This window comes from Carcharodon carcharias, assembly GCF_017639515.1.
Source record: "Carcharodon carcharias isolate sCarCar2 chromosome 24 unlocalized genomic scaffold, sCarCar2.pri SUPER_24_unloc_1, whole genome shotgun sequence".
NCBI lineage: Eukaryota > Metazoa > Chordata > Chondrichthyes > Lamniformes > Lamnidae > Carcharodon > Carcharodon carcharias.
Window position 1 is genome coordinate 2,971,413 of NW_024470584.1, and position 137,500 is coordinate 3,108,912.

The window sequence follows — 137,500 nt, forward strand, 5'->3', positions numbered from 1 at the left end:
AGCGATGATTGTATTTGGATTGAGTGGAGGGATGTTTGTATTTGGATTGAGTGGAGGGATGTTTGTATTTGGATTGAGTGGAGGGATGTTTGTATTTGGATTGAGTGGAGCGGCGATTGTATTTGAATGGGGTAGGGTGCTTGCCCCTTCCCCAACCTCCACCCTCCAAAATGAACAGACAATGATTCAGAAGAGAAGTCCTGTCCTACTGAACCAACACATCTGCGTCTTAGCCTAAGAACTGCTAAACTTGATCAGGCTGAGCATGGCACCTGGGATCTTCTTTCTGTTTGTGTGTGTGTTTGGAGCGTGTGTAAATGTGTGTGTATAAAACATGCTTTAAATCTGTACTTAATTTTCTAGTGAAATATAACTAATATCAATTTCTGGAAATAAATAGTTTAATTTTTCTAATATTTCCTAGTCTCCCTCTATGCCTTCATCAAACACTCCCAGGACAGGTACAGCATGGGGTTAGACACAGAGTAAATCTCCCTCTACACTGTCCTCATCAAACACTCCCAGGACAGGTACAGCACGGGGTTAGATACAGAGTAAATCTCCCTCTACACTGTCCCCATCAAACACTCCCAGGACGGGTACCGCACGGGGTTAGATACAGAGTAAATCTCCCTCTACACTGTCCCCATCAAACACGCCCAGGACAGGTACAGCACAGGGTTAGATACAGAGTAAAGCTCCCTCTACACTGTCACACGCACTTTTATTTATTAACAGGATGTCAACATCGCTGGCAAGGCCAGCATTTATTGCCCATCCTTCAATGCCCCTTGAGAAGGTGGCGAACATTTGATTTAGTAGGAGTAGGCCACTCAGCCCCTCGAGCCCTGCTCCCCCACTCAATAAGATCCTGGCCGATCTGATTGTCACCCCAACCCCACATTCCTGTCGACCCCCCTTTAACCTTTCACCCCCCCCGCCTTGTTAACCAAGAATCTATCCACCTCTGTCTTAAAAATATTCAGAGACTCTGCTTCCCCCGCCCTCTGAGGGAGAGACTTCCAAAGTCTCACCAGCCTCTGAGAGAAAACATTTCTCCTCATCTCCGTCCTAAATGGGCGACCCCCTTATTTTTAAACAGTGACCCCCCCACCCCCCCGCCCCGAGTTCTAGATTCTCCCACAAGAGGAAACATTCTCTCCACATCCACCCACTCCAAAACCCCCTCAGGGTCCTTAAAGGTTTCAATCCAGTCGCCTCTCACTCTTCTAAACTCCAGCGGGTATGAGCCTAACCTGTCCAACCTTTCCTCATGAGACAACCCACCCATTCCTGGGATTAGTCTGGTAAACCTTCTCTGAACTGGCTCCCAACCCAGTTACATCCTTCCTTAAATAAGGAGACCAGTACTGCACACAGTGCTCCAGATGTGGTCTCACCAGTGCCCTGGACAAACGCCCTACTTCTGTGTTCAATTCCCCTCCCAATAAACCACAACGTTTTATTTGCTAATTCCCTGCTGTACCTGCATGCTAACCTTTTGCGATTCATGCACTAGGACACCCAGATCCCTCTGCAGCTTGCAGTCTCTCTCACGATTTGGATAATATGCTTTTGTTTATTCTTCCTGCCAAAAAGAACAATTTCACATTTTCCCACTTTTTCCAGATAAGTCAGTCACTTACATCAATTGGAGGAAGTTGAGGTTTCAGCACCGAGCCCTGTGGCACACCTCTTGTTACATCCTGCCAACCGGGCAATGAACCATTTCTGCCTACTCTCTGTTTCCTGTTTGCTAGCCAACTTTCTGTTTGTGCCGATGTGTCACCCCCTACACTATGAGCTTTTATTTTCCACAATAACCTCTGATGTGGCACCTTCTCAAATGTCTCCTGGATATCGAAGTACAGTACATCACCTTTTACCCTTCATCCACAGCGCCTGTTACTTCTCCAAAGAACTCCAATAAATTGGTAATATGTGATCTCCCTTTCACAACTCTGCCTGATTACCTTGAATTTATTCAAGTGCCCTGCTCTGAGGCTTTATTAACAGCTTCTAACATTTTTCTATGACAGACGTTAATCGGCGTGTAGTTTCCTGTTTCTGTCTCTCTCCCTTTTTGAATAAAAATACATGTGCTATTTTCCAATCTCATGGAACCTCCCCCGAATTCAGGGGAGGTTGGAAAATTAAAACCACAATGCAGCAACTATCTCACTAGCCACTTCTAAGACCCTGGGATGAAGTCCAGCAGGGCCCAGGGATTTGTCAACCCGCAGCTCCCAACAATTTGCTCCTTGAGCCGCTGCGGTCCATGTGGTGTAGGTAAACCCACAGTGCTGTTAGGGAGAGAATGCCAAGATTTTGACCCGGTGACAGTGAAGGAACGGCTTGTCCTTCTAGTTGGTAGTGGTCGTGGGTTTGGAAGGTGCTGTCGAAGGAGCCTTGGTGAGTTCCTGCAGTGCATCTTGTAGATGGTACACACGCTGCTGCTACCGTGCGTCGGTGGTGGAGGGAGTGAATGTTTGTGGATCGGGGGGCCGATCAAGCGGGGCTGCTTTGAATTGAATACAGAAGTAGGGAGGTTCTGCTCCAGTTGTACAGGCCACATCTGGAGCACTGTGTGCAGTACAGGTCTCCTTATTTAAGGAAGGATGTAAATGGGTTGGAAGCCATTCAGAGAAGGTTTACCAGACTAATCCCAGGAATGGGTGGGTTGTCTCATGAGGAAAGGTTGGACAGGTTAGGCTCGTACCCGCTGGAGTTTAGAAGAGTGAGAGGCGACTGGATTGAAACCTTTAAGGACCCTGAGGGGGTTTTGGAGTGGGTGGATGTGGAGACAATGTTTCCTCTTGTGGGAGAATCTAGAACTCGGGGGGTGGGGGGGGGGTCACCCATTTAGGACAGAGATGAGGAGAAATGTTTTCTCTCAGAGGCTGGTGAGACTTTGGAAGTCTCTCCCTCAGAAGGCGGTGGAAGCAGAGTCTCTGAATATTTTTAAGACAGAGGTGGATAGATTCTTGGTTAACAAGGGGGGGTGAAAGGTTATCGGGGGGTCGACGGGAATGTGGGGTTGGGGTGACAATCAGATCAGCCAGCATCTTATTGACTGGGGGAGCAGGGCTCGAGGGGACGACTCCTGCTCCGAATTTTTATGTATGTGGGTATGGGGAGTGTTCCATCAGCCTCCTGACTTGTACCTGGTGGATGGTGGACTGGCTGCCACACCTTGAGCAAAAAATAAAAACAAAAAAACTGCGGATGCTGGAAATCCAAAACAAAAAAGAATTACCTGGAAAAACTCAGCAGGTCTGGCAGCATCGGCGGAGAAGAAAAGAGTTGACGTTTCGAGTCCTCATGACCCTTCGACAGAACTGGAGTTTGAGTCCAAGAAAGAGCTGAAATATAAGCTGGTTTAAGGTGTGTGTGTGGGGGGCGGAGAGATAGACAGAGAGGTGGAGGTGGGGGTGTGGGTGTGGTTGTAGGGACAAACAAGCAGTGATAGAAGCAGATCATCAAAAGATGTCAATGACAATAGTATAATAGAACACATAGGTGTTAAAGTTAAAGTTGGTGATATTATCTAAACGAATGTGCTAATTAAGAATGGATGGTAGGGCACTCAAGGTATAGCTCTAGTGGGGTTTTTTTAATAATGGAAATAGGTGGGAAAAAGAAAATCTTTATAATTTATTGGAAAAAAAAGGAAGGGGGAAACAGAAAGGGGGTGGGGATGGGGGAGGGAGCTCACGACCTAAAGTTGTTGAATTCAATATTCAGTCCGGAAGGCTGTAAAGTGCCTAGTCGGAAGATGAGGTGTTGTTCCTCCAGTGTGCGTTGGGCTTCACTGGAACAATGCAGCAAGCCAAGGACAGACATGTGGGCAAGAGAGCAGGGTGGAGTGTTAAAATGGCAAGCGACAGGGAGGTCTGGGTCATTCTTGCGGACAGACCGCAGGTGTTCTGCAAAGCGGTCACCCAGTCTGCGTTTGGTCTCTCCAATGTAGAGGAGACCACATTGGGAGCAACCAATGCAGTAGACTAAGTTGGGGGAAGTGCAAGTGAAATGCTGCTTCACTTGAAAGGAGTGTTTGGGTCCTTGGACGGTGAGGAGAGAGGAAGTGAAGGGGCAGGTGTTACATCTTTTGCGTGGGTATGGGGAGGTGCCATAGGAGGGGGTTGAGGAGTAGGGGGTGATGGAGGAGTGGACCAGGGTGTCCCGGAGGGAGCGATCCCTACGGAATGCCGATAAGGGGGGTGAAGGGAAGATGTGTTTGGTGGTGGCATCATGCTGGAGTTGGCGGAAATGGCGGAGGATGATCCTTTGAACGCGGAGGCTGGTGGGGTGATAAAGTGAGGACAAGGGGGACCCTATCATGGTTCTGGGAGGGAGGAGAAGGCGTGAAGGCTGGCTGCTGTGCCCCTAGAGGACTACATCTCCCAGCGGACCCCGCGAAGCGACGACGTCACCCCACGGCCGCGCGCATGCGGACTGACACCACCGACGTCATCGGTGACGTGAACAACCAGACCAATGCCCCGCACCATTACGCATGCGCGATGCCGCCCGCCCCCGTCGCATCGGATCCGACGCATGCGCATTAGGGGAGGGGGGGGAGGGGAGGGGAGGGGGAGGGGGAGGGCAACCGCTCTCCGACAAGAGCCAAAGTGGCCGGGGAACCGCCGGAATTGTCCGTTCAGTGAGTCGGGTTTATTTTTTTTTGGCTTTCCTTCGCCTGCTTAAATCTTACACCGGACGTCGGCGACATCCGTGCAGACGTTCGGTTTGTTTTGGCCGTGAGAACGGTCGGGATTTCTGACGCTCCGCGTGTGTTACGCAACGCGCCGGCGCAATGGCGAAGAGGGGGATGGGGGATGGGGGAGGGGCAAATGCGGGGAGAGACGCTGCCCGAATGCGCAGGCGCAATGCCGAAAAGTGGGGGGGGGGGGGGGGGGGGGGGGAGGGGGTGTGTGTGGGGGGGGGTGAGCGACGCTGCTCTATTGCGCAGGCGCAACGGCGAGGTAGGTGGGCGGGTGGAGAGAGAGAGAGAGAGAGATGGAGAGGGAGACCCTGCCCTGTAGCGCATGCGTAGTGGGGACGATTTCGTTTGGAGGAGTCCGGGCATTGTTGCGCAGGCGCAGTTGGGGGGGGACTGCGCCCAACTCCGCCCCCTCATGCCACCCTTTGTCGGTCTGCGCAGGCGCAGTGGGGACAGACACATTCTCCCCCCCCCCCCAATACCCTCCCACTGGTTCTCCTTGTTCCATGAGCCTGGGGTCTCCAAACTCCACGGCAAAGCACTGGGATGTTGACTTACCCCCACCCCCGACCCCCCCCCGACCCCCGCCAATCCCTATTGCTCCCACCCCTCAGCCCAAAGGTTCAGGCTTGACCCCAGTTCCCAAACTCCCCTTTGAACCTCGGGCTACTCCCCCCAAGTTGGCCCAGGTCAAGTGGGAGGGCAGGGGTGGGGGCCGCGGTGAAGGGCGTGGGGGTCAGACCCTGAGCAAAGCCACCCAGGGGAGGCCCCGCTCCCCTGTCCCGGCTGCAGGCCCAGGTCCGCCCCCCCGCCCGGATCTGGTCCGAGGGCCGTCAGCGCGGTCAGCTCCCAGCGCGCCTTCCCGCAGAGCCCCCGCACAGCAGGCGCCGCACCGGCTCGGCCAGGGAGATCCGGAGCGCCGTCCCCCTCATGCTGGCTGGGGAGTTGGACAAACAGGCCGTCTCCCAAGGCACCAGAGCGGTGGCTGGATACACCAAACCCGTTTAGGTCAATCACTCTAAAGATTACTCCCAACGGCGCTCCATTCAAATACAATCACCTCCCCCACTCCATTCAGGTACAATCACCTCCCCCACTCCATTCAAATACAATCACCTCCCCCACTCCATTCAAATACAATCACCTCTCCCACTCCATTCAAATACAATCACCTCTCCCACTCCATTCAGGTACAATCACCTCCCCCACTCCATTCAAATACAATCACCTCTCCCACTCCATTCAAATACAATCACCTCTCCCACTCCATTCAGGTACAATCACCTCCCCCACTCCATTCAAATACAATCACCTCCCCCACTCCATTCAGGTACAATCACCTCCCCCACTCCATTCAAATACAATCACCTCCCCCACTCCATTCAAATGCAACCGTCTCCCCCACTCCATTCAAATGCAACCGTCTCCCCCACTCCATTCAAATGCAACCGTCTCCCCCACTCCATTCAAATGCAACCGTCTCCCCCACTCCATTCAAATGCAACCGTCTCCCCCACTCCATTCAAATGCAACCGTCTCCCCCACTCCATTCAAATGCAACCGTCTCCCCCACTCCATTCAAATGCAACCGTCTCCCCCACTCCATTCAAATGCAACCGTCTCCCCCACTCCATTCAAATGCAACCGTCTCCCCCACTCCATTCAAATGCAACCGTCTCCCCCACTCCATTCAAATGCAACCGTCTCCCCCACTCCATTCAAATGCAACCGTCTCCCCCACTCCATTCAAATGCAACCGTCTCCCCCACTCCATTCAAATGCAACCGTCTCCCCCACTCCATTCAAATGCAACCGTCTCCCCCACTCCATTCAAATGCAACCGTCTCCCCCACTCCATTCAAATGCAACCGTCTCCCCCACTCCATTCAAATGCAACCGTCTCCCCCACTCCATTCAAATGCAACCGTCTCCCCCACTCCATTCAAATGCAACCGTCTCCCCCACTCCATTCAAATGCAACCGTCTCCCCCACTCCATTCAAATGCAACCGTCTCCCCCACTCCATTCAAATGCAACCGTCTCCCCCACTCCATTCAAATGCAACCGTCTCCCCCACTCCATTCAAATGCAACCGTCTCCCCCACTCCATTCAAATGCAACCGTCTCCCCCACTCCATTCAAATGCAACCGTCTCCCCCACTCCATTCAAATGCAACCGTCTCCCCCACTCCATTCAAATGCAACCGTCTCCCCCACTCCATTCAAATGCAACCGTCTCCCCCACTCCATTCAAATGCAACCGTCTCCCCCACTCCATTCAAATGCAACCGTCTCCCCCACTCCATTCAAATGCAACCGTCTCCCCCACTCCATTCAAATGCAACCGTCTCCCCCACTCCATTCAAATGCAACCGTCTCCCCCACTCCATTCAAATGCAACCGTCTCCCCCACTCCATTCAAATGCAACCGTCTCCCCCACTCCATTCAAATGCAACCGTCTCCCCCACTCCATTCAAATGCAACCGTCTCCCCCACTCCATTCAAATGCAACCGTCTCCCCCACTCCATTCAAATGCAACCGTCTCCCCCACTCCATTCAAATGCAACCGTCTCCCCCACTCCATTCAAATGCAACCGTCTCCCCCACTCCATTCAAATGCAACCGTCTCCCCCACTCCATTCAAATGCAACCGTCTCCCCCACTCCATTCAAATGCAACCGTCTCCCCCACTCCATTCAAATGCAACCGTCTCCCCCACTCCATTCAAATGCAACCGTCTCCCCCACTCCATTCAAATGCAACCGTCTCCCCCACTCCATTCAAATGCAACCGTCTCCCCCACTCCATTCAAATGCAACCGTCTCCCCCACTCCATTCAAATGCAACCGTCTCCCCCACTCCATTCAAATGCAACCGTCTCCCCCACTCCATTCAAATGCAACCGTCTCCCCCACTCCATTCAAATGCAACCGTCTCCCCCACTCCATTCAAATGCAACCGTCTCCCCCACTCCATTCAAATGCAACCGTCTCCCCCACTCCATTCAAATGCAACCGTCTCCCCCACTCCATTCAAATGCAACCGTCTCCCCCACTCCATTCAAATGCAACCGTCTCCCCCACTCCATTCAAATGCAACCGTCTCCCCCACTCCATTCAAATGCAACCGTCTCCCCCACTCCATTCAAATGCAACCGTCTCCCCCACTCCATTCAAATGCAACCGTCTCCCCCACTCCATTCAAATGCAACCGTCTCCCCCACTCCATTCAAATGCAACCGTCTCCCCCACTCCATTCAAATGCAACCGTCTCCCCCACTCCATTCAAATGCAACCGTCTCCCCCACTCCATTCAAATGCAACCGTCTCCCCCACCCATTCAAATGCAACCGTCTCCCCCACCCCATTCAAATGCAACCGTCTCCCCCACCCCATTCAAATGCAACCGTCTCCCCCACCCCATTCAAATGCAACCGTCTCCCCCACCCCATTCAAATGCAACCGTCTCCCCCACCCCATTCAAATGCAACCGTCTCCCCCACCCCATTCAAATGCAACCGTCTCCCCCACCCCATTCAAATGCAACCGTCTCCCCCACCCCATTCAAATGCAACCGTCTCCCCCACCCCATTCAAATGCAACCGTCTCCCCCACCCCATTCAAATGCAACCGTCTCCCCCACCCCATTCAAATGCAACCGTCTCCCCCACCCCATTCAAATGCAACCGTCTCCCCCACCCCATTCAAATGCAACCGTCTCCCCCACCCCATTCAAATGCAACCGTCTCCCCCACCCCATTCAAATGCAACCGTCTCCCCCACCCCATTCAAATGCAACCGTCTCCCCCACCCCATTCAAATGCAACCGTCTCCCCCACCCCATTCAAATGCAACCGTCTCCCCCACCCCATTCAAATGCAACCGTCTCCCCCACCCCATTCAAATGCAACCGTCTCCCCCACCCCATTCAAATGCAACCGTCTCCCCCACCCCATTCAAATGCAACCGTCTCCCCCACCCCATTCAAATGCAACCGTCTCCCCCACCCCATTCAAATGCAACCGTCTCCCCCACCCCATTCAAATGCAACCGTCTCCCCACTCCATTCAAATGCAACGTCTCCCCCACTCCCATTCAAATGCAAACCGTCTCCCCCACTCCATTCAAATGCAACCGTCTCCCCCACTCCATTCAAATGCAACCGTCTCCCCCACTCCATTCAAATGCAACCGTCTCCCCACTCCATTCAAATGCAACCGTCTCCCCCACTCCATTCAAATGCAACCGTCTCCCCCACTCCATTCAAATGCAACCGTCTCCCCCACTCCATTCAAATGCAACCGTCTCCCCCACTCCATTCAAATGCAACCGTCTCCCCCACTCCATTCAAATGCAACCGTCTCCCCCACTCCATTCAAATGCAACCGTCTCCCCCACTCCATTCAAATGCAACCGTCTCCCCCACTCCATTCAAATGCAACCGTCTCCCCCACTCCATTCAAATGCAACCGTCTCCCCCACTCCATTCAAATGCAACCGTCTCCCCCACTCCATTCAAATGCAACCGTCTCCCCCACTCCATTCAAATGCAACCGTCTCCCCCACTCCATTCAAATGCAACCGTCTCCCCCACTCCATTCAAATGCAACCGTCTCCCCCACTCCATTCAAATGCAACCGTCTCCCCCACTCCATTCAAATGCAACCGTCTCCCCCACTCCATTCAAATGCAACCGTCTCCCCCACTCCATTCAAATGCAACCGTCTCCCCCCACTCCATTCAAATGCAACCGTCTCCCCCACTCCATTCAAATGCAAACCGTCTCCCCACTCATTCAAATGCAACCGTCTCCCCCACTCCATTCAAATGCAACGTCTCCCCCACTCCATTCAAATGCAACCGTCTCCCCCACTCCATTCAAATGCAACCGTCTCCCCCACTCCATTCAAATGCAATCACCTCCCCCACTCCATTCAAATACAATCACCTCCCCCACTCCATTCAAATACAATCACCTCCCCCACTCCATTCAAATACAATCACCTCCGCCACTCCATTCAAATACAATCACCTCCCCCACTCCATTCAAATACAATCACCTCCCCCACTCCATTCAAATACAATCATCTCCCCCACTCCATTAAATTACAGTTATCTCCTGCACACCATTCAGATTCCAGCGTCTCCCCCCCCACTCCATTCATGTACAGGCCTCATTAAAATACAAGCATCACTGCACTCGGAGCACTGGGAGATTGGAGACTGAGGGTAACGTTGTGTCTCCCATTGTGTTTCTGAAGGGGGACAGAAGCAATGTGGTCCGTCATGTCTATCGTTTTTCTCTCTGCAGGAACCTGATGGCACGGTGAGCTTCACATGACGTTTTCGGTCACTGCTTCCTTTATACTGGGTATGACTCCATGTTTCTGTTTGTTAGTCCCATTCTTTCTTCCCCTTCAGCTTCCTCCCTTGGCCGTGATTTCCTGCTTGGGGCTCATCAGTGCCACATGTAACAAATTCAGACTTCACTGCACACACTTCAACTACAAACATCCCTCCACTCAATCCAAATACAAACATCCCTCCCCTCAATCCGAATACAGACATCCCTCCACTCAATCCAACTACAAACATCCCTCCACTCAATCCAAATACAAACATCCCTCCACTCAATCCAAATACAAACATCCCTCCACTCAATCCAAATACAAACATCCCTCCACTCAATCCAAATACAAACATCCCTCCACTCAATCCAAATACAAACATCCCTCCACTCAATCCAAATACAGTCGTCCCTCCACTCAATCCAAATACAAACGTCCCTCCACTCAATCCAAATGCAAACATCCCTCCACTCAATCCAAATGCAAACATCCCACCACTCAATTCAATTGCAAACATCGCTCCACTCAGTTCAAATACAAACATCCCTCCACTCAATCCAAATACAAAAATCCCTCCACTCAATCCAAATAGAAACATCCTTCCACTCAATCCAAATACAAACATCCCTCCATTCAATCCAAATACAAACATCCCTCCACTCAATCCAAATACAAACATCCCTCCACTCAATCCAAATACAAACATCCCTCCCCTCAATCCAAATACAGACATCCCTCCACTCAATCCAAATACAGACATCCCTCCACTCAATCCAAACACAAACATCCCTCCACTCAATCCAAATACAAACATCCCACCACTCAATTCACATACAAACATCCCTCCACTCAATTCAAATACAAACATCCCTCCACTCATTTCAAATTCAAACATCCCTCCACTCAATCCAAATACAAAAATCCCTCCACTCAATTGAAATACAATCATCATTCCACTCAATCCAAATACAAACATCCCTCCATTCATTCCAAATACAAACATCCCTCCATTCATTCCAAATACAAACATCCCTCCACTCAACCCAAATACAAACATCCCTCCACTAAATCCAAATACAAACATCCCTCCACTCAATCCAAATACAAACATCCCTCCACTCAATCCAAATACAAACATCCCTCCACTCAATCCAAATACAAACATCCCTCCACTCAATCCAAATACAAACATCCCTCCACTCAATCCAAATACAGTCGTCCTTCCACTCAATCCAAATGCAAACATCCCTCCACTCAATCCAAATGCAAACATCCCACCACTCAATTCAATTGCAAACATCGCTCCACTCAGTTCAAATACAAACATCCCTCCACTCAATCCAAATACAAAAATCCCTCCACTCAATCCAAATAGAAACATCCTTCCACTCAATCCAAATACAAACATCCCTCCATTCAATCCAAATACAAACATCCCTCCACTCAATCCAAATACAAACATCCCTCCACTCAATCCAAATACAAACATCCCTCCACTCAATCCAAATACAGACATCCCTCCACTCAATCCAAATACAAACATCCCTCCACTCAATCCAAATACAAACATCCCTCCACTCAATCCAAATACAAACATCCCTCCACTCAATTCACATACAAACATCCCTCCACTCAATCCAAATACAAACATCCCACCACTCAATTCAAATACAAACATCCCTCCACTCAATTCAAATACAAACATCCCTCCACTCAATCCAAATACAAACATCCTTCCACTCAATCCAAATACAAACATCCCTCCATTCATTCCAAATACAAACATCCCTCCACTCAATCCAAATACAAACATCCCTCCACTCAATCCAAATACAAACATCCCTCCACTCAATCCAAATACAAACATCCCTCCACTCAATTCAAATACAAACATCCCTCCACTCAATCCAAATACAAACATCCCTCCACTCAATCCAAATACAAACATCCCTCCACTCAATCCAAATACAAACATCCCTCCACTCAATCCAAATACAAACATCCCTCCACTTATATCCAAATACAAACATCCCTCCACTCAATCCAAATACAAACATCCCTCCACTCAATCCAAATACAAACATCCCTCCACTCAATCCAAATACAAACATCCCTCCACTCAATCCAAGTACAAACTTCCCTCCACTCAATCCAAATACAAACATCCCTCCACTCAATCCAAATACAAACATCCCACCACTCAATCCAAATACAAACATCCCTCCACTCAATCCAAATACAAACATCCCTCCACTCAATCCAAATACAAACATCCTTCCACTCAATTCAAATACATACATCCCTCCACTCAATCCAAACACAAACATCCCTCCACTCAATCCAAACACAAACATCCCTCCACTCAATCCAAACACAAACATCCCTCCACTCAATCCAAACACAAACATCCCTCCACTCAATCCAAACAGAAACATCCCTCCACTCAATCCAAACTACAAACATCCCTCCACTCAATCCAAACACAAACATCCCTCCACTCAATCCAAATACAAACATCCCTCCACTCAATCCAAATACAAACATCCGTCCACTCAATCCAAATACAAACATCCCTCCACTCAATCCAAATACAAACATCCCTCCACTCAATCCAAATACAAACATCCCACCAATCATTTCAAATACAAACATCCCTCCACTCAATCCAAATACAAACATCCCTCCACTCAATCCAAATACAAACATCCCTCCACTCAATCCAAATACAAACATCCCTCCACTCAATCCAAATACAAACATCCCTCCACTCAATCCAAATACAAACATCCCTCCACTCAATCCAAATACAAACATCCCTCCACTCAATCCAAATACAAACATCCCTCCACTCAATCCAAATACAAACATCCCTCCACTCAATCAAATACAAACATCCCTCCACTCAATCCAAACACAAACAACCCTCCACTCAATCCAAACACAAACATCCCTCCACTCAATCCAAACACAAACATCCCTCCACTCAATCCAAATACAAACATCCCTCCACTCAATCCAAATACAAACATCCCTCCACTCAATCCAAATACAAACATCCTCCACTCAATCCAAATACAAACATCCCTCCACTCAATCCAAATACAAACATCCCTCCACTCATTACAAATACAAACATCCCTCCACTCAATCTAAATACAAACATCCCTCCACTCAATCCAAATACAAACATCCCTCCACTCATTACAAATACAAACATCCCTCCACTCAATCAAATACAAACATCCCTCCACTCAATCCAAATACAAACATCCCTCCACTCAATTCAAATACAAACATCCCTCCACTCAATCCAAATACAAACATCCCTCACTCAATCAAATACAAACATCCCTCCACTCAATTCAAATACAAACATCCCTCCACTCAATCAAATACAAACATCCCTCCACTCAATCCAAATACAAACATCCCTCCACTCAATCCAAATACAAACATCCCTCCACTCAATCCAAATACAAACATCCCTCCACTCAATCCAAATACAAACATCCCTCCACTCAATCCAAATACAAACATCCCTCCACTCAATCCAAATACAAACATCCCTCCACTCAATCCAAATACAAACATCCCTCCACTCAATCCAAATACAAACATTCCTCCACTCAATCCAAATACAAACATCCCTCCACTCAATCCAAATACAAACATCCCTCCTCTCAATCCAAATACAAACATCCCTCCACTCAATCCAAATACAAACATCCCTCCACTCAATCCAAATACATACATCCCTCCACTCAATCCAAATACAAACATCCCTCCACTCAATCCAAAAAAAAACATCCCTCCTCTCAATCAAATACAAACATCCCTCCACTCAATCCAAATACAAACATCCCTCCACTCAATCCAAATACAAACATCCCTCCACTCAATCCAAATACAAACATCCCTCCACTCAATCCAAATACAAACATCCCTCCACTCAATCCAAATACAAAGCATCCCTCCACTCAATCCAAATACAAACATCCCTCCACTCAATCCAAATACAAACATCCCTCCACTCAATCCAAATACAAACATCCCTCCACTCAATCCAAATACAAACATCCCTCCACTCAATCCAAATACAAACATCCCTCCACTCAATCCGAAATACAAACATCCCTCCACTCAATCCAAATACAAACATCCCTCCACTCAATCCAAATACAAACATCCCTCCACTCAATCCAAATACAAACATCCCTCCACTCAATCCAAATACAAACATCCCTCCACTCAATCCAAATACAAACATCCCTCCACTCAATCCAAATACAAACATCCCTCCACTCAATCCAAATACAAACATCCCTCCACTCAATCCAAATACAAACATCCCTCCACTCAATCCAAATACAAACATCCCTCCACTCAATCCAAATCAAACATCCCTCCACTCAATCCAAATACAAACATTCCTCCACTCAATCCAAATACAAACATCCCTCCACTCAATCCAAATACAAACATCCCTCCACTCAATCCAAATACAAACATCCCTTCACTCAATCCAAATACAAACATCCCTCCACTCAATCCAAATACAAACATCCCTCCCCTCAATCCAAATACAGACATCACTCCACTCAATCCAAATACAAACATCCCTCCACTCAATCCAAATACAAACATCCCTCCACTTATATCCAAATACAAACATCCCTCCACTCAATCCAAATACAAACATCCCTCCACTCAATCCAAATACAAACATCCCTCCACTTATATCCAAATACAAACATACCTCCACTCAATTCAAATACAACCAACCCTCAACTCAATCCAAATACAAACATCCCTCCACTCAATCAAAATACAAACCTCCCTCCACTCAATCCAAATTGAAACATCCCTCCACTCAATCCAAATACAAACATCCCTCCACTCAATCCAAACACAAGCAACCCTCCACTCAATCCAAATACAAACATTCCTCCACTCAATACAAATACAAACACCCCTCCACTCTATCCAAATACAAACATCCCCCACTCAATCAAATACAAACATCCTCCACTCAATCCAAATACAAACATCCCTCCACTCAATCCAAATACACACATCCCTCCACTTAATCCAAATACAAACATCCCTCCACTTAATCCAAATACAAACATCCCTCCACTCAATCCAAATACAAACATCCCTCCACTCAATCCAAATACAAACATCCCTCCACTCAATCCAAATACAAACATCCCTCCACTCAATCCAAATACAAACATCCCTCCACTCAATCCAAATACAAACATCCCTCCACTCAATCCAAATACAAACAGTCCCTCCACTCAATCCAAATGCAAACATCCCTCCACTCAATCCAAATGCAAACATCCCACCACTCAATTCAATTGCAAACATCGCTCCACTCAGTTCAAATACAAACATCCCTCCACTCAATCCAAATACAAAAATCCCTCCACTCAATCCAAATAGAAACATCCTTCCACTCAATCCAAATACAAACATCCCTCCATTCAATCCAAATACAAACATCCCTCCACTCAATCCAAATACAAACATCCCTCCACTCAATCCAAATACAAACATCCCTCCCCTCAATCCAAATACAGACATCCCTCCACTCAATCCAAATACAGACATCCCTCCACTCAATCCAAACACAAACATCCCTCCACTCAATCCAAATACAAACATCCCACCACTCAATTCACATACAAACATCCCTCCACTCAATTCAAATACAAACATCCCTCCACTCATTTCAAATTCAAACATCCCTCCACTCAATCCAAATACAAAAATCCCTCCACTCAATTGAAATACAATCATCATTCCACTCAATCCAAATACAAACATCCCTCCATTCATTCCAAATACAAACATCCCTCCATTCATTCCAAATACAAACATCCCTCCACTCAACCCAAATACAAACATCCCTCCACTAAATCCAAATACAAACATCCCTCCACTCAATCCAAATACAAACATCCCTCCACTCAATCCAAATACAAACATCCCTCCACTCAATCCAAATACAAACATCCCTCCACTCAATCCAAATACAAACATCCCTCCACTCAATCCAAATACAAACATCCCTCCACTCAATCCAAATACAAACATCCCTCCACTCAATCCAAATACAAACATCCCTCCACTCAATCCAAATACAAACATCCCTCCACTCAATCCAAATACAAACATCCCTCCACTCAATCCAAATACAAACATCCCTCCACTCAATCCAAATACAAACATCCCTCCACTCAATCCAAATACAAACATCCCTCCACTCAATCCAAATACAAACATCCCTCCACTCAATCCAAATACAAACATCCCTCCACTCAATCCAAATACAAACATCCCTCCACTCAATCCAAATACAAACATCCCTCCACTCAATCCAAATACAAACATCCCTCCACTCAATCCAAATACAAACATCCCTCCACTCAATCCAAATACAAACATCCCTCCACTCAATCCAAATACAAACATCCCTCCACTCAATCCAAATACAAACATCCCTCCACTCAATCCAAATACAAACATCCCTCCACTCAATCCAAATACAAACATCCCTCCACTCAATCCAAATACAAACATCCCTCCACTCAATCCAAATACAAACATCCCTCCACTCAATCCAAATACAAACATCCCTCCACTCAATCCAAATACAAACATCCCTCCACTCAATCCAAATACAAACATCCCTCCACTCAATCCAAATACAAACATCCCTCCACTCAATCCAAATACAAACATCCCTCCACTCAATCCAAATACAAACATCCCTCCACTCAATCCAAATACAAACATCCCTCCACTCAATCCAAATACAAACATCCCTCCACTCAATAATACAAACATCCCTCCACTCAATCCAAATACAAACATCCCTCCACTCAATCCAAATACAAACATCCCTCCACTCAATCCAAATACAAACTCCCTCCACTCAATCCAAATACAAACATCCCTCCACTCAACCAAATACAAACATCCCTCCACTCAATCCAAATACAAACATCCCTCCACTCAATCCAATACAAAATCCCTCCACTCAATCCAAATACAAACATCCCTCCACTCAATCCAAATACAAACATCCCTCCACTCAATCCAAATACAAACATCCCTCCACTCAATTCAAATACAAACATCCCTCCACTCAATCCAAAACCCCACTCAATCCAAATACAAACATCCTCCACTCAATCCAAATACAAACATCCCTCCACTCAATCCAAATACAAACATCCCTCCACTCAATCCAAATACAAACATCCCTCCACTCAATCCAAATACAAACATCCCTCCACTCAATCCAAATACAAACATCCCTCCACTCAATCCAAATACAAACATCCCTCCACTCAATCCAAATACAAACATCCCTCCACTCAATCCAAATACAAACATCCCTCCACTCAATCCAAATACAAACATCCCTCCACTCAATCCAAATACAAACATCCCTCCACTCAATCCAAATACAAACATCCCTCCACTCAATCCAAATACAAACATCCCTCCACTCAATCCAAATACAAACATCCCTCCACTCAATCCAAATACAAACATCCCTCCACTCAATCCAAATACAAACATCCCTCCACTCAATCCAAATACAAACATCCCTCCACTCAATCCAAATACAAACATCCCTCCACTCAATCCAAATACAAACATCCCTCCACTCAATCCAAATACAAACATCCCTCCACTCAATCCAAATACAAACATCCCTCCACTCAATCCAAATACAAACATCCCTCCACTCAATCCAAATACAAACATCCCTCCACTCAATCCAAATACAAACATCCCTCCACTCAATCCAAATACAAACATCCCTCCACTCAATCCAAATACAAACATCCCTCCACTCAATCCAAATACAAACATCCCTCCACTCAATCCAAATACAAACATCCCTCCACTCAATCCAAATACAAACATCCCTCCACTCAATCCAAATACAAACATCCCTCCACTCAATCCAAATACAAACATCCCTCCACTCAATCCAAATACAAACATCCCTCCACTCAATCCAAATACAAACATCCCTCCACTCAATCCAAATACAAACATCCCTCCACTCAATCCAAATACAAACATCCCTCCACTCAATCCAAATACAAACATCCCTCCACTCAATCCAAATACAAACATCCCTCCACTCAATCCAAATACAAACATCCCTCCACTCAATCCAAATACAAACATCCCTCCACTCAATCCAAATACAAACATCCCTCCACTCAATCCAAATACAAACATCCCTCCACTCAATCCAAATACAAACATCCCTCCACTCAATCCAAATACAAACATCCCTCCACTCAATCCAAATACAAACATCCCTCCACTCAATCCAAATACAAACATCCCTCCACTCAATCCAAATACAAACATCCCTCCACTCAATCCAAATACAAACATCCCTCCACTCAATCCAAATACAAACATCCCTCCACTCAATCCAAATTCAAACATCCCTCCACTCATCCAAATACAAACATCCCTCCACTCAATCCAAATACAAACATCCCTCCACTCAATCCAAATACAAACATCCCTCCACTCAATCCAAATACAAACATCCCTCCACTCAATCCAAATACAAACATCCCTCCACTCAATCCAAATACAAACATCCCTCCACTCAATCCAAATACAAACATCCCTCCACTCAATCCAAATACAAACATCCCTCCACTCAATCCAAATACAAACATCCCTCCACTCAATCCAAATACAAACATCCCTCCACTCAATCCAAATACAAACATCCCTCCACTCAATCCAAATACAAACATCCTCCACTCAATCCAAATACAAACATCCCTCCACTCAATCCAAATACAAACATCCCTCCACTCAATCCAAATACAAACATCCCTCCACTCAATCCAAATACAAACATCCCTCCACTCAATCCAAATACAAACATCCCTCCACTCAATCCAAATACAAACATCCCTCCACTCAATCCAAATACAAACATCCCTCCACTCAATCCAAATACAAACATCCCTCCACTCAATCCAAATTCAAACATCCCTCCACTCAATCCAAATACAAACATCCCTCCACTCAATCCAAATACAAACACCCCTCCACTCAATCCAAATACAAACATCCCTCCACTCAATCCAAATACAAACATCCCTCCACTCAATCCAATTCAAACATTCTTCCACTCAATCCAAATTCAAACATCCCTCCACTCAATCCAAATACAAACATCCCTCCACTCAATCCAAATACAAACATCCCTCCACTCAATCCAAATACAAACATCCCTCCACTCAATCCAAATACAAACATCCCTCCACTCAATCCAAATACAAACATCCCTCCACTCAATCCAAATACAAACATCCCTCCACTCAATCCAAATACAAACATCCCTCCACTCAATCCAAATACAAACATCCCTCCACTCAATCCAAATACAAACATCCCTCCACTCAATCCAAATACAAACATCCCTCCACTCAATCCAAATACAAACATCCCTCCACTCAATCCAAATACAAACATCCCTCCACTCAATCCAAATACAAACATCCCTCCACTCAATCCAAATACAAACATCCCTCCACTCAATCCAAATACAAACATCCCTCCACTCAATCCAAATACAAACATCCCTCCACTCAATCCAAATACAAACATCCCTCCACTCAATCCAAATACAAACATCCCTCCACTCAATCCAAATACAAACATCCCTCCACTCAATCCAAATACAAACATCCCTCCACTCAATCCAAATACAAACATCCCTCCACTCAATCCAAATACAAACATCCCTCCACTCAATCCAAATACAAACATCCCTCCACTCAATCCAAATACAAACATCCCTCCACTCAATCCAAATACAAACATCCCTCCACTCAATCCAAATACAAACATCCCTCCACTCAATCCAAATACAAACATCCCTCCACTCAATCCAAATACAAACATCCCTCCACTCAATCCAAATACAAACATCCCTCCACTCAATCCAAATACAAACATCCCTCCACTCAATCCAAATACAAACATCCCTCCACTCAATCCAAATACAAACATCCCTCCACTCAATCCAAATACAAACATCCCTCCACTCAATCCAAATACAAACATCCCTCCACTCAATCCAAATACAAACATCCCTCCACTCAATCCAAATACAAACATCCCTCCACTCAATCCAAATACAAACATCCCTCCACTCAATCCAAATACAAACATCCCTCCACTCAATCCAAATACAAACATCCCTCCACTCAATCCAAATACAAACATCCCTCCACTCAATCCAAATACAAACATCCCTCCACTCAATCCAAATACAAACATCCCTCCACTCAATCCAAATACAAACATCCCTCCACTCAATCCAAATACAAACATCCCTCCACTCAATCCAAATACAAACATCCCTTCCACTCAATCCAAATACAAACATCCCTCCACTCAATCCAAATACAAACATCCCTCCACTCAATTCCAAGTACAAACATCCCTCCACTCAATCAAATACAAACATCCCTCCACTCAATCAAATACAAACATCCCTCAATTCAATCAAATACAAACATCCCTCCACTCAATCCAAATACAAACATCCTTCCACTCAATCCAAATACAAACATCCCTCCACTCAATCCAAATACAAACATCCCTCCACTCAATCCAAATACAAACATCCCTCCACTCAATCCAAATACAAACATCCCTCCACTAAATCCAAATACAAACATCCCTCCACTCAATCCAAATACAAACATCCCTCCACTCAATCCAAATACAAACATCCCTCCACTCAATCCAAATACAAACATCCCTCCACTCAATCCAAATACAAACATACCTCCACTCAAATCCAAATACAAACATCCCTCCACTCAATCCAAATACAAACATCCCTCCACTCAACCCAAATACAAACATCCCTCCACTCAATCCAAATACAAACATTCCTCCACTCAATCCAAATACAAACATCCCTCCACTCAATCCAAATACAAACATCCCTCCACTCAATCCAAATACAAACATCCTCCACTCAATCCAAATACAAACATCCCTCCACTCAATCCAAATACAAACATCCCTCCACTCAATCCAAATACAAACATCCCTCCACTCAATCCAAATACAAACATCCCTCCACTCAATCCAAATACAAACATCCCTCCACTCAATCCAAATACAAACATCCCTCCACTCAATCCAAATACAAACATCCCTCCACTCAATCCAAATACAAACATCCCTCCACTCAATCCAAATACAAACATCCCTCCACTCAATCCAAATACAAACATCCCTCCACTCAATCCAAATACAAACATCCCTCCACTCAATCCAAATACAAACATCCCTCCACTCAATCCAAATACAAACATCCCTCCACTCAATCCAAATACAAACACCCCTCCACTCAATCCAAATACAAACATCCCTCCACTCAATCCAAATACAAACATCCCTCCACTCAATCCAAATTCAAAAATTTTCCACTCAATCCAAATTCAAACATCCCTCCACTCAATCCAAATACAAACATCCCTCCACTCAATCCAAATACAAACATCCCTCCACTCAATCCAAATACAAACATCCCTCCACTCAATCCAAATACAAACATCCCTCCACTCAATCCAAATACAAACATCCCTCCACTCAATCCAAATACAAACATCCCTCCATTCAATCCAAATACAAACATCCCTCCACTCAATCCAAATACAAACATCCCTCCACTCAATCCAAATACAGACATCCCTCCACTCAATCCAAATACAAACATCCCTCCACTCAATCCAAATACAAACATCCCTCCACTCAATCCAAATACAAACATCCTTCCACTCAATCAAATACAAACATCCCTCCACTCAATTCAAATACAAACATCCCTCCACTCAATCCAAATACAAACATCCCTCCACTCAATCCAAATACAAACATCCTCCACTCAATCCAAATACAAACATCCCTCCACTCATTCCAAATACAAACATCCCTCCACTGAATCCAATTACAAACAAAACTCCACTCAATCCAAATACAAACCTCCCTCCACTCAATCCAAATACAAACATCCCTCCACTCAATCCAAATACAAACATCCCTCCACTCAATCCAAATACAAACATCCCTCCACTCAATCCAAATACAAACATCCCTCCACTCAATCCAAATACAAACATCCCTCCACTCAATCCAAATACAAACATCCCTCCACTCAATCAAAATACAAACATCCCTCCACTCAATCCAAATACAAACATCCCTCCACTCAATCCAAATACAAACATCCCTCCACTCAATCCAAACACAAGCAACCCTCCACTCAATCCAAATACAAACATTCCTCCACTCAATACAAATACAAACACCCCTCCACTCTATCCAAATACAAACATCCCTCCACTTAATCCAAATACAAACATCCCTCCACTCAATCCAAATACAAACATCCCTCCACTCAATCCAAATACAAACATCCCTCCACTCAATCCAAATACAAACATCCCTCCACTCAATCCAAATACAAACATCCCTCCACTCAATCCAAATACAAACATCCCTCCACTCAATCCAAATACAAACATCCCTCCACTCAATCCAAATACAAACATCCCTCCACTCAATCCAAATACAAACATCCCTCCACTCAATCCAAATACAAACATCCCTCCACTCAATCCAAATACAAACATCCCTCCACTCAATCCAAATACAAACATCCCTCCACTCAATCCAAATACAAACATCCCTCCACTCAATCCAAATACAAACATCCCTCCACTCAATCCAAATACAAACATCTCTCCACTCAATCCAAATACAAACATCCCTCCACTCAATCCAAATACAAGCATCCCTCCACTCAAAATAAATACAAGCATCCCTCCACTTAATCCAAATACAAACATCCCTCCACTCAATCCAAATACAAACATCCCTCCACTCATTCCAAATACAAACATCCCTCCACTCAATCCAAATACAAACATCCCTCCACTCAATCCAAATACAAACATCCTTCCACTGAATCCAAATACAAACATCCCTCCATTCAATCCAAATACAAACATCCGTCCATTCAATCCAAATACAAACATCCCTCCACTCAATCCAAATACAAACATCCCTCCACTCAATCCAAATACAACCATCCCTCCACTCAATCCAAATACAAACATCCCTCCACTTATATCCAAATACAAACATCCCTCCACTCAATCCAAATACAAACATCCCTCCACTCAATCCAAATACAAACATCCCTCCACTCAATCCAAATACAAACATCCCTCCACTCAATCCAAATACAAACATCCCTCCACTCAATCCAAATACAAACATCCCTCCACTCAATCCAAATACAAACATCCCTCCACTCAATCCAAACACAAACATCCCTCCACTCAATCCAAACACAAACATCCCTCCACTCAATCCAAACACAAACATCCGTCCACTCAATCCAAACAGAAACATCCCTCCACTCAATCCAAATACAATCATCCCTCCACTCAATCCAAATACAATCATCCCTCCACTCAATCCAAATACAAACATCCCTCCACTCAATCCAAATACAAACATCCCTCCACTCAATCCAAATACAAACATCCCTCCACTCAATCCAAATACAAACATCCCTCCACTCAATCCAAATACAAACATCCCTCCACTCAATCCAAATACAAACATCCCTCCACTCAATCCAAATACAAACATCCCTCCACTCAATCCAAATACAAACATCCCTCCACTCAATCCAAATACGAACATCCCTCCACTCAATCCAAATACAAACATCCCTCCACTCAATCCAAATACAAACATCCTCCACTCAATCCAAATACAGACATCCCTCCACTCAATCCAAATACAAACATCCCTCCACTCAATCAAATACAAACATCCCTCCACTCAATCCAAATACAAACATCCCTCCACTCAATCCAAATACAAACATCCCTCCACTCAATCCAAATACAAACATCCCTCCACTCAATCCAAATACAAACATCCCTCCACTCAATCCAAATACAAACATCCCTCCACTCAATCCAAATACAAACATCCCTCCACTCAATCCAAATACAAACATCCCTCCACTCAATCCAAATACAAACATCCCTCCACTCAATCCAAATACAAACATCCCTCCACTCAATCCAAATACAAACATCCCTCCACTCAATCCAAATACAAACATCCCTCCACTCAATCCAAATACAAACATCCCTCCACTCAATCCAAATACAGAACATCCCTCCACTCAATCCAAATACAAACATCCCTCCACTCAATTCAAGTACAAACATCCCTCCACTCAATTCAAATACAAACATCCCTCCACTCAATCCAAACACAAAAATCCCTCCACTCAATCCAAATACAAACATCCTTCCACTCAATCCAAATACAAACATCCCTCCATTCATTCCAAATACAAGCATCCCTCCACTCAATCCAAATATAAACATCCCTCCTCTAAATCCAAACACAAACATCGCTCCCCTCCATCCAAATACAGACATCCCTCCACTCCATCCAAATACAGACATCCCTCTACTCAATCCAAATACAAACATCCCTCCACTTATATCCAAATACAAACATCCCTCCACTCAATTCAAATACAAACATCCCTCCACTCAATCCAAATACAAACATCCCTCCACTCAATCCAAATACAAACATACCTCCACTCAATTGAAATAGAAACATCCTTCCACACAATACAAATACAAACATCCCTCCACTCAATCCAAACACAAACAACCCTCCACTCATTCCAATTACAAACATCCGTCCACTCAATCCAAATACAAACCTCCCTCCACTCAATTCAAATACAAACATCCCTCCACTCAATTCAAATACAAACATCCCTCCACTCAATTCAAATACAAACATCCCTCCACACAATCCAAATACAGACATCCCTCCACTCAATCCAAATACAAACATCCCACCACTCAATTCAAGTACAAACATCCCACCATTCAATTCAAATCCAAACATCCCTCCACTCAATTCAAATACAAACGTCCCTCCATTCAATTCAAATCCAAACATCCCTCCACTCAGTCCAAATACAAAAATCCCTCCACTCAATCCAAATACAAACATCCCTCCACTCAATCCAAATACAAACATCCCTCCACTTAATCCAAATACAAACATCCCTCCACTCAATCCAAATACAAACATCCTTCCACTCAATCCAAATACAGACATCCCTCCACTCAATCAAAATACAAACATCCCTCCACTCAATTCAAGTACAAACATCCCACCATTCAATTCAAATCCAAACATCCCTCCACTCAATCCAAACACAAAAATCCCTCCACTCAATCCAAATACAAACATCCTTCCACTCAATCCAAATACAAACATCCCTCCATTCATTCCAAATACAAGCATCCCTCCACTCAATCCAAATATATACATCCCTCCTCTAAATCCAAATACAAACAACCCTCCACTCAATCCAAATACAAACATCCCTCCACTTATATCCAAATACAAACATCCCACCACTCAATTCAAATACAAACATACCTCCACTCAATCCAAATACAAACATCCATCCACTTAATCCAAATTCAAAAATCCCTCCACTCAATTCAAATACAAACATCCCTCCACTCAATCCAAATACAAACATCCCTCCACTCAATCCAAATACAAACATCCCTCCACTCAATCCAACTACAAACATCCCTCCACTCAATCCAAATACAAACATCCCTCCACTCAATCCAAATACAAACATCCCTCCACTCAATCCAAATACAAACATCCCTCCACTCAATCCAAATACAAACATCCCTCCACTCAATCCAAATACAAACATCCCTCCACTCAATCCAAATACAGTCGTCCCTCCACTCAATCCAAATACAGTCGTCCCTCCACTCAATCCAAATACAAACATCCCTCCACTCAATCCAAATGCAAACATCCCTCCACTCAATCCAAATGCAAACATCCCTCCACTCAATTCAATTGCAAACATCGCTCCACTCAGTTCAAATACAAACATCCCTCCACTCAATCCAAATACAAACATCCCTCCACTCAATCCAAATACAAACATCCTTCCACTCAATCCAAATACAAACATCCCTCCACTCAATCCAAATACAAACATCCCTCCACTCAATCCAAATACAAACATCCCTCCACTCAATCCAAATACAAACATCCCTCCACTCAATCCAAATACAAACATCCCTCCACTCAATCCAAATACAGACATCCCTCCACTCAATCCAAATACAAACATCCCTCCACTCAATCCAAATACAAACATCCCTCCACTCAATTCAAATACAAACATCCCTCCACTCAATCAAATACAAACATCCCTCCACTCATTCAAATACAAACATCCCTCCACTCAATCCAAATACAAAAATCCCTCCACTCAATCAAATACAATCATCCTCCACTCAATCCAAATACAAACATCCCTCCATTCAATCCAAATACAAACATCCCTCCACTCATTCCAAATACAAACATCCCTCCACTCAATCCAAATACAAACATCCCTCCACTCAATCCAAATACAAACATCCCTCCACTCAATCCAAATACAAACATCCCTCCACTCAATCCAAATACAAACATCCCTCCACTCAATCCAAATACAAACATCCCTCCACTCAATCCAAATACAAACATCCCTCCACTCAATCCAAATACAAACATCCTTCCACTCAATCCAAATACAAACATCCCTCCACTCAATCCAAATGCAAACATCCCTCCACTCAATCCAAATACAAACATCCCTCCACTCAATCCAAATACAAACATCTCTCCTCTCCATCCAAATACAAACATCCCTCCACTCAATCCAAATTGAAACATCCTTCCACTCAATCCAAATTCAAACATCCCTCCACTCAATCCAAATACAAACATCCCTCCACTCAATCCAAATACAAACATCCCTCCACTCAATCCAAATACAAACATCCCTCCACTCAATCCAAATACAAACATCCCTCCACTCAATCCAAGTACAAACTTCCCTCCACTCAATCCAAATACAAACATCCCTCCACTCAATCCAAATACAAACATCCCACCACTCAATTCACATACAAACATCCCTCCACTCAATTCAAATACAAACATCCCTCCACTCATTTCAAATTCAAACATCCCTCCACTCAATCCAAATACAACCATCCCTCCACTCAATTCAAATACAACCATCATTCCACTTATATCCAAATGCAAACATCCCTCCACTCAATCCAAATACAAACATCCCTCCACTCAATCCAAATACAAACATCCCTCCACTCAACCAAATACAAACATCCCTCCACTAAATCCAAATACAAACATACCTCCACTCAATCAAATACAATCATCCCTCCACTCAATCCAAATACAAACATCCCTCCACTCAATCCAAATACAAACATCCCTCCACTCAATCCAAATACAAACATCCCTCCACTCAATCCAAATACAAACATCCCTCCACTCTATCCAAATACAAACATCCCTCCACTTAATCAAATACAAACATCCTTCCACTCAATCCAAGTACAAACATCCCTCCACTCAATCCAAATACAAACATCCCTCCACTCAATCCAAATACAAACATCCCTCCACTCAATCCAAATACAAACATCCCTCCACTCAATCCAAGTACAAACATCCCTCCACTCAATCCAAATACAAACATCCCTCCACTCAATCCAAATACAAACATCCCTCCACTCAATCCAAATACAAACATCCCTCCACTCAATCCAAATACATACATCCCTCCACTCAATCCAAATACAAACATCCCTCCACTCAATCCAAAAAAAAACATCTCTCCTCTCCATCCAAATACAAACATCCCACCACTCAATCCAAATTCAAACATCCCTCCACTCAATCCAAATTCAAACATCCCTCCACTCAATCCAAATTCAAACATCCCTCCACTCAATCCAAATACAAACATCCCTCCACTCAATCCAAATACAAACATCCCTCCACTCAATCCAAATACAAACATCGTCCACTCAATCCAAATACAAACATCCCTCCACTCAATCCAAATACAATCATCCCTCCACTTAATCCAAATACAATCATCCCTCCACTCAATCCAAATACAAACATCCCTCCACTCAATCCAAATACAAACATCCCTCCACTCAATCCAAATACAAACATCCCTCCACTCAATCCAAATACAAACATCCCTCCACTCAATCCAAATACAAACATCCCTCCACTCAATCCAAATACAAACATCCTTCCACTCAATCCAAATACAGACATCCCTCCACTCAATCCAAATACAAACATCCCTCCACTCAATTCAAGTACAAACATCCCACCATTCAATTCAAATCCAAACATCCCTCCAAGCAATCCAAACACAAAAATCCCTCCACTCAATCCAAATACAAACATCCTTCCACTCAATCCAAATACAAACATCCCTCCATTCATTCCAAATACAAGCATCCCTCCACTCAATCCAAATACAAACATCCTTCCACTCAATCCAAATACAAACATCCCTCCACTCATTCCAAATACAAACATCCCTCCACTCAATCCAAATACAAACATCCCTCCACTAAATCCAAATACAAACATCCCTCCCCTCAATCCAAATACAGACATCACGCCACTCAATAGAAATACAAACATCCCTCCACTCATTCCAATTACAAACATCCGTCCACTCAATCCAAATACAAACCTCCCTCCACTCAATTCAAATACAAACATCCCTCCACTCAATTCAAATACAAACATCCCTCCACACAATCCAAATACAAACATCCCTCCACTCAATTCAAATACAAACATCCCACCACTCAATTCAAATACAAACATCCCTCCACTCAATTCAAATACAAACATCCCTCCACTCAATTCAAATACAAACGTCCCTCCATTCAATTCAAATCCAAACATCCCTCCACTCAGTCCAAATACAAAAATCCCTCCACTCAATCCAAATACAAACATCCTTCCACTCAATCCAAATACAAACATCCCTCCATTCATTCCAAATACAAACATCCCTTCACTCAATCCAAATACAAACATCCCTCCACTAAATCCAAATACAAACATCCCTCCCCTCAATCCAAATACAGACATCACTCCACTCAATAGAAATACAAACATCCCTCCACTCAATCCAAATACAAACATCCCTCCCCTTATATCCAAATACAAACATCCCTACACTCAATCCAAATACAAACATCCCTCCACTCAATCCAAATACAAACATCCCTCCACTTATATCCAAATACAAACGTACCTCCACTCAATTCAAATACAACCAACCCTCAACTCAATCCAAATACAAACATCCCTCCACTCAATCAAAATACAAACCTCCCTCCATTCAATCCAAATTGAAACATCCCTCCACTCAATCCAAATACAAACATCCCTCCACTCAATCCAAACACAAGCAACCCTCCACTCAATCCAAATACAAACATCCCGCCACTCAATCAAAATACAAACCTCCCTCCACTCAATCCAAATACAAACATTCCTCCACTCAATACAAATACAAACATCCCTCCACTCAATCCAAATACAAACATCCCTCCCCTCAATCCGAATACAGACATCCCTCCACTCAATCCAACTACAAACATCCCTCCACTCAATCCAAATACAAACATCCCTCCACTCAATCCAAATACAAACATCCCTCCACTCAATCCAAATACAAACATCCCTCCACTCAATCCAAATACAAACATCCCTCCACTCAATCCAAATACAAACATCCCTCCACTCAATCCAAATACAGTCGTCCCTCCACTCAATCCAAATACAAACGTCCCTCCACTCAATCCAAATGCAAACATCCCTCCACTCAATCCAAATGCAAACATCCCTCCACTCAATCCAATTGCAAACATCCTCCACTCAATCCAAATACAAACATCCCTCCACTCAATCCAAATACAAACATCCCTCCACTCAATCCAAATACAAACATCCCTCCACTCAATCCAAATACAAACATCCCTCCACTCAATCCAAATACAAACATCCCTCCACTCAATCCAAATACAAACATCCCTCCACTCAATCCAAATACAAACATCCCTCCACTCAATCCAAATACAAACATCCCTCCACTCAATCCAAATACAAACATCCCTCCACTCAATCCAAATACAAACATCCCTCCACTCAATCCAAATACAAACATCCCTCCACTCAATCCAAATACAAACATCCCTCCACTCAATCCAAATTCAAACATCCTTCCACTCAATCCAAATTCAAACATCCCTCCACTCAATCCAAATACAAACATCCCTCCACTCAATTCAAATTCAAATATCTCTCCACTCAATCCAAATACAAACATCCCTCCACTCAATCCAAATACAACCATCCCTCCACTCAATCCAAATACAAACATCCCTCCACTCAATCCAAATACAAACATCCCTCCACTAAATCCAAATACAAACATCCCTCCACTCAATCCAAATACAAACATCCCTCCACTCAATCCAAATACAAACATCCCTCCACTCAATCCAAATACAAACATCCCTCCACTCAATCCAAATACAAACATCCCTCCACTCAATCCAAATACAGACGTCCCTCCACTCAATCCAAATGCAAACATCCCTCCACTCAATCCAAATGCAAACATCCCACCACTCAATTCAATTGCAAACATCGCTCCACTCAGTTCAAATACAAACATCCCTCCACTCAATCCAAATACAAAAATCCCTCCACTCAATCCAAATAGAAACATCCTCCACTCAATCCAAATACAAACATCCCTCCATTCAATCCAAATACAAACATCCCTCCACTCAATCCAAATACAAACATCCCTCCACTCAATCCAAATACAAACATCCCTCCCCTCAATCCAAATACAGACATCCCTCCACTCAATCCAAATACAGACATCCCTCCACTCAATCCAAACACAAACATCCCTCCACTCAATCCAAATACAAACATCCCACCACTCAATTCACATACAAACATCCCTCCACTCAATTCAAATACAAACATCCCTCCACTCATTTCAAATTCAAACATCCCTCCACTCAATCCAAATACAAAAATCCCTCCACTCAATTGAAATACAATCATCATTCCACTCAATCCAAATACAAACATCCCTCCATTCATTCCAAATACAAACATCCCTCCATTCATTCCAAATACAAACATCCCTCCACTCAACCCAAATACAAACATCCCTCCACTAAATCCAAATACAAACATACCTCCCCTCAATTCAAATACAGTCATCCCTCCACTCAATCCAACTACAAACATCCCTCCACTCAATCCAAATACAAACATCCCTCCACTCAATCCAAATACAAACATCCCTCCACTCAATCCAAATACAAACATCCCTCCACTTATATCCAAATACAAACATACCTCCACTCAATTCAAATACAAACATCCTTCCACTCAATCCAAGTACAAACTACCCTCCACTCAATCCAAATACAAACATCCCTCCACTCAAACCAAATACAAACATCCCTCCACTCAATCCAAATACAAACATCCCTCCACTCAATCCAAGTACAAACTACCCTCCACTCAATCCAAATACAAACATCCCTCCACTCAATCCAAATACAAACATCCCTCCACTCAATCCAAATACAAAAATCCCTCCACTCAATTCAAATACATACATCCCTCCACTCAATCCAAACACAAACATCCCTCCACTCAATCCAAATACAAACATCTCTCCACTCAATCCAAATACAAACATCCCTCCACTCAATCCAAATACAAACATCCCTCCACTCAATCCAAATACAAACATCCCTCCACTCAATCCAAGTACAAACATCCCTCCACTCAATCCAAATACAAACATCCCTCCACTCAATCCAAATACAAACATCCCTCCACTCAATCCAAATACAAACATCGTCCACTCAATCCAAATACAAACATCCCTCCACTCAATCCAAATACAATCATCCCTCCACTTAATCCAAATACAATCATCCCTCCACTCAATCCAACTACAAACATCCCTCCACTCAATCCAAATACAAACATCCCTCCACTCAATCCAAATACAAACATCCCTCCACTCAATCCAAATACAAACATCCTTCCACTCAATCCAAATACAGACATCCCTCCACTCAATCCAAATACAGACATCCCTCCACTCAATTCAAGTACAAACATCCCACCATTCAATTCAAATCCAAACATCCCTCCACTCAATCCAAACACAAAAATCCCTCCACTCAATCCAAATACAAACATCCTTCCACTCAATCCAAATACAAACATCCCTCCATTCATTCCAAATACAAGCATCCCTCCACTCAATCCAAATATAAACATCCCTCCTCTAAATCCAAACACAAACATCGCTCCCCTCCATCCAAATACAGACATCCCTCCACTCAATCCAAATACAGACATCCCTCTACTCAATCCAAATACAAACATCCCTCCACTTATATCCAAATACAAACATCCCTCCACTCAATTCAAATACAAACATCCCTCCACTCAATCCAAATACAAACATCCCTCCACTCAATCCAAATACAAACATACCTCCACTCAATTGAAATAGAAACATCCTTCCACACAATACAAATACAAACATCCCTCCACTCAATCCAAACACAAACAACCCTCCACTCATTCCAATTACAAACATCCGTCCACTCAATCCAAATACAAACCTCCCTCCACTCAATTCAAATACAAACATCCCTCCACTCAATTCAAATACAAACATCCCTCCACTCAATTCAAATACAAACATCCCTCCACACAATCCAAATACAAACATCCCTCCACTCAATTCAAATACAAACATCCCACCACTCAATTCAAATACAAACATCCCACCACTCAATTCAAATACAAACATCCCTCCACTCAATTCAAATACAAACGTCCCTCCATTCAATTCAAATCCAAACATCCCTCCACTCAGTCCAAATACAAAAATCCCTCCACTCAATCCAAATACAAACATCCCTCCACTCAATCCAAATACAAACATCCCTCCACTTAATCCAAATACAAACATCCCTCCACTCAATCCAAATACAAACATCCTTCCACTCAATCCAAATACAGACATCCCTCCACTCAATCAAAATACAAACATCCCTCCACTCAATTCAAGTACAAACATCCCACCATTCAATTCAAATCCAAACATCCCTCCACTCAATCCAAACACAAAAATCCCTCCACTCAATCCAAATACAAACATCCTTCCACTCAATCCAAATACAAACATCCCTCCATTCATTCCAAATACAAGCATCCCTCCACTCAATCCAAATATATACATCCCTCCTCTAAATCCAAATACAAACAACCCTCCACTCAATCCAAATACAAACATCCCTCCACTTATATCCAAATACAAACATCCCACCACTCAATTCAAATACAAACAAACCTCCACTCAATCCAAATACAAACATCCATCCACTTAATCCAAATTCAAAAATCCCTCCACTCAATTCAAATACAAACATCCCTCCACTCAATCCAAATACAAACATCCCTCCACTCAATCCAAATACAAACATCCCTCCACTCAATCCAAATACAAACATCCCTCCACTCAATCCAAATACAAACATCCCTCCACTCCATCCAAATACAAACATCCCTCCACTCCATCCAAATACAAACATCCCTCCACTCAATCCAAATACAAACATCCCTCCACTCAATCCAAATACAAACATCCCTCCACTCAATCCAAATACAAACATCCCTCCACTCAATCCAAATGCAAACATCCCACCACTCAATTCAATTACAAACATCCCTCCACTCATTTCAAATACAAACATCCCTCCACTCAATCCAAATAAAAACATCCCTCCACTCAATCCAAATACAAACATCCTTCCACTCAATCCAAATACAAACATCCCTCCATTGAATCCAAATACAAACATCCCTCCACTCAATCCAAATACAAACATCCCTCCACTCAATCCAAATGCAAACATCCCACCACTCAATTCAAATACAAACATCCCTCCACCCATTTCAAATACAAACATCCCACCGTACAATCCGAATACAAACATCCTTCCACTCAATCCAAATAAAAACATCCCTCCATTGAATCCAAATACAAACATCCCTGCACTCAATCCAAATACAAACATCCCTCCACCCCATCCAAATACAAACATCCCTCCACTACATCCAAATACAAACATCCCTCCACTACATCCAAATACAAAAATCCCTCCACTCCATCCAAATACAAACATCCCTCCACTCCATCCAAATACAAACATCCCTCCACTCCATCCAAATACAAACATCCCACCACTCCATCCAAATACAAACATCCCTCCACTCCATCCAAATACAGACATCCCTCCACTCAATCCAAATACAAACAACCCTCCACTCAATCCAAATACAAACATCCCTCCACTTATATCCAAATACAAACATCCCACCACTCAATTCAAATACAAACATACCTCCACTCAATCCAAATACAAACATCCATCCACTTAATCCAAATTCAAAAATCCCTCCACTCAATTGAAATACAAACATCCCTCCACTTATTTCCAAATACAATCATACCTCCGCTCAATTCAAATACAAACATCACTCCACTCAATTCAAATAGAAACATCCCCCCACTCAATCCAAATACAAACATCCCTCCACTCAATCCAAATACAAACATCCCTCCACTCAATCCAAATACAAACATCCCTCCATCAATCCAAATACAAACATACCTCCGCTCAATTCAAATACAAACATCACTCCACTCAATCCAAATACAAACATCCCTCCACTGAATCCAATTACAAACAACCCTCCACTCAATCCAACTACAAACCTCCCTCCACTCAATCCAAATATAAACCTCCCTCCACTCAATCCAAATACAAACATCCCTCCACTCAATCCAAATACAAACATCCCTCCATCAATCCAAATACAAACATCCCTCCATCAATCCAAATAGAAACATCCCTCCACTCAATCCAAATACAAACATCCCTCCACTCAATCCAAATACAAACATCCCTCCACTCAATCCAAATACAAACATCCCTCCACTCAATCCTAATAGAAACATCCCTCCACTCAATCCAAATACAAACATCCCTCCACGCAATACAAATACAAACATCCCTCCACTCCATCCAAATACAAACATCCCTCCACTCAATCCAAGTACAAACATCCCTCCACTCAATCGAAATACAAACATCCCTCCACTCAATCCAAATACTAACATCCCTCCACTCAATCCAAATACAAACAATCCTCCACTCAATCCAAATACAAACATCACTCCACTCAATCCAAATACAAACATCCCTCCACTCAATCCAAATACAAACATCCCTCCACTCAATCCAAATACAAACATCCCTCCACTCAATCCAAATACAAACATCCCTCCACTCAATCCAAATACAAACATCCCTCCACTCAATCCAAATACAAACATCCCTCCACTCAATCCAAATACAAACATCCCTCCACTCAATCCAAATACAAACATCCCTCCACTCAATCCAAATACAAACATCCCTCCACTCAATCCAAATACAAACATCCCTCCACTCAATCCAAATACAAACATCCCTCCACTCAATCCAAATACAAACATCCCTCCACTCAATCCAAATACAAACAGCCCTCCACTCAATCCAAATACAAACAGCCCTCCACTCAATCCAAATGCAAACAGCCCTCCACTCAATCCAAATACAAACAGCCCTCCACTCAATCCAAATACAAACAGCCCTCCACTCAATCCAAATACAAACAGCCCTCCACTCAATCCAAATACAAACATCCCTCCACTCAATCCAAATACAAACAGCCCTCCACTCAATCCAAATACAAACAGCCCTCCACTCAATCCAAACACAAACAACCCTCCACTGAATCCAAGCACAAACAACCCTCCACTCAATCCAAATACAAACATACGTCCACTCAATCCAAATACAAACATCCCTCCACTCAATCCAAATACAAAAATCACTCCACTCAATCCAAATACAAACATCCTTCCTCTCAATCCAAATACAAACATCCCTCCATATGATCCAAATACAAACATCCCTCCATTCAATCCAAATACAAACATCCCTTCACTCAATCCAAATACAAACATCCCTTCATTCAATCCAAATACAAACATCCCTCCACTCAATCCAAATGCAAACATCCCTCCCCTCAATACAAATACAGACATCCCTACACTCAATCCAAGTACAAACATCCCTCCACTCAATCCAACTATAAACATCCCTCCACTCAATCGAAATACAAACATCCCTCCACTCAATCCACATACAAACATCCCTCCACTCAATCCAAATGCAAACATCCCAACACTCAATTCAATTACAAACATCCCTCCACTTATTTCAAATACAAACATCCCTCCACTCAATCCAAATACAAACATCCCTCCACTCAATCCAAAGACACACATCCTTCCACTCAATCCAAATACAAACATCCCTCCATTGAATCCAAATACAAACATCCCTCCACTCCATCCAAATACAGACATCCCACCACTCAATCCAAATACAAACATCCCTCCACTCAATCCAAATGCAAACATCCCACCACTCAATTCAAATACAAACATCCCTCCACTCATTTCAAATACAAACATCCCTCCACTCAATCCAAATACAAACATCCCTCCATTGAATCCAAATACAAACATCCATCCATTGAATCCAAATACAAACACCCTCCACTCAATCCAAATACAAACATCCCTCCACTCCATCCAAATACAAACATCCCTCCACTCCATCCAAATACAAACATCCCTCCACTCCATCCAAATACAAACATCCCTCCACTCCATCCAAATACAAACATCCCTCCACTCCATCCAAATACAAACATCCCTCCACTCCATCCAAATACAAACATCCCTCCACTCCATCCAAATACAAACATCCCTCCACTCCATCCAAATACAAACATCCCTCCACTCCATCCAAATACAAACATCCCTCCACTCCATCCAAATGCAAACATCCCTCCACTCCATCCAAATACAAACATCCCTCCACTCCATCCAAATACAAACATCCCTCCACTCCATCCAAATACAGACATCCCTCCACTCAATCCAAATACAAACAACCCTCCACTCAATCCAAATACAAACATCCCTCCACTTATATCCAAATACAAACATCCCACCACTCAATTCAAATACAAACATACCTCCACTCAATCCAAATACAAACATCCATCCACTTAATCCAAATACAAAAATCCCTCCACTCAATTCAAATACAAACATCCCTCCACTTATTTCCAAATACAATCATACCTCCGCTCAATTCAAATACAAACATCACTCCACTCAATTCAAATAGAAACATCCCCCCACTCAATCCAAATACAAACATCCCTCCACTCAATCCAAATACAAACATCCCTCCACTCAATCCAAATACAAACATCCCTCCACTCAATCCAAATACAAACATCCCTCCATCAATCCAAATACAGACATACCTCCGCTCAATTCAAATTCAAACATCACTCCACTCAATCCAAATACAAACATCCCTCCACTGAATCCAATTACAAACAACCCTCCACTCAATCCAACTACAAACAACCCTCCACTCAATCCAACTACAAACCTATCTCCACTCAATCCAAATATAAACCTCCCTCCACTCAATCCAAATACAAACATCCCTCCACTCAATCCAAATACAAACATCCCTCCACTCAATCCAAATACAAACATCCCTCCATCAATCCAAATACAAACATCCCTCCATCAATCCAAATACAAACATTCCTCCACTCAATCCAAATACAAACATCCCTCCACTCAATCGAAATACAAACATCCCTCCACTCAATCCAAATACAAACATCCCTCCACTCAATCCAAATAGAAACATCCCTCCACTCAATCCAAATAGAAACATCCCTCCACTCAATCCAAATACAAACATCCCTCCACGCAATACAAATACAAACATCCCTCCACGCAATACAAATACAAACATCCCTCCACTCCATCCAAATACAAACATCCCTCCACTCAATCCAAGTACAAACATCCCTCCACTCAATCGAAATACAAACATCCCTCCACTCAATCCAAATACAAACATCCCTACACTCAATCCAAATACAAACAATCCTCCACTCAATCCAAATACAAACATCCCTCCACTCAATCCAAATACAAACATCCCTCCACTCATTCCAAATACAAACATCCCTCCACTCAATCCAAATACAAACATCCCTGCACTCAATCCAAATACAAACATCCCTCCACTCAATCCAAGTACAAACATCCCTCCACTCAATCGAAATACAAACATCCCTCCACTCAATCCAAATACAAACATCCCTACACTCAATCCAAATACAAACAATCCTCCACTCAATCCAAATACAAACATCCCTCCACTCAATCCAAATACAAACATCCCTCCACTCATTCCAAATACAAACATCCCTCCACTCAATCCCAATACAAACATCCCTGCATTCAATCCAAATACAAACATCCCTCCACTCAATCCAAATACAAACATCCCTCCACTCAATCCAAATGCAAACATCCCTCCACTCAATCCAAATACAAACATCCCTCCACTCAATCCAAATAGAAACAGCCCTCCACTCAATCCAAACACAAACAGCCCTCCACTCAATCCAAATACAAACAGCCCTCCACTCAATCCAAATACAAACAGCCCTCCACTCAATCCAAATACAAACAGCCCTCCACTCAATCCAAACACAAACAACCCTCCACTGAATCCAAGCACAAACAACCCTCCACTCAATCCAAATACAAACATACGTCCACTCAATCCAAATACAAACATCCCTCCATTCAATCCAAATACAAACATCCCTTCACTCAATCCAAATACAAACATCCCTTCATTCAATCCAAATACAAACATCCCTCCACTCCATCCAAATACAAACATCCCTCCCCTCAATCCAAATACAGACATCCCTCCACTCAATCCAAGTACAAACATCCCTCCACTCAATCCAAGTACAAACATCCCTCCACTCAATCCAAATACAAACATCGCTCCACTTATATCCAAATACAAACTTCCCTCCACTCAATTCAAATACAAACATCCCTCCACTCAATCCAACTACAAACATCCCTCCACTCAATCCAACTACAAACATCCCTCCACTCAATCCAAATACAAACATCCCTCCACTCAATCCGCATACAAACATCCCTCCACTCAATCCGCATACAAACATCCCTCCACTCCATCCAAATACAATAATCGCTCCACTCCATCCAAATACAAACATCCCTCCAGTTATATCCAAATACAAACATACCTCCGCTCAATTCAAATACAAACATCTTTCCACTCAATTCAAATACAAACATTCCCTCACTCAATCCAAATACAAACATCCCTCCACTCAATCCAATTACAAACATCCCTCCACTCAATCCAAATACAAACATCCCACCACTCAATCCAATTACAAACAACCCTCCACTGAATCCAAATACAAACCTCCCTCCACTGAATCCGAATGCAAACATCCCTCCACTCAATCCGAATGCAAACATCCCTCCACTCAATCCGAATGCAAACATCCCTCCACTCAATCCGAATGCAAACATCCCTCCACTCAATCCGAATGCAAACATCCCTCCACTCCATCGAAATACAAACATCCCTCCCCTCAATCCAAATACTGACATCCCTCCACTCAATCCAAATACAAACATCCCTCCACTCAATCCAAATACAAACATCCCTCCACTTATATCAAAAAACAAACATCCCTCCGCTCAATCCAAATACAAACATCCCTCCACTCAATCCAAATACAAACATCCCTCCACTCAATCCAAATACAAACATCCCTCCACTCAATCCAAATACAAACATCCCTCCACTCAATCCAAATACAAACATCCCTCCACTCAATCCAAATACAAACATCCCTCCACTCAATCCAAATACAAACATCCCTCCACTCAATCCAAATACAAACATCCCTCCACTCAATCCAAATACAAACATCCCTCCACTCAATCCAAATACAAACATCCCTCCACTCAATCCAAATACAAACATCCCTCCACTCAATCCAAATACAAACATCCCTCCACTCAATCCAAATACAAACATCCCTCCACTCAATCCAAATACAAACATCCCTCCACTCAATCCAAATACAAACATCCCTCCACTCAATCCAAATACAAACATCCCTCCACTCAATCCAAATACAAACATCCCTCCACTCAATCCAAATACAAACATCCCTCCACTCAATCCAAATACAAACATCCCTCCACTCAATCCAAATACAAACATCCCTCCACTCAATCCAAATACAAACATCCCTCCACTCAATCCAAATACAAACATCCCTCCACTCAATCCAAATACAAACATCCCTCCACTCAATCCAAATACAAACATCCCTCCACTCAATCCAAATACAAACATCCCTCCACTCAATCCAAATACAAACGTCCCTCCACTCAATCCAAATACAAACGTCCCTCCACTCAATCCAAATACAAACGTCCCTCGCCTCATTCCAAATACAAACGTCCCTCCACTCAATCCAAATACAAACAGCCCTCCACTCAATCCAAATACAAACAGCCCTCCACTCAATCCAAATACAAACAGCCCTCCACTCAATCCAAATACAAACAGCCCTCCACTCAATCCAAATACAAACAGCCCTCCACTCAATCCAAATACAAACAGCCCTCCACTCAATCCAAATACAAACAGCCCTCCACTCAATCCAAATACAAACAGCCCTCCACTCAATCCAAATACAAACAGCCCTCCACTCAATCCAAATACAAACAGCCCTCCACTCAATCCAAATACAAACAGCCCTCCACTCAATCCAAATACAAACATCCCTCCACTCAATCCAAATACAAACATCCCTCCACTCAATCCAAACACAAACATCCCTCCACTCAATCCAAATACAAACATCCCTCCACTCAATCCAAATACAAACATCCCTCCACTCAATCCAAATACAAACATCCCTCCACTCAATCCAAATACAAACATCCCTCCACTCAATCCAAATACAAACATCCCTCCGCTCAATCCAAATACAAACATCCCTCCGCTCAATCCAAATACAAACATCCCTCCACTCAATCCAAATACAAACATCCCTCCACTCAATCCAAATACAAACATCCCTCCACTCAATCCAAATACAAACATCCCTCCACTCAATCCAAATACAAACATCCCTCCACTCAATCCAAATACAAACATCCCTCCACTCATTCCAAATACAAACATCCCTCCACTCAATCCAAATACAAATATCCCTCCACTCAATCCAAATACAAACATCCCTCCACTCAATCCAAATACAAACATCCCTCCACTCAATCCAAATACAAACATCCCTCCACTCAATCCAAATACAAACATCCCTCCACTCAATCCAAATACAAACATCCCTCCACTCAATCCAAATACAAACATCCCTCCACTCAATCCAAATACAAACATCCCTCCACTCAATCCAAATACAAACATCCCTCCACTCAATCCAAATACAACCATCCCTCCACTCAATCCAAATACAACCATCATTCCACTTATATCCAAATGCAAACATCCCTCCACTCAATCCAAATACAAACATCCCTCCACTCAATCCAAATACAAACATCCCTCCACTCAATCCAAATACAAACATCCCTCCACTCAATCCAAATACAAACATCCCTCCACTCAATCCAAATACAAACATCCCTCCACTCAATCAAATACAAACATCCCTCCACTCAATCAAATACAAACATCCCTCCACTCAATCCAAATACAAACATCCCTCCACTCAATCCAAATACAAACATCCCTCCACTCAATCCAAATACAAACATCCCTCCTCTCAATCCAAATACAAGCATCCCTCCACTCAATCCAAATACAAACATCCCTCCACTCAATCCAAATACCAACATCCCTCCACTCAATCCAAATACAAACATCCCTCCACTCAATCCAAATACAAACATCCCTCCACTCAATCCAAATACAAACATCCCTCCACTCAATCCAAATACAAACATCCCTCCACTCAATCCAAATACAAACATCCCTCCACTCATTCCAAATACAAACATCCCTCCACTCAATCCAAATACAAATATCCCTCCACTCAATCCAAATACAAACATCCTTCCACTGAATCCAAATACAAACATCCCTCCATTCAATCCAAATACAAACATCCGTCCATTCAATCCAAATACAAACATCCCTCACTCAATCCAAATACAAACATCCCTCCACTCAATCCAAATACAAACATCCCTCCACTCAATCCAAATACAAACATCCCTCCACTCAATCCAAATACAAACATCCCTCCACTCAATCCAAATACAAACATCCCTCCACTCAATCCAAATACAAACATCCCTCCACTCAATCCAAATACAAACATCCCTCCACTCAATCCAAATACAAACATCCCTCCACTCAATCCAAATACAAACATCCCTCCACTCAATCCAAATACAAACATCCCTCCACTCAATCCAAATACAAACATCCCTCCACTCAATCCAAATACAAACATCCCTCCACTCAATCCAAATACAAACATCCCTCCACTCAATCCAAATACAAACATCCCTCCACTCAATCCAAATACAAACGTCCCTCCACTCAATCCAAATACAAACGTCCCTCCACTCAATCCAAATACAAACGTCCCTCCACTCAATCCAAATACAAACGTCCCTCCACTCAATCCAAATACAAACGTCCCTCCACTCAATCCAAATACAAACGTCCCTCCACTCAATCCAAATACAAACGTCCCTCCACTCAATCCAAATACAAACGTCCCTCCACTCAATCCAAATACAAACGTCCCTCCACTCAATCCAAATACAAACGTCCCTCCACTCAATCCAAATACAAACGTCCCTCCACTCAATCCAAATACAAACGTCCCTCCACTCAATCCAAATACAAACGTCCCTCCACTCAATCCAAATACAAACGTCCCTCCACTCAATCCAAATACAAACGTCCCTCCACTCAATCCAAATACAAACGTCCCTCCACTCAATCCAAATACAAACGTCCCTCCACTCAATCCAAATACAAACGTCCCTCCACTCAATCCAAATACAAACAGTCCCTCCACTCAATCCAAATACAAACAGCCCTCCACTCAATCCAAATACAAACAGCCCTCCACTCAATCCAAATACAAACAGCCCTCCACTCAATCCAAATACAAACAGCCCTCCACTCAATCCAAATACAAACAGCCCTCCACTCATTCCAAATACAAACAGCCCTCCACTCAATCCAAATACAAACAGCCCTCCACTCAATCCAAATACAAACAGCCCTCCACTCAATCCAAATACAAACATACCTCCACTCAATCCAAACACAAACAACCCTGCACTCAATCCAAATACAAACATCCCTCCACTCAATCCAAATACAAACATCCCTCCACTCAATCCAAATACAAACATCCCTCCACTCAATCCAAATACAAACATCCCTCCACTCAATCCAAATACAAACATCCCTCCACTCAATCCAAATACAAACATCCCTCCGCTCAATCCAAATACAAACATCCCTCCGCTCAATCCAAATACAAACATCCCTCCGCTCAATCCAAATACAAACATCCCTCCGCTCAATCCAAATACAAACATCCCTCCACTCAAGCCAAATACAAACATCCCTCCACTCAATCCAAATACAAACATCCCTCCACTCAATCCAAATACAAACATCCCTCCACTCAATCCAAATACAAACATCCCTCCACTCAATCCAAATACAAACATCCCTCCACTCAATCCAAATACAAACATCCCTCCACTCAATCCAAATACAAATATCCCTCCACTCAATCCAAATACAAACATCACTCAATCCAAATACAAACATCCCTCCACTCAATCCAAATACAAACATCCCTCCACTCAATCCAAATACAAACATCCCTCCACTCAATCCAAATAGAAACATCCCTCCACTCAATCCAAATAGAAACATCCCTCCACTCAATCCAAATAGAAACATCCCTCCACTCAATCCAAATAGAAACATCCCTCCACTCAATCCAAATACAAACATCCCTCCACTCAATCCAAATACAAACATCCCTCCACTCAATCCAAATACAAACATCCCTCCACTCAATCCAAATACAAACATCCCTCCACTCAATAGAAATACAAACATCCCTCCACTCAATCCAAATACAAACATCCCTCCACTCAATCCAAATACAAATATCCCTCCACTCAATCCAAATGCAAACATCCCTCCACTCAATCCAAACACAAACATCCCTCCACTCAATCCAAACACAAACATCCGTCCACTCAATCCAAACAGAAACATCCCTCCACTCAATCCAAACAGAAACATCCCTCCACTCAATCCAAATAGAAACATCCCTCCACTCAATCCAAATACAAACATCCCTCCACTCAATCCAAATACAAACATCCCTCCACTCAATCCAAATACAAACATCCCTCCACTCAATCCAAATACAAACATCCCTCCACTCAATCCAAATACAAACATCCCTCCACTCAATCCAAATACAAACATCCCTCCACTCAATCCAAATACAAACATCCCTCCACTCAATCCAAATACAAACATCCCTCCACTCAATCCAAATACAAACATCCCTCCACTCAATCCAAATACAAACATCCCTCCACTCAATCCAAATACAAACATCCCTCCACTCAATCCAAATACAAACATCCCTCCACTCAATCCAAATACAAACATCCCTCCACTCAATCCAAATACAAACATCCCTCCACTCAATCCAAATACAAACATCCCTCCACTCAATCCAAATACAAACATCCCTCCACTCAATCCAAATACAAACATCCCTCCACTCAATCCAAATACAAACATCCCTCCACTCAATCCAAATACAAACATCCCTCCACTCAATCCAAATACAAACATCCCTCCACTCAATCCAAATACAAACATCCCTCCACTCAATCCAAATACAAACATCCCTCCACTCAATCCAAATACAAACATCCCTCCACTCAATCCAAATACAAACATCCCTCCACTCAATCCAAATACAAACATCCCTCCACTCAATCCAAATACAAACATCCCTCCACTCAATCCAAATACAAACATCCCTCCACTCAATCCAAATACAAACATCCCTCCACTCAATCCAAATACAAACATCCCTCCACTCAATCCAAATACAAACATCCCTCCACTCAATCCAAATACAAACATCCCTCCACTCAATCCAAATACAAACATCCCTCCACTCAATCCAAATACAAACATCCCTCCACTCAATCCAAATACAAACATCCCTCCACTCAATCCAAATACAAACATCCCTCCACTCAATCCAAATACAAACATCCCTCCACTCAATCCAAATACAAACATCCCTCCACTCAATCCAAATACAAACATCCCTCCACTCAATCCAAATACAAACATCCCTCCACTCAATCCAAATACAAACATCCCTCCACTCAATCCAAATACAAACATCCCTCCACTCAATCCAAATACAAACATCCCTCCACTCAATCCAAATACAAACATCCCTCCACTCAATCCAAATACAAACATCCCTCCACTCAATCCAAATACAAACATCCCTCCACTCAATCCAAATACAAACATCCCTCCACTCAATCCAAATACAAACATCCCTCCACTCAATCCAAATACAAACATCCCTCCACTCAATCCAAATACAAACATCCCTCCACTCAATCCAAATACAAACATCCCTCCACTCAATCCAAATACAAACATCCCTCCACTCAATCCAAATACAAACATCCCTCCACTCAATCCAAATACAAACATCCCTCCACTCAATCCAAATACAAACATCCCTCCACTCAATCCAAATACAAACATCCCTCCACTCAATCCAAATACAAACATCCCTCCACTCAATCCAAATACAAACATCCCTCCACTCAATCCAAATACAAACATCCCTCCACTCAATCCAAATACAAACATCCCTCCACTCAATCCAAATACAAACATCCCTCCACTCAATCCAAATACAAACATCCCTCCACTCAATCCAAATACAAACATCCCTCCACTCAATCCAAATACAAACATCCCTCCACTCAATCCAAATACAAACATCCCTCCACTCAATCCAAATACAAACATCCCTCCACTCAATCCAAATACAAACATCCCTCCACTCAATCCAAATACAAACATCCCTCCACTCAATCCAAATACAAACATCCCTCCACTCAATCCAAATACAAACATCCCTCCACTCAATCCAAATACAAACATCCCTCCACTCAATCCAAATACAAACATCCCTCCACTCAATCCAAATACAAACATCCCTCCACTCAATCCAAATACAAACATCCCTCCACTCAATCCAAATACAAACATCCCTCCACTCAATCCAAATACAAACATCCCTCCACTCAATCCAAATACAAACATCCCTCCACTCAATCCAAATACAAACATCCCTCCACTCAATCCAAATACAAACATCCCTCCACTCAATCCAAATACAAACATCCCTCCACTCAATCCAAATACAAACATCCCTCCACTCAATCCAAATACAAACATCCCTCCACTCAATCCAAATACAAACATCCCTCCACTCAATCCAAATACAAACATCCCTCCACTCAATCCAAATACAAACATCCCTCCACTCAATCCAAATACAAACATCCCTCCACTCAATCCAAATACAAACATCCCTCCACTCAATCCAAATACAAACATCCCTCCACTCAATCCAAATACAAACATCCCTCCACTCAATCCAAATACAAACATCCCTCCACTCAATCCAAATACAAACATCCCTCCACTCAATCCAAATACAAACATCCCTCCACTCAATCCAAATACAAACATCCCTCCACTCAATCCAAATACAAACATCCCTCCACTCAATCCAAATACAAACATCCCTCCACTCAATCCAAATACAAACATCCCTCCACTCAATCCAAATACAAACATCCCTCCACTCAATCCAAATACAAACATCCCTCCACTCAATCCAAATACAAACATCCCTCCACTCAATCCAAATACAAACATCCCTCCACTCAATCCAAATACAAACATCCCTCCACTCAATCCAAATACAAACATCCCTCCACTCAATCCAAATACAAACATCCCTCCACTCAATCCAAATACAAACATCCCTCCACTCAATCCAAATACAAACATCCCTCCACTCAATCCAAATACAAACATCCCTCCACTCAATCCAAATACAAACATCCCTCCACTCAATCCAAATACAAACATCCCTCCACTCAATCCAAATACAAACATCCCTCCACTCAATCCAAATACAAACATCCCTCCACTCAATCCAAATACAAACATCCCTCCACTCAATCCAAATACAAACATCCCTCCACTCAATCCAAATACAAACATCCCTCCACTCAATCCAAATACAAACATCCCTCCACTCAATCCAAATACAAACATCCCTCCACTCAATCCAAATACAAACATCCCTCCACTCAATCCAAATACAAACATCCCTCCACTCAATCCAAATACAAACATCCCTCCACTCAATCCAAATACAAACATCCCTCCACTCAATCCAAATACAAACATCCCTCCACTCAATCCAAATACAAACATCCCTCCACTCAATCCAAATACAAACATCCCTCCACTCAATCCAAATACAAACATCCCTCCACTCAATCCAAATACAAACATCCCTCCACTCAATCCAAATACAAACATCCCTCCACTCAATCCAAATACAAACATCCCTCCACTCAATCCAAATACAAACATCCCTCCACTCAATCCAAATACAAACATCCCTCCACTCAATCCAAATACAAACATCCCTCCACTCAATCCAAATACAAACATCCCTCCACTCAATCCAAATACAAACATCCCTCCACTCAATCCAAATACAAACATCCCTCCACTCAATCCAAATACAAACATCCCTCCACTCAATCCAAATACAAACATCCCTCCACTCAATCCAAATACAAACATCCCTCCACTCAATCCAAATACAAACATCCCTCCACTCAATCCAAATACAAACATCCCTCCACTCAATCCAAATACAAACATCCCTCCACTCAATCCAAATACAAACATCCCTCCACTCAATCCAAATACAAACATCCCTCCACTCAATCCAAATACAAACATCCCTCCACTCAATCCAAATACAAACATCCCTCCACTCAATCCAAATACAAACATCCCTCCACTCAATCCAAATACAAACATCCCTCCACTCAATCCAAATACAAACATCCCTCCACTCAATCCAAATACAAACATCCCTCCACTCAATCCAAATACAAACATCCCTCCACTCAATCCAAATACAAACATCCCTCCACTCAATCCAAATACAAACATCCCTCCACTCAATCCAAATACAAACATCCCTCCACTCAATCCAAATACAAACATCCCTCCACTCAATCCAAATACAAACATCCCTCCACTCAATCCAAATACAAACATCCCTCCACTCAATCCAAATACAAACATCCCTCCACTCAATCCAAATACAAACATCCCTCCACTCAATCCAAATACAAACATCCCTCCACTCAATCCAAATACAAACATCCCTCCACTCAATCCAAATACAAACATCCCTCCACTCAATCCAAATACAAACATCCCTCCACTCAATCCAAATACAAACATCCCTCCACTCAATCCAAATACAAACATCCCTCCACTCAATCCAAATACAAACATCCCTCCACTCAATCCAAATACAAACATCCCTCCACTCAATCCAAATACAAACATCCCTCCACTCAATCCAAATACAAACATCCCTCCACTCAATCCAAATACAAACATCCCTCCACTCAATCCAAATACAAACATCCCTCCACTCAATCCAAATACAAACATCCCTCCACTCAATCCAAATACAAACATCCCTCCACTCAATCCAAATACAAACATCCCTCCACTCAATCCAAATACAAACATCCCTCCACTCAATCCAAATACAAACATCCCTCCACTCAATCCAAATACAAACATCCCTCCACTCAATCCAAATACAAACATCCCTCCACTCAATCCAAATACAAACATCCCTCCACTCAATCCAAATACAAACATCCCTCCACTCAATCCAAATACAAACATCCCTCCACTCAATCCAAATACAAACATCCCTCCACTCAATCCAAATACAAACATCCCTCCACTCAATCCAAATACAAACATCCCTCCACTCAATCCAAATACAAACATCCCTCCACTCAATCCAAATACAAACATCCCTCCACTCAATCCAAATACAAACATCCCTCCACTCAATCCAAATACAAACATCCCTCCACTCAATCCAAATACAAACATCCCTCCACTCAATCCAAATACAAACATCCCTCCACTCAATCCAAATACAAACATCCCTCCACTCAATCCAAATACAAACATCCCTCCACTCAATCCAAATACAAACATCCCTCCACTCAATCCAAATACAAACATCCCTCCACTCAATCCAAATACAAACATCCCTCCACTCAATCCAAATACAAACATCCCTCCACTCAATCCAAATACAAACATCCCTCCACTCAATCCAAATACAAACATCCCTCCACTCAATCCAAATACAAACATCCCTCCACTCAATCCAAATACAAACATCCCTCCACTCAATCCAAATACAAACATCCCTCCACTCAATCCAAATACAAACATCCCTCCACTCAATCCAAATACAAACATCCCTCCACTCAATCCAAATACAAACATCCCTCCACTCAATCCAAATACAAACATCCCTCCACTCAATCCAAATACAAACATCCCTCCACTCAATCCAAATACAAACATCCCTCCACTCAATCCAAATACAAACATCCCTCCACTCAATCCAAATACAAACATCCCTCCACTCAATCCAAATACAAACATCCCTCCACTCAATCCAAATACAAACATCCCTCCACTCAATCCAAATACAAACATCCCTCCACTCAATCCAAATACAAACATCCCTCCACTCAATCCAAATACAAACATCCCTCCACTCAATCCAAATACAAACATCCCTCCACTCAATCCAAATACAAACATCCCTCCACTCAATCCAAATACAAACATCCCTCCACTCAATCCAAATACAAACATCCCTCCACTCAATCCAAATACAAACATCCCTCCACTCAATCCAAATACAAACATCCCTCCACTCAATCCAAATACAAACATCCCTCCACTCAATCCAAATACAAACATCCCTCCACTCAATCCAAATACAAACATCCCTCCACTCAATCCAAATACAAACATCCCTCCACTCAATCCAAATACAAACATCCCTCCACTCAATCCAAATACAAACATCCCTCCACTCAATCCAAATACAAACATCCCTCCACTCAATCCAAATACAAACATCCCTCCACTCAATCCAAATACAAACATCCCTCCACTCAATCCAAATACAAACATCCCTCCACTCAATCCAAATACAAACATCCCTCCACTCAATCCAAATACAAACATCCCTCCACTCAATCCAAATACAAACATCCCTCCACTCAATCCAAATACAAACATCCCTCCACTCAATCCAAATACAAACATCCCTCCACTCAATCCAAATACAAACATCCCTCCACTCAATCCAAATACAAACATCCCTCCACTCAATCCAAATACAAACATCCCTCCACTCAATCCAAATACAAACATCCCTCCACTCAATCCAAATACAAACATCCCTCCACTCAATCCAAATACAAACATCCCTCCACTCAATCCAAATACAAACATCCCTCCACTCAATCCAAATACAAACATCCCTCCACTCAATCCAAATACAAACATCCCTCCACTCAATCCAAATACAAACATCCCTCCACTCAATCCAAATACAAACATCCCTCCACTCAATCCAAATACAAACATCCCTCCACTCAATCCAAATACAAACATCCCTCCACTCAATCCAAATACAAACATCCCTCCACTCAATCCAAATACAAACATCCCTCCACTCAATCCAAATACAAACATCCCTCCACTCAATCCAAATACAAACATCCCTCCACTCAATCCAAATACAAACATCCCTCCACTCAATCCAAATACAAACATCCCTCCACTCAATCCAAATACAAACATCCCTCCACTCAATCCAAATACAAACATCCCTCCACTCAATCCAAATACAAACATCCCTCCACTCAATCCAAATACAAACATCCCTCCACTCAATCCAAATACAAACATCCCTCCACTCAATCCAAATACAAACATCCCTCCACTCAATCCAAATACAAACATCCCTCCACTCAATCCAAATACAAACATCCCTCCACTCAATCCAAATACAAACATCCCTCCACTCAATCCAAATACAAACATCCCTCCACTCAATCCAAATACAAACATCCCTCCACTCAATCCAAATACAAACATCCCTCCACTCAATCCAAATACAAACATCCCTCCACTCAATCCAAATACAAACATCCCTCCACTCAATCCAAATACAAACATCCCTCCACTCAATCCAAATACAAACATCCCTCCACTCAATCCAAATACAAACATCCCTCCACTCAATCCAAATACAAACATCCCTCCACTCAATCCAAATACAAACATCCCTCCACTCAATCCAAATACAAACATCCCTCCACTCAATCCAAATACAAACATCCCTCCACTCAATCCAAATACAAACATCCCTCCACTCAATCCAAATACAAACATCCCTCCACTCAATCCAAATACAAACATCCCTCCACTCAATCCAAATACAAACATCCCTCCACTCAATCCAAATACAAACATCCCTCCACTCAATCCAAATACAAACATCCCTCCACTCAATCCAAATACAAACATCCCTCCACTCAATCCAAATACAAACATCCCTCCACTCAATCCAAATACAAACATCCCTCCACTCAATCCAAATACAAACATCCCTCCACTCAATCCAAATACAAACATCCCTCCACTCAATCCAAATACAAACATCCCTCCACTCAATCCAAATACAAACATCCCTCCACTCAATCCAAATACAAACATCCCTCCACTCAATCCAAATACAAACATCCCTCCACTCAATCCAAATACAAACATCCCTCCACTCAATCCAAATACAAACATCCCTCCACTCAATCCAAATACAAACATCCCTCCACTCAATCCAAATACAAACATCCCTCCACTCAATCCAAATACAAACATCCCTCCACTCAATCCAAATACAAACATCCCTCCACTCAATCCAAATACAAACATCCCTCCACTCAATCCAAATACAAACATCCCTCCACTCAATCCAAATACAAACATCCCTCCACTCAATCCAAATACAAACATCCCTCCACTCAATCCAAATACAAACATCCCTCCACTCAATCCAAATACAAACATCCCTCCACTCAATCCAAATACAAACATCCCTCCACTCAATCCAAATACAAACATCCCTCCACTCAATCCAAATACAAACATCCCTCCACTCAATCCAAATACAAACATCCCTCCACTCAATCCAAATACAAACATCCCTCCACTCAATCCAAATACAAACATCCCTCCACTCAATCCAAATACAAACATCCCTCCACTCAATCCAAATACAAACATCCCTCCACTCAATCCAAATACAAACATCCCTCCACTCAATCCAAATACAAACATCCCTCCACTCAATCCAAATACAAACATCCCTCCACTCAATCCAAATACAAACATCCCTCCACTCAATCCAAATACAAACATCCCTCCACTCAATCCAAATACAAACATCCCTCCACTCAATCCAAATACAAACATCCCTCCACTCAATCCAAATACAAACATCCCTCCACTCAATCCAAATACAAACATCCCTCCACTCAATCCAAATACAAACATCCCTCCACTCAATCCAAATACAAACATCCCTCCACTCAATCCAAATACAAACATCCCTCCACTCAATCCAAATACAAACATCCCTCCACTCAATCCAAATACAAACATCCCTCCACTCAATCCAAATACAAACATCCCTCCACTCAATCCAAATACAAACATCCCTCCACTCAATCCAAATACAAACATCCCTCCACTCAATCCAAATACAAACATCCCTCCACTCAATCCAAATACAAACATCCCTCCACTCAATCCAAATACAAACATCCCTCCACTCAATCCAAATACAAACATCCCTCCACTCAATCCAAATACAAACATCCCTCCACTCAATCCAAATACAAACATCCCTCCACTCAATCCAAATACAAACATCCCTCCACTCAATCCAAATACAAACATCCCTCCACTCAATCCAAATACAAACATCCCTCCACTCAATCCAAATACAAACATCCCTCCACTCAATCCAAATACAAACATCCCTCCACTCAATCCAAATACAAACATCCCTCCACTCAATCCAAATACAAACATCCCTCCACTCAATCCAAATACAAACATCCCTCCACTCAATCCAAATACAAACATCCCTCCACTCAATCCAAATACAAACATCCCTCCACTCAATCCAAATACAAACATCCCTCCACTCAATCCAAATACAAACATCCCTCCACTCAATCCAAATACAAACATCCCTCCACTCAATCCAAATACAAACATCCCTCCACTCAATCCAAATACAAACATCCCTCCACTCAATCCAAATACAAACATCCCTCCACTCAATCCAAATACAAACATCCCTCCACTCAATCCAAATACAAACATCCCTCCACTCAATCCAAATACAAACATCCCTCCACTCAATCCAAATACAAACATCCCTCCACTCAATCCAAATACAAACATCCCTCCACTCAATCCAAATACAAACATCCCTCCACTCAATCCAAATACAAACATCCCTCCACTCAATCCAAATACAAACATCCCTCCACTCAATCCAAATACAAACATCCCTCCACTCAATCCAAATACAAACATCCCTCCACTCAATCCAAATACAAACATCCCTCCACTCAATCCAAATACAAACATCCCTCCACTCAATCCAAATACAAACATCCCTCCACTCAATCCAAATACAAACATCCCTCCACTCAATCCAAATACAAACATCCCTCCACTCAATCCAAATACAAACATCCCTCCACTCAATCCAAATACAAACATCCCTCCACTCAATCCAAATACAAACATCCCTCCACTCAATCCAAATACAAACATCCCTCCACTCAATCCAAATACAAACATCCCTCCACTCAATCCAAATACAAACATCCCTCCACTCAATCCAAATACAAACATCCCTCCACTCAATCCAAATACAAACATCCCTCCACTCAATCCAAATACAAACATCCCTCCACTCAATCCAAATACAAACATCCCTCCACTCAATCCAAATACAAACATCCCTCCACTCAATCCAAATACAAACATCCCTCCACTCAATCCAAATACAAACATCCCTCCACTCAATCCAAATACAAACATCCCTCCACTCAATCCAAATACAAACATCCCTCCACTCAATCCAAATACAAACATCCCTCCACTCAATCCAAATACAAACATCCCTCCACTCAATCCAAATACAAACATCCCTCCACTCAATCCAAATACAAACATCCCTCCACTCAATCCAAATACAAACATCCCTCCACTCAATCCAAATACAAACATCCCTCCACTCAATCCAAATACAAACATCCCTCCACTCAATCCAAATACAAACATCCCTCCACTCAATCCAAATACAAACATCCCTCCACTCAATCCAAATACAAACATCCCTCCACTCAATCCAAATACAAACATCCCTCCACTCAATCCAAATACAAACATCCCTCCACTCAATCCAAATACAAACATCCCTCCACTCAATCCAAATACAAACATCCCTCCACTCAATCCAAATACAAACATCCCTCCACTCAATCCAAATACAAACATCCCTCCACTCAATCCAAATACAAACATCCCTCCACTCAATCCAAATACAAACATCCCTCCACTCAATCCAAATACAAACATCCCTCCACTCAATCCAAATACAAACATCCCTCCACTCAATCCAAATACAAACATCCCTCCACTCAATCCAAATACAAACATCCCTCCACTCAATCCAAATACAAACATCCCTCCACTCAATCCAAATACAAACATCCCTCCACTCAATCCAAATACAAACATCCCTCCACTCAATCCAAATACAAACATCCCTCCACTCAATCCAAATACAAACATCCCTCCACTCAATCCAAATACAAACATCCCTCCACTCAATCCAAATACAAACATCCCTCCACTCAATCCAAATACAAACATCCCTCCACTCAATCCAAATACAAACATCCCTCCACTCAATCCAAATACAAACATCCCTCCACTCAATCCAAATACAAACATCCCTCCACTCAATCCAAATACAAACATCCCTCCACTCAATCCAAATACAAACATCCCTCCACTCAATCCAAATACAAACATCCCTCCACTCAATCCAAATACAAACATCCCTCCACTCAATCCAAATACAAACATCCCTCCACTCAATCCAAATACAAACATCCCTCCACTCAATCCAAATACAAACATCCCTCCACTCAATCCAAATACAAACATCCCTCCACTCAATCCAAATACAAACATCCCTCCACTCAATCCAAATACAAACATCCCTCCACTCAATCCAAATACAAACATCCCTCCACTCAATCCAAATACAAACATCCCTCCACTCAATCCAAATACAAACATCCCTCCACTCAATCCAAATACAAACATCCCTCCACTCAATCCAAATACAAACATCCCTCCACTCAATCCAAATACAAACATCCCTCCACTCAATCCAAATACAAACATCCCTCCACTCAATCCAAATACAAACATCCCTCCACTCAATCCAAATACAAACATCCCTCCACTCAATCCAAATACAAACATCCCTCCACTCAATCCAAATACAAACATCCCTCCACTCAATCCAAATACAAACATCCCTCCACTCAATCCAAATACAAACATCCCTCCACTCAATCCAAATACAAACATCCCTCCACTCAATCCAAATACAAACATCCCTCCACTCAATCCAAATACAAACATCCCTCCACTCAATCCAAATACAAACATCCCTCCACTCAATCCAAATACAAACATCCCTCCACTCAATCCAAATACAAACATCCCTCCACTCAATCCAAATACAAACATCCCTCCACTCAATCCAAATACAAACATCCCTCCACTCAATCCAAATACAAACATCCCTCCACTCAATCCAAATACAAACATCCCTCCACTCAATCCAAATACAAACATCCCTCCACTCAATCCAAATACAAACATCCCTCCACTCAATCCAAATACAAACATCCCTCCACTCAATCCAAATACAAACATCCCTCCACTCAATCCAAATACAAACATCCCTCCACTCAATCCAAATACAAACATCCCTCCACTCAATCCAAATACAAACATCCCTCCACTCAATCCAAATACAAACATCCCTCCACTCAATCCAAATACAAACATCCCTCCACTCAATCCAAATACAAACATCCCTCCACTCAATCCAAATACAAACATCCCTCCACTCAATCCAAATACAAACATCCCTCCACTCAATCCAAATACAAACATCCCTCCACTCAATCCAAATACAAACATCCCTCCACTCAATCCAAATACAAACATCCCTCCACTCAATCCAAATACAAACATCCCTCCACTCAATCCAAATACAAACATCCCTCCACTCAATCCAAATACAAACATCCCTCCACTCAATCCAAATACAAACATCCCTCCACTCAATCCAAATACAAACATCCCTCCACTCAATCCAAATACAAACATCCCTCCACTCAATCCAAATACAAACATCCCTCCACTCAATCCAAATACAAACATCCCTCCACTCAATCCAAATACAAACATCCCTCCACTCAATCCAAATACAAACATCCCTCCACTCAATCCAAATACAAACATCCCTCCACTCAATCCAAATACAAACATCCCTCCACTCAATCCAAATACAAACATCCCTCCACTCAATCCAAATACAAACATCCCTCCACTCAATCCAAATACAAACATCCCTCCACTCAATCCAAATACAAACATCCCTCCACTCAATCCAAATACAAACATCCCTCCACTCAATCCAAATACAAACATCCCTCCACTCAATCCAAATACAAACATCCCTCCACTCAATCCAAATACAAACATCCCTCCACTCAATCCAAATACAAACATCCCTCCACTCAATCCAAATACAAACATCCCTCCACTCAATCCAAATACAAACATCCCTCCACTCAATCCAAATACAAACATCCCTCCACTCAATCCAAATACAAACATCCCTCCACTCAATCCAAATACAAACATCCCTCCACTCAATCCAAATACAAACATCCCTCCACTCAATCCAAATACAAACATCCCTCCACTCAATCCAAATACAAACATCCCTCCACTCAATCCAAATACAAACATCCCTCCACTCAATCCAAATACAAACATCCCTCCACTCAATCCAAATACAAACATCCCTCCACTCAATCCAAATACAAACATCCCTCCACTCAATCCAAATACAAACATCCCTCCACTCAATCCAAATACAAACATCCCTCCACTCAATCCAAATACAAACATCCCTCCACTCAATCCAAATACAAACATCCCTCCACTCAATCCAAATACAAACATCCCTCCACTCAATCCAAATACAAACATCCCTCCACTCAATCCAAATACAAACATCCCTCCACTCAATCCAAATACAAACATCCCTCCACTCAATCCAAATACAAACATCCCTCCACTCAATCCAAATACAAACATCCCTCCACTCAATCCAAATACAAACATCCCTCCACTCAATCCAAATACAAACATCCCTCCACTCAATCCAAATACAAACATCCCTCCACTCAATCCAAATACAAACATCCCTCCACTCAATCCAAATACAAACATCCCTCCACTCAATCCAAATACAAACATCCCTCCACTCAATCCAAATACAAACATCCCTCCACTCAATCCAAATACAAACATCCCTCCACTCAATCCAAATACAAACATCCCTCCACTCAATCCAAATACAAACATCCCTCCACTCAATCCAAATACAAACATCCCTCCACTCAATCCAAATACAAACATCCCTCCACTCAATCCAAATACAAACATCCCTCCACTCAATCCAAATACAAACATCCCTCCACTCAATCCAAATACAAACATCCCTCCACTCAATCCAAATACAAACATCCCTCCACTCAATCCAAATACAAACATCCCTCCACTCAATCCAAATACAAACATCCCTCCACTCAATCCAAATACAAACATCCCTCCACTCAATCCAAATACAAACATCCCTCCACTCAATCCAAATACAAACATCCCTCCACTCAATCCAAATACAAACATCCCTCCACTCAATCCAAATACAAACATCCCTCCACTCAATCCAAATACAAACATCCCTCCACTCAATCCAAATACAAACATCCCTCCACTCAATCCAAATACAAACATCCCTCCACTCAATCCAAATACAAACATCCCTCCACTCAATCCAAATACAAACATCCCTCCACTCAATCCAAATACAAACATCCCTCCACTCAATCCAAATACAAACATCCCTCCACTCAATCCAAATACAAACATCCCTCCACTCAATCCAAATACAAACATCCCTCCACTCAATCCAAATACAAACATCCCTCCACTCAATCCAAATACAAACATCCCTCCACTCAATCCAAATACAAACATCCCTCCACTCAATCCAAATACAAACATCCCTCCACTCAATCCAAATACAAACATCCCTCCACTCAATCCAAATACAAACATCCCTCCACTCAATCCAAATACAAACATCCCTCCACTCAATCCAAATACAAACATCCCTCCACTCAATCCAAATACAAACATCCCTCCACTCAATCCAAATACAAACATCCCTCCACTCAATCCAAATACAAACATCCCTCCACTCAATCCAAATACAAACATCCCTCCACTCAATCCAAATACAAACATCCCTCCACTCAATCCAAATACAAACATCCCTCCACTCAATCCAAATACAAACATCCCTCCACTCAATCCAAATACAAACATCCCTCCACTCAATCCAAATACAAACATCCCTCCACTCAATCCAAATACAAACATCCCTCCACTCAATCCAAATACAAACATCCCTCCACTCAATCCAAATACAAACATCCCTCCACTCAATCCAAATACAAACATCCCTCCACTCAATCCAAATACAAACATCCCTCCACTCAATCCAAATACAAACATCCCTCCACTCAATCCAAATACAAACATCCCTCCACTCAATCCAAATACAAACATCCCTCCACTCAATCCAAATACAAACATCCCTCCACTCAATCCAAATACAAACATCCCTCCACTCAATCCAAATACAAACATCCCTCCACTCAATCCAAATACAAACATCCCTCCACTCAATCCAAATACAAACATCCCTCCACTCAATCCAAATACAAACATCCCTCCACTCAATCCAAATACAAACATCCCTCCACTCAATCCAAATACAAACATCCCTCCACTCAATCCAAATACAAACATCCCTCCACTCAATCCAAATACAAACATCCCTCCACTCAATCCAAATACAAACATCCCTCCACTCAATCCAAATACAAACATCCCTCCACTCAATCCAAATACAAACATCCCTCCACTCAATCCAAATACAAACATCCCTCCACTCAATCCAAATACAAACATCCCTCCACTCAATCCAAATACAAACATCCCTCCACTCAATCCAAATACAAACATCCCTCCACTCAATCCAAATACAAACATCCCTCCACTCAATCCAAATACAAACATCCCTCCACTCAATCCAAATACAAACATCCCTCCACTCAATCCAAATACAAACATCCCTCCACTCAATCCAAATACAAACATCCCTCCACTCAATCCAAATACAAACATCCCTCCACTCAATCCAAATACAAACATCCCTCCACTCAATCCAAATACAAACATCCCTCCACTCAATCCAAATACAAACATCCCTCCACTCAATCCAAATACAAACATCCCTCCACTCAATCCAAATACAAACATCCCTCCACTCAATCCAAATACAAACATCCCTCCACTCAATCCAAATACAAACATCCCTCCACTCAATCCAAATACAAACATCCCTCCACTCAATCCAAATACAAACATCCCTCCACTCAATCCAAATACAAACATCCCTCCACTCAATCCAAATACAAACATCCCTCCACTCAATCCAAATACAAACATCCCTCCACTCAATCCAAATACAAACATCCCTCCACTCAATCCAAATACAAACATCCCTCCACTCAATCCAAATACAAACATCCCTCCACTCAATCCAAATACAAACATCCCTCCACTCAATCCAAATACAAACATCCCTCCACTCAATCCAAATACAAACATCCCTCCACTCAATCCAAATACAAACATCCCTCCACTCAATCCAAATACAAACATCCCTCCACTCAATCCAAATACAAACATCCCTCCACTCAATCCAAATACAAACATCCCTCCACTCAATCCAAATACAAACATCCCTCCACTCAATCCAAATACAAACATCCCTCCACTCAATCCAAATACAAACATCCCTCCACTCAATCCAAATACAAACATCCCTCCACTCAATCCAAATACAAACATCCCTCCACTCAATCCAAATACAAACATCCCTCCACTCAATCCAAATACAAACATCCCTCCACTCAATCCAAATACAAACATCCCTCCACTCAATCCAAATACAAACATCCCTCCACTCAATCCAAATACAAACATCCCTCCACTCAATCCAAATACAAACATCCCTCCACTCAATCCAAATACAAACATCCCTCCACTCAATCCAAATACAAACATCCCTCCACTCAATCCAAATACAAACATCCCTCCACTCAATCCAAATACAAACATCCCTCCACTCAATCCAAATACAAACATCCCTCCACTCAATCCAAATACAAACATCCCTCCACTCAATCCAAATACAAACATCCCTCCACTCAATCCAAATACAAACATCCCTCCACTCAATCCAAATACAAACATCCCTCCACTCAATCCAAATACAAACATCCCTCCACTCAATCCAAATACAAACATCCCTCCACTCAATCCAAATACAAACATCCCTCCACTCAATCCAAATACAAACATCCCTCCACTCAATCCAAATACAAACATCCCTCCACTCAATCCAAATACAAACATCCCTCCACTCAATCCAAATACAAACATCCCTCCACTCAATCCAAATACAAACATCCCTCCACTCAATCCAAATACAAACATCCCTCCACTCAATCCAAATACAAACATCCCTCCACTCAATCCAAATACAAACATCCCTCCACTCAATCCAAATACAAACATCCCTCCACTCAATCCAAATACAAACATCCCTCCACTCAATCCAAATACAAACATCCCTCCACTCAATCCAAATACAAACATCCCTCCACTCAATCCAAATACAAACATCCCTCCACTCAATCCAAATACAAACATCCCTCCACTCAATCCAAATACAAACATCCCTCCACTCAATCCAAATACAAACATCCCTCCACTCAATCCAAATACAAACATCCCTCCACTCAATCCAAATACAAACATCCCTCCACTCAATCCAAATACAAACATCCCTCCACTCAATCCAAATACAAACATCCCTCCACTCAATCCAAATACAAACATCCCTCCACTCAATCCAAATACAAACATCCCTCCACTCAATCCAAATACAAACATCCCTCCACTCAATCCAAATACAAACATCCCTCCACTCAATCCAAATACAAACATCCCTCCACTCAATCCAAATACAAACATCCCTCCACTCAATCCAAATACAAACATCCCTCCACTCAATCCAAATACAAACATCCCTCCACTCAATCCAAATACAAACATCCCTCCACTCAATCCAAATACAAACATCCCTCCACTCAATCCAAATACAAACATCCCTCCACTCAATCCAAATACAAACATCCCTCCACTCAATCCAAATACAAACATCCCTCCACTCAATCCAAATACAAACATCCCTCCACTCAATCCAAATACAAACATCCCTCCACTCAATCCAAATACAAACATCCCTCCACTCAATCCAAATACAAACATCCCTCCACTCAATCCAAATACAAACATCCCTCCACTCAATCCAAATACAAACATCCCTCCACTCAATCCAAATACAAACATCCCTCCACTCAATCCAAATACAAACATCCCTCCACTCAATCCAAATACAAACATCCCTCCACTCAATCCAAATACAAACATCCCTCCACTCAATCCAAATACAAACATCCCTCCACTCAATCCAAATACAAACATCCCTCCACTCAATCCAAATACAAACATCCCTCCACTCAATCCAAATACAAACATCCCTCCACTCAATCCAAATACAAACATCCCTCCACTCAATCCAAATACAAACATCCCTCCACTCAATCCAAATACAAACATCCCTCCACTCAATCCAAATACAAACATCCCTCCACTCAATCCAAATACAAACATCCCTCCACTCAATCCAAATACAAACATCCCTCCACTCAATCCAAATACAAACATCCCTCCACTCAATCCAAATACAAACATCCCTCCACTCAATCCAAATACAAACATCCCTCCACTCAATCCAAATACAAACATCCCTCCACTCAATCCAAATACAAACATCCCTCCACTCAATCCAAATACAAACATCCCTCCACTCAATCCAAATACAAACATCCCTCCACTCAATCCAAATACAAACATCCCTCCACTCAATCCAAATACAAACATCCCTCCACTCAATCCAAATACAAACATCCCTCCACTCAATCCAAATACAAACATCCCTCCACTCAATCCAAATACAAACATCCCTCCACTCAATCCAAATACAAACATCCCTCCACTCAATCCAAATACAAACATCCCTCCACTCAATCCAAATACAAACATCCCTCCACTCAATCCAAATACAAACATCCCTCCACTCAATCCAAATACAAACATCCCTCCACTCAATCCAAATACAAACATCCCTCCACTCAATCCAAATACAAACATCCCTCCACTCAATCCAAATACAAACATCCCTCCACTCAATCCAAATACAAACATCCCTCCACTCAATCCAAATACAAACATCCCTCCACTCAATCCAAATACAAACATCCCTCCACTCAATCCAAATACAAACATCCCTCCACTCAATCCAAATACAAACATCCCTCCACTCAATCCAAATACAAACATCCCTCCACTCAATCCAAATACAAACATCCCTCCACTCAATCCAAATACAAACATCCCTCCACTCAATCCAAATACAAACATCCCTCCACTCAATCCAAATACAAACATCCCTCCACTCAATCCAAATACAAACATCCCTCCACTCAATCCAAATACAAACATCCCTCCACTCAATCCAAATACAAACATCCCTCCACTCAATCCAAATACAAACATCCCTCCACTCAATCCAAATACAAACATCCCTCCACTCAATCCAAATACAAACATCCCTCCACTCAATCCAAATACAAACATCCCTCCACTCAATCCAAATACAAACATCCCTCCACTCAATCCAAATACAAACATCCCTCCACTCAATCCAAATACAAACATCCCTCCACTCAATCCAAATACAAACATCCCTCCACTCAATCCAAATACAAACATCCCTCCACTCAATCCAAATACAAACATCCCTCCACTCAATCCAAATACAAACATCCCTCCACTCAATCCAAATACAAACATCCCTCCACTCAATCCAAATACAAACATCCCTCCACTCAATCCAAATACAAACATCCCTCCACTCAATCCAAATACAAACATCCCTCCACTCAATCCAAATACAAACATCCCTCCACTCAATCCAAATACAAACATCCCTCCACTCAATCCAAATACAAACATCCCTCCACTCAATCCAAATACAAACATCCCTCCACTCAATCCAAATACAAACATCCCTCCACTCAATCCAAATACAAACATCCCTCCACTCAATCCAAATACAAACATCCCTCCACTCAATCCAAATACAAACATCCCTCCACTCAATCCAAATACAAACATCCCTCCACTCAATCCAAATACAAACATCCCTCCACTCAATCCAAATACAAACATCCCTCCACTCAATCCAAATACAAACATCCCTCCACTCAATCCAAATACAAACATCCCTCCACTCAATCCAAATACAAACATCCCTCCACTCAATCCAAATACAAACATCCCTCCACTCAATCCAAATACAAACATCCCTCCACTCAATCCAAATACAAACATCCCTCCACTCAATCCAAATACAAACATCCCTCCACTCAATCCAAATACAAACATCCCTCCACTCAATCCAAATACAAACATCCCTCCACTCAATCCAAATACAAACATCCCTCCACTCAATCCAAATACAAACATCCCTCCACTCAATCCAAATACAAACATCCCTCCACTCAATCCAAATACAAACATCCCTCCACTCAATCCAAATACAAACATCCCTCCACTCAATCCAAATACAAACATCCCTCCACTCAATCCAAATACAAACATCCCTCCACTCAATCCAAATACAAACATCCCTCCACTCAATCCAAATACAAACATCCCTCCACTCAATCCAAATACAAACATCCCTCCACTCAATCCAAATACAAACATCCCTCCACTCAATCCAAATACAAACATCCCTCCACTCAATCCAAATACAAACATCCCTCCACTCAATCCAAATACAAACATCCCTCCACTCAATCCAAATACAAACATCCCTCCACTCAATCCAAATACAAACATCCCTCCACTCAATCCAAATACAAACATCCCTCCACTCAATCCAAATACAAACATCCCTCCACTCAATCCAAATACAAACATCCCTCCACTCAATCCAAATACAAACATCCCTCCACTCAATCCAAATACAAACATCCCTCCACTCAATCCAAATACAAACATCCCTCCACTCAATCCAAATACAAACATCCCTCCACTCAATCCAAATACAAACATCCCTCCACTCAATCCAAATACAAACATCCCTCCACTCAATCCAAATACAAACATCCCTCCACTCAATCCAAATACAAACATCCCTCCACTCAATCCAAATACAAACATCCCTCCACTCAATCCAAATACAAACATCCCTCCACTCAATCCAAATACAAACATCCCTCCACTCAATCCAAATACAAACATCCCTCCACTCAATCCAAATACAAACATCCCTCCACTCAATCCAAATACAAACATCCCTCCACTCAATCCAAATACAAACATCCCTCCACTCAATCCAAATACAAACATCCCTCCACTCAATCCAAATACAAACATCCCTCCACTCAATCCAAATACAAACATCCCTCCACTCAATCCAAATACAAACATCCCTCCACTCAATCCAAATACAAACATCCCTCCACTCAATCCAAATACAAACATCCCTCCACTCAATCCAAATACAAACATCCCTCCACTCAATCCAAATACAAACATCCCTCCACTCAATCCAAATACAAACATCCCTCCACTCAATCCAAATACAAACATCCCTCCACTCAATCCAAATACAAACATCCCTCCACTCAATCCAAATACAAACATCCCTCCACTCAATCCAAATACAAACATCCCTCCACTCAATCCAAATACAAACATCCCTCCACTCAATCCAAATACAAACATCCCTCCACTCAATCCAAATACAAACATCCCTCCACTCAATCCAAATACAAACATCCCTCCACTCAATCCAAATACAAACATCCCTCCACTCAATCCAAATACAAACATCCCTCCACTCAATCCAAATACAAACATCCCTCCACTCAATCCAAATACAAACATCCCTCCACTCAATCCAAATACAAACATCCCTCCACTCAATCCAAATACAAACATCCCTCCACTCAATCCAAATACAAACATCCCTCCACTCAATCCAAATACAAACATCCCTCCACTCAATCCAAATACAAACATCCCTCCACTCAATCCAAATACAAACATCCCTCCACTCAATCCAAATACAAACATCCCTCCACTCAATCCAAATACAAACATCCCTCCACTCAATCCAAATACAAACATCCCTCCACTCAATCCAAATACAAACATCCCTCCACTCAATCCAAATACAAACATCCCTCCACTCAATCCAAATACAAACATCCCTCCACTCAATCCAAATACAAACATCCCTCCACTCAATCCAAATACAAACATCCCTCCACTCAATCCAAATACAAACATCCCTCCACTCAATCCAAATACAAACATCCCTCCACTCAATCCAAATACAAACATCCCTCCACTCAATCCAAATACAAACATCCCTCCACTCAATCCAAATACAAACATCCCTCCACTCAATCCAAATACAAACATCCCTCCACTCAATCCAAATACAAACATCCCTCCACTCAATCCAAATACAAACATCCCTCCACTCAATCCAAATACAAACATCCCTCCACTCAATCCAAATACAAACATCCCTCCACTCAATCCAAATACAAACATCCCTCCACTCAATCCAAATACAAACATCCCTCCACTCAATCCAAATACAAACATCCCTCCACTCAATCCAAATACAAACATCCCTCCACTCAATCCAAATACAAACATCCCTCCACTCAATCCAAATACAAACATCCCTCCACTCAATCCAAATACAAACATCCCTCCACTCAATCCAAATACAAACATCCCTCCACTCAATCCAAATACAAACATCCCTCCACTCAATCCAAATACAAACATCCCTCCACTCAATCCAAATACAAACATCCCTCCACTCAATCCAAATACAAACATCCCTCCACTCAATCCAAATACAAACATCCCTCCACTCAATCCAAATACAAACATCCCTCCACTCAATCCAAATACAAACATCCCTCCACTCAATCCAAATACAAACATCCCTCCACTCAATCCAAATACAAACATCCCTCCACTCAATCCAAATACAAACATCCCTCCACTCAATCCAAATACAAACATCCCTCCACTCAATCCAAATACAAACATCCCTCCACTCAATCCAAATACAAACATCCCTCCACTCAATCCAAATACAAACATCCCTCCACTCAATCCAAATACAAACATCCCTCCACTCAATCCAAATACAAACATCCCTCCACTCAATCCAAATACAAACATCCCTCCACTCAATCCAAATACAAACATCCCTCCACTCAATCCAAATACAAACATCCCTCCACTCAATCCAAATACAAACATCCCTCCACTCAATCCAAATACAAACATCCCTCCACTCAATCCAAATACAAACATCCCTCCACTCAATCCAAATACAAACATCCCTCCACTCAATCCAAATACAAACATCCCTCCACTCAATCCAAATACAAACATCCCTCCACTCAATCCAAATACAAACATCCCTCCACTCAATCCAAATACAAACATCCCTCCACTCAATCCAAATACAAACATCCCTCCACTCAATCCAAATACAAACATCCCTCCACTCAATCCAAATACAAACATCCCTCCACTCAATCCAAATACAAACATCCCTCCACTCAATCCAAATACAAACATCCCTCCACTCAATCCAAATACAAACATCCCTCCACTCAATCCAAATACAAACATCCCTCCACTCAATCCAAATACAAACATCCCTCCACTCAATCCAAATACAAACATCCCTCCACTCAATCCAAATACAAACATCCCTCCACTCAATCCAAATACAAACATCCCTCCACTCAATCCAAATACAAACATCCCTCCACTCAATCCAAATACAAACATCCCTCCACTCAATCCAAATACAAACATCCCTCCACTCAATCCAAATACAAACATCCCTCCACTCAATCCAAATACAAACATCCCTCCACTCAATCCAAATACAAACATCCCTCCACTCAATCCAAATACAAACATCCCTCCACTCAATCCAAATACAAACATCCCTCCACTCAATCCAAATACAAACATCCCTCCACTCAATCCAAATACAAACATCCCTCCACTCAATCCAAATACAAACATCCCTCCACTCAATCCAAATACAAACATCCCTCCACTCAATCCAAATACAAACATCCCTCCACTCAATCCAAATACAAACATCCCTCCACTCAATCCAAATACAAACATCCCTCCACTCAATCCAAATACAAACATCCCTCCACTCAATCCAAATACAAACATCCCTCCACTCAATCCAAATACAAACATCCCTCCACTCAATCCAAATACAAACATCCCTCCACTCAATCCAAATACAAACATCCCTCCACTCAATCCAAATACAAACATCCCTCCACTCAATCCAAATACAAACATCCCTCCACTCAATCCAAATACAAACATCCCTCCACTCAATCCAAATACAAACATCCCTCCACTCAATCCAAATACAAACATCCCTCCACTCAATCCAAATACAAACATCCCTCCACTCAATCCAAATACAAACATCCCTCCACTCAATCCAAATACAAACATCCCTCCACTCAATCCAAATACAAACATCCCTCCACTCAATCCAAATACAAACATCCCTCCACTCAATCCAAATACAAACATCCCTCCACTCAATCCAAATACAAACATCCCTCCACTCAATCCAAATACAAACATCCCTCCACTCAATCCAAATACAAACATCCCTCCACTCAATCCAAATACAAACATCCCTCCACTCAATCCAAATACAAACATCCCTCCACTCAATCCAAATACAAACATCCCTCCACTCAATCCAAATACAAACATCCCTCCACTCAATCCAAATACAAACATCCCTCCACTCAATCCAAATACAAACATCCCTCCACTCAATCCAAATACAAACATCCCTCCACTCAATCCAAATACAAACATCCCTCCACTCAATCCAAATACAAACATCCCTCCACTCAATCCAAATACAAACATCCCTCCACTCAATCCAAATACAAACATCCCTCCACTCAATCCAAATACAAACATCCCTCCACTCAATCCAAATACAAACATCCCTCCACTCAATCCAAATACAAACATCCCTCCACTCAATCCAAATACAAACATCCCTCCACTCAATCCAAATACAAACATCCCTCCACTCAATCCAAATACAAACATCCCTCCACTCAATCCAAATACAAACATCCCTCCACTCAATCCAAATACAAACATCCCTCCACTCAATCCAAATACAAACATCCCTCCACTCAATCCAAATACAAACATCCCTCCACTCAATCCAAATACAAACATCCCTCCACTCAATCCAAATACAAACATCCCTCCACTCAATCCAAATACAAACATCCCTCCACTCAATCCAAATACAAACATCCCTCCACTCAATCCAAATACAAACATCCCTCCACTCAATCCAAATACAAACATCCCTCCACTCAATCCAAATACAAACATCCCTCCACTCAATCCAAATACAAACATCCCTCCACTCAATCCAAATACAAACATCCCTCCACTCAATCCAAATACAAACATCCCTCCACTCAATCCAAATACAAACATCCCTCCACTCAATCCAAATACAAACATCCCTCCACTCAATCCAAATACAAACATCCCTCCACTCAATCAAATACAAACATCCCTCCACTCAAATCCAAATACAAACATCCCTCCACTCAATCCAAATACAAACATCCCTCCACTCAATCCAAATACAAACATCCCTCCACTCAATCCAAATACAAACATCCCTCCACTCAATCCAAATACAAACATCCCTCCACTCAATCCAAATACAAACATCCCTCCACTCAATCCAAATACAAACATCCCTCCACTCAATTCCAAATACAAACATCCCTCCACTCAATTCAAATACAAACATCCCTCCACTCAATCCAAATACAAACATCCCTCCACTCAATCCAAATACAAACATCCCTCCACTCAATCCAAATACAAACATCCCTCCACTCAATCCAAATACAAACATCCCTCCACTCAATCCAAATACAAACATCCCTCCACTCAATCCAAATACAAACATCCCTCCACTCAATCCAAATACAAACATCCCTCCACTCAATCCAAATACAAACATCCCTCCACTCAATCCAAATACAAACATCCCTCCACTCAATCCAAATACAAACATCCCTCCACTCAATCCAAATACAAACATCCCTCCACTCAATCCAAATACAAACGTCCCTCCACTCAATCCAAATACAAACGTCCCTCCACTCAATCCAAATACAAACGTCCCTCCACTCAATCCAAATACAAACGTCCCTCCACTCAATCCAAATACAAACGTCCCTCCACTCAATCCAAATACAAACGTCCCTCCACTCAATCCAAATACAAACGTCCCTCCACTCAATCCAAATACAAACAGTCCCTCCACTCAATCCAAATACAAACATCCCTCCACTCAATCCAAATACAAACATCCCTCCACTCAATCCAAATACAAACATCCCTCCACTCAATCCAAATACAAACATCCCTCCACTCAATCCAAATACAAACATCCCTCCACTCAATCCAAATACAAACATCCCTCCACTCAATCCAAATACAAACATCCCTCCACTCAATCCAAATACAAACATCCCTGCACTCAATCCAAATACAAACATCCCTCCACTCAATCCAAATACAAACATCCCTCCACTCAATCCAAATACAAACATCCCTCCACTCAATCCAAATACAAACATCCCTCCACTCAATCTAAATACAAACATCCCTCCACTCAATCCAAATACAAACATCCCTCCACTCAACCCAAATACAAACATCCCTCCACTCAACCCAAATACAAACATCCCTCCACTCAATCCAAATACAAACATTCCTCCACTCAATCCAAATACAAACATCCCTCCACTCAATCAAATACAAACATCCCTCCACTCAATCAAATACAAACATCCCTCCACTCAATCCAAATACAAACATCCCTCCACTCAATCCAAATACAAACATCCCTCCACTCAATCCAAATACAAACATCCCTCCACTCAATCCAAATACAAACATCCCTCCACTCAATCCAAATACAAACATCCCTCCACTCAATCCAAATACAAACATCCCTCCACTCAATCCAAATACAAACATCCCTCCACTCAATCCAAATACAAACATCCCTCCACTCAATCCAAATACAAACATCCCTCCACTCAATCCAAATACAAACATCCCTCCACTCAATCCAAATACAAACATCCCTCCACTCAATTCAAATACAAACATCCCTCCACTCAATCCAAATACAAACATCCCTCCACTCAATCCAAATACAAACATCCCTCCACTCAATCCAAATACAAACATCCCTCCACTCAATCCAAATACAAACATCCCTCCACTCAATACAAATACAAACATCCCTCCACTCAATCCAAATACAAACATCCCTCCACTCAATCCAAATACAAACATCCCTCCACTCAATCCAAATACAAACATCCCTCCACTCAATCCAAATACAAACATCCCTCCACTCAATCCAAATACAAACATCCCTCCACTCAATCCAAATACAAACATCCCTCCACTCAATCCAAATACAAACATCCCTCCACTCAATCCAAATACAAACGTCCCTCCACTCAATCCAAATACAAACGTCCCTCCACTCAATCCAATTACAAACGTCCCTCCTCTCAATCCAAATACAAACGTCCCTCCACTCAATCCAAATACAAACGTCCCTCCACTCAATCCAAATACAAACGTCCCTCCACTCAATCCAAATACAAACAGTCCCTCCACTCAATCCAAATACAAACATCCCTCCACTCAATCCAAATACAAACATCCCTCCACTCAATCCAAATACAAACATCCCTCCACTCAATCCAAATACAAACATCCCTCCACTCAATCCAAATACAAACATCCCTCCACTCAATCCAAATACAAACATCCCTCCACTCAATCCAAATTCAAACATCCCTCCACTCAATCCAAATACAAACATCCCTCCACTCAATCCAAATACAAACATCCCTCCACTCAATCCAAATACAAACATCCCTCCACTCAATCCAAATACAAACATCCCTCCACTCAATCCAAATACAATCATCCCTCCACTCAATCCAAATACAAACATCCCTCCACTCAATCCAAATACAAACATCCCTCCACTCAATCCAAATACAAACATCCCTCCACTCAATCCAAATACAAACATCCCTCCACTCAATCTAAATACAAACATCCCTCCACTCAATCCAAATACAAACATCCCTCCACTCAATCCAAATACAAACATCCCTCCACTCAATCCAAATACAAACATCCCTCCACTCAATCCAATACAAACATCCCTCCACTCAATCAAATACAAACATCCCTCCTCTCAATCCAAATACAAACATCCCTCCACTCAATCCAAATACAAACATCCCTCCACTCAATCAAATACAAACATCCCTCCACTCAATCCAAATACAAACATCCCTCCACTCAATCCAAATACAAACATCCCTCCACTCAATCCAAATACAAACATCCCTCCACTCAATCCAAATACAAACATCCCTCCACTCAATCCAAATACAAACATCCCTCCACTCAATCCAAATACAAACATCCCTCCACTCAATCCAAATACAAACATCCCTCCACTCAATCCAAATACAAACATCCCTCCACACAATTCAAATACAACATCCCTCCACTCAATCAAATACAAACATCCCTCCACTCAATCCAAATACAAACATCCCTCCACTCAATCCAAATACAAACATCCCTCCACTCAATCCAAATACAAACATCCCTCCACTCAATCCAAATACAAACATCCCTCCACTCAATCCAAATACAAACATCCCTCCACTCAATCCAAATACAAACATCCCTCCACTCAATCCAAATACAAACATCCCTCCACTCAATCCAAATACAAACATCCCTCCACTCAATCCAAATACAAACATCCCTCCACTCAATCCAAATACAAACATCCCTCCACTCAATCCAAATACAAACATCCCTCCACTCAATCCAAATTTCAAACATCCCTCCACTCCATCCAAATACAAACGTCCCTCCACTCAATCCAAATACAAACGTCCCTCCACTCAATCCAAATACAAACGTCCCTCCACTCAATCCAAATACAAACGTCCCTCCACTCAATCCAAATACAAACGTCCCTCCACTCAATCCAAATACAAACATCCCTCCACTCAATCCAAATACAAACATCCCTCCACTCAATCCAAATACAAACATCCCTCCACTCAATCCAAATACAAACATCCCTCCACTCAATCCAAATACAAACATCCCTCCACTCAATCCAAATACAAACATCCCTCCACTCAATCCAAATACAAACATCCCTCCACTCAATCCAAATACAAACATCCCTCCACTCAATCCAAATACAAACATCCCTCCACTCAATCCAAATACAAACATCCCTCCACTCAATCCAAATACAAACATCCCTCCACTAAATCCAAATACAAACATCCCTCCACTCAATCCAAATACAAACATCCCTCCACTCAATCCAAATACAAACATCCCTCCACTCAATCCAAATACAAACATCCCTCCACTCAATCCAAATACAAACATCCCTCCACTCAATCCAAATACAAACATCCCTCCACTCAATCCAAATACAAACATCCCTCCACTCAATCCAAATACAAACATCCCACCACTCAATTCAAATACAAACATCCCTCCTCTCAATTCAAATAAAAACATCCCTCCACTCAAGCCAAATACAAACGTCCCTCCACTCAATCCAACTACAATCATCCCTCCACTCAATTCAAATAGAAACATCCCTCCACTCAATCCAAATACAAACATCCCTCCACTCAATCCAAATACAAACATCCCTCCACTCAATCCAAATACAAACATCCCTCCACTCAATCCAAATACAAACATCCCTCCACTCAATCCAAATACAAACATCCCTCCACTCAATCCAAATACAAACATCCCTCCACTCAATCCAAATACAAACATCCCTCCACTCAATCCAAATACAAACATCCCTCCACTCAATCCAAATACAAACATCCCTCCACTCAATTCAAATACATACATCCCTCCACTCAATCCAAATACAAACATCCCTACACTGAATCCAAACACAAACAACCCTTCACTTAATCCAAATACAAACATCCCTCCACTCAATCCATATACAAACCTCCCTCCACTCAATTCAAATACAAACATCCCTCCACTCAATCCAAATACAATCATCCCTCCACTCAATCCAAATACAAACATCCCTCCACTCAATCCAAATACAAACATCCCTCCACTCAATCCAAATACAAACATCCCTCCACTTATTTCCAAATACAAACATCCCCCCACTCAATTCAAATACAAACATCCCTCCACTCAATTTAAATACAAACATCCCCCCATCAATCCAAATACAAACAGCCCTCCACTCAATCCAAATACCAACAGCCCTCCACTCCATCCAAATACAAACATCCCTCCACTCAATCCAAACACAAACAACCCTCCACTCAATCCAAACACAAACATCCTTCCACTCAATCCAAACACAAACATCCCTTCACTCAATCCAAATACAAACATCCTTCCACTCAATCCAAATACAAACATCCCTCCATTGAATCCAAATACAAACATCCCTCCACTCAATCCAAATACAAACATCCCTCCACTCAATCCAAATACAAACATCCCTCCACTCAATCCAAATACAAACATCCCTCCACTCAATCCAAATACAAACATCCCTCCACTCAATCCAAATTTAAACATCCCTCCCCTCAATCGAAATGCAGACATCGCTCCACTCAATCCAAATACAAACATCCCTCCACTCAATCCAAACACAAACATCCCTCCACTCAATCCAAATACAACCATCCCTCCACTTATATCCAAGTACAAACATCCCTCCACTCAATCCAAATTCAAACATCCCTCCACTCAATCCAAATACAAACATCCCTCCACTCAATCCAAATTTAAACATCCCTCCCCTCAATCGAAATGCAGACATCCCTCCACTCAATCCAAATACAAACATCCCTCCACTCAATCCAAATACAACCATCCCTCCACTTATATCCAAGTACAAACATCCCTCCACTCAATCCAAATTCAAACATCCCTCCACTCAATCCAAATACAAACATCCCTCCACTCAATCCAAATGCAAACATCCCTCCACTCAATCCAAATAAAAACATCCCTCCACTCAATCCAAATAAAAACATCCCTCCACTCAATCCAAATAAAAACATCCCTCCACTCAATCCAAATACAATCATCCCTCCACCTAATCCAAATACAAACATCCCTCCACTCAATCCAAATACAAACATCCCTCCACTCAATCCAAATACAAACATCCCTCCACTTATTTCCAAATACAAACATCCCCCCACTCAATTCAAATACAAACATCCCTCCACTCAATTTAAATACAAACATCCCCCCATCAATCCAAATACAAACAGCTCTCCACTCAATCCAAATGCAAACAGCCCTCCACTTAATCCAAATACAAACATCCCTCCACTCAATCCAAATACAAACATCCCTCCACTCAATCCGAATACAAACATCCCTCCACTCAATCCAAATACAAACATCCCTCCACCCAATCCAAATACAAACATCCCTTCACTCAATCCAAATACAAACATCCCTCCACTCAATCCAAATACAAACATCCCTCCACTCAATCCAAATACAAACATCCCTCCACTCAATCCAAATACAAACATCCCTCCACTCAATCCAAATACAAACATCCCTCCACTCAATCCAAATACAAACATCCCTCCACTCAATCCAAATGCAAGCATCCCTCCACTCAATCCAAATGCAAACATCCCTCCACTCAATCCAAATAAAAATATCCCTCCTCTCAATCCAAATAAAAACATCCCTCCACTCAACCCAAATTCAAACAGCCCTCCACTCAATCCAAATACAAACATCCCTCCACTCAATCCAAATACAAACATCCCTCCACTCAATCCAAATACAAACATCCCTCCACTCAATCCAAATACAAACATCCCTCTTCTCAATTCAAATACAAACATCCCTCCACTCAATCTAAATTCAAACATCCCTCCCCTCAATCCAAATACAGACATCCCTCCACTCAATCCAAATACAAACATCCCTCCACTCAATCCAAATACAAACATCCCTCCACTCAATCCAAATACAAACATCCCTCCACTTATATCCAAATACAAACATCCCTCCACTCAATTCAAATACAAACATCCCTCCACTCAAATCCAAATACAAACATCGCTCCACTCAATCCAAATACAATCATCCCTCCACTCAATCCAAATACAAACATCCCTCCACTCAATCCAAATACAAACATCCCTCCTCTCAATCCGAATACAAACATCCCTCCACTCAATCCAAATACAAACATCCCTCCACTCAATCCAAATACAAACATCCCTCCGCTCAATCCAAATGCAAACATCCCAGCACTTAATTCAAATACAAACATCCCTCCACTCAATCCAAATACATACATCCCTCCACTCAATCCAAATACAAACATCCCTCCACTCAATCCAAATACAAACATCCCTCCACTCAATCCAAATACAAACATCCCTCCACTCAATCCAAATACAAACATCCCTCCACTCAATCCAAATACAAACATCCCTCCACTCAATCCAAATACAAACATCCCTCCACTCAATCCAAATACAAACATCCCTCCACTCAATCCAAATACAAACATCCCTCCTCTCAATCCAAATACAAACATCCCTCCACTCAATCCAAATACAAACAGCCCTCCACTCAATCCAAATACAAACATCCCTCCACTCAATCCAAATACAAACATCCCTCCACTTATTTCCAAATACAAACATCCCTCCACTCAATTCAAATACAAACATCCCTCCACTCAATTTAAATACAAAGATCCCCCCATCAATCCAAATACAAACAGCTCTCCACTCAATCCAAATACAAACAGCCCTCCACTCAATCCAAATACAAACAGCCCTCCACTCCATCCAAATACAAACATCCCTCCACTCAATCCAAACACAAAAAACCCTCCACTCAATCCAAACACAAACATCCCTCCACTCAATCCAAATACAAACATCCCTCCACTCAATCCATATACAAACATCCCTCCACTCAATCCAATTACAAACATCCCTCCACTCAATCCAAATACAAACATCCCTCCACTCAATCCAAATACAAACATCCCTCCACTCAATCCAAATACAACATCCCGCCACTCAATCCAAATACAAACATCCCTCCACTCTATCCAAATACAAACATCCCTCCACTCAATCCAAATACAAACATCCCTCCACTCAATCCAAATACAAACATCCCTGCACTCAATCCAAATACAAACATCCCTCCACTCAATCCAAATACAAACATCCCTCCACTCAATCCAAATACAAACATCCCTCCACTCAATCCAAATACAAACATCCCTCTTCTCAATTCAAATACAAACATCCCTCCACTCAATCTAAATTCAAACATCCCTCCCCTCAATCCAAATACAGACATCCCTCCACTCAATCCAAATACAAACATCCCTCCACTCAATCCAAATACAAACATCCCTCCACTTATATCCAAATACAAACATCCCTCCACTCAATTCAAATACAAACATCCCTCCACTCAAATCCAAATACAAACATCGCTCCACTCAATCCAAATACAAACATCCCTCCACTCAATCCAAATACAAACATCCCTCCACTCAATCCAAATACAAACATCCCTCCTCTCAATCCGAATACAAACATCCCTCCACTCAATCCAAATACAAACATCCCTCCACTCAATCCAAATACAAACATCCCTCCGCTCAATCCAAATGCAAACATCCCAGCACTTAATTCAAATACAAACATCCCTCCACTCAATCCAAATACATACATCCCTCCACTCAATCCAAATACAAACATCCCTCCACTCAATCCAAATACAAACATCCCTCCACTCAATCCAAATACAAACATCCCTCCACTCAATCCAAATACAAACATCCCTCCACTCAATCCAAATACAAACATCCCTCCACTCAATCCAAATACAAACATCCCTCCACTCAATCCAAATACAAACATCCCTCCACTCAATTCAAATACAAACATCCCTCCACTCAATTTAAATACAAAGATCCCCCCATCAATCCAAATACAAACAGCTCTCCACTCAATCCAAATACAAACAGCCCTCCACTCAATCCAAATACAAACAGCCCTCCACTCCATCCAAATACAAACATCCCTCCACTCAATCCAAACACAAACAACCCTCCACTCAATCCAAACACAAACATCCCTCCACTCAATCGAAATACAAACATCCCTCCACTCAATCCATGTACAAACATCCCTCCACTCAATCCAATTACAAACATCCCTCCACTCAATCCAAATACAAACATCCCTCCACTCAATCCAAATACAAACATCCCTCCACTCAATCCAAATACAACATCCCGCCACTCAATCCAAATACAAACATCCCTCCACTCTATCCAAATACAAACATCCCTCCACTCAATCCAAATACAAACATCCCTCCACTCAATCCAAATACAAACATCCCTGCACTCAATCCAAATACAAGCATCCCTCCACTCAATCCAAATACAAACATCCCTCCACTCAATCCAAATACAAACATCCCTCCACTCAATCCAAATACAAACATCCCTCTTCTCAATTCAAATACAAACATCCCTCCACTCAATCTAAATTCAAACATCCCTCCCCTCAATCCAAATACAGACATCCCTCCACTCAATCCAAATACAAACATCCCTCCACTCAATCCAAATACAAACATCCCTCCACTTATATCCAAATACAAACATCCCTCCACTCAATTCAAATACAAACATCCCTCCACTCAAATCCAAATACAAACATCGCTCCACTCAATCCAAATACAAACATCCCTCCACTCAATCCAAATACAAACATCCCTCCACTCAATCCAAATACAAACATCCCTCCTCTCAATCCGAATACAAACATCCCTCCACTCAATCCAAATACAAACATCCCTCCACTCAATCCAAATACAAACATCCCTCCGCTCAATCCAAATGCAAACATCCCAGCACTTAATTCAAATACAAACATCCCTCCACTCAATCCAAATACATACATCCCTCCACTCAATCCAAATACAAACATCCCTCCACTCAATCCAAATACAAACATCCCTCCACTCAATCCAAATACAAACATCCCTCCACTCAATCCAAATACAAACATCCCTCCACTCAATCCAAATACAAACATCCCTCCACTCAATCCAAATACAAACATCCCTCCACTCAATCCAAATACAAACATCCCTCCACTCAATCCAAATACAAACATCCCTCCTCTCAATCCAAATACAAACATCCCTCCACTCAATCCAAATGCAAACATCCCTCCACTCAATCCAAATACAAATATCCCTCCGCTCAATCCAAATGCAAACATCCCAGCACTTAATTCAAATACAAACATCCCTCCACTCAATTCAAGTACAAACATCCCTCCACTCAATCCAAATACAAAAATCCCTCCACTCAATCCAAATACAAAAATCCCTCCTTTCAATCCAAATACAAACATCCTTCCACTCAATCCAAATAGAAACATCCCTCCACTCAATCCAAATAGAAACATCCCTCCACTCAATCCAAATACAAACATCCCTCCACTCAATCCAAATACAAACATCCCTCCACTCAATCCAAATACAAACATCCCTCCACTCAATCCAAATACAAACATCCCTCCACTCAATCCAAATACAAACATCCCTCCACTCAATCCAAATACAAACATCCCTCCACTCAATCCAAATACAAACATCCCTCCACTCAATCCAAATATAAACATCCCTCCACTCAATCCAAATACAAACATCCCTCCACTCAATCCAAATACAAACATCCCTCCACTCAATCCAAATACAAACATCCCTCCACTCAATCCAAATACAAACATCCCTCCACTCAATCCAAATACAAACATCCCTCCACTCAATCCAAATACAAACATCCCTCCACTCAATCCAAATACAAACATCCCTCCACTCAATCCAAATACAAACATCCCTCCACTCAATCCAAATACAAACATCCCTCCACTCAATCCAAATACAAACATCCCTCCACTCAATCCAAATACCAACATCCCTCCACACAATTCAAATAGAAACATCCCTCCACTCAATCCAAATACAAACATCCCTCCACTCAATCCATATACAAACATCCCTCCACTCAATCCAAATACAAACATCCCTCCACTCAATCCAAATACCAACATCCCTCCACACAATTCAAATAGAAACATCCCTCTACTCGTTCCAAATACAAGCATTCTTCCACTCAATCCAAATACAAACATCCCTCCACTCAATCCAAATACAAACATCCCTCCACTCAATCCAAATACAAACATCCCTCCACTCAATCCAAATACAAACATCCCTCCACTCAATCCAATTTCAAACATTTCTTGAAAGGGCTGTTTGATTCGTGCCATTACCTTGCTTTTTTCCGATTGCTAGCATATTGATTCTGTTTGCACTTCCCTTCTAGACAGTGTATTCCAGATCACAGACATCTGTGTTACGATCCCAGCTAATGTTAATACTGCACCAGTCAGATCCCAGTGTGAAATCTGCCTTGATAATTCCTAACTTTTCTTTTCAGAAATGTGGAGGCAAGTTACTGAACAAATTCACGGGAAAAACAGAAAGATAAAATGTTTGTTAAAACAAGAGAAGTGAACCAGACAGAAAGGTTGGAAAGATCTCAATACAAACAGGAAGATGAATCAATATTCCCACTATTCCTTTACTCCAGCAGTATCTTTACATGGACATAAACCAATGGGGTGTCTCCACTCCCTTGACACAAAGGTTTCTTTCTCGAGACTGGCTAGGTTGCAAACCTATTTCTTCTGATGAATCCCCGAGCGTTGCCTGATGCTTCTCACCCAACTTGTATGTCTCCCAGAGACATGAGTTCCCCAAACTCCATCTTCTAATAGCACCTGTGCTAAACTGATCACTTCACTGAGTCCGACAACTTGATTATTCAGTTAACCACTGTCCCAATATCCTTGTGGTTTTACTTCCCGGAGAGCTTAAACCCTGACTTCTCTCTCTGACACACACACACACAGACACAGACACACAGTCACAGACACACAGACACAGACACACAGACACAGACACACAGACACAGACACACACACACACACACACACACACACACACACACACACACACACACCTCTCCTCTCTCCGCTCCAGCCTTTTTCTGTCTCTATGTCACTTGATCACTGTCGCTAGTCAACAGTAAAGCTTTTTCTACTTTTTGCTTTTGATTTGCGTCCTGAACCACAGAATTTCCAACCCCTTTTAACCCGTCTCTTTCACTTCGGGGGTTGTAAAATCTCATTAAAAATGGATATCTACAAACAAACCCAAAAGACATGAAACCTTTCAGTGACAAGTCTATCCAGACACCCAGGCACCAAGGTTCATTAACAAAACCTAAGTGAAACTGAAACCATTTTTACCTTTCTTAATACACAAATGTATATATAATTCAACTTAAAAATATAAATTGTTCATAACACTCGCTATTTAAAAATATTTCTGCTCCTTGTCTTTTCTGGTTCTTTTACCAATTACATTAAATCTGTGTTGCCTGGTTACTGACCCTGCTTCCACTGGAATAATTTTCTCCTTTGTTAGGCTCTCCATTGAGACCCATAACCTTTTACAGAAAGGAATCCCCAAACGACCCCAATGGAAGGGACTGATGGACAAGAGTTCACTTTTTAAAACTCCTACTGTAACAGTGAAACCCAAAACCGATATCAGATTCAACATTCATTCACAGAAAAGTGAGGTGGAATGATTGATTTCACTTTGAATCGTCGATGTAACAAAGATAACTCTCTCAAATGTCTCAGCATTACTTCCAGTGCAGGTATAGCACCACATGCCAACTCAAAGCCCTTTAAACACCGCTTCCTGTAGGCACGGTCTCTCACTTTTCCCTCCCACTGGATTTGGTCCTCGAGCCCCTTTCCCCGCGAGTTTAGTTCCCTCCGAGCTCCCCGGATATGATAACACCAACAAGGCATGCTCCCGCTGAACCACCTTAGCCAAGCTCAGGACTGTCTCAACAACAACAATGCCCCAGAGACTCCTTTATCCTGGCCCGTTAATAAACTCTATTATACGTTCTGCACGGTCCTGGAAAAACTAAGGAAGAGGCAGTAGAATTGTCCAACCCACCATCCCCTCGCTGTCCCCTGTCTTCTGCTTTCTGCCCCTTATTGCACACACAGCTTCTTGTAAAAGCACTTTCTCCGTTCTCCGCCTGTGCAACAATTTAACACACCCAAGACTGCTGTGTGCTCTCTGCCTCAGAACAGGCGGAAATCTGACAACTCCCAGTTAGCTTCTACTTGCCTTTGTTTACCCAGCTTTAATTTCCATACCAACCTCAAGCCACTGGGACACTACTCAGCCTGGATCACTGTAGAATCCTCTTTCCAAGAAACTTGAGTTTCACGAGGGATGATCTTAAAAGTACAGACCTTTTTGCAAACTGCAGAGTCACACCTCATTTCGCCTGTCAAAGTGCTCCATCATTTTGAACGCCCCTATTCAAACTCCTCTTAGCCTGCTGTGCTCCAAGGGGAGCAATCCCAGCATCACCGTTCTCTCCGGAAGACTGTACACCCTCATACCCGGAACCGTTCTAGGTAGTCTTCTCTGCTCTCCCCCACAAGGTCATGACATCCTCCTTAACATCTGTTTCCTAGAATTGGAGAGGGACAGGAGGAGGCCTTTCAGCCCCTCTGGAGCCTGTAACACAGGAACAGGAGGAGGCCATTCAGCCCCTCCTTGAGCCTGTTACACAGGAACAGGCCACTCAGCCCTTCTGGAGCCCATTACACAAGAGCAGGAGGAGGCCATTCAGCCCCTCTCGAGTCTGTTACACAGGAACAGGAGGCAGGGCCATAATCCCAGTCTTCACCCCGTAACACAGGGAGAGGAGGACACCATTCAGCCCCCCTCTAGCCTGTTAAACAGGAGCAGGATCTGGTCATTCAGCCCCTCTTGAGCCTGTTCCACAGGAATAGGAGGAGGCCATTCAGCTGCTCTTGAGTCTGTTACACAGGAGGAGGCCATTCAGTAACACAACCCCCCCCCCCCTCCCCCCATCGAGCCCGTTACACAGGAACAGGAGGAGGCCATTCAGCCCATCCCGATCCTACTACACAAGAACTGGAACAGGCCATTCAGGAGAGGGTGAGACTTTGAGATAAAGCAAAGTGCTGTGTCATTCTGCCGAGCAGAGTTCAGCAGGGAAGTTCTGCTGGGTGTGGCAAATAGGGCAAGAACATTTCAGTTAGAGCAAGGAAGGCAAGTTAACAGGATATACATTCTGTCTCTGTCTTTCTGTCTCTTTCCCTCTGTCTCTTCTCTCTTTCTTTCTCTTTCATGCTCTCTTTCTCTTTTTCTGTTTCTTTCTCTTTACTTCCCCTTTCTTTACCTCCGTCTCGCTCTGCCGCTTTCTCTTTCTGTCTCCCACTCATTTCTCTTTGTCACTCTCTTTGTCTGCCTCTCCCTCCATGTCTTTCTCTCTCTCTCTCTCTCTCCCTCCCTCTCCAACTCTTTCTAGCTCTCTCTCTCTCTCTCTGTCTGTCTTAATCTCTCTCTGTCTCTCTCTCTCTGTGTCTTTCTCTTTCTCCGTCTCCATCTCTGTCTCTCTCTTTTTCTCTGTTTCTCTCCCCCTCTCCCTCTTTCCCACTCTGTCTCCCTCTCTCTCCCTCTTTCTCTATCTCTTTCCCTCTCCCTCTCTCCCTCTCCCACTTGGTGTCTCTCTCTCTCTGTCTCCCCCTCTCTCCGTGTCTCTGTCTCTCTCTCTCTCTCTGTGTCTCTGTCTCTCTCTCTCACTCAGTGTCTCTCTCTCTCTCTCTCGCAGTGTCTCCGTCTCTCTCGCAATGTCTCTGTCTCTCTCTCTCGCAGTGTCTCTGTCTCTCTCTCTCGCAGTGTCTCTGTCTCTCTCTCTCGCAGTGTCTCTGTCTCTCTCTCTCTCTGTGTCTCTGTCTCTCTCTCTCTCTCAGTGTCTCTGTCTCTCTCTCTCTCTGTGTCTCTGTCTCTCTCTCTCTCAGTGTCTCTGTCTCTCTCTCTCAGTGTCTCTGTCTCTCTCTCTCAGTGTCTCTGTCTCTCTCTCTCTCAGTGTCTCTCTCTCTCTCTCTCGCAGTGTCTCTGTCTCTCTCTCTCGCAGTGTCTCTGTCTCTGTCTCTCTCAGTGTCTCTCTCTCTCTCGCAGTGTCTCTGTCTCTCTCGCAGTGTCTCTGTCTCTCTCGCAGTGTCTCTGTCTCTCTCTCTCGCAGTGTCTCTGTCTCTCTCTCTCGCAGTGTCTCTGTCTCTCTCTCTCGCAGTGTCTCTGTCTCTCTCTCTCTCTCGCAGTGTCTCTGTCTCTCTCTCTCTCTCGCAGTGTCTCTGTCTCTCTCTCTCGCAGTGTCTCTGTCTCTCTCTCTCGCAGTGTCTCTGTCTCTCTCTCTCTCTCTGTGTCTCTCTCTCTCTCTCTCTGTGTCTCTCTCTCTCTCTCTCGCAGTGTCTCTGTCTCCCTCTCTCTCAGTGTCTCTGTCTCTCTCTCTCTGTGTCTCTCTCTCTCTCTCTCTCTCTCTCAGTGTCTCTCTCTCTCTCTCTCTCTCACAGTGTCTCTCTCTCTCGCAGTGTCTCTGTCTCTCTCTCTCTCCCTCTCTCTCCCTCTCTCTCCCTCTCTCTCCCTCTCTCTCTCTCTAACTCTTTCTCTCTGTCTCCCCCCTCTGTCTCCCTCTCTGTGTGTCTCTGTCTCTACCCCTCTCTCTTTAACTCTCTCTCCCTCATTCTGTTCTCCCCCTCTCTGTGTGTCTCTCTCCCTCTCTCTCTGTCTCCCCCTCTCTGACTCCCCCCTCTATGTGTGTGTCTCTCTCCCTCTCTCTCTCTCTAACTCTAACTCTCTCTAACTCTCCCTAACTCTCCCTAACTCTCTCTAACTCTCCCTAACTCTCCCTAACTCTCTCTAACTCTCTCTGTCTCCCTAACTCTCTCTAACTCTCTCTAAGTCTCCCTAACTCTCCCTAACTCTCCCTAACTCTCTCTAACTCTCTCTAACTCTCTCTAACTCTCTCTAACTCTCTCTCCCTCTCATTCTGTTCTGCCCCTTTCTCTTTTACAGGACCGATGCCTCAGACTGTGCTCGTGATCGGAGCTGGGATCAGTGGTCTTGCAGCTGCCCTCCGCCTTAGCAGTGGTGCCAATGTTTCGAAGGTAAAGAGACCAGCGGTGTAGAGTGCGGCCTATTGAGGCCTTTCTCTGACAAAGCAGCCCGTCCGTTACTGACAGACAGGTCCAGGGCTACACATTCCAGCCTTCTCCCTCACCCTCACTGTTGGCCGAAGCTTATTCCTTTAAGCAGCATGCTTCCTCCACTCCGAGGTACGCCACACGCCTCACAGCCGTGGAAGTTGCAATGTCGGAAAGGTGGCACGTAATTTGTGCACAGCAAGATCCCACAATCCGCAATGTGATCGAAACCCAGAGCTTCTGTTGGGAGTGATGCTGGTGGAGGGGCAAATATTGGCGCAGGGCACGGGGAGATTCCCCTGCTCTTCTCCCAAAGAAAGGCGTGGGATCGTTCACACGAAGCTCAAAGGGCCAAATGAAGCTTCACTTCAACATCTCATTCAAGAAATGGCACCCACAACACTGCAGCACTCCCTCAGTACTGACCCTCCGACAGTGCAGCACTCCCTCAGTACTGACCCTCCGACAGTGCAGCTCTCCCTCAGTACTGACCCTCTGACAGTGCAGCACTCCCTCAGTACTGACCCTCCGACAGTGCAGCACTCCCTCAGTACTGACCCTCCGACAGTGCGGCACTCCCTTAGTACTGACCCTCCGACAGTGCAGCACTCCCTCAGTACTGACCCTCCGACAGTGCAGCACTCCCTCAGTACTGACCCTCCGACAGTGCAGCTCTCCCTCAGTACTGACCATCCGACAGTGCGGCACTCCCTCAGTACTGACCCTCCGACAGTGCAGCTCTCCCTCAGTACTGACCCTCTGACAGTGCAGCACTCCCTCAGTACTGACCCTCCGACAGTGCAGCACTCCCTCAGTACTGACCCTCCGACAGTGCGGCACTCCCTTAGTACTGACCCTCCGACAGTGCAGCACTCCCTCAGTACTGACCCTCCGACAGTGCAGCACTCCCTCAGTACTGACCCTCCGACAGTGCAGCTCTCCCTCAGTACTGACCCTCCGACAGTGCGGCACTCCCTTAGTACTGACCCTCCGACAGTGCAGCACTCCCTCAGTACTGACCCTCCGACAGTGCCGCACTCCCTCAGTACTGACCCTCCGACAGTGCGGCACTCCCTCAGTACTGACCCTCCGACAGTGCAGCACTCCCTCAGTACTGACCCTCCGACAGTGCAGCACTCCCTCAGTACTGACCCTCCGACAGTGCAGCACTCCCTCAGTACTGACACTCCGACAGTGCAGCTCTCCCTCAGTACTGACCCTCCGACAGTGCAGCACTCCCTCAGTACTGACCCTCCGACAGTGCAGCACTCCCTCAGTACTGACACTCCGACAGTGCAGCACTCCCTCAGTACTGACCCTCCGACAGTGCAGCACTCCCTCAGTACTGACCCTCCGACAGTGCAGCACTCCCTCAGTACTGACCCTCCGACAGTGCAGCACTCCCTCAGTACTGACCCTCCGACAGTGCGGCACTCCCTCAGTACTGACCCTCCGACAGTGCAGCACTCCCTCAGTACTGACCCTCTGATTGTGCAGCACTCCCTCAGTACTGACCCTCTGACAGTGCAGCGCTCCCTCAGTACTGACCCTCTGACAGTGCAGCACTCCCTCAGTACTGACCCTCCGACAGTGCAGCACTCCCTCAGTACTGACCCTCCGATTGTGCAGCACTCCCTCAGTACTGACCCTCCGACAGTGCAGCACTCCCTCAGTACTGACCCTCAGACAGTGCAGCACTCCCTCAGTACTGACCCTCTGACAGTGCAGCACTCCCTCAGCTCTGACTCTTCGAAAGTGCAGCACTCCCTCAGTACTGACCCTCCGACAGTGCAGCACTCCCTCAGTACTGACCCTCTGACAGTGCAGCACTCCCTCAGCTCTGACTCTTCGAAAGTGCAGCACTCCCTCAGTACTAACCCTCCGACAGTGCGGCACTCCCTCAGTACTGACCCTCTGACAGTGCAGCACTCCCTCAGTACTGACCCTCCGACAGTGCAGCACTCCCTCAGTACTGACCCTCCGACAGTGCAGCACTCCCTCATTACTGACCATTAGACTGTGCAGCACTCCCTCAGTACTGACCCTCCGACAGTGCAGCACTCCCTCAGTACTGACCCTCCGACAGTGCAGCACTCCCTCAGTACTGACACTCCGACAGTGCAGCACTCCCTCAGTACTGACACTCCGACAGTGCAGCACTCCCTCAGTACTGACACTCCGACAGTGCAGCACTCCCTCAGTACTGACCCTCTGATTGTGCAGCACTCCCTCAGTACTGACCCTCCGACAGTGCAGCACTCCCTCAGTACTGACCCTCCGACAGTGCAGCACTCCCTCATTACTGACCATTAGACTGTGCAGCACTCCCTCAGTACTGACACTCCGACAGTGCAGCACTCCCTCAGTACTGACCCTCCGACAGTGCAGCACTCCCTCATTACTGACCATTAGACTGTGCAGCACTCCCTCAGTACTGACACTCCGACAGTGCAGCACTCCCTCAGTACTGACCCTCCGACAGTGCAGCACTCCCTCAGTACTGACCCTCCGACAGTGCGGCACTCCCTCAGTACTGACCCTCCGACAGTGCAGCTGTCCCTCAGTACTGACCCTCCGACAGTGCAGCTCTCCCTCAGTACTGACCCTCCGACAGTGCGGCACTCCCTCAGTACTGACCCTCCGACAGTGCAGCTCTCCCTCAGTACTGACCCTCCAACAGTGCAGCACTCCCTCAGTACTGACCCTCCGACAGTGCAGCTCTCCCTCAGTACTGACCCTCCGACAGTGCAGCGCTCCCTCAGTACTGACCCTCCGACAGTGCACCACTCCCTCAGTACTGACCCTCCGACAGTGCAGCTCTCCCTCAGTACTGACCCTCCGACAGTGCGGCACTCCCTGAGCACATAGAAACCTAGAAACTAGGAGCAGGAGGAGGCCATTCGGCCCTTCGAGTCTGCTCCACCATTCATTATGATCAGGGCTGATCATCCAACTCAATAACCTGCTCCCGCTTTCTCCCCATATCCAACTCAACAGCCCGTTCCCGCCTTCTCCCCATTCTCTTTGATCCCTTTTGCCCCAAGAGCTATATCCAACTCCTTGACAACATACAATGTTTTGACCTCAACTACTTTCTGTGGTAGTGAATGCCACAGGCTCACCACTCTCCTCTGGGTGAGGAAAGTTCTCCTCATCTCAGTCCTAAATGGTCTACCCCGTACCCTCAGACTGTGACCCCTGGTTCTGAACTCCCCCACCATCGGGAACACCCTTCCTGCATCTACCCTGTCTGGTCCTGTTAGAATTTTTTAGGTTTCTATGAGATCCCCCCTCATTCTTCAGATCTCCAGTGAATATAATCCTTACCGACTCAATCTCTCCTCATTTGTCAGTCCCACCATCCCAGGAATCAGTCTGGTAAACCTTCGCTGCACTTTCTCTATAGCAAGAACTTCCTCAGATAAGGAGACCAAAACTGCCCACAATATTCCAGCTGTGGTCTCACCAAGGCCCTGTACAATTGCAGCAAGACATTCCTGCTCCTGTACTCGAATCCTTTGGCTATGAAGGCCAACGTACCATTTGCCTTCTTTACCACCTGCTGCACCTACATGCTTACCTTCAGTGACTGGTGTACAAGGACACCCAGGTCTCGTTCCCCTCTCTCAATTTATAGCCATTTCAGATAAGAATCTGCCTTCCTGTTTTTGTTATGAAAATGGATAACCTCACATTTATCCACATTATACTGCATCTGCCATGCATTTGTCCACTCACTCAGCTTGTCCAAATCACACTGAAGCATCTCTGCATCCCCCTCACAGCTCACCCTCCCACCCAGCTTTGTGTCATCTGCAAATTTGGAGATATTACATTTAATTCCCTCATCTAAATCATTAATATATATTGTGAATAACTGGGGTCCCAGCACCAATCCCTGCGGTACCCCACTAGTCACTGTCTGCCATTCGGAAAAAGACCCGTTTATTCCTACTCTTTGTTTCCTGTCTGCCAACCAGTTTTCTATCCATCTCGATACACTACCCCCAATCCCATGCGCTTTAATTTTACACACCAATCTCTTATGTGGGACTTTATCGAAAGCCTTCTGAAAGTCCAAATAAACCACATCCACTGGCTCCCCCTCATCAACTCTACTAGTTACATCCTCGAAAAATTCCAGTAGATTTGTCAAGCATGATTTCCCTTTCATAAATCCATGCTGACTCTGTCTGATTCTGCCACTGTTTTCCAAGTGCTCAGCTATTAAATCTTTTATAAAGGACTCTAGAATTTTCCCCACTCCCAACGTCAGGCTGACTGGTCTATAATTCCCTGTTTTCTCTCTGCCTCCCTTTTTAAATAGTGGGGTTACATTAGCTACCCTCCAATCTGTAGGAACTGTTCCAGAGTCTATAGACTCTCAGAAGATGACCACCAATGCATCCACTATTTCTAGGGCCACTTCCTTAAGTACTCTGGGATGTAGATTATCAGGACCTGGGGATTTATCGGCCTTCAATCCCTTCAATTTCCCCAACACCATTTCCCTACTAATACTGATTTCTTTCAGTTCCTCCCTCTCACTAAACCCTGTGTTCCCCAACATTTCTGGTATGTTATTAGTGTTCTCCTTTGTGAAGACAGAGCCAGTATTTAGTTGGTCAGCCACTTCTTTGGTCCCCATTATAAATTCCCCCGTTTCTGAATGTAAGGGATCTACATTTGTCTTCACCAATCTTTTTCTCTTCACAAACCTATAGAAACCTTCACAGTTTTTATGTTCCCCGCAAGCTTACTCTCGTACTCTATTTTCTCCTTCTTAATCAATCCCTTGGTCCTCCTTTGCTGAATTCTAAACTGCTCCCAATCCTCAGGTTTGTTGTTTTTTCTGGCCAATTTGTCTGCCTCTTCCTTGGATCTAATACTATCTCTCATTCCCTTGTTAGCCATGGTTTGGCCACCTTTCCTGTTTAACTTTTGCGCCAGACAGGAACACCTCTTTGTTCCTTTGGCTGTGACATCTTTTGATTATCTGCTTCTATCACTGCTTGCTTGTCCCTACAACTACACCACCCCCCACTTCTTCCCCCCCGCCCCACCTTAAACCAGCTTATATTTCACCCCTCTCCTAATATTCACTCAGTTCTGTTGAAGGGTCATGAGGACTCGAAACGTCAACTCTTTTCTTCTCCGCCGATGCTGCCAGACCTGCTGAGTTTTTCCAGGTAATTCTGTTTTTTAGGAATAAACAATTGTTGCAGTTCACCCATGTTCTCTTTGAATGTTTGCCATTGCCTATCCACCATCATCGCTTTAAGTAGCGTTTCCCAATCCATCATATCCAACTCGCACCTCATACCATCGTAGTTTCCTTGATTAAGATTCAGGACCCTAGTCTCAGAATCAAATCCGTCACTGTCCATCTTGGTGAAGATTTCTATCATATTATGGTCACTCATCCCCAAGGGGCCTTGCACAACTAGATTGACAATTATTCCTTTCTCATTACACAATACCCAGTCTAGGATGGCCTGATCTCTCGTTGGTTCCTCAATGTCTTGGTCCAGAAAACCACCCCGTTTACGCACCAGGAATTCCTCCTCTACAGTATTGTTACTGATTTGATTTGTCCAGTCTATATGCAGATTAAAGTCACCCATAATTCCAGATGTTCCTTTATTACATGCGTCTCTAATTTCCTGTTTAAAGCCATTCCCAACATCACCTCGACAGTTTGGGGGTCTGTGTACAACCCCCACTGATGTTTTTTGCCCCTTAGTGTTTCTCAGCTCTACCCATACAGATTCCACATCGTTGGAGCTAATATCTTTCCTCACTGTTGCGTAAATTTCCTCTTTAACCAGCAAGGCAACTCCACCGCCTTTTCCTTTTTGTCTGTCCTTCCTAAATACTGAATACCCCTGGATGTTCAGTTCCCATTCCTGGTCACACTGCAGCCATGTCTCCGTAATCCCGACTATATCATACCTGTTCACATCTATTTGTGCGGTTAATTCATCCACTTTATTGTGAATGCTCCTCACGTTAAGGCACAAAGACTTAAGGCTTGTCTTTTTAATGTTACTTGTCCCGTTCTCACTATTTTTCACTGAGGCCCTGTTTGATCCTTGCCCTTGATCTCTCTGCCTATCACTTTTCTTATTCCGCTTTCTATCTTTTGATCTTGTCCTTGATTCCTCCTCCTCTGACTCCTTGCATAGGTTCCCATCCCCTGCCATTTTAGTTTAAACCCTCCCCAACCACTCGAACAAATATTCCCCCTAGGACATCAGTCCCGGTCCTGCCCAGGTGTAACCCGTCCAGTTTGTGCTGGTCCCACCTCCCCCTGGACCAGTCCCAATGTCCCTCCCCCTCACACCACCCCTTCAGCCACATATTCATCCGATATATCCTGCTATTTCTGCTCTGACTAGCACATGTAATCCTGAGATCACTACCTTTGAGATCCTACTTTTCAACTTACTTCCTAACTCCCTATATTCTGCTTTTAGGGCCTCATCCTTCTTTTAACCTATCTCGTTTGTGCCAATGTGTACCACGACCACTGGCTGTTCACCCTCCCCCTTCAGAATGTCCTCCAGCTGCTCTGACACACCCTTGACCCTAGCACCAGGGAGGCTACATCCCATCCTGGAGTCTCGTTTGCGGCCACAGAAACACCCATCTATTCCCCTTTATAATTGAATCCCCCATAACTATTCCATTCCCACACTTTTTACTCCTCCCCTGTGCAGCAGAGCCAAACAACAAATTTGGCTGTTGCTGCTTTCTCCCCCAACAGTATCCAAAGCGGTATATCTGTTTTGCAGGGGAATAGCCACAGGAGATTCCCTGCACTGCCTGCCTAGTCCTCTTGCTCTGCCTGGTGGTCACCCATTCCGTTCCTGCCTGTGGACTCTAAGCCTGCGGTGTGACCACCTCTTTATACGCACTATCCACGATACTCTCCACCTCGCGGATGCTCCACAGTGTCACCAGCCCCCGCTCCAGCTCCAAAACCCAGGGCTTCCAGGAGCTGCAGCTGGAGACACTTCCTGTACGCATGCTGGCCAGGGCACTGGAAATGTTCCCGGCTTCCCACATAGAGCAGGAGGAGCACCCCACGGCTTTGAGCTCTTCTGCCATGACTTAACCCTTCAAATCAAATCAAACCTTTTGGGAGGTACCTAATATCAAATAATATCAATTAATCTCGGGCCCTTCCTCTCTGCTCCTTGTTGTTACAGAATATAGCCCTTACAAATGATGAACCATAAAATAAGACTTTCAAAACTATAAGCGATAAAAGTAGCAAATACTTACCCGACCAAACTCACAGTACTCAAAGGATCACCCCTTCACCGAACTCCCTCAGTCACCTTTGCTCTCTCAGCTCCTTTTCAACTCCCTACTCCTCTTGCGCTCCTTTTCAACTCCTGGCTCCTCTTCTGACTGACCTGACAGTGACCCTCTGAATGTGCGGCACTCCCTCAGTACTGATGCTTCGACAATGCAACACTCCCTCAGAACTGACCCTCCGACAGTGCAGCACTCTCTCAGTACTGACCCTCCGACAGTGCAGCACTCTCTCAGTACTGACCCTCCAACAATGTAGCACTCCCTCAGCACTGAACCCCGACAGTGCAGCACTCCCTCAGTACTGACCCTCTGACAGTGCATTTCCTCTTCAATACTGACCCTTTCACAGTACAGTACTCCCTCAGTACTGGCCCTCTGACAGCGCAGCACTCCCTCAGCACTGACCCTCCAAAAGTGTGGCACTCCCTCACTACTGACCCTCCCATAGTGCAGCGCTCCCTCTGTACTGACCCTCCGACAGTGCAGCACTCCCTCAGTATTGACCCTCCGACAGTGCAGCTCTCCCTCAGCACTGACCCTCTGACAGTGCAGCTCTCCCTCAGTACTGACCCTCTGACAGTGCAGCTGTACCTCAGCACTGACCCTCTGACAGTGCAGCACTCCCTCAGTACTGACCCTCCGACAGTGCAGCACTCCCTCAGTACTGACCCTCTGACAGTGCAGCACTCCCTCAGTTCAGACCCACCGACAGTGCAGCACTCCCTCAGTACTCATCGCACCCAGGATAGGAGTCCACAATCGAGGGAGACGTGGTTCTCGAGCTCACTCAGTCTCGCTGTAATTCTTTTGCTCGCTCACTCTCGCTCTCTGCAGGTCATCCTTTTGGAAGCAAGTGGACATATTGGAGGTTGGTTGCAAACTACACGGACACAAGAAGGGGCAATCTTTGAGCATGGACCGAGAGGAGTCAGACCAGCAGGAATAGTGGGGAGGAACACGCTCCAGATGGTGAGAGAGCCAAACCTGGAATCGAAAGATTCAGCGTTTATATATAGAATAACAGATACCCGGGAGTGAGTTACAGACTGGAATCTAATCGAGTGGTTCGAGTGGTTTATATGTAGAATAACAGATACCCGGGAGTGAGATACAGACTGGAATCTAATCGAGGGGTTCGGGATGGTTTATAGATAGAATAACATACTGGGAGTGAGGTACAGACTGGAATCTAATCAAGGGGTTTGGGGTGGTTTATATATATAGAATAACAGATACCGGGAGTGAGTTACAGACTGGAATCTAATCGAGGGGTTCGGGGTGGTTTATATATAGAATAACAGATACCCGGGTGTGAGTTACAGGCTGGAATCTAATCGAGGGGTTCGGGGTGGTTTATACATAAAATAACAGATTCTCGGGAAAGAGTCACAGACTGGAATCTAATCAAGGGGTTTGGGGTGGTTTATATATAGAATAACAGATACCCGGGACTGAGTTACAGACTGGAATCTAATCGAGGGGTTCGGGGTGGTTTCTATATAGAATAACAGATACCCGGGTATGAGTTACAGGCTGAAATCTAATCGAGTGGTTCGGGATGGTTTATATATAGAAGTACAGATACCCAGGTGTGAGTTACAGACTGGAACCTAAGCGAGGGGTTCAGGGTGGTTTATATATAGAATAACAGATACGTGGGAGTGAGTTACAGACTGGAATCTAATCGAGGGGTTCGGGGTGGTTTATATATAGAATAACAGAAACCCGGGAGTGAGCTACAGACTGGAATCTAATGGAGGGGTTCGGGGTGTTTTATATATAGAATAACAGATACCCCGGAGTGAGTTACAGACTGGAATCTAAAGGAGGGGTTCGGGGTGGTTTATATATTGAATAACAGATACCCGGGCGTGTGTTACAGACTGGAATTTAATCGAGGGGTTGGGGTTTATATACAGAAGATGAGCTCTAGGATTGGGTTACAGACTGGAATCTAATCGATGGGTTGGGGGTTTATATACAGAAGATGAGCTCTAGGATTGGGTTACAGACTGGAATCTAATCGAGGGGTTGGGGGTTTATATACAGAAGATGAGCTCTAGGATTGGGTTACAGTTTGGAATCTAATCGAGGGGTTGGGGTTTATATACAGAAGATGAGCTCTAGGATTGGGTTACAGACTGGAATCTAATCAATGGGTTGGGGGTTCATATACAGAAGATGAGCTCTAGGATTGGGTTACAGACTGGGAGCTAATGGAGGGGTTGGGGGTTTATATACAGAAGATGAGCTCTAGGATTGGGTTACAGACTGGAATCTAATCAAGGGGTTGGGGTTTATATACAGAAGATGAGCTCTAGGGTTGGGTTACAGACTGGAATCTAATGGAGGGGTTGGGGGTTTATATACAGAAGATGAGCTCTAGGATTGGGTTACAGACTGGAATCTAATGAAGGGGTTGGGGGTTTATATACAGAAGATGAGCTCCAGGATTGGGTTACAGAATGCTCTCGCTCTCCCTCGGTCTCTCTCCTCATTCTCTCCCTCTCTCCCTGTGTCTCTAGGTGTCGGATCTCGGTTTGGATAGTGATGTCCTCCCAGTTACATACCGCGATGTGGCTTCCAAGAATCGCTATCTCTTTGTTGGGGGAAAGCTCTGCAAGTTACCATCAAGCTTTATGTGCGTCCCTTTCTGTAGAAGCCCCTAAACAGTCATGATCCTTGATCCCTCGATCCCTCCAACCCACTTTCTCCCCGATCCCACCTGCCCATCTTCTCCCCGATCCCTCGGTCCCACCCGCCCACCTTCTCCCCGATCCCTCCTCCTCCAGCCCCTACAACCCTCCCTATCTCTGTAACCTCCAGTCCCTACAACCCTCCCTATCCCTGTAACCTCCTCCAGCCCCTACAAACCTCCCTATCTCTGTAACCTCCTCCAACCCCCTACACCCCTCCCTATCTCTGTAACCTCCTCCAGCCCCTACAACCCTCCCTATCTCTGTGAACTCCTCCATCCCCGACAACCCTCCCTATCTCTGTAACCTCCTCCAGTCCCTACAACCCTCCCTATTTCTGTAACCTCCTCCAGCCCCTACAACCCTCCCTATCTCTGTAACCTCGTCCAGCCCCTACAACCCTCCCTATCTCTGTAACCTCCTCCAGTCCCTACAACCCTCCCTATTTCTGTAAACTCCTCCACCCCTACAACCCTCCCTATCTCTGTAACCTCCTCCAGCCCCTACAACCCTCCCTATCTCTGTAACCTCTTCCAGTCCCTACCCCCCCTCCCTATCTCTGTAACCACTTCCAGCCCCTACACCCCCTCCCTATCTCTATATTCTCCTCCACTCCTACAACCCTCCCAATCTCTGTAACCTCCTCCAGTCCCTACAACCCTCCCTATCTCTGTAACCTCCAGCCCCTACACCCTCCCTATCTCTGTAACCTCCTCCAGTCCCTACACTCCTCCCTATCTCTGTAACCTCCTCCAGTCCCTATAACCCTCCCTATCTCTGTAACCTCCTCCAGCCCCGACAACCCTCCCTATCTCTGTAACCTCCTCAAGCCCCTACAACCCTCCCTATCCCTATAACCTCTTCCATCCCCTACAACCCTCCTTATCTCTGTAACCTCCTCCAACCCCCTACAACCCTCCCTATCTCTGTAACCTCCTCCAGCCCCTACACCCCTCCCTATCTCTGTAACCTCCTCCAACCCCCTACAACCCTCCCTATCTCTGTAACCTCCTCCAACCCCCTACACCCCTCCCTCTCTCTGTAACCTCCTCCAGCCCCTACAACCCTCCCTATCTCTGTAACCTCCTCCAGCCCCTACACCCCTCCCTATCTCTGTAACCTCCTCCAACCCCCTACACCCCTCCCTCTCTCTGTAACCTCCTCCAGCCCCGACAGCCCTGTAAGAAATGGGTGTTTTGACGAATGATGCTTTCCAGAATTAGTATCGAATTCACCTGCAAGTGGAGGGAAAAACTGAAAGTCTCCCTGGGCAGAGAATCTGTTTTCTTTCTTTCTCTCTCTCTCTCTCTCTCTCTCTCTCTCTCTCTCTCTCTCTGGACCAGCGCTTTAACAGTCCCTGGAAATGTTGAGGCGTCCCGATTCAGGTTTCCGTGTGGACGCTCCTTGCTGGTTCGGACGGCCCTTTGCCTGGCCGTGTCTGTGGGTGGTCCCAGCCAGGGCTCAGTTACCTGAGGTGTGCCCTCGAGCCATAAAGGGACGGACAGGGGCCGAGTCGTCCGTGCTCCCCGGCTTGGACAGCTGCCCCGCGTTCGTCGGACAACAGGGCCTGATCAAGTCACCGACGTAGAGCAGCCCCTGGAAACGAGGGGCAGCTGAACGAGTGCCGGGAGGCAGGGCACAGTCCTGGTCTGGGAGGTGGGCCACAGCGGAGAGCGGACCAAGGGTCTCCTCCTCCACCACGCTGGCGCCACCAGCTCCAGAGGTGCAGAGGGTCTGCGCTGTCGGTCCCTTCCCCCCCCCCCCTCGTGGGGAACCGGTGAACCGCTCTGGCCTGTCACGGGTCCCTCTGCTTTCCTGCCCATCTGCTTCTGCGTCGGAGTCACCTCACCGGCCATCAATCAACTAGGTCGGCCGCCTCGAAATCACTTCCGAGCTCTCGAGCGCCTAATTCGGGTAACTTGTGACTGCCGAGCCCTTCAACGTACCGACTGCCGCCGGTGGGGCGGGGGTGGCGGGGTTGTTGGGGGGGGTGTGGTGGGACAGCCGAGGTCAGGAGATGGCACAGGTCCTGGGCTTGGGAAGCCAGGGTTAACATGCCCGAGTCAAACACCCGTGTTGGGCACCACCAGGAGTTAGGACGGCATCGGCACATTCCGGAGATGTGCCGATCAAGAGTCTGGCAGCTGACGCAGGGCCTGCCCGGAGTGGGGGATGTCCTGGTCCTGGGAGCTGTAGAAGGGTGTGGCGGAGATTACAGATTACGAGTGTGGGTCTGCTGAAGAGGTTCAGAAAGGCACGGTTCAGTTAAAGGAGGTTGGGAATTAGTTGGACAGCAGTGCACAGGGGTGGGTGGATGTGTGTGTGTGAGAGAGTGTATGTGTGTGTGTGTGTGTGTCTGTGAGTGCGTGAGAGAGTGTATCTGTGTGAGACAGTGTGTGTCTGTGAGAGAGAGTGTGTGTGTGTGAGAGTAAGTGTGTGTATGTGTGTGAGAGTGAGAATGTGAGAGTAAGAGTGTGTGTGAGTGAGAATGTGTGTGTGAGTGAGAATGTGTGTGTGTGAGTGAGAATGTGTGTGTGTGTGAGTGAGAATGTGTGTGTGTGTGAGTGAGAATGTGTGTGTGTGTGTGTGTGTGAGTGAGAATGTGTGTGTGTGTGTGAGTGAGAATGTGTGTGTGTATGAGTGAGAATGTGTGTGTGTGTGAGTGAGAATGTGTGTGTGTGAGTGAGAATGAGTGTGTGTGTGTGTGTGTGTTTGAGTGAGAATGTGTGTGTGTGAGTGAGAATGTGTGTGTGAGTGAGAATGTGTGTGTGTGAGTGAGAATGTGTGTGTGTGTGTGAGTGAGAATGTGTGTGTGTGTGAGAGAGAATGTGTGTGTGTGAGAATGTCTGTGTGAGTGAGAATGTGTGTGTGAGTGAGAATGTGTGTGAGTGAGAATGTGTGTGTGTGTGTGAGTGAGAATGTGTATGTGTGAGAGTGAGAATGTGTGTGAGTGAGAATGTGTGTGTGTGTGAGAGTGAGAATGTGTGTGTGTGTGAGAGTGAGAATGTGTGTGTGAGTGAGAATGTGTGTGAGAGAGAATGTGTGTGTGTGAGAGAGAGTGAGAATGTGTGAGAGAGTGAGAATGTGTGTGTGTGAGAGAGAGAATGTGTGTGTGTGAGAATGTGTGTGTGAGAGAGAGTGAGAATGTGTGAGAGAGTGAGAATGTGTGTGAGAGAGTGAGAATGTGTGTGTGTGAGAATGTGTGTGTGTGAGAGTGAGAATGTGTGTGTGTTTGAGAGTGAGAATGTGTGTGTGTGTGTGAGAGAGAGTGAGAATGTGTGTGTGTGAGAGAGAGAATGTGTGTGTGTGAGAGAATGTGTGTGTGTGTGAGAGAGTGAGAATGTGTGTGTGTGAGAGAGAGAATGTGTGTGTGAGAATGTGTGTGTGAGAGGTGTATCAGGTACCCAGGTAAGTAACTCCAGACCTTCACTGATCCAGCAGGTAACAGTATCTAATGGGTTGCGTTGATGAATGTTGAAGACCTGGTGGTTGAAGATAATAATGTGAACAGGTGTTGGGTATCGGTCAGTCAGTGATACTCGGATGGGTGTGTATATAAAGAAGAGTCAGCCAGCACTGGGGAGTGATGGTGTTCGAGTGGAGAAATCAGCTCTGTGAGCAATAAACAGTGTCCACCAAAGCATTCCAGCCTCAGTGCCTTCTTCACAACCAGGTCCAGGAGACGTTCGGAGATCTCTGCACTCACCCATTTCCTGGCCCTCGAGCTTCCCCCGATTTCCATCACTCCATGTTTGGTGCTGCGCTGTATAATTGGAAGCTGTTGTTCATTGGTGAGCAGTTGGATGGTGATTGAAAGTGATTGGTTGGATGGTCAGAGGTGGTGTTTGATTGGCTGGCTAGAAGTGGTGTCTGATTGTCTGGCTAGAACTGGTGTCTGATTGACTGGCCAGAGGTAGTGATTGATTGGCTGGCCAGGGCTGGTGTTTGATTGGCTGGTCAGAGCTGGGGTTTGATTGGCTGGCCGGAGGTGGGGTTTGATTGGCTGGCCGGAGGTGGGGTTTGATTGGCTGGCCAGAGGTGGAGTTTGATTGGCTGGTCAGAGGTGGGGTTTGATTGGCTGGTCAGTGGTGGGGTTTGATTGTTTGGCTGGAGGTGGGGTTTGATTGGCTGGTCAGAGGTGGGGTTTGATTGGCTGGTCAGTGGTGGGGTTTGATTGGCTGGCTGGAGGTGGGGTTTGATTGGCTGGTCAGTGGTGGTGATTGATTGGCTGGCTGGAGGTGGGGTTTGATTGGCTGGTCAGAGGTGGGGTTTGATTGGCTGGCCGGAGGTGGTGATTGATTGGCTGGTCAGTGGTGGTGATTGATTGGCTGGTCAGTGGTGGTGATTGATTGGTTGGTCAGTGGTGGGGTTTGATTGGTTGGTCAGTGGTGGGGTTTGATTGGTTGGTCAGTGGTGGGGTTTGATTGGTTGGTCAGAGGTGGAGTTTGATTGTTTGGTCAGAGGTGGGGATTAATTGGCTGGTCAGAGGTGGGGTTTAATTGGCTGGTCAGTGGTGGGGTTTGATTGGTTGGTCAGAGGTGGGGTTTGATTGGCTGGTCAGAGGAGGGGATTAATTGGCTGGCTGGTGGTGGTGATTGATTGGCTGGGTGGTGGTGGTGACATCCTCTGTGTGTCCCTCCACCTCTCTTTCAATAAGGCAATCTCAGAGATTTGCTGACTCAGTGTTTTCAATTTGAAGGTCTGCGTTTGTCACACGGCCTCCGTTCACCCAGCCTATCATCAGCAGCTTACTACGGGAACCCTTCATCCGACGTGGAACGCATCAGGATGAAAGTGTTCACAGCTTTGTGACCCGCAGGTTTGGAAAGGAGGCAAGTAGCCCGAAGCGAACTCATGGCACGTGGGCGTGCAGATATGGGCTCATACAGACGCGCACACACAGACACGTGCACACACACAGACACATGCACGTAGACTCTCGCACACACAGACACGCGCACACACACAGACACGCGTGCACACATAGACTCGCGCGCACACAGACACGCGCACACACACAGACGCGCGCGCACACAGACATGTGCACATAGAATCGCGCGCACATAGAATCGCGCACACACAGACATGCGCACACACACAGACACGCGCACACACAGACACATGCACATAGACTCGCGCACACACAGACGTGCGCACACACACAGACACGTGCACAGACTCGCGCACACACAGACACGCACGCACACACAGACTCACGCACACAGACTCGCGCGCACACACAGACACGTGCACATAGAATCGCGCACACACAGACATGCGCACACACACAGACACGCGCACACACAGACACATGCACATAGACTCGCGCACACACAGACGTGCGCACACACACAGACACGTGCACAGACTCGCGCACACACAGACACGCACGCACACACAGACTCACGCACACATAGACTCGCGCACACATAGACTCGCGCACACACAGACACGCGCGCACACATAGACTCGCGCACACATAGACTCGCGCACACATAGACTCGCGCACACATAGACTCGCGCACACATAGACTCGCGCACACAGACACGCGCGCACACACAGACGCGCGCACACACAGACACGTGCACATAGACTCGCGCACACACAGACACACGCACACACACACGCGCACACTCAGACGCACGCATACAGACACATGCACGCACAGACATGCGCACACAGACACGTGCACACACACAGACACGTGCGCACACACAGACACGCGCACACACAGACGCGCGCACACAGACACATGCACACAGACACATGCACACAGACGCGCACACAGACACGCGCACACACAGACACGTTGGCGCACACAGACACGTGCGCGCACACAGACACGTGCGCGCACACAGACACGTGCGCACACACAGACGCACAAACACAGACACATGCGCACACAGACACGCGCACACACAGACGCGCGCACACAGACGCGCACACAGACACACGCACACAGAGACACACGCACACACACAGACACGTGCACACAGACATGCGCATGCACAGACATGCACACACACAGACACGCGCAACCACAGGCACACACACACGGACACGCGCGCACACGCACACAGACACGTGCACACAGACGCGCACACACAGACGCGCGCACACACAGGCACGCACACAGACGCACGCACACAGACACGCGTGCACACAGACACGCACACACACAGACATGCACACACAGACACACGTGCACACACAGACACGCGCGCACACAGACACGCGCGCACGCAGACATACACAGACGCGCACACACAGACGTGCACACACAGACACGTGCACACAGACGCGCACACACAGACACGCACACACAGACACTCGTGCACACACAGACACGTGCACACACACACACGCGCACACAGACACGTGCACACACAGACACACGTGCACACACAGACACGTGCACACATAGTCATCTGCGCACACAGACACGCGCGCACACACGTGCACACATACACGCACGCACACACGTGCACACAGACACGCGCAGACAGACACGCACACAGACACGCACACAGACACATGCACACAGACACATGCACACACAGACACGTGCACACACACACGTGCACACACAGATGCGCACACACACACGCACATACATGCACACACACACACACACACAGATGTGCACACAGGCACAGAGACGCATGCACAGACGCACGCACACACTGTGAGGGATCGCTGGAATTAACTCCTGTCCACCCACTGCCCCCTCTCCCCTTCCCACTGCCCCCTCTCCCCTTCCCCCTTCCCACTGCCCCCTCTCCCCTTCCCACTGCCCCCTCCCCCACACTCACCGCCCCCTCCCCCACACTCACACCCCCCTCCCCCACACTCACACCCCCCTCCCCCACACTCACCGTCCCCTCCCCCTCTCTCACCCCCCCTCCCCCTCTCTCACCGCCCCCTCCCCCACACTCACCGCCCCTCCCCCTCTCTCACCTCCCCTCCCCCACACTCACCCCCCCTCCCCCACACTCACCGTCCCCTCCCCCACACTCACCGTCCCCTCCCCCACACTCACCCCCCCTCCCCCACACTCACCCCCCCTCCCCCACACTCACCCCCCCTCCCCCACACTCACCCCCCCTCCCCCACACTCACCCCCCCTCCCCCACACTCACCGTCCCCTCCCCCACACTCACCGTCCCCTCCCCCACACTCACCGTCCCCTCCCCCACACTCACCGTCCCCTCCCCCACACTCACCGTCCCCTCCCCCACACTCACCGTCCCCTCCCCCACACTCACCGCCCCCTCCCCCACACTCACCGCCCCCTCCCCCACACTCACCGTCCCCTCCCCCACACTCACCCCCCCTCCCCCACACTCACCGCCCCCTCCCCCACACTCACCCCCCCCTCCCCCACACTCACCGCCCCCTCCCCCACACTCACCGTCCCCTCCCCACACTCACCCCCCCTCCCCCACACTCACCCCCCCCCCTCCCCCACACTCACCTCCCCCTCCCCCACACTCACCCCCCCTCCCCCACACTCACCGTCCCCTCCCCCACACTCACCCCCCCTCCCCCACACTCACCCCCCCTCCCCCACACTCACCGTCCCCTCCCCCACACTCACCCCCCCCTCCCCCACACTCACCCCCCCTCCCCCACACTCACCCCCCCTCCCCCACACTCACCGTCCCCTCCCCCACACTCACCCCCCCCCTCCCCCACACTCACCCCCCCCTCCCCCACACTCACCCCCCCTCCCCCACACTCACCGCCCCCCTCCCCCACACTCACCGCCCCCCTCCCCCACACTCACCGCCCCCTCCCCCACACTCACCCCCCCCTCCCCCACACTCACCCCCCCCTCCCCCACACTCACCGCCCCCTCCCCCACACTCACCGCCCCCCTCCCCCACACTCACCGCCCCCTCCCCCACACTCACCGCCCCCTCCCCCACACTCACCGCCCCCTCCCCCACACTCACCCTCCCTCCCCCACACTCACCCACCCCTCCCCCACACTCACTGTCCCCTCCCCCTCTCTCCACCGCCCCCTCCCCCTCTCTCCTCGCCCTCTGACACATTCTGTTCTTCCCCCCCCCACCCCCCCCGCAGCTCGCCGAGATTGCCATCGACAGCCTGTGCCGTGGGATCTTTGCTGGGGACAGCAGGGAGCTGAGCGTCCGCTCCTGCTTCCCCCTGCTCTTCCAGGCCGAGCGGACGTTTGGATCTGTGCTGATAGGGATGATCGCAGGCGGAGGTGGAGGTCAGTGAGCTCGGCACCCCACCCCCCCACCCCCCCCGATAACCTTTCACCCCCCCCCCCCTTGCGAACCAAGAATCTATCCACCTCTTGTCTTAAAAATATTCAGAGACTCTGCTTCCCCCGCCCTCTGAGGGAGAGACTTCCAAAGTCTCACCAGCCTCATGAGAGAAAACATTTCTCCTCATCTCCGTCCTAAATGGGCGACCCCCTTATTTTTAAACAGTGACCCCCCCGCCCCGAGTTCTAGATTCTCCCACAAGAGGAAACATTCTCTCCACATCCACCCATTCCAAAACCCCCTCGGGGTCCTTAAAGGTTTCAATCCAGTCGCCTCTCGCTCTTCTAAACTCCAGCGGGTACGAGCCTAACCTGTCCAACCTTTCCTCATGAGACAACCCACCCATTCCTGGGATTAGTCCGGTAAACCTTCTCTGAACTGGCTCCCAACCCAGTTACGTCCTTCCTTAAATAAGGAGACCTGTACTGGACACCGTGCTCCAGATGTGGTCTCACCAGTGCCCTGGACAACTGGAGCAGGACGTCCCCACTTCTGTATTCAATCCCCCTCCCAATCAACGATGACATTCCTAGATTTCCTAATTACTTGCCAACTTGCGTACGAGCACCCCTCCCTCTCGTGCCCCCTCTGGCTTCCCCTTTCCCCCCTCCGCCCTTGTCTCCCCCTTCCGACCCCCCACGGCCTCTTTCCACCCCTGACTCCCCTCTCCCCTGCTTCCTGCTCTCCACCTCCCTCCCTCCCTCCCTCGCTCCCTGCATCCTCCACTCACCCACTCGGTTCCATCCAGCGCCACCCTTCACCTCCGCGCCCGACACGAGCATTCCCTGCCACCTCCCTGCCTGTCAGCTGTTCTCTCGCCGCCTCGCTGTCTGTCTCTCTCTCTCTCTCTCCCTCCCTCCCTCCCTCCCTGTGTCTGCCATTGCCGTAATCCCCCACTTGGGGTGCGCTGACACTCACCCTCAGCGACATTTCTCACTCCACAGCTAGCAAGGGTCCGCGCTTCACCTCCCGGCTGATCGGCCGAGCCAAGGAGGAGCGATGGGCACAGTGGTCGCTGAAGCAGGGGATGCAGACGCTTCCAGAAGCGATGCAGCAGGAATTACGGAGCAGAAGAGTGGAGATTCACAGGAACTCCCCAGTACACAGACTTCAACGGACATCCGACGGAGGCTGGGAGGTGAGGGGTTAGAAAAACACCAGACAATCTATGTTACAACACCCACACCCCCCCTCACCAAAACCCCCCGATTAGATTCCAGTCTGTAACTCACGCCCGGGTATCTGTTATTCTATATAGAAACCACCCCGAACCCCTCGATTAGATTCCAATCTGTGACTCACTCCCGGGTATCTGTTATTCTATATATAAACCACCCCGAGCCCCTCGATTAGATTCCAGTCTGTAACTCACTCCCGGGTATCTGTTATTCTATATATAAACCACCCCGAACCCCACGAGTAGATTCCAGCCTTTAACTCACTCCTGGTATCTGTTATTCTATATATAAACCACCCCGAGCCCCTCGATTAGATTCCAGTCTGTAACTCACTCCCGGGTATCTGTTATTCTATATATAAACCACCCCGAACCCCTCGATTAGATTCCAGCCTGTAACTCACGCCCGGGTATCTGTTATTCTGTATATAAACCACCCCGAACCCCTCGATTAGATTCCAGTCTGTAACTCATTCCCGGGTATCTGTTATTCTATATATAAACCACCCTGAACCCCTCGATTAGATTCCAGTCAGTAACTCACTCCCGGGTATCTGTTATTCTATATATAAACCACCCTGAACCCCTCGATTAGATTCCAGTCAGTAACTCACTCCCACGTAGCTATTATTCTATATATAAACCACCCTGACCCCCTCGATTAGATTCCAGTCTGTAACTCACTCCCACATAGCTATTATTCTGTATATAAACCACCCTGACCCCCTCGATTAGATTCCAGTCTGTAACTCACTCCCGGGTATCTGTTATTCTATATATAAACCACCCAGAACCCCTCGATTAGATTCCAGTCTGTAACTCACTCCCGGGTATCTGTTATTCTATATATAAACCACCCAGAACCCCTTGATTAGATTCCAGTCTGTAACTCACTCCCGGGTATCTGTTATTCTATATATAAACCACCCCGAACACCTCGATTAGATTCCAGTCTGTAACTCACTCCCGGGTATCTGTTATTCTATATATAAACCACCCTGAACACCTCGATTAGATTCCAGTCTGTAACTCACTCCCGGGTATCTGTTATTCTATATATAAACCACCCTGAACACCTCGATTAGATTCCAGTCTGTAACTCACTCCCACGTAGCTATTATTCTATATATAAACCACCCTGACCCCCTCGATTAGATTCCAGTCTGTAACTCACTCCCACATAGCTATTATTCTGTATATAAACCACCCTGACCCCCTCGATTAGATTCCAGTCTGTAACTCACTCCCGGGTATCTGTTATTCTATATATAAACCCCGCCGAAACCCTCGATTAGATTCCAGTCTGTAACTCACTCCCGGATATCTGTTATTCTATGTATAAACCACCCCGAGCCCCTCGATTAGATTCCAGTCTGTAACTCACTCCTGGGTATCTGTTATTCTATATATAAACCACCCCGAGCCCCTCGATTAGATTCCAGTCTGTAACTCACTCCCGGGTATCTGTTATTCTATATATAAACCACCCTGAACCCTTCGATTAGATTCCAGTCTGTAACTCACTCCCAGGTATCTTTTATTCTATATATCAGCCGTTGTCTCCTTCACCCAAATTGCTGTTTAACGTTTTGGGACTTTTTGTTTCCAATCGCAGGTACAATTTGATGGAGGGACTCTGAAAGTGGGGCACATTTTTTCCTCTGTTCCTGCAAAAGGTTTGTAGAAGGGGTTTATCCCCCCAGCCCTGGAGCTCTGGACGGGGGTGTGTCTGATTTTGTCCAATCGCCCTCTCACCTCTGGCTTCTCCTCTTGCTGTAGTGCTGAGCGGAATGCTCCCTCCATCCTGCGCCGCTCTGTGTGAGAGCCTGCGGAAGATCGGCAGTGTGTCGGTGACTGTGGTGAACCTGGAGTACGAGGGCTTGGTCTTACCCGTCACGGTGAGCGGGTCTCAGCCATGTGACTGCACAAGGACCCGTCCCAATCGACACCTCTTCACTCCTGTTTCCCTCGCTCGCTCCCTGCCACATCCTGCTCCTCCCTCCTCCTCCCACCCCTCCCTCCTCCTGCTCCTCCCTCCTCCTCCCACCCCTCCCTCCTCCTCCTGCTCGTCCCTCCTCCTGCTCATCCCTCCTCCTCCCACCCCTCCCTCCTCCTCCTGCTCGTCCCTCCTCCTGCTCCTCCCTCCTCCTCCCACCCCTCCCTCCTCCTCCTGCTTGACCCTCCTCCTCCCACCCCTCCCTCCTCCTCCTCCCTCCTCCTCCCACCCCTCCCTCCTCCTCCTCCCTCCTCCTCCCACCCCTCCCTCCTCCTCCTGCTCGTCCCTCCTCCTCCCACCCCTCCCTCCTCCTCCTGCTCGTCCCTCCTGCCACCCCTCCCTCCTCCTCCTGCTCGTCCCTCCTCCCACCCCTCCCTCCTCCTCCTGCTCGTCCCTCCTCCTGCCCATCCCTCCTCCTCCCACCACTCCATCCTCCTCCTGCTCGTCCCTCCTCCTCCTCCTCCCACCCCCCCTCCCTCCTCCTCCCACCCCTCCCCCCTCCTCCTCCTCCCTCCACCTCCCACCCCTCCCTCCTCCTCCTGCTCGTCCCTCCTCCCACCCCTCCCTCCTCCTCCTGCTCGTCCCTCCTCCTCCTCCCTCCTCCTCCCACCCCTCCCTCCTCCTCCTCCTCCCTCCTCCTCTCACCCCTCCCTTCTCCTCCTGCTCGTCCCTCCTCCTCCTCCCTCCTCCTCCTCCCTCCTCCTCCTCCCTCCTCCTCCCACCCCGCCCTCCTCCTCCTCCCTCCTCCTCCCACCCCTCCCTCCTCCTCCCTCCTCCTTCCACCCCTCCTCCTCCTGCCCCTCCCTCCACCTCCCCCCTCCCACCCCTCCCTCCTCCTCCCGCCCCCCCTCCTCCTCCTCCTCCTCCCACCCCTCCCTCCCTCCTCCTCCCACCCCTCCCTCCTCCTCCCGCCCCCCTCCTCCTCCTCCTCCCACCCCTCCCTCCCTCCTCCTCCTCCCACCCCTCCCTCCCTCCTCCTCCTCCCTCCGCCTCCTCCTCCTCCCTCCTATGCCTCCTCCCGCCCCTCCCTCCTCCTCCTCCTCCCTCCACCTCCCACCCCCCTTCCTCCTCCTTCTCCCTCCTCCTCCTCCCGCCGCCTCCTCCTCCCGCCGCCTCCCTCCTCACGCCCCTCCCTCCTCCTCCTCCCTCCGCCTCCCTCCTCCCGCCTGACCCTCCTCCTCCCGCCCCTCCCTCCTCCTCCCGCCCCTCCCTCCTACCGTCCCTCCTCCTCCTCCCCCTCCCTCCTCCTCCCACCCCTCCCTCCTCCTCCTCCTCCTCCCGCCCCTCCCTTCTCCTTCTCCTCCCACCCCTCCCTCCTCCTCCTGCCCGTCCCTTCTCCTCCTCCTCCCTCCTCCTCCTCCCACCCCTCCCTCCTCCTCCCACCCGTCCCTCCTCCTCCTGCCCCTCCTCCTCCCGCCTCCTCCCGCCCGTCCCTTCTCCTCCTGCCCCTCCCTCCTCCTCCTCCCACCCCTGCCTCCTCCTCCTGCCCGTCCCTCCTCCTCCTGCCCGTCCCTCCTCCTCCTGCCCGTCCCTCCTCCTCCTGCCCCTCCCTCCTCCTCCTGTCCCTCCTCCTCCTCCCTCCTCCTGGCCCCTCCTCCTCCACCTCCCACCCCCTCCCTCCTCCTCCTCCTGCCCTCTCCCTCCGCCTCCCGCCTCATCTCTCCACCTCCCTCCCCACCTCACTCTGCCTCCAGCCCCCTCCCCCTGCCTCCCGGCACCCCCCCCCACCTTTCCGTCTTCCACCCCTTCCTCCTCCTCCTCCTTCTCCTGCCGCTCACTCCCTCGCCCCCCACCCCTGAATGTGCCTCTCTTTACTCATTCCTTTTCCTCTCTCCTTCCCTTGCAGGGCTTTGGACACCTCGTCCCCTCAGGAGAGAGCAGTGAAATCCTTGGTGTTGTTTACGATTCTTGCAGTTTCCCTCAACAGGATCGAGCGGGTCCTCCAACCACCAGGTTAACGGTATGGCGCATGAGGGTGGGGGTGGGGAGAGCGAGTTTTGGGCTGGTGCATGTGAGACACAATAAGAGGAATTTCATCATTTCCATATCCTGAACTCAATGAGATACAGTGCCGGTGTGGGTTGGTGAGGGGGCCAGTGAGATAGCAATTGCTGAAGAGGGTCAGTGAGAGCGTAATTGCTGAAGAGGGTCAGTGAGAGCGTAATTGCTGAAGAGGGTCAGTGAGAGCGTAATTGCTGAAGAGGGTCAGTGAGAGCGTAATTGCTGAAGAGGGTCAGTGAGAGCGTAATTGCTGAAGAGGGTCAGTGAGAGCGTAATTGCTGAAGAGGGTCAGTGAGATCGTAATTGCTGAAGAGGCTCAGTGAGAGCGTAATTGCTGAAGAGGCTCAGTGAGAGCGTAATTGCTGTAGAGGGTCAGTGAGAGCGTAATTGCTGTAGAGGGTCAGTGAGAGCGTAATTGCTGTAGAGGGTCAGTGAGAGCGTAATTGCTGTAGAGGGTCAGTGAGAGCGTAATTGCTGAAGAGGGTCAGTGAGAGCGTAATTGCTGAAGAGGGTCAGTGAGAGCGTCATTGCTGAAGAGGGTCAGTGAGAGCGTCATTGCTGAAGAGGGTCAGTGAGAGCGTAATTGCTGAAGAGGGTCAGTGAGAGCGTAATTGCTGAAAATGGTCAGTGAGAGCGTAATTGTCCTGCTGGCCTTCGAGAGCATAATTGCCACAGGGGAATGTGTGAGAGACTGATTGCCTTGTCGATATGTAACAAAGTTATTGCCCCAGAGTCGTTTCCCACATGTTAATTGCCATGGTTGAGTTTGTGAGGGAGCTACGGCCTTAGTGCGGTCAGTGAGAGGATTATTGCTTCAGGGGAGTCACAGACTAATGCGTCTGCCTCCATTTGTAGTCGGCTGCAAGAGAGTGAGATGCCATCACCCTGGGTCTAACGCTACTCGCTACTGTTTGTAGGTCATGATGGGTGGCTCCTGGTTTCAGGAGGCCTTTGGTGACCCAGAGACTGTGGCTCAAGATGATCTGCTTCAGCGAGCGACACAAGCAGTGCAGAATCACCTGGGGATCACACAGAAACCCCTGAAGACTATCATCAAAGTGCAGAAGGTGAGACAGACTCCCTCCATAATGCAACATCAAACACTCCCAGGATAGGTACAACACGGGGTTAGATACAGTAAAGCTCCCTCTACACTGTCTCCATCCAATACTCCCAGGACAGGTACAGCACGGGGTTAGATACAGAGTATAGCTCCCTCTACCCTGTCCCCATCAAACAGTCCAAGGACAGGTACTGCACGTGGTTAGATACAAAGTAAAGCTCCCTCTACACGGTCCCAATCAAACACTCCCAGGGCAGGTACAGCCCGGGGTTAGATAAGGAGTAAAGCTCCCTCTACACTGTCCCCATCAAACACTCCCTGCACAGATTCAACACGAGGTTAGATACAGAGTAAATCTCCCCTACACTGTCCCCATCAAACACTCCCAGGACAGGTACAGCATTGGGTTAGATACAGAGTAAATCTCCCTCTACACTGACCCCATCAAACACTCCCAGGACAGGTACAGCACGGTGTTAGATACAGAGTAAATCTCCCTCTACACTGTCCCCATCCAACACTCCCAGGACAGGTACAGCACGGGTTTACATGCAGAGTAACTTTCCCTCTACACTGTCCCCATCAAACACTCCCAGGACAGGTACAGCATGGGGTTAGATACAGATTAAATCTCCCTCTACACTGTCCCTCTCAAACACTCCCAGGACAGGTACAGCACGGGGTTAGGTACAGATTAAATCTCCCTCTACATTGCCCCCATCAAACACTCACAGGACAGGTACAGCACGGGGATAGATACAGAGTAAATCTGCCTCTACACTGTCCCCATCAAACACTCCCAGGACAGGTACAGCTCGGGGTTAGACACAGAGTAAATCTCCCTCTACACTGTCCCCATCAAATACTCCCAGGACAGGAACAGCACGGGGTTAGATACAGAGTAAATCTCTCTCTACACTGTTCCCATCAAATACTCCCAGGACAGGAACAGCACGGGGTTAGATACAGAGTAATGTTCCACCAGGCAATCAGGATTAAACCCATTCCCTTGTCTATTTTCACAGGACTGTATCCCACAGTATACACTGGGGCACTCCAAACATTTAGGTGAGTAAGACGAGAAAACAACGTCTGATATCTCTGTAAATACCACCAGCCCCTACAACGCTCCCTATCTCTGTAACATTATTCCAGCCCCTACACGCTCCCTACCTCTGTAACCTCCTCCAGCCTCTACAACCCTCCCTATCTCTGTAACCTCCTCCAGCCCCTACAACCCTCCCTATCTCTGTAACCTCCTCCAGCCCCTACAACCATCCCTATCTCTGTAACCTCCTCCAGCCCCTACAACCCTCCCTATCTCTGTAAACGCCTCCAGCCCCTACAACCCTCCCTATCTCTGTAACCTCCTCCAGCCCCTACACCCCTCCCTATTTCTGTAACCTCCTCCAGTCCCTACACCCCTCCCTATTTCTGTAACCTCCTCCAGTCCCTACAACCCTCCCTATCTCTGTAACCTCCTCTAGCCCCTACAACCCTCCCCATCTCTGTAACCTCCTCCAGCCCCTACAACACTCCCTATCTCTGTAAACCCCTCCAGCCACTACGACCCTCCCTAACTCTGTAACCTCTTCCAGCCCCTACAACCTTCCCTATCTCTGTAACCTCCTCCAGCCCCTACGCCCCTCCGAGATCTCGGCGCTGCACCAATTCCGGCCTCTTGAGCCTCCCCCGAGTCTCATCGCTCCACCGTTGGCAGCCGTGCCTTCAGCTGCCTTGGGGGGGCCCTGAGCTCTGGAACTCCCTCCCCCACCCTCTCCACCTCTCTCTCTCTCTCTCTTTCGGTCTCCTGCTTTAGGGCAGACCTTAAACTCTGCCTCAGTGACTAAGCTTCAGGTCATCTGTCTGCTAGTTTGGCTCTGTGCCAAATATCTGCTCTGCGTTTGCTCCTGTCAGTCACTTTGACCATCCCACAGGCGGTATATAAATGCAGGCTGAAATTGTTGACCCCCCCCCCACACTCCAGCCGGTTAAATTGTCAGGGCGTGTGACAGAGAGACTGAAAAAGGACTGTCTGAAGCCTCAGATCCCGTGGTGAAATTTGCCTCCGTCTCTCTCTCTCTCTCTCTCTCTCTTCACAGACACTATTTTCGGATATATCGACGATCGTCAGCTGCCACTGTCCCTGATCGGAGCCTCGTACCGGGGGGTCTCTGTGAACGACTGCATCCACGAGGCGCAGAGAGCTGTCGACAGGCTGCGGGGCTGAGTGCAGGAATCCCGGGGCTCTTTGGGGGGAGCGGGGAAGGGGAAGGGGCAACCCGTTGCTCGGCTGGAGAACTGGACGGAGTGAGTCGCAGGAACACTTTCACCTCGCTCGATGGCCGGGATGGGAAAGGGTTGGTGGCGTGTCGGGGAGTGAGCTCTCCCTGTTCGCCGGGAAGGGAGCAGGAACACGGGGGTGGGTGGGGAGGGGCAGTACGTTCAGCGCGGGAGCTGTGGGATCTTGCTGTGCCGGCGTGTGTGGATATTCCCGGGGATGCTCCCTGTACAAACATCTCAATAAAAAACTCTAAACGGACGCTGTTCGGGTGCCCGTGGTCCTTGGCAGTGTTATCAGTGTTATTCAGATTGTGACCCTTGGCAGTGTTATCAGTGTTATTCAGACTGTGACCCTTGGCAGTGTTATCAGTGTTATTCAGACTGTGACCCTTGGCAGTGTTATCAGTGTTATTCAGACTGTGACCCTTGGCAGTGTTATCAGTGTTATTCAGATTGTGGTCCTTGGCAGTGCTATCAGTGTTATTCCCATTGTGGTCCTTGGCTGTGTTATCAGTGTTAGTCAGATTGCGACCCTTGGCAGTGTTATCAGTGTTGTTCAGACTGTGACCCTTGGCAGTGTTATCAGTGTTGTTCAGACTGTGACCCTTGGCAGTGTTATCAGTGTTATTCAGACTGTGACCCTTGGCAGTATTATCAGTGTTGTTCAGACTGTGACCCTTGGCAGTGTTATCAGTGTTATTCAGACTGTGACCCTTGGCAGTGTTATCAGTGTTATTCAGACTGTGACCCTTGGCAGTGTTATCAGTGTTATTCAGATTGTGGTCCTTGGCAGTGCTATCAGTGTTATTCCCATTGTGGTCCTTGGCTGTGTTATCAGTGTTAGTCAGATTGCGACCCTTGGCAGTGTTATCAGTGTTATTCAGATTGTGGTCCTTGGCAGTGTTATCAGTGTTATTCAGATTGTGACCCTTGGCCGTGTTATCAGTGTTATTCAGATTGTGGTCCTTGGCAGTGTTATCAGTGTTATTCAGACTGTGACCCTTGGCAGTGTTATCAGTGTTATTCAGACTGTGACCCTTGGCAGTGTTATCAGTGTTAGTCAGATTGTGGTCCGTGGCAGTGTTATCAGTGTTATTCAGATTGTGGTCCTTGGCTGTGTTATCAGTGTTATTCAGATTGTGACCCTTGGCAGTGTTATCACTGTTATTCAGATTGTGGTCCTTGGCAGTGTTATCAGTGTTATTCAGATTGTGACCCTTGGCAGTGTTATTAGTGTTATTCAGACTGTGACCCTTGGCAGTCTTATTAGTGTTATTCAGTCTGTGACCCTTGGCAGTGTTATTAGTGTTATTCATATTGTGACCCTTGGCCGTGTTATCAGTGTTATTCGGATTGTGGTCCTTGGCAGTGTTATCAGTGTTATTCAGACTGTGACCCTTGGCAGTGTTATCAGTGTTATTCAGACTGTGACCCTTGGCAGTGTTATCAATGTTATTCAGATTGTGACCCTTGGCAGTGTTATCAGTGTTATTCAGACTGTGACCCTCGGCAGTGTTATCAGTGTTATTCAGATTGTGACCCTTGGCAGTGTTTTCAGTGTTATTCAGACTGTGACCCTTGGCAGTGTTATAATTGTTATTCAGATTGTGACCCTTGGCAGTGTTATAATTGTTATTCAGACTGTGACCCTTGGCAGTGTTATCAGTTTTATTTAGATTGTGACCCTTGGCAGTGTTAACAGTGTTATTCAGATTGTGGTCATTGGCAGTGTTATCAATGTTATTCAGACTGTGACCCTTGGCAGTGTTATCAGAGTTATTCAGACTGTGACCCTTGGCAATGTTATCAGTGTTATTCAGACTGTGACCCTTGGCAGTGTTATCAGTGTTATTCAGACTGTGACCCTTGGCAGTGTTATCAGTGTTATTCAGACTGTGACCCTTGGCAGTGTTATCAGTGTTATTCAGATTGTGACCCTGGCAGTGTTATCAGTGTTATTCGGATTGTGGTCCTTGGCAGTGTTATCAGTGTTATTTAGACTGTGACCCTTGGCAGTGTTATCAGTGTTATTCAGATTGTGGTCCTTGGCAGTGTTATCAGTGTTATTCAGACTGTGACCCTTGGCAGTGTTATCAGTGTTATTCAGATTGTGGTCCTTGGCAGTGTTATCAGTGTTATTCAGATTGTGACCCTTGGCAGTGTTATCAGTGTTATTCAGACTGTGACCCTTGGCAGTGTTATCAGTGTTATTCAGATTGTGACCCTTGGCAGTGTTAGCAGTGTTATTCAGACTGTGACCTTTGGCAGTGTTATCAGTGTTATTTAGACTGTGACCCTTGGCAGTGTTATCAGTGTTATTCAGATTGTGACCCTTGGCAGTGTTATCAGTTTTATTCAGATTGTGACCCTTGGCAGTGTTATCAGTGTTATTCAGATTGTGGTCCTTTGCCGTGTTATCAGTGTTATTCAGATTGTGGTCCTTGGCAGTGTTATCAGTGTTATTCAGATTGTGACCCTTGGCAGTGTTATCAGTGTTATTCAGATTGTGACGAAACCTGCCCGGTTTCAGCACAGGGGCCAAAGGAGGCTCTTCAGCCCATCTCCCACATTCTGTCTCCCTACCTCTCTGCCCCTCACACCCTCTCTCTCTGTCCCTCATGCCCTCTCTCTCTCTCTGCCCCTCACGCCCTCTCTATCTCTCTCTCCCCCTCATGTCCTCTCTCTCTCTCTCTGCCCCTCACGCCCTCTCTCTCTCTCTGCTCCTCACGCCCTCTCTCTGTCTCTTTCCCCCTCATGCCCTTACCCTCTCTCTCTCTGCCCCTCACCCTCTTTCTCTCTCTCTACTCCTCACCCCTCTCTCTCTCTCTACCCCTCACGCCCTCTCTCTCTGTCTCTCTCTCTCTCCCCCTCACACCCTCTCTCTCTGTGCCCCTCACCCTCTCTCTCTCTGCCCCTCACACCCTTTCTCTCTCTGCCCCTCTCTCTTTATCTGCCTCTCTCTCTCACTCTGCCCCTCGTGCCCTCACTCTCTGCCCTTCACGCTCTCTCCCTCACTCTGCTCATCGTACCCTCTCTCCCTCTCTGTCTGACCTTACTACCCCCTCTCTCTCTCTCGCTCTCCTCCCCTGACCTCTCTGTACTTTAGTTATAGGGTAAGGTTGCACAGAGCGAGTAACCCCTCATCTTTAGATGATTTAGTGGTGATCTAATTGAGGAGTTTAAGATGATCAAAGTAGGGCAGATGTATTTGATGGGGAGTCTTTTTCACTCTGGGGTGTGGGCTTCACTGACCGGGCCCAGCATTTATTGCCCATCCCTAATTGCCCCCTTGAGAAGTTGGTGGTGAGCTACCTTCTTGAGCCGCTGCAGTCCCTGTGGTGTAGGTACACCCACAGTGCTGTTAGGGAGAGAGTTCCAGGATTTGGACCCAGCGACAGTGAAGGAACGGCCGATATATTTCCAAGTCAGGATGGTGAGTGACTTGGAAGGGAACTTCCAGGTGGTGGTGGCCCCATCTATCTGCTGCCCTTGTCCTTCTAGATGGTATTGGTCGTGGGTTTGGAAGGTGCTGTCGAAGGAGCCTTGGTGAATTCCTGCAGTGCATCTTGTAGATGGTACACACACTGCTGCTACTGTGTGTCAGAGTGGAGGGAGTGAATATTTGTGGATGGGGTGCCGATCAAGCGGGGCTGCTTTGTCCTGGACGGTGTCGAGCTTCTTGAGTGTTGTGGGAGCTGCACTCATCCAGGCAAGTGGAGAGTGTCCCATCCCACTCCTGACTTGTGCCTTGTAGATGGTGGACAGGCTTTGGGGGATCAGGAGGTGAGTTACTCTCCACAGGATTCCCAGCCTCTGACCTGCTCTTGTAGCCACAGTATTTATATGGCTGGTCCAGTTCAGTTACTGGTCAATGGTAACCCCCAGGATGTTGATAGTGGGGGGATTCAGTGATGGTGATGCCATTGAACATCAAGGGGAGATGGTTAGATTCTCTCTTGTTGGAGATGGTCATTGCCTGACACTTGTGTGGTGTGAATGTTACTTGCCACTTGTCAGCCCAAACCTGGATATTGTCCAGGTCTTGCTGCATTTGGACATGTTCTGCTTCAGTATCTGAGGAGTTGTGAATGGTGTGAACATTGTGCAATCATCAGTGAACATCCCCACTTCTGACCTTATGATGGAAGGAAGGTCATTGATGAAGCAGCTGAAGATGGTTGGGCCGAGGACACTAACCCTGAGGAACTCCTGCAGTGATGTCCTGGAGCGGAGATGACTGACCTCCAACAACCACAACCATCTTCCTTTGTGCTCGGTATGACTCCAGCCAGTGGAGAGTTTTCCCCCTGATTCCCCTTGACTCCAGTTTCACTGCCTTGATGCCAGACTCAGTCAAATGTGAGTGTGTGAGTGTGAGAAAGAGCGAATGCGAGAGAGAGATAGAGAGAATGAGTATGTATAGAATATACGTATATATAAAAAATACAAAAACCACTCTCAAACAAGCGACGTAAATGAAATGGTACAATTGTTAAAGGGGCTACAGCGACAGAGAGAGCTGGCGGTGAATCCTCACAAGTCTTGGAAGGCGATGGGGGCGATTAGAATTAAATCAAAGCCAGTCTGTGAGTGGGACGGTGGGTAGGTTGCAAGTAGCCAAGCCACTCAATCGGAATGCCAGTGTGCCGCCTGATCTGTTGGATTACTGTCCCTGCACAGCTTGGTTAAAGTTGGCCCGTTGTTTCACTGTTGCGGTCCCCAGTTGATAAGCCAACAGAGCAGGTGCATGGAGTTCGAAGAGCAACAGGTTAAACTGCACTCGCCCCCTGTTTGCCCTGGTAGCCGCCTGAGACCTGGGCTTTCCTTACACACACACGCACAGTCACTTGTTCAATAATCGTGGGGTCCTTGACCTTCCGCGCGCGCGCACAGGCGGCGATGCTCTCTACAGGTGGCGATGCTCTCTACAGGTGGCGATGCTCTCTACAGGCAGCGATAATCTGTACAGGTGGCAATACTCTGTACAGGCGGCGATAGTCTGTACAGGTGGCGATATTCTGTACAGGTGGCGATACTCTGTACAAGCGGCGATAATCTGTACAGGTTTCGATACTCTGTACAGGTGGCGATATTCGGTACAGGTGGCGATATTCTGTACAGCTGGCGATATTCTGTACAGGCGACGATATTCTGTACAGGCGGCGATATTCTGTACAGGCGGTGATACTCTGTACAGGCGGCGATATTCTGTACAGGCGGCGATATTCAGTACAGGCGGCGATATTCCGTACAGGTGGCGATATTCTGTACAGGCGGCGATATTCTGTACAGGCGGTGATACTCTGTACAGGCGGCGATATTCTGTACAGGCGGCGATACTCTGTGCAGGTGCCAAGGGCTCGTCCATGACAACACCGTGGAGGACATGGGGGGTTCAAGGCTGCAGCCTCTGGCCCGACGAGCACGGGCGCCTTTCCGGCAGTTTCCAGTGCGAGGCGAGAGGCTCCCCCGGCGGGCGGCTCTGGGTGCAGGCGAGCAGGGACAGGAGCAGCAAGAATATGGCCACGCAGCCGAGGATGGCAAACCGGGCCCTGGGCTTGTGTGGCGAGTCTGTGGAAGGGAAGAGAGAGAGAGAGAGGTTGGTGAGGGATGGGGTAGGAGGCGGGCAGATTCAGTCAGAGCCCCAGGACGATCATGATCAGCAACAGAAGGGCTGAGGGACATCACTGTGGGGGGGAGGAGTCCCACAATTTTGCCGTGGGTGGGGGGGAATGAGTGCTCCCAGAATAAAGGAAGGGGGGGGTCCCAAGAATGGGAGAGTTACAGATATAGGGAGTGTTGTAGGGGATGGAGGAGGTTACAGAGATAGGGAGGGGTGTAGTGGCTGGAGGAGGTTACAGAGATAGGGAGGGTTGTAGGGGATGGAGGAGGTTACAGAGATAGGGAGGGGTGTAGGGGCTGGAGGAGATTACAGAGATAGGGAGGGTTGTAGGGATGGGAGGAGGTTACAGAGATAGGGAGGGTTGTAGAGGCTGGAGGAGGTTACAGAACTAGGGAGGGTTGTAGGGACTGGAGGAGGTTACAGTGATAGGGAGGGTTGTGGCTGGAGGAGGTTACAGAGATAGGGAGGGTTTAGGGGCTGGAGGAGGTTATAGAGATAGGGAGTGTGTAGGGGCTGGAGGAGGTTACAGAGATAGGGAGGGTGTAGGGGCTGGAGCAGCTTACAGAGATAGGGTGGGTGTAGGGGCTGGAGGAGGTTACAGAGATAGGGAGGGTTGTAGGGGCTGGAGGAGGTTACAGAGATAGGGAGGGTTGTAGGGGCTGGAGGAGGTTACAGAGATAGGGAGGGGTGTAGTGGCTGGAGGAGGTTACAGAGATAGGGTTGTAGGGGCTGGAGGAGGTTACAGAGATAGGAAGGGTTGTAAGGCTGGAGGAGGTTACAGAGATAGGGAGGTTTGCAGGGGCTGCAGGAGGTTACAGAGATAGGGAGTGTCACAGGGGCTGGAGCAGGTTACAGAGATAGGGAGGGTTGTAGGGAATGGAGGAGGTTACAGGGATGAGGTGTAGGGACTGGAGGTTACAGAGATAGGGAGGTTTTTAGGGACTGGAGGATGTTACAGAGGGAGGGTTGTAGGGGCTGGAGGAGATTACAGAGATAGGGAGGGTTGTTGGGGCTGGAGGTTACAGAGATAGGGAGGGTTGTAGTGACTGGAGGAGGTTACAGGGATGAGGTGTAGGGACTGGAGGTTACAGAGATAGTGAGGTTTTTAGGGACTGGAGGATGTTACAGAGTGAGGGTTGTAGGGACTGGAGGAGGTAACAGAGATAGGGAGTTTTGTAGGGGCTGGAGGAGATTACAGAGATAGGGAGGGTTGTAGGGCCTGGAGGAGGTTACAGAGATAGAGAGGGTTGTAGGGGCTGCAGGAGGTTACAGACATAGGGAGGGTTGTAGGGGCTGGAGGAGCTTACAGAGATAGAGTTGTAGGGATTGAAGGAGGTAACAGAGATAGGGAGTGTTGTAGGGGCTTGAGTAGGTTACAGAGATAGGGTGGGTTGTAGGGTCTGGAGGAGGTTACAGAGATAGGGTTGTTGGGGCTGGAGGAGGTTACAGATATAGGGAGTGTTTTAGTTGCTAGAGGAGGTTACAGAAATAGTGAGGGTTGTAGGAGCTGGAGGAAGTTACAGAGATAGGGACGGTTGTAGGGGCTGGAGGAGGTTACAGAGATAGGGAGGGTTGTAGGGGCTGGCGGAGCTTACAGAGATAGGGAGGGTTGTAGGGCCTGGAGGTGGTTACAGAGATAGGAAGGGCTGTAGGGGCTGCAGGAGGTTACAGAGATGGGGAGTGTTGTATTTGCTGGAGGAGGTTACAGAGATAGGGAGGGTTGTAGGAGCTGGAGGAGGTTACAGAGATAGGGAGGGTTGTAGGCGCTGGAGGAGGTTACAGAGTTGGGACGGTTGTAGGGGCTGGAGGTGGTTAGAGATAGGGAGGGGTATAGGGATTGGAGGAGGTTACAAAGATAGGGAGGGTTGTAAGGACTGGAGGTGGTTACAGACATTGGGTGTAGGGGCTGGAGGAGGTTACAGTGATAGGGAGGGTTGTAGGGACTGGAGGTTACAGAGGTAGGAAGGGTTGTAGGGGCTGGAGGAGGTTACAGGGATAGGGAGGGTGTAGTGGCTGGAGGAGGTTACAGTGATAGGGAGGGTTGTAGGGGCTGGAGGAGGTTACAGAGATAGGGAGGGACACGGGCTGGAGGTGGTTACAGAGATAGGGAGGGTTGTAGGGGCTGGAGAATGTTACAGAGATAGGGAGGGTTATAGGGACTGGCAGTTACAGAGATAGGGAGGGTTGTAGGGACTGCAAGAGGTGACAGAGATAGGGTTGTAGGGGCTGGAGGAGGTTACAGAGATAGGGAGGGACGTAGAGGCTGGAGTAGGTTACAGAGATAGGGACGGTTGCAGGGACTGCAGGAGGTTACAGAGATCGGGTTGTAGGGGCTGGAGGATGTTGCAGAGTTAGGGAGGGTTGTTGGGGCCGGAGGAGGTTATAGATACAGGGAGGGTCACAGGGGCTCGAGCAGGTTACAGAGGTAGGGAGGGTTGTAGGGGCTGGAGGAGGTTACAGAGATAGGGAGGGTTGTAGGGGCTGGAGGAGGTTACAGAGATAGGGATGGTTGTAGGGACTGGAGGAGATTACAGAGATAGGGAGGGTTGTAGGGACGGGAGGAGGTTACAGGGATAGGGAGGGTTGTAGAGGCTGGAGGAGGTTACAGGGATAGGGAGGGGTATAGGGACTGGAGAAGGTTACAGAGATAGGGAGGGTTGTAGGGACTGGAGGTGGTTACAGAGATAGGGAGGGTTGTAGGGACTGGAGGAGGTTACAGTGATAGGGAGGGTTGTGGCTGGAGGAGGTTACAGAGATAGGGAGGGTTTAGGGGCTGGAGGAGGTTATAGAGATAGGGAGTGTGTAGGGGCTGGAGGAGGTTACAGAGATAGGGAGGGTGTAGGGGCTGGAGGAGGTTACAGAGATAGGGTGGGTGTAGGGGCTGGAGCAGGTTACAGAGATAGGGAAGGTTGTAGGGGCTGGAGTAGGGTACAGGGATAGGGAGGGTGTAGGGTCTGGAGGAGGTTACAGTGACAGGGAGGGTTGTAGTGGCTGGAGGAGGTTGCAGAGATCGGGAGGCACACAGGGGCTGGAGGTGGTTACAGTGATAGGGAGGTATATAGGGAAAGGAGGTGGTTAGAAAGATAGGGAGGGATATAGGGACTGGAGGAGGTTACAGAGGGAGGGTTGTAGGGACGGGAGGAGGTTACAGAGATAGGGAGGGTTGCAGGGACGGGAGGAGGTTACAGAGATGGGGAGGGTTGTAGAGATTCTTGGTGGTTACAGAGATAGGGAGGGTTGGAGGGACTGGAGTAGGTTACAGAGATAGGGAGGGTTGCAGGGACTGCAGGAGGTTACAGAGATCGGGTTGTAGGGGCTGGAGGAGGTTACAGAGATAGGGAGGGTTGTGGGGATGGAGGAGGTTACAGAGATGAGGGATGTAGAGCCTGGAGTAGGTTACAGAGATAGGGAAGGTTGCAGGGGCTGCAGGAGGTTACAGAGATCGGGTTGTAGGGGCTGGAGGAGGTTGCAGAGTTAGGTTGGGTTGTTGGTGCCGGAGGATGTTATAGATATAGGGAGGGTCACAGGTGCTGGAGCAGGATACAGAGGTAGGGAGGGTTATAGGGACTGGAGGAGGATACAGATATAGGGATGGACACATGGGCTGGAGGTGGTTACAGAGATAGGGAGGGATATAGGAAATGGAGGTGGTTACAGAGATAAGGAGGGATATAAGGGCTGGAGGAGGTTACAGAGATCGGTAGAGTTGTAGAGACTGGAGGAGGTTACAGAGATGGGGGGGATGTAGGGAATGGAGGAAGTTATAAAAATAGGGTTGTAGGGGCTGGAGGAGGTTACAGAGATAGGGAGGTTTGCAGGGGCTGCAGGAGGTTACAGAGATAGGGAGGGTTGTCGGGAATGGAGGAGGTTACAGAGATAGGGAGGGTTGTAGGGACTGGAGGAGGTTACAGGGATGAGGTGTAGGGACTGGAGGTTACAAAGATAGGGAGGGATATAGGGACTGGAGGAGGTTACAGAGGGAGGGTTGTAGGGACTGGAGGAGGTTACAGAGATAAGGGAGGGTTGTAGGGGCTGGAGGAGATTACAGAGATAGGGAGGGTTGTAGGGGCTGGAGGTTACAGAGATAGGGAGGGTTGTAGTGACTGGAGGAGGTTACAGGGATGAGGTGTAGGGACTGGAGGTTACAGAGATAGTGAGGTTTTTAGGGACTGGAGGATGTTACAGAGGGAGGGTTGTAGGGACTGGAGGAGGTAACAGAGATAGGGAGTTTTGTAGGGGCTGGAGGAGATTACAGAGATAGGGAGGGTTGTAGGGCCTGGAGGAGGTTACAGAGATAGAGAGGGTTGTAGGGGCTGCAGGAGGTTACAGACATAGGGAGGTTTGTAGGGGCTGGAGGGGGTTACAGCGATAGGGAGGGTTGTAGGGGCTGGAGGAGCTTACAGAGATAGGGAGAGTTGTAGGGACTGAAGGAGGTAACAGAGATAGGGAGTGTTGTAGGGGCTTGAGCAGGTTACAGAGATAGGCGGGGTTGTAGGGTCTGGAGGAGGTTACAGAGATAGGGTTGTTGGGGCTGGAGGAGGTTACAGATATAGTGAGTGTTTTAGTTGCTAGAAGAGGTTACAGAAATAGCGAGGGTTGTAGGAGCTGGAGGAAGTTACAGAGATAGGGAGGTTTGTAGGGCCTGGAGGTGGTTACAGAGATAGGAAGGGTTGTAGGGCCTGCAGGAGGTTACAGAGATGGGGAGTGTTGTATTTGCTGGAGGAGGTTACAGAGATAGGGAGGGGTGTAGGGACTGGAGGAGGTTACTGAGATAGGGATGTAGGGATTGGAGGAGGTTACAGAGATCGGGAGTGGTGTAGGGGCTGGAGGTGCTTACAGAGATAGGGAGGGGTTTAGGGACTGGAGGAGGTTACAGAGATAGGGAGGGGTTTAGGGACTGGAGGAGGTTACAGAGATAGGAAGGGGGGTAGGTGCTGGAGGAGGTTACAGAGATAGGGAGAGGTGTAGGTGCTGGAGGAGTTTACAGAGATAGGGAGGGGTGTACGGACTGGAGGAGGTTACAGAGATAGGGAGGGGTGTAGGGGCTGCAGGTGGTTACAGAGATAGGGAGGGGTGTAGGGGCTGGAGGAGGTTACAGAGATAGGGAGGGGTGTATGGGCTGGAGGACGATACAGAGATAGGGAGTGGTGTAGGGGCTGCAGGTGGTTACAGAGATAGGGAGGGTTGTAGGGGCTGGAGGCGGTTACAGAGATTGGTAGTGTTGTAGGGGTGGGAGGAGGTTACAGAAATAGGGAGGGGTGTAGGGGCTGGAGGACGTTACAGAGATAGGGAGGGTTGTAGGGGCTGGAGGAGGTTACAGAGATAGGGAGGGTTGTAGGGGCTGGAGGAGGTTACAGAGATAGGGAGGGTTGTGGGCCTGGAGGAGGTTACAGAGATAGGGAGCGGTGTAGGTGCATGGAGGAGGTTACAGAGATAAGGAGGGTTGTGGGCCTGGAGGAGGTTACAGAGATGAGCGATGTAGAGCCTGTAGTAGGCTACAGAGATAGGGAAGGTTGCAGGGGCTGCAGGAGGTTACAGAGATAGGGAGGGTTGTGGGGCTGGAAAGTTTACAGAGATGAGGGATGTAGAGCCTGGAGTAGGTTACAGAGATAGGGAAGGTTGCACGGGCTGCAGGTGGTTACAGAGAACGGGTTGTAGGGGCTGGAGGAGGTTGCAGAGTTAGGTTGGGTTGTTGGTGCCGGAGGAGGTTATAGATATAGGGAGGGTCACAGGTGCTTGAGCAGGATACAGAGGTAGGGAGGGTTGTAGGGCCTGGAGGAGGTTACAGAGATAGGGAGGGACACAGGGGCTGGAGGTGGTTACAGAGATAGGGAGGGATATAGGGACTGGAGGACATTACAGAGATAGGGAGAGTTGTAGAGACTGTAGGAGGTTACAGAGATGGGGGGGATGTAGGGAATGGAGGAGGTTATAAAAATAGGAGTGGTTGTAGGGGCTGGTGGAGGTTACAGAGATAGGGAGGGTTGTAGGGGCTGGTGGAGGTTACAGAGATAGGGAGGGGTGTAGGGGCTGGAGGAGGTTACAGAGATAGGGAGGGTTGTAGGGGCTGGAGGAAGTTACAGAGATAGGGATGGTTGTAGGGGCTGGAGGAGGTTACAGAGATAGGGAGGGTTGTAGGGCCTGGAGGTGGTTACAGAGATGGGGAGTGTTGTAGGGGCTGGAGGTTACAGAAATAGGGAGGGTTGTAGGGACTGGAGGAGGTAACAGGGATGAGGTGTAGGGACTGAAGGTTACAGAGATAGGGAGGGTTGTCGGGGCTGGAGGAGGTTACAGAGATAGGGAGGGTTGTAGGGACTGGATGAGGTTACAGAGATAGGGAGGGGTGTAGGGACTGGAGGAGATTACTGAGACAGGGAGGATTGTTTGGGCTGGAGGTTACAGAGATATGGAGGGTTGTAGTGACTGGAGGAGGTTACAGGGATGAGGTGTAGGGACTGGAGGTTACAGAGATAGTGAGGTTTTTTGGGACTGGAGGATGTTACAGAGGGAGGGTTGTAGGGACTGGAGGAGGTAACAGAGGGAGGGTTGTAGGGGCTGGAGGAGATTACAGAGATAGGGAGGGTTGTAGAGGCTGGAGGAGGTTACAGAGAAAGGGAGGGTTGTAGGGGCTGCAGGAGGTTACAGACATAGGGAGGTTTGTAGGGGCTGGAGGGGGTTACAGCGATAGGGAGGGTTGTAGGGGCTGGAGGAGGTTACAGAGGTAGGGAGGGGTGTAGGGGCTGGAGGAGGTTAAAGATATAGGGAGGGGTGTAGGTGCTGGAGGAGGTTACAGAGATAGGGAGGGGTGTAGGGACTGGTGGAGGTTATAGAGATAGGGAGGGGTGTAGGTGCTGGAGGAGGTTAAAGATATAGGGAGGGGTGTAGGGGCTGGAGGTGTTTACAGAGATAGGGAGGGGTGTAGGGGCTGGAGGAGGTTACAGAGATAGGGAGGGGTGTAGGGACTGGAGGAGTTTACAGAGATAGGGAGGGTTGTAGGGGCTGGAGCAGATTACAGCGATAGGGAGGTTTGTAGGGGCTGGAGGGCGTTACAGAGATAAGGAGGGTTGTACTGGCAGGAGGAGGTTACAGAGATAGGGAGGGTTGTAGGGGTTGGAGGGCGTTACAGAGATAGGGAGGGTTGTAGGGGCTGGAGGGCGTTACAGAGATAGGGAGGGTTGTAGGGGCTGGAGGAGGTTACAGAGATAGGGAGGGTTGTACTGGCGGGTGGAGGTTACAGAGTTAGGGAGTGTTTAGGGCCTTGAGGAAGTTACAGAGATAGGGAGGTGTGTAGGGGCTGGAGGAGTTTACAGCGATAGGGAGGGTTGTAGGGACTGGAGGAGGTTACAGAGATAGGGAGCGGTGTCGGTGCTGGAGGAGGTTACAGAGATAGGGAGGGTTGTAGGGGCTGGAGCAGATTACAGAGATAGGGAGGTTTGTAGGGGCTGGAGGGCGTTACAGAGATAGGGAGGGTTGTACTGGCGGGAGGAGGTTACAGAGATAGGGAGGGTTGTAGGGGCTGGAGAGCGTTACAGAGATAGGGAGGGTTGTACTGGCGGGAGGAGGTTACAGAGTTAGGGAGGGTTGTAGGGGTTGGAGGGCGTTACAGAGATAGGGAGGGTTGTAGGGGCTGGAGGGCGTTACAGAGATAGGGAGGGTTGTAGGGGCTGGAGGAGGTTACAGAGATAGGGAGGGTTGTACTGGCGGGTGGAGGTTACAGAGTTAGGGAGTGTTTAGGGCCTTGAGGAAGTTACAGAGATAGGGAGGTGTGTAGGGACTGGAGGAGGTTACAGAGATAGGGAGCGGTGTAGGTGCTGGAGGAGGTTACAGAGATAAGGAGGGTTGTGGGCCTGGAGGAGGTTACAGAGATAGGGAGGGTTGTAGGGACTGGAGGAGGTTACAGAGATAGGTAGCGGTGTAGGTGCTGGAGGAGGTTACAGGAATAGGGAGGGTTGTGGGGCTGGAGGATGTTACAGAGATAGGGAGGGTTGTGGGGCTGGAGGATGTTACAGAGATAGGGAGTGTTGTAGTGGCTGGAGCAGGTTACAGAGATAGGGAGGGTTGTAGGGACTGGACGAGGTTACAGAGATAGGGAGTGGTGTAGCTGCTGGAGGAGGTTACAGAGATAGGGAGGGTTGTGGGGATGAAGGAGGTTACAGAGATGAGGGATGTAGAGCCTGGAGTAGTTTACAGAGATAGGGAAGGTTGCACGGGCTGCAGGTCGTTACAGAGAACGGGTTGTAGGGGCTGGAGGAGGTTGCAGAGTTAGGTTGGGTTGTTGGTGCCGGAGGAGGTTATAGATATAGGGATGGTCACAGGTGCTGGAGCAGGATACAGAGGTAGGGAGGGTTGTAGGGACTGGAGGAGGTTACAGATATAGGGAGGGACACGTGGGCTCAAGGTGTTTACAGAGATAGGGAGGGATATAGGAAATGGAGGTGGTTACAGAGATAGGGAGGGATATAGGGACTGGAGGAGGTTACAGAGATAGGGAGAGTTGTAGAGACTGGAGGAGGTTACAGAGATGGGGGTGATGTAGGGAATGGAGGAGGTTATAAAAATAGGGAGGGTTGTAGGGGCTGGAGGAGGTTACAGAGATAGGGAGTGTCACAGGGGCTGGAGCAGGTTACAGAGATAGGGAGGGTTCTAGGGAATGGAAGAGGTTACAGCGATAGGGAGGGTTGTAGGGGTTGGAGGTTACAGAGATAGTGAGTGTTGTAGGGACTGGAGGAGGTTACAGGGATGACGTGTAGGGAGAGAGGTTACAGAGGTAGTGAGGGTTTTAGGGACTGGAGGATGTTACAGAGGGAGGGTTGTAGGGTCAGGAGGAGGTTACAGAGATAGGGTGGGTTGTAGGGGCTGGAGGAAATTACAGAGATAGGGAGGGTTGTTGGGGCTGGAGGTTACAGAGATAGGGAGGGTTGTAGTGACTGGAAGAGGTTACAGGGATGAGGTGTAGGGACTGGAGTTTACAGAGATAGTGAGGGTTTTAGGGACTGGAGGATGTTACAGAGGCAGGGTTGTAGGGACTGGAGAAGGTTACAGAGATAGGGAGGGTTGTAGGGGCTGGAGGAGGTTACAGAGATAGGGAGGGTTGTAGGGCCTGGAGGAGGTTATAGAGATAGGGAGGATTGTAGGGGCTGCAGGAGGTTACAGAGATAGGGAGGGACACAGGGGCTGGAGGTGGTTACAGAGATAGGGAGGGATATAGGAAATGGAGGTGGTTACAGAGATAGGGAGGGATATAGGGCCTTGAGGAGGTTACAGAGATAGGGAGAGTTGTAGGGACTGGAGGAGGTTACAGGGATGACGTGTAGGGACTAGAGGTTACAGAGGTAGTGAGGGTTTTAGGGACTGGAGGATGTTACAGAGGGAGGGTTGTAGGGTCAGGAGGAGGTTACAGAGATAGGGAGTTTGTAGGGGCTGGAGGAAATTACAGAGATAGGGAGGGTTGTTGGGGCTGGAGGTTACAGAGATAGGGATGGTTGTAGTGACTGGAAGAGGTTACAGGGATGAGGTGTAGGGACTGGAGTTTACAGAGATAGTGAGGGTTTTAGGGACTGGAGGATGTTACAGAGGGAGGGTTGTAGGGACTGGAGGAGGTTACAGAGATAGGGAGGGTTGTAGGGGCTGGGGGAGATTACAGAGATAGGGAGGGTTGAAGGGGCTGGAGGAGGTTATAGAGATAGGGAGGATTGTAGGGGTTGCAGGAGGTTACAGAGATAGGGAGGGTTGTAGGGCCTGGAGGAGGTTATAGAGATAGGGAGGATTGTAGGGGCTGCAGGAGGTTACAGAGATAGGGTGGGACACAGGGGCTGGAGGTGGTCACAGAGATAGGGAGGGATATAGGAAATGGAGGTGGTTACAGAGATAGGGAGGGATATAGGGCCTGGAGGAGGTTACAGAGATAGGGAGAGTTGTAGAGACTGGAGGAGGTTACAGAGATGGGGGGGATGTAGGGAATTGAGGAGGTTATAAAAATAGGGAGGATTGTAGGGGCTGGAGCAGGTTACAGAGATAGGGAGGGATGTAGAAACTGGAGATGTTTACAGAGATAGGGAGGATTGTAGGGGCTGGGGGAAGTTACAGAGATAGGGACGGTTGTAGGGGCTGGGGGAGGTTACAGAGATAGGGAGGGTTGTAAGGCCTGGAGGTGGTTACAGAGATAGGGAGGGTTGTAGGGGCTGGAGGAGCTTACAGAGATAGGGAGGGTTGTAGGGGCTGGAGGAGGTTATAGAGATAGGGAGTATTGTAGGGGCTGCAGGAGGTTACAGAGGTAGGGAGGGTTGTAGGGGCTGGAGGAGGTTACAGAGATAGGGAGGGTTGTAGGGGCTGGAGGGGGTTACAGAGATAGGGAGGGTTGTAGGGGCTGGAGGAGCTTACAGAGATAGAGAGAGTTGTAGGGACTGGAGGAGGTTACAGTGATAGGGAGTGTTGTAGGGGCTAGATTATGTTACAGAGATAGGGAGGGTTGTAGGGTCTGGAGGAGGTTACAGAGATAGGGAAGGTTGTTGGGGCTGGAGGAGGTTACAGATAAAGGGAGTGTTTTAGTTGCTAGAGGAGGTTGCACAGATAGGGAGGGTTGTAGGAGCTGGAGGAAGTTACAGAGATAGGGACGGTTGTACGGGCTGGAGGAGGTTACAGAGATAGGGAGGGTTGTAGGGCCGGGAGGTGGTTACAGAGATAGGGAGGGTTGTAGGGGCTGGAGGAGGTTACAGAGATATGGACGGTTGTAGGGGCTGGAGGAGGTTACAGAGATATGGACGGTTGTAGGGGCTGGAGGAGGTTACAGAGATAGGGAGGGTTGTTGGGTCTGGAGGTGGTTACAGAAATAGCGAGGGTTTTAGGGGCTGGAGGAGGTTACAGAGATAGGGAGGGTTGTAGGGCCGGGAGGTGGTTACAGAGATAGGGAGTGTTGTAGGGGATGGAGGAGGTTACAGAGATGGGGAGTGTTGTAGGGGCTGGAGGAGGTTACAGAGATGGGGAGTGTTGTAGGGGCTGGAGGATGTTACAAAGATAGGGCGGGGTTAGGGTCTGGAGGAGGTTACTGATTAAGGAGGGATGTAGGGATTGGAGGAGTTTACAGAGATAGGGAGTGGTGTAGGGGCTGGAGGTGGTTACAGAGATAGGTAGGGGTGTAGGGACTGGAGGAGGTTACAGAGATAGGGAGGGGTGTAGGGGCTGGATGAGGTTACAGAGATAGGGTGTGTTGTAGGTGCTGGAGGAGGTTACAGAGATAGGGAGGGTTGGAGGTGCTGGAGGAGGTTACAGAGATAGGGAGTGGTGTAGGGGCTGGATGAGGTTACAGAGATAGGGTGTGTTGTAGGTGCTGGAGGAGGTTACAGAGATAGGGAGGGTTGGAGGTGCTGGAGGAGGTTACAGAGATAGGGAGGGTTGGAGGTGCTGGAGGAGGTTACAGAGATAGGGAGTGGTGTGGGGGCGGGAGGAGGTTACAGGGATAGGTAGAGGTTAGGGGCTGGAGGAGGTTACAGAGATAGGGAGCGTTGTAGGTGCTGGAGGAGGTTGCAGAGATAGGGAGGGGTGTAGGTGCTGGAGGAGGTTACAGAGAGAGGGAGGGTTGTGGGGCTGGAGGAGGTTACAGAGATGAGCGATATAGAGCCTGGTGTAGGTTAGAGAGATAGGGAAGGATGCAGGGGCTGCAGGACGTTACAGAAAACGGGTTGTAGGGGCTGGAGGAGGTTGCAGAGTTAGGTTGGGTTGTTGGTGCCGGAGGTGGTTATAGATATAAGGAGGGTCACAGGTGCTGGAGCAGGATACAGAGGTAGGGAGGGTTGTAGCGACTGGAGGAGGCTACAGAGATAGGGAGGGACACAGGGGCTGGAGGTGGTTAAAAAGTTAGGGAGGGATATAGGAAATGGAGGTGGTTACAGAGATAGAGAGGGATATAGGGCCTGGAGGAGGTTACAGAGATAGGGAGAGTTGTAGAGACTGGAGGAGGTTACAGAGATGGGGGGGATGTAGGGAATGGAGGAGGTTACAGAGATAGGGAGGGATGTAGAAACTGGAGGTGTTTACAGAGATAGGGAGGGTTGTAAGGCCTGGAGGTGGTTACAGAGATAGGGAGGGTTTTAGGGGCTGCAGGAGGTTACAGAGATGGGGAGCGTTGTAGTTGCTGGAGGAGTTTACAGAGATAGGGAGGGTTGTAGGGGCCGGAGGAGGTTACAGAGATATGGAGGGTTGTAGGGGCTAGAGTAGGCTACAGAGATAGGGAGCGTTGTAGGGTCTGGAGGAGGTTACAGAGATAGGGAGGGTTGCAGGGGCTGGAGGTGGTTACAGAGATAGGGAGGGTTGTAGGGGATAGAGGAGGTTACAGAGATAGGGAGGGTTGTATTTGCTGGAGGAGGTTACAGTGATAGGGACGGTTTTAGGGGCTGGAGGAGGTTACAGAGATAGGGAGGGTTTTACGGGCTGGAGGAGGTTACAGAGATGGGGATTGTTGTAGGGGCTGGAGGAGTTTACAAAGATAGGGCGGGGTTAGTGCCTGGAGGAGATTACAGAGATAGGGAGAGGTGTAGGTGCTGGAGGAGCTTACAGAGATAGGGACGGGTGTATGGGCTTGAGGAGGTTAAAGAGATAGGGAGGGGTGTAGGGGCTGGAGGAGGTTACAGAGATAGGGAGGGGTGTAGGGGCTGGAGGAGTCTACAAAGATAGGGAGGTGTGTAGGGGCTGGAGGAGTTTACTGAGATAGGGAGGGATGTAAGGATTGGAGGAGTTTACAGAGATAGGGATTGGTGTAGGGTCTGGAGGAGGTTACAGAGATAGGGAGGGGTGTAGGGGCTGGAGGAGGTTACAGAGATAGGGAGGGGTGTCGGGACTGGAGGAGGTTACAGAGATAGGGATGGTTGTAGGGGCTGGAGGTGGTTACAGTGATAGGGAGGGGTGTAGGGGCTGGAGGTGGTTACAGAGATAGGGAGGGTTGTAGGTGCTGGAGGAGGTTACAGAGATAGGGAGGGTTGTTGGTGCTGGAGGAGGTTACAGAGATAGGGAGGGTTGTAGGGGCTGGAGGTGGTTACAGAGATAGGGAGGGTTGTAGGTGCTGGAGGAGGTTACAGAGATAGGGAGGGTTGTTGGTGCTGGAGGAGGTTACAGAGATAGGGAGGGTTGTAGGGGCTGGAGGAGGTTACAGAGATAGGAAGGGGTGTAGGGGCTGGAGGACGTTACAGAGATAGGGAGGGTTGTACTGGCGGGAGGAGGTTACAGAGTTAGGGAGTGGTTAGGGCCTGGAGGAGGTTACAGAGATAGGGAGGGTTGTAGGGACTGGAGGAGGTTACAGAGATAGGGAGGGTTGTGGTCCTGGAGGAGGTTACAGAGATAGGGAGGGTTGTAGGGGCTGGAGGAGGTTACAGAGACAGGGAGGGTTGTAGGGGCTGGAGGAGGTTACAGAGTTAGGGAGGGTGTAGGTGCTGGAGGAGGTTACAGAGATAGGGAGTGTTGTAGGGGCTGGAGTTGGTTACAGAGATAGGGAGGGTTGTAGGGGCTGGAGGAGGTTACAGAGATAGGGAGGGTTGTGGGGCTGGAAAGTTTACAGAGATGAGCGATGTAGAGCCTGGAGTAGTTTACAGAGATAGGGAAGGTTGCACGGGCTGCAGGACGTTACAGAGAACGGGTTGTAAGGGCTGGAGGAGGTTGCAGAGTTAGGTTGGGTTGTTGGTGCCGGAGGAGGTTATAGATATAGGGAGGGTCACAGGTGCTGGAGCAGGATACAGAGGTAGGGAGGGTTGTAGGGACTGGAGGAGGTTACAGAGATAGTGAGGGTTGTAGGGACTGGAGGAGGTTACAGATATAGGGAGGCACACGGGGACTGGAGGTGTTTACAGAGATAGGGAGGGATATAGGAAATGGAGGTGGTTACAGAGATAGGGAGGGATATAAGGATTGGAGGAGGTTACAGAGATAGGGAGAGGTGTAGGGGCTGGAGGAGGTTACAGAGATAGGGACGGGTGTATGGGCTTGAGGAGGTTAAAGAGATAGGGAGGGGTGTAGGGGCTGGAGGAGGTTACAGATATAGGGAGGGGTGTAGGGACTGGAGGAGTCTACAAAGATAGGGAGGTGTGTAGGGGCTGGAGGAGTTTACTGAGATAGGGAGGGATGTAAGGATTGGAGGAGTTTACAGAGATAGGGATTGGTGTAGGGTCTGGAGGAGGTTACAGAGATAGGGAGGGGTGTAGGGGCTGGAGGAGGTTACAGATATAGGGAGGGGTGTCGGGACTGGAGGAGGTTACAGAGATAGGGATGGTTGTAGGGGCTGGAGGTGGTTACAGTGATAGGGAGGGGTGTAGGGGCTGGAGGTGGTTACAGAGATAGGGAGGGTTGTAGGTGCTGGAGGAGGTTACAGAGATAGGGAGGGTTGTTGGTGCTGGAGGAGGTTACAGAGATTGGGAATGTTGTAGGGGCGGGAGGAGGTTACAGAGATAGGGAGGGGTGTAGGGGCTGGAGGACGTTACAGAGATAGGGAGGGTTGTACTGGCGGGAGGAGGTTACAGAGTTAGGGAGTGGTTAGGGCCTGGAGGAGGTTACAGAGATAGGGAGGGTTGTAGGGACTGGAGGAGGTTACAGAGATAGGGAGGGTTGTGGTCCTGGAGGAGGTTACAGAGATAGGGAGGGTTGTAGGGGCTGGAGGAGATTACAGAGACAGGGAGGGTTGTAGGTGCTGGAGGAGGTTACAGAGATAGAGAGGGTTGTGGGGGCTGGAGGAGGTTACAGAGATAGGGAGTGGTGTAGCTGCTGGAGGAGGTTACAGAGATAGGGAGGGTTGTGGGGATGAAGGAGGTTACAGAGATGAGGGATGTAGAGCCTGGAGTAGTTTACAGAGATAGGGAAGGTTGCACGGGCTGCAGGACGTTACAGAGAACGGGTTGTAGGGACTGGAGGAGGTTACAGAGATGTGGAATGTTGTAGCGGCTGGAGGAGGTTACAGAGATAGGGAAGGGTGTAGGTGCTGGAGTCGCTTACAGAGATAGGGAGGGGTGTAGGGGCTGGAGGACGTTACAGAGATAGGGAGGGATGTAGGGACTGGAGGAGGTTACAGAGATAGGGAGGGATGTAGGGACTGGAGGAGGATACAGAGATAGGGAGGGGTGTAGGGGCTGGAGGAGGTTACAGAGATAGGGTGGGTTGTAGGGGCTGGAGGAGGTTACAGAGATAGGGAGGGGTGTAGGGGCTGGAGGAGGTTACAGAGATGGGGAGTGTTTTAGGGGCTGGAGGAGGTTACAGAGATAGGGAGTGTTGTAGGGGCTGGAGGAGGCTACAGAGATAGGGAGGGTTGTAGGGGCTGGAGGAGGTTACAGAGATGGGGAGGTATGTAGGTGCTGGAGGAGGTTACAGAGATAGGGAGGGGTGTAGGGACTGGAGGAGGTTACAGAGTTAGGGAGGGGTTAGGGACTGGAGGAGGTTACAGAGATAGGGTGGTGTGTAGGTGCTGGAGGAGAGTTATAGATATAGGGATGGGTGTAGGGGCTGGAGGAGGTTACATAGATAGGGAGGGGTGTAGGGACTGGTGGAGGTTACTGAGGTAGGGAGGGGAGTACAATTGGAGGGGATTACAGAGATAGGGAGGGCTGTAGGGGCTGGAGGTGGTTACTGAGATAGGGCTGGTTGTAGGGATTGGAGGAGGTTACAGAGATAGGGAGGGTTGTAGGGGCTGGAGGAGGTTACAGAGATAGGGAGGGGTGTAGGGACTGGAGGAGATAACAGAGAGAGGGAGGGGTGTAGGTTCTGGAGGAGGTTATAGAGACAGGGAGGGGTGTAGGGTCTGGAGGAGGTTACAGAGATAGGGAGGGATGTAGAGACTGGAGGAGGTTACAGAGATAGGGAGAATTGTAGGGGCTGGAGGAGGTTACAGAGATAGGGAGGGTTGTAGGGGCTGGAGGAGGTTACAGAGATAGGGAGGGTTGTAGGGGTTGGAGGAGGTTACAGAAATAGGGAGGGGTGTAGGGCCTGGAGGAGGTTACAGAGATAGGGAGGGGTTAGGGCCTGGAGGAGGTTACAGAGATAGGGAGTGTTGTTGGGGGCTGGAGGAGGTTACAGAGATAGGGAGGGTTGTCGGGGCTGGAGGAGGTTACAGAGATAGGGAGGGGTGTAGGGGCTGGAGGAGGTTACAGAGATAGGGAGTGTTGTAGGGGCTGGAGGAGGTTACAGAGATAGGGAGTGTTGTAGGGGCTGGAGGAGGTTACAGAGATAGGGAGGGTTGTAGAGGCTGGAGGAGGTTACAGAGATAGGGAGGGGTGTAGGGGCTGGAGGAGGTTACAGAGATAGGGAGGGGTGTAGGGGCTGGAGGAGGTTACAGAGATAGGGAGGGGTGTAGGGGCTGGAGGAGGTCACAGAGATAGGGAGGGTTGTAGGGGCTGGAGGAGATTACAGAGATAGGGAGGGTTGTAGGGGTGGAGGTTACACAGAGTCCCAGTCTGAGGCGTTGAGGGGGGGGGTGGTGCGTGTTCCCCGTCTGATGGTGGGGGCGGGGTTGGGGGGTGAGAGGTTCCATTCTGAGGGGGGTGGGGGGGTGTGAGTCGTCGCAGTCTGAGCGGGTGGTTAGGGGGTGAGTGGTCCCGGTCTGATGGGGGGTGTGGGGGGGGGGGGGTTGTGTGATCCCCATCTCAGTGGGGGTTGTGGGGGTTGAGTGGTCCCAGTCGGAGGTGGGGGGGGGGGGGTCGGTGAGTGTTCCCAGTCTGAGGGGGGGGTTTTGAGGGGGGTGAGTGGTCCCAATCTGAGGGGGGGGGGGGTGGGTTGGGGGGGTTGGTGGTCCCAGTCTGAGGGGGTGCAGTGGGGTGGGGTTGGTGGGTGAGTGCTCCCAGTGTGAGAGGGGTGTTGGGGGGGGGGTGAGTGCTCCCAGCCTGAGGGGGGTGTTGGGGGGGTTGAGTGGTTCCAGTCTGAGTGAGGGTGGAGTGTTGAGGGGGGTGAGTGGTGCCAGTCTGAGGGGGGGTGGGTGGGGTTGGGAGAAGGTGAGTGGTCGCAGTCTGAGGGGTGGGGGGGGTGTTGTGGGGGTGGTCAGTAGTCCCAGTCTGAGGGGGTGGTTGGGGGTATTGGGGGGGGGGGGTGAGTGGTGCTAGTCTGTGGGGTGGTGTTGGGGTTTGGTGGTTTGGGGATGGGGTTGGGTGTTTGGGGGGGGTGGTGTTGGGGGTTGGGGTTTGGGGTTGGGGGATGGGGATGGGGTTGGGTTTTGGGGTTGGGGGTTGGGGGAAGGGGTTGGGGTTTGGGGTTGGGGTTGGGGGGTTGGGGGTTGGGAGGTGGGGTTGGGGGGTGAGGTTGGGGGTTGGGGGTTGGGGGTGGGGTTGGGGTTTGGGGTTTGGGGTTGGGGGTGGGGTTGGGGGTTGGGGGTGGGGTTGGGGTTTGGGGTTGGGGGGTGAGGTTGGTGTTGGGGGTGGGGTTGGTTTGGGAATGGAGTTGGGGTTTGGGGTTGGGGGTTGGGGTTGGGGTTTGGGGTTGGTGGGGTGGGGTTTGGGGGTGGGGCTGGGGGTTGGGGGGTTGGGTTGGGGTGTGGGGGTTGGGGGGTGGGGTTGGGGTTTGGGGGTGGGGTTGGGGGTGGAGTTGGGGGTTGGGGTTGGGGGGTGGGGTTTGGGGTTGGCGGGTGGGGTTGGGGGTTGGGGTTTGGGGTTGGTCGGTGAGGTTGGGGTTGGGGGTTGGGGTTGGGGGGTGGGGTTTGGGGGTGGGGTTGGGGGTTGGGGGTTGGGGTTGGGGGTTGGCGTTTGGGGTTGGGGTGAGGTTGGGGTTGGGGTTTGGGGTTGGGGGTTGCAGGTTTGGGGTTGAGGGTTTGGGGTTGGGGGTTTGGGGGGTGGGCTTTGGGGTTGGGGGTTGGGGTTTGGGTTTGGCGTTGTGGATTTGGGGTTGGGGTTTGGGGGGTGGGGTTTGGGGTTGGGGGTGGGGTTGGGTTTTGGGGGTTTGGGTTTGGGGTTGGGGGTTGGGTGTGGGGTTTGGGGTTGAGGGTTTGGGGTTGGTGAGTGGGGTTGTGTTGGGTGTTGGTGGGTGGGGTTTGGGGTTGGGGGTTATGGGTTTGGGGTTTGGGGTTGAGGGTTTGGGGGTGGGGTTTGGGGTTGGGGTGGGGTTTGGGGTTTGGGGGGTGGGGTTGGGGGTTGGGGTTGGTGGGTGGGGTTTGGGGTTGGGGGTTTGGGGTGTGGGGTTGGGGGTAGGGGTTGGTGGATGGGGTTTGGGGTTGGGGTTTGGGGTTGGGGGTTTGGGGTTGGGGTTGGGGGGTGGGGTTGGTGGGCGGGGTTTGGGGTGGGGGGTTTGGGGGTTGGGGGTTTGGGGATTGGGGGTTTGGCGTTGGGGGGTTGGGGGTTGGGGTTGGTGGGTGGGGTTTGGGGTTGGGGGTTGGAGGTTTGGGATTGGGGGTTTGGGATGTGGGGTTGGGGGTTGGGGGTTTGGGGGGTAGGGTTGGGGGTTGGAGTTGGGGGTTTTGGGGGTGGGTTTGGGGGTTGGGTGTTTGGGGGGTGGGTTGGGAGTTTGCTGGGTGGATTGGTGTTTGGGGGTGGGGTTGGGGGTTGGGGGTTTGGGGGGTGGGGTGTGGTTTGGGGGTGGGGTTGGGGGGTTCAGGGTTGGGGGGTTGGGGGTGGGGTTGGGGTTTGGGGAATGGGGTTGGGTGTTTGGGGGTTGGGGTTGGGGGTTTGGGGTGTGGGGTTTGGGGGTTGGGGGTGGGTTTGGGGGTTGGGGGTTGGGTGTTTGGGGGGTGGGGTTGGGGGTTTGGGGTGTGGGGTTTGGGGTTTGGGGGTTGGGGGTGGGTTTGGGGGTTGGGTGTTTGGGGGGTGGGGTTGGGGTTTTGGGGGGTGGGTTTGGGGGTTGGTGGGTGGGGTTGGGGGTTTGGGTGTGGGGTTGGGGGTTGGGGTTTTGGGGGTTGGTGGTTTTGGGGGTTGGGGGTTTGGGGGTGGGGTTGGGGGTTTGGGGTTGGGGGTTTGGGGGGTGGGGTTGGGTGTTTGGGGGGTGGGTTGGGGGTTTGCTGGGTGGATTGGGGTTTGGGGGGTGGGGTTGTGGGTTGGAGGTTTGGGGGGTGGGGTTGGGGGGTGGGGTTGGGGTTTGGGGGATGGGGTTGGGGGTTTGGGGGTGGGGTTGGGGGTTTGGGGGGTGGGGGTTTGGGGGTTGGGGGGTGGGGGTTTGGGGGTTGGGGGTGGGTTTGGGGGTTGGGGGTTGAGGGTTTGGGGGGTGGTGTTGGGGGTTGGTGGGTGGGGTTGGGGGTTTTGGGGGTTGGGGGTTTGGGGGGTTGGGTTGGGGGTTGGGGGTTTAGGGGGTGGGGTTGGGGGTTGGGTGTTTGGGGGGTGGGGTTGGGGGGTGGGGTTGGGGCTTGGGGGTTTGGGGATGGGGTTGGG

The 137,500-nt window shown here is 47.0% G+C and overlaps 2 protein-coding genes across 4 annotated transcripts in view; one reads left to right on the top strand and one right to left on the bottom strand.

The window, feature by feature from the left end:
* Nucleotides 1–4,591: 4,591 nt before the first annotated feature.
* Nucleotides 4,592–112,826, top strand: ppox (protoporphyrinogen oxidase). 2 transcript variants are annotated; one of them, XM_041180657.1, is made up of 14 exons: nucleotides 4,592–4,663; nucleotides 10,036–10,095; nucleotides 85,606–85,697; nucleotides 93,891–94,025; nucleotides 95,582–95,697; nucleotides 100,452–100,584; nucleotides 103,839–103,989; nucleotides 104,992–105,185; nucleotides 106,840–106,900; nucleotides 107,004–107,122; nucleotides 109,067–109,180; nucleotides 110,139–110,288; nucleotides 111,310–111,352; nucleotides 112,387–112,826. In XM_041180657.1, the coding sequence occupies exons 2-14, from the start codon at nucleotides 10,062–10,064 to the stop codon at nucleotides 112,512–112,514; spliced, it is 1,470 nt and encodes a 489-aa protein (XP_041036591.1). In that variant the 5' UTR covers nucleotides 4,592–4,663; nucleotides 10,036–10,061; the 3' UTR covers nucleotides 112,515–112,826. The 2 variants fall into 2 exon arrangements, with proteins under 2 accessions (XP_041036591.1, XP_041036592.1); XM_041180658.1 differs by lacking the exons at nucleotides 4,592–4,663; nucleotides 10,036–10,095 and adding an exon at nucleotides 83,758–83,799.
* Nucleotides 112,827–116,968: 4,142 nt separating this feature from the next.
* Nucleotides 116,969–137,500, bottom strand: part of LOC121273483 (CD276 antigen-like) — a 60,741-nt gene continuing 40,209 nt past the window's right edge. The window contains exon 5 of one of the 2 annotated variants that reach the window (XM_041180650.1): nucleotides 116,969–118,138. In XM_041180650.1, the coding sequence (XP_041036584.1) occupies nucleotides 117,794–118,138 (345 nt within the window). In that variant the 3' untranslated portion in view covers nucleotides 116,969–117,793. The remainder of the gene's footprint in view (nucleotides 118,139–137,500) is intronic. The other variant, XM_041180651.1, reaches the window with a different exon arrangement.

Excerpts from the sequence above, each read along its gene's own strand:
- ppox (XM_041180657.1), top strand. The coding sequence starts at position 10,062 with ATGACGTTTTCGGTCACTGCTTCCTTTATACTGG. Across the intron at positions 95,698-100,451 it reads AAGTTACCATCAAGCTTTAT|GTCTGCGTTTGTCACACGGC; the intron begins GTGCGTCCCTTT and ends TTCAATTTGAAG. Across the intron at positions 109,181-110,138 it reads CTCCAACCACCAGGTTAACG|GTCATGATGGGTGGCTCCTG; the intron begins GTATGGCGCATG and ends TACTGTTTGTAG.